Here is a 120,510-nt window from a genome sequence, read left to right on the forward strand (position 1 = left end):
TAAAAATTTGAATCATAATTCTTTCTAAATAAATTCATTTACAATTAATAATATAGAATGAAACTTAAGTATGTAATAGCTCCCACCGTAAATCCCCTAAAATTTAATGATTTTCCATGTGGCATGACATCATGTCATAGTCAAATCATTTCCATCCTAAAATAAATAAAGAAATTTACAATGGTGGTGCAAACCAGATTGCAATGATGGATTAATTAAAGTTAAAGTAAATCCCTCAATGCATCCAAACTTACATGATTAAAGAAATTTTATAAATTAGAATTATGAAATGAATAAAATAATAAAAAATGGATTATTGATTAGCTTAATTGGCAACTATTTTATAGCCGTCGAGATACAAATAAGAGATACAAGTAGATATTTTATTTTATATATACAAATAATTATTTTTTATTTTTTATATATTTTTAAAAATAAGTGAGCCAAAACCCACTTTTCTTTTAAAAAAAAAAAGAGTTTGAATTGAATTTAGGTAATAAATTAGATTAGATAAAACTTCTTATACATGATTTATTAAAATTTTGACTGAATACATTTAATTTTCATTGATTCCAAATTCCTTTAATATATACATATATATAATATATTTTTTTTGGATAGAGTTTGAGTTGGCAATCAACCAAATCCCCAATCCACATGAGCTACACGTTACAACCACTAATGTTGAGTTGGATATAGGCCCTGAATCTGCATATATATTATAATCTAAAATTCATGATATTTTAAGGAAATAATTATATGACTTATGAAAAAATGCATTTCACAATATTTTTAAATGAATTATTTATAAAAATTGGGTTTATATATGAATCTGCATATAGATTATAATCTAAAATTCATGATATTTTAAGTAGATAAAAAAATAGAAAGTAGATAAAAAAAAACTATAATTTAAGAACTATTAATTATATTGTATATACCTTCATGAAAAATAGATGGAGAAAATATTTTTTTTTATCTTTGAATTCCCAAATATAATTTAAGAACTGTTAATTAAACCATGATTGACTTTAGTGAAATATTTACATTTTTAATTATTGTCAAAAGTAAAAAATAAAAAATAAAAATTTTAAAAGTGATACAAATAAAATCTATTCTCAAATTTATATTTTTCTTTTTATGATTTAATTTATAAGTTGTGTCTTTTTTTTATTTAAAATAAAGTAATTAGTTTTTAAAGTTTAAAGATAGTAAACTTATATAATATTTTTAATTAAATATATTCTCAAATAATATCCTACTTCCAAAACAACTTCTCAACAAAAACCATTTTTTATTAAAAATAAAATAAAATAAAATAATATCAAACCTATTCTAGAAAAAGAATAGGAATATTTAGAAAATTTTTGTTTTGCACCCAAATTAGAAAATTAAGAAAATTTTTGTTTTGTTTCATCTTATTTATACCTTATCCTTTCGTTACTTCATGATCTAAGATATGCATATGTCGCATCTATTGTGAAATATTATCTATGATTTTATATTTTATTATTGTTATCTGTGAACTAACCCTCGTTGATTTTATGCAATAAAAATATTAGTAATTCATTTATATAAATTATCGAATGTGTTAGTTTCATTGTGTGTTTTTATCTATTTCTTTTCTAATATTATTTGTCATTAATTTTATCATTTACTCATTTTCATATTAGAAAACCCTAGAATTCCCGTTCAAGTATCCTTGCTTGACAAATGTCTCTTTTATCATATATTAAAAACATATAAGTTGTAGACATGTGGATATGATTATTTATTGTGGTCATATTCAAGTTTTCAACCTATATGTTTTGTATATGATTGGTAGAATTGTCTGCAAATGATGCTTGAATTGTCCATTTGGACAGTTTGGAAATACATAATATCTATGAAATCACACGCTTATGCTTTAACATATTGATAAGATTTGACAGTGATTCCCCTTGTTCTCTAGGTGCATATTTGGACAAGGTGACATATTATTAACAGCTTAATTAAGCTAACTAATAGTATGTTTATACTTTAGCCAATTCGTGTACTTGGAGAACTATGGGAAAATGCTGCCAAAATTTTATCAAAATGAAACTAAGCATGTTAGTGATTGATTCATAGGGATTATGCATTTCTAAATGGGATAGGAACCACTACCAAATATAGGAGTTTGAGATGATAAAAAACATATCACATTATAAGTTGATATGAAGATTCATTGTTATGTGATTCAAGGGTTTAATTTGCGAAGTACGAGAAAAATGCTAATAGATAAGAGTTGGATGCAGAAGTCAAGAGTAAGTAGTGAATATCATAAAGGAGTTTTGGAGTTCTTAGATTTTGCCTTTACCAATGCACCTGGAAAAGAAATTCTCCCATGTCCTTGCATTCATTGCAATAATTGTGTTATGCAGAAGCGAGAAATCATGTATGACCTTTTGTTGGACAATGGGATAGCTAGAAATTATGTGCAATGGTTGATGCATGGGGAATATGAGTTTTGTGAACCTGCAAATACTAGCACTAATGAGTCTGATATGCATGATGAGATGGAAGAAATGTTAAATGATGCATTTGGAATGTCAATGTCAAATGAGGAATCTGAACGAAGTCCACATGTGCATGAGGAGTTTGAAAAACCGAATAAGGATGCAAACAAATTTTATAATTTGTTAAGAGAAGCAGATTAAGAACTATATCCAGGGTGTAAATAATTCACAAAGTTGTCTTTTATCATAAGATTATTTCATATGAAGTGTCTTAATGGATGGAGCAATAAGTCCTTTACAATGTTGCTTGAATTGTTGAAGGAGGCACTTCCTGAGGGTGAGACATTGCCAAGCAACTATTATGAAGCAAAAAAATACTTCGTGACCTTGGCCTTCATTATATCAAAATTGATGCATGCCCCTCAGATTGCATGTTGTATTCAAAAGAGCATGCAAATGCAAATGAGTGTGTTGTTTGTGGTGTCTCCAGATGGAAATCGAGTGATGATCATTCTACAGATGAGTTCACTAAGTCAGTAAAGAAAAAGAAAATTTATGTTAAGGTTTTGCGTTACTTTCCCTTAAAACCAAGGCTTCAAAGGTTATATATGTCATCTAAGACAGCTTTTCACATGAAATGGCATGTTGATGGTCGCATGGAAGGTGAGATGATGAGGCATCCAGTGGACTCTTTGGCTTGGAAAAACTTCGATAACGTACACCCTTCATTTGCGCTAGAACCTCGAAATGTTAGGCTCGATTTAGCAAGTGATGGGTTCAATCCTTTTGGGAATATGTCAATTTCATATAGTATGTGATCGGTGGTTCTTATTCCATATAACTTACCACCTTAGATGTGTATGAAACAAACATTCTTCATGTTGTCACTACTTATTCCTTGTCCAACTACACCTGGGAATGACATTAACATATACTTACAACCATTGATAGATGAGTTGAATGACTTATGGGAGGTTGGAGTTGAAACATATGATGCTTCAACAAAACAAAATTTTTGTATGCGTGCAGCTATATTATGGACCATCAATGATTTTCCTGCATATGCAAATCTTTTGGGTTGGAGTACTAAAGGGAAATTTGCTTGTCCTATTTGTAATAATGATTGTTCTTCATATCGATTACAAAACGGACGGAAATGGTGTTACATGGGTCATCGTCGATTTTTGTCGATTGATCATAGATTTCGACGTGATAAAAAGTCCTTTGATGGAAATGAAGAGCATAGAGCAGCACCTAAACAATTGTCTGGGGAAGATGTTCTACATCAATTAGATGGAATGGAACATATTACTTTAGGGAAGACATTAAAAAATAAGATGTCAGCAAAAAGGAAAAGAGAACATGTTGAACTTGAGCACAATTGGAAAAAAAAAACATTTTTTTTCCAATTTCCAACTTGGAAAACCCTCATTTTACGTCACAATTTGGATGTAATGTATATTGAAAAGAATATATGTGATAGTATAGTTGACACCTTGTTGAGTATTGATGGTAAATCGAAGGATAACTTCAATAGTCGTCTTGACTTGCAAGCTATGGGTATCAGATATCAACTTCACCCCATACAAAGAGGGAATAGGGTTATATTGCCTGCTACATGCTATTCACTAACTTCAAATGAAAAAAAGGAATTCTGTAAATTTTTAAAAGAAGTAAAGGTTCTAGATGGTTATGCTTCTAACATCTCTCGGTGTGTACAAGTGAATGAAAGAAAGATATTTGGGTTGAAGTCTCATGATTGTCATGTTCTCATGCAACAACTCCTTCCACTTGCAATTTGAGGAGTTCTACATAAGAATGTTTGTGTTGTTATAGTTGAACTATGTAGTTTCTTCAAACAGTTGTGTTCTAAAGTGTTAAAGACTGATCAATTAGAGCATCTTGAGAATGACATAATAGTCACACTTTTCAAATTAGAAAGAATATTTCCTCCATCATTCTTTGATGTTATGGTGCATTTACCTATTCATCTTGCAAGTGAGGCAAAGATCACTGGACCAGTGCAATATCGATGGATGTATCCTATCGAGCGATATGTTCTCATTCAATTAATCTTATGTATATTAGGTTTCGTATAGTTCATGAAACAAATCTATCATGTTGTGGAATGACAGGTATTTACGTACATTAAAGTCTTATGTCCGTAATAAGAGTCGTCCAGAAGGTTCTATTGCAGAGGGGTACATAGCAAAAGAATGTACAACCTTTTGTTCAAGATATTTGCATGATGTTGAAACGAATCATGACCGTGAAGAAAGAAATTATGTCATTGAAAATAACATAACAAATGGTGGAGGCTTAACCATTTTCAAATGCATGGAACGTACAATAGGAAAGTCAACATCTCGTGTTTTTAGTACAGAAGAATGGTCTCAAGCACATTTATATTTGTTGACTAATTATAAGGAAGTGATGTCATTTATTGAGTAAGACACTTATTTGAATAAAACTTTATATTAATTCTCATACAAAAATTTAATTTTGGTCTTTGTGAGCATTATAATTAATTTTTTCATTTTTATCAGAGAGCATAAGCAATCTATAAGGGTTAAGCCTCATATTCGTGCACGAGATGTAGATTTGATTCACAAAAGAGAATTCATTAGTTGGTTTGAAGAACGTGTAAGTTCATTCACTACTTAAATTGTTCTATTATCTAATACACATGTATGTATTAACATCTTATATTTGAATCTATAGATTATAAAAATGTGACATGAAGGTCCAATTTCTAAACACATACTATCATTGTCTCGTGGACCAAGTACATCAGTTACATGTTATAGAGGATACATCATTAATGGGTTTAGATTTCACACAAGAGAACGAGAAAATGGAAAAAACTCAAAATAGTGGAGTTGTTGTGACCGCGGAGGTATCAAGCTTTGCAAGTGCAAGAGATAAGAACCCAATTCCTAGTCATGTTTCTTACGATGGTGTGCTAACTGATGTAATTGAGTTACATTACCTTGGTGGAAATAGAGTTATTTTATTCAAGTGTGACTAGTGTGATGTAATCAATAGTGGAAGGAGAATAAAGAATGATGAATATGGGTTTACGTGTTTGAATTTTGAACATACCATATGCACAGATGAACCATTTGTGCTTGCATCTCAAGCAAAACAAGTCTTCTATGTTCAAAATTGAAATGAGGAAAATTGGCACACTGTTGTAGAGATACAAACTCGAGGGGTTTATGATATGAATCAGAAAATATCTACTAATGATCCAGAGCCATATCAACAACTTATAACACTTCATAGTCAACGTGATGTGCATGAGTTGATCGAGAATGATTTAATCAATTGGGATAGAAATGATATTGCAGGAAAAACTATCCAAACAGATGTTCTACTATCACGACAAGAAAACATTGTTGAAAGAGATAATGAATTCATTCATGATGATGATATAGATGATGTGTAGCTAATAATATTGGTAAGTACATAAATATATACTTACCAAATATACAAATTGTAATTTATTTCATATTATTTATGTAACTTATTTTGTATTACTTTTTCTAATTTACTTTATTATGTAGGAAATGTCACATTGAAGAGGAAGAGTACAAATAGCATCTCCAGAAGATGAGTTGGACAATCTACAACAACTCTTAGATATACAACCTGCTGCAACTACTACTCCTAGTAGTTTTGATCCTTCTGATCCTTCTGATTCTTCAAATCCTTCTGTTGTTGGTATGATTAAGAAGATTATGTTTAACTTTACATATGATAAATGTGTTTACATATATTTAATTTCTTGAATGATAGGTTTTTAATGTTTAATTTTATATAAAATAAGTAAATTATGTTTCTTTTAATTTCATTATTACTCTTAATAGGTTCATCCTCTAGCAAAAAGAGGACACGTGGCCTAACACGTAACTTAGATTTACTTAGTATGAAACCCGGGGAAAAAAAAACTACACTACTCAATACCAGAGGGCAAGTTGTTTATGATGGAAAATGGGAAAGATTGTCAAACTATATGGGAACATTGGTGCGATCTCAACACAATGTACCCATCCAAGTTCAAGATTGGAATCATGTTAGTGAAGATGTGAAGGAAAAGATTTGGGCTTTAGTATTGGTATATGCTAGTTACTATTCAATCTAAATTGTAATGTTATTGTTTAAAAATGATACCTCTTATTTAAACATGACATTTTAATGCAATACAGGCAAAATATGAACTAGAAGAAACATGTAAGAGCTACATTCTTCAATGTTGTGGAAAATTGTTTAGAAGCTATAGAAATAAAATGAAGGCCAAGTATTATAACCCTTATAATACAGATGAGGAGAGATTGTGCCATCGACCTCCACACTTATCGGATGATGATTGGAGGTGACTCATCCACTTTTGGGGTACACCTGAGGCCAAGGTAAAGATAATGATATTTTCTTGATAATGTATCTTATGATACTCATATTCACATAAAATGATATTTATTAGTTATATCTAACCTAATACTTCATGTATATAACTTTTATTATGTTTCTATTACCTATATAGGTGACTTGCTATTTTTTAATTGATGTAGGATATCTCAGAAAAAAAAACAAGGCAAATAGGCCAAAACAAGTGATAAAGCATACATCGGGATCAAAAAGTTATGCTCAAATTCGATATGAACAGGCTGGAAATTTATTATTAATATGATTTGTTTGTACATAAATAATTCATCATAAATAACTCAATTGTTTTACTTATAAGAATAGGCACAAAAGAAGGAGGATCGAAGTGATCCCAATAGAATTGAGATGTTTGCCCTAACACACACAAGAAAAGATGGGATGCTTGTTGATGATCATTCTAAGGAGATTATGATAATGAAGTAAATAAATTTTATATACTTGTATTTCAATCATAGCCTCATACTAAATTATTTTAAAAGTCTAACAATTTTTATTTTTTTTTTTATAATTCTAGGATCAATTTCAACAATTACTATCCCAACCTGAAGGGACATCTTCTTCTACTTGTGCATCATCTGGAGCATCTACATCTGTATCATCTACATCTGTAGCATCTACATATGTAGATGAGATATATACTCAAGTCATGGTTCCAGAGAGGCATGGTCGTGTTCGAGGGTATGGATTTGGTCCTACTCCTACCTCAATCTTTGGTTCTACTAGTAGAAGGCGATCAGGAGTTATTCTTTCAACACAACTTGAAAACGCCCAAGAGATGCTAATATAGCTGCAGAACAAAAGTTTACAACTACAACTAAAGAACTCTCAAATGTGAAAGAAACATTTGAAAAGAGGTTGATAGAAGTTCAAAAGAAGACACGTGAAGAAGTGAAAGAAGAGTTTGAAGAAAAAATGATGGAAATGCAAAGAAAAATGCAAGCACAAATTCAAGAACAGATGATGCAAATAATGCAACAATTTCAGCAAAAGCAGTAGAAATTTGAAGATTTTGCTACATCTTTATATGATAGATTCTCTTTTTTTTTTTTGAAGATTATGCTACTTATTTATATGATAGATTCTCCTAACTTTTTTTGCTTTCTATAACTATTATGTGATGTTTGGTTGGTTGATTTGTTATATTATGTTAGAATGTGAAACTAAATTTGAATCTCTTTGTTTTTTGTTTGTTTGGTTTTTTTCTTTTTTGTTATATTATGTTTTTTTTATTTATTTAATGACTTATATTCATATATGAGTTTTTAACTAGCTTGGAATAATTGATTGTAATATATTGAAATTGGTTTAATTGATTAATTGCATAAACAAGTCTAAAATGGGTTTGTTTGGGTTTATAACAAGTTTGGAAAATTTTAATTTATAAAAAACCAATGTCCAAAATATAACATATTTTAGTAACAACCACTAAAAAATTGTGACCATAAGTGTACTTTTAGTCAAGCTTAAAAATGAACCGTCACCAAAAGTTAGGGATAGCGGCCATAACAGACTTAATGATTAGTCACAGTCACTTAATTACCGTGACCATATACCTATATTTAGTCACGGTTAACGGCATTTGACCATGACCATAAGATTACATATAGTCACGGTCATTTTCTTAACTGTGATTATAGACATACATTTAGTCACGGTGAGGGTACTAACTGTGACCAAAAGTTGACATTTAATCACAATCATTTTTATTAACCGTGACTATAAACATCCATTTAGTCACGATTAGGGTATGGACCATGACCAAAAGTTGACATTTAGTCATGGTCATTTAATTAACCGTGACTATAGACATACATTTAGTCACGGTAACTTACTTGAGCATGACCATAAACTTACATATAGTCACGGTCGATAATTTTACCCGTGACTAAATGTAAACATATAGTCACGGTTTATTACCTGACCGTGACCAATACCTTTAGCTACGCCTTATACTGTAACACTCAGTCACGGTTTCATAAGACCGCGACAATAGGCTTTGGTCACGGATATATAAGATTTGGTGACGGTCAAAAATCCTATTTCTTGTAGTGGAACTGGAGCCCTAAATGGGGGTCTACAATAATACATTTCAATATTCATATATTTATATATATATATATATATATATATATATATATATATATATATATATATATATATATATTGTTAATAAGTATTTTTACATTTTATTATTAATAATATTCATAATTAAAATATTTAAACTTATAAATAAAAATATATTACATTATATTGTTAAATATATAAAATCGTTTTGTATACATCAAATATTATATTAAATAATATTATATATTATCATTATTTTATATTGTATTATACACATTGTTTTAATTATTTTCGTTTTTGAATTAAAATTTTAATTTTTTTTATTTGCAAGAAAAGTAATACAAAAACTTAACAGAAAAAAGAGAATATACAAGAGTAATAAATTTATGATTTATGGGAACAATTATCATATCTTTATAAATACATAACAAAATATTGGATAAATTATCATATCTTCAAGCAAATATGACATAATTTTATTGGATTGTATATCTAACCAGACAAACATGTGCTAAGGGCGCTTTCATCCTACTTTATTTTGGTGAAAATATAGAAAACTTTGATCCAACTTAAATTTTTTCAAAATCTCTAGCATTAATACATGAAATATCTAACTAGGAAAGGTCAATGGAGGATATTTTAGTTTTTCAAAAAATCTTCATTGATTATAATTATTGTCAAATGTTTCTATTTTAAGTAAAATTTAAGCTTTTGCTTGGTTTGGAAAATATTTTCTATTTTCATTTTTTAAAATCAATTTTTTTCTACATTTTTTTTCTTGCAAATACATTCAAAATATTTCAAAATCTCTAGCATTAATACATGAAATATATAACTAAGAAGAATCAGATCGAAACTACTTTAGTTTTTCATAAAATCTTTAGGTTTATGATTATTGTCAAATATTTTTATTTGAAGTAAAATTAAGATTGTATTTGGTTTGAAAGATAAAAAATAAATTAAACAAGCAAACCTAAACATTTTCTTATTTTATTTTTTTATAATATTTCACATTGAATGAAGGAACCAAATGTTTGACATTACATATAGTGTTTATTTTAAAGCAATAATCAAACTTAAAGCATATAATATTTACATGAAATGGATCAAACCGTTACAATTTCAATCCTTATACAAGCAAAATAATTTGAAAATTTTATTTAAAATTGAGGTTGGCTTAGTTTCAAAATTGCATATACTCCAAGTTATTTTCGAATTTAGCTACTTTTTTTCTATATATATAAACAGTAGCACTTTATGGATTTTAATGAGGAAAATTATTTGGAAAAAGAGGCAAATTTGGTATAAAATTCATTTATTAAAAAACTTAATCTGATAAAACTAACAAAATTAGAACGAAAAAAAATAGTAAACCTAAGAAATTAAAAAAAAAAAAAAAAATAGAAGTCAAATATGGAGCCTTTTAATACTAATAAAATATAGTGCTTATTTTCTCTTGCTTATGTCATGTGCTCATCTATTGTTGAATTCTTGCTCCATGGATATTTAATAGTTGGTTGACTCATTCCAGCAACGTTCAAAGTTCATTTCCCATGATTTATCATTAAAATTCCACGAATTTTTTAAAATATAAATCCACGTAGTTCATTTAATTTCAAGTTTTTTTTAAAAAAAATTTATCAACCTTTGATTTTTAAAATAGTATTATAGAGAAACAATTTTTGCTAATTTAAATAATATATTTGATGAATTTTTTTATTGAAATTTGTTTTTTTTTTTAATTTTTAAAATAGATTAAGCTATTTTTAGGTATATATATATTTTAATGATATTTTAATAAGTAATTAAACACTTCCTCGACGTTTCACGAAACTGTTATGTTAACTTGCAATATAAAATTGTGACTAGGATTGAATAGACATGCAGTTCACAAAAATTTTGCCGCCGTATTATAATAATACGATATAAATTATATAATATTATAATGAGCAATAATACAACTTCAATAATATATTGTGCAATAATTGAATTCAGTGCATCTACAATTCGTTGACTACAATGTCTCCAGGCTTTTTCTGACACGTCATTAATTCCATTTTTCTGTGGGCCACACCTCCTCCTTACCTCATCGCCGTCCGATGCTCTTTAGTCCACAGTGTCTGCACGATACGTTATGTGAACCGTAGTTCCGCAGGGTACACAATCAATTCCAACCCCTCTGTTGGTTTCTGACACCTCAGGTAGGGCCTCGATCCTCTGCTCCTCCCTTTAGCCGCCTATCTTGCTACCGCCCCTCTCATTTTCTAAAACGATTTTTTTTTAATAAACATGTTTTTTATATACACAACGTAACAAATCTAACCCCGACTCATAAATATTATTTGTTGGGTACTAAAAAAAAGTAAGAAATTTTTTATTCTATTACACGTAAGATATCACAAATACTCTTATACAAGAATATCCTAATAAAAATGACACTTGTTTAATCAAATTATCAAATATATTATATTATATTAATTTGACAAGCATTTTTTTTTCTCTAATCAAATAAATTCAACATCACATTATTGACATTTTCAATTGCTTGATTTCTTAACCAATATAAAACTTCCGTAATAATAAATACATGTACAAATAAGAATATGAATCCATTATTGTCTTTAAAATTATTAAAATATTTGTCGCTTTTCCGGGAAAAGTTAAACAATGGTAGGCCAATGGTTTTGAAATGTCATATTTCTTGTATAAGGTATTTTTATTAAGAGGAAGAAACATATAGAGGAGACAACTTCTCTCTCTAAAAATTTAAAAATGTCATTGTAAGATGGTGTTTGGAGGCACTTTATGTTTTTTGTTTTGTTTTTTTTTTAATAACTAATAAATAAAATATAAAAAGTCTTAAGGATTTACCTTAAAATGTAATGATTTGTAAAAACTAATTAAAAATCAAATAGTAAAATTTAAGCAAATAAGGTAAATTAAGTATTTCATGAATCGAGTTATGCGTAGATCTAATTTGGAACAGTTTTCTATTTTTGACTTCCAGTGGAGTAAAGTCGAAGTCGAAGTCAAAGTTATAGTTTTGAAAATGTAATATTGGTATTATAAAAATTATATTAAATATATGTTAAAGTTTAATAACCCAAATTTTATTAAGCTTTGAATAGTGCTTTTGACTTGTCATAGCTTGATCCAAACATTTTCCTTTCATGCAAATGGCTTTAATTTTGCGTTGTTTTCCTTTCATGAATCATTTTCCAAATTTATTAGTGAATAATTAAGGAAAAAATTATTTATTTATTTTTAAATGGTTAGGTGGCTATATTTTATGGGCCCTAGCATGAAAGTAAACGGGACTCACCTCAGGGAATCCAGCGCCTACTTCCTCATCTGCGCAATATTAAGTCTTCCATACTCCAATTATATCGCCGAAGATTCAGTACTCTCTATGAAAGCATCCCTAACCCCAAAGAAATAGACGTCTACGAATCATTTTCCGATCAGATCTTCCTCGAGATCGCCGTAAAGTCGAGAAAGAAATCACAACTTTCCACTCGCAACAATCCAGCAAATCCTCCGTTTCTTTCGTCCATGTAAAATCTATCGGCTTCCCTAAAAATTTCACGTTCTTTTGGCGTTCTTGCATACCTGTCCCTTGATTCACCGACTTCATGGGGTTATCGTTTGATCCAATAGCCGATACCATCCTCCGAGGATTTTATTCATCTGATTAAGACTGGAAATTAATTGAGTTTAGGGTTTCTATAGTTGTGTTCTTTTGTGTTGTTTTTTGTCCCTATAAGATAAAAGGAAGATGAGTGTGGCGAAGTCTCAGGTGTGGCAACCTTGCAAGAAGAAGAGATCTTGAGAGAGAAGATTAAGAAGAAAGGGAAGTTTCCGGGGCAAGAAAGTGCGGGAAAATCATGGCGTCACGGTCAAGTACTGGCAGGACACGTGTGGGGAAGTATGAATTGGGTCGAACCCTAGGGGAAGGGACGTTTGCAAAGGTCAAGTTTGCGAGGAATGTGGAGACTGGGGAGAATGTTGCTATTAAGATTCTCGACAAAGAAAAGGTTCTTAAGCATAAGATGATCGGTCAGGTATTATTCTTAGTTCCAATTTTTTCCCTCCGATACATGTGGGGAATTTTTGTTTGGTTGCTGATTTTTTCTGTTTAAACTCCGTTTGTTTCTCACGAAAACCTTTGCCTGAGAAAAAAACAATAAAAAGACCAATTATTAGGCAAGTAATGGCTGATTAGTCCTGTGATTGATTAATTTGGAAAATCGAAAGAAGTTCCAATAATTATAAACAATTAGACAATTGACTTATTTTTCCTTTTGGCGCATACAATTTTTTATCATTTTCTTATTTGTTGCTTCTCATAACCTTTGATTGGGTCCAAGAAAGCCAAGGAAAAAAGACGGGAGGAGATTAGATGATTCAAATTTTATTTAGTTTTGTTTTCTACTATATCAGGAGGTTCTACTGGGCAGACAGTTGTCCTTGGGTTATTATTTTGTAAACTAGAACAACAGGAAATTTGAGGGTTGATTTTTCTTCCCTTTTTATTTCTTCAGCTTCTCGGTAATCAAAGGAACATTTGAGTTAATTAACCAGTTGTCCTGTTTTTACTGCGTAATGTGAACTTTGTTTGTATTCACTTGATGATTCAAAAGTTTTGTTATGCTCTGTTGCCTTATTGTTATTTATGCAAATGTCATTCTTGCTCACACTTTCAAAAATGATTTTGATTGTGAGTGTGAATTCTTTTTTTCTTTAATATGTGCTTGCGTTTGTTCATTGCAGATTAAAAGGGAAATTTCAACCATGAAACTGATCAGACATCCAAATGTCATTCGAATGCATGAGGTTAGAAGGCAGTGAAATAAATTATTACTGTTACTCAAACACTGTAGCTTAATTGTGTTTTGATTTGCCTTCCTTGTGCTTTTTAGCTATTTTTTGCACTTGGATGATCCCCAGTTCTTTTTTTCTCTCTATTTTTTCTTAATCAGATTATTCCCATATTTGTCATTGAATTAATGGTGACCCTTTTTTTTTTATCTTTTTAAATATTTTCTGCACATTTCCATACCTGTGTAGTTCTTTGGAATTTGGACATGCACTTGCATATTGCTTTCCATAGCATGCTATATTTTCATCTTTAGAGCATTGGTTCTATCACTTTTCTTTATTCATGAGATAATCCAAATTGTTCATTTGGATGGTGGAGATGTTGGAGACCTTTTGGCGAAAACTTCAAAGGCAAGTGGTGAGACAGGACATAGAGTATGGACCATGGTCAGATTCAAAAGTGGAAAGTTCTCAGTTAGAGCTTCCTACTCATTTTTGAGACTAATAGGATCAGATCCTTTTCTAGCTGGAGCTGTTTAGAACTCACGGATTCCGATGAGAGTGTGGTTTTTTGCATGGGAAGCAATGTGGGGAATGATATTGACTTTGGACCAGATGAAAAGGATAGGAATGCCTTTAGGAAGCAGATGTTATATACTTATACATTGTGCATTTGTGGGAATTTTGTGGGCAGCTGGTTTTTTCTATATTTGGGATGAATTGGGGGATGGTTGGAATCGGCACTATGTCAGGATGAGTTGGAAGAGAGCATGGCTGAGTGCCTTTGTGTCTTTTTTTGGAGGGAGAGAAATCGAAGGGCATTTGAAGTTGTGGAAAATTTGGAATGACCGCTCAAATTTTTTTGTTTGCGGTTTTTTGGAATACGTTAGACGTCTTGCAAAAGAGACATCTACGTTTATGATGAATTTTGTTGATTGGTTTGGTTCAAAGTAGGTGTGGGAAGGCTTTGTGATTTTTCTTTTTCTAATCTTTTTGCTTGGTGCCCTTCGTGTACCCCCTGTGTACTCTGGGGTGCCCTTGTTGTAGCTCTTTCTATGGCTTCTCTTATATATATATTTGGTGTGCTTATCAAAAAATAAAAAATAAAAAAATCCAAATGGTTCATTTATTCCTTTAGTCACTTGATCTCTTATTCTGGCTGTAGGTGATGGCTAGCAAGACAAAGATATACATTGTTTTGGAATTTGTGACTGGTGGTGAACTTTTTGACAAAATTGTAAGATGGCTTTTTACTATAGTTTTTGTTTGCTCTTTAGAATATGACAAACTTATTATATGCAACTAAGAATCAAGTGCCTAAATTACTGAAATGACTATTTATATATATATATATACGTATGTATGTATGTATATATATTTATCTTTCTCCCAATCCTGTTTATTTCCCTTGACTCAGGCTAGTAAAGGAAGGTTGAAAGAAGATGAAGCAAGAAAGTATTTCCAACAGCTAATTAACGCTGTGGATTACTGCCATAGTAGATGTGTTTTCCATAGAGACCTAAAGGTGGGACTTTTAATATTATTTTTACTATTGCTGCTTACAGTTTGTCATAATGTTAACTCAAAATTTGTCTTCAATAAAGTATAAGTGGTGGTGAAAAAAATGAATTAGTTATATATAACCTTAACCTCAGTGGTTTTGGAATGGCAGCCGGAGAATCTATTGCTTGATGCTAATGGAGTTCTTAAAGTTTCAGATTTTGGATTGAGTGCACTACCTCAACAAGTTCGAGTATGATTACTTAGTGTCTCATGTGCAAGTATTTTCTAGTGTACAATAGATTAAATCCACAGTCCAGTATTATTGATATGTAAACCTCTAGATGCACTGATTCTCATTTTGTTTTACCAATATCATACTATGATGCATTGCTAGATTACTTTTCATAATTTAATTGTTGGTAGTCAAATTCAAACTGATTGTCTTGAGTCTGCTCCTTTAGGAAGATGGGTTACTTCACACAACATGTGGAACTCCAAACTATGTTGCTCCAGAGGTACATTTGCTTTTTCTGCATTATGGCAGTACATTTCACTTTTGAATTTCTGGTTTTTCTTTTTCTTTTTAATCATAATTTTGGCTCTTTATGTTTCTAGGTGATCAATAACAAAGGCTATGATGGAGCTAAGGCAGACCTATGGTCATGTGGGGTAATCTTATTTGTTCTTATGGCTGGCTATTTGCCTTTTGAAGAATCGAACCTCATGGCTTTGTATAAAAAGGTGCCCATTTCCCCTGTTTTTTATGTGTTGTGTGTTTGTTGTAATGCCCCATCCATCCCTCTTTTTGCTTTGCAAAATGTGAAATAGTTATAAATTTACTTTTTGTTCGCTAATGTCTAAGGCAAGTCCAAAAAGCGGTAGTAAAAGATTTACTTCTAATTTACATCAAGGAAACAATACAAATATGTTGGATGGATGCCATTTAGTAGTGGGAATGTTGAGTTATGATTTGCAAAACAACAACTTCTAATTTGCAAAACCTTCATCCTATCAATGATCCCCTTTATCTGTCAAAATCCTATCTCATAATTTGCCTAGAAAAGAAGGAGAAATTTTTGTTTATGAGTTATTATAAATAGGTGCATAGAATTTTGTCTATGAAATATTGACTAAGCTTTTATTATGAACAAGTTTTGTGCACTCTTATGTGATTTATGATTACATTATAGATCATATAATTATTGTAAATGAAATTATAATATTATTGTATATGCAGATTCTTGTTTCTAAGAAATCAAAATGTGATTTTATGGTAGTGGAGAGTGATGGATGATGCTTTACAATTGGTCCCTCTAATTCCTCTGATCTGGTTCATTTTCTTCTTTTGATGTTCTAATCAATTATTGCTTTCCAACTTGATATGAAGGTCTCACTTGACGAAAATGACAGTTGGAAAAGAGTACTAGGAATGGTGCATATGAACTTTAGCATCAAAAGTTTGCAAGAAAAGTATTTTGGATAGTACTATGGATCTAACTTGGTTTTGCTCCCTGGCAAAGAAGGTGAATTTGTGGTACTTGGATATTCTGCAGCCCATGTTGTACAGTTTATGGGGTTTCCTCTAACGGCATCATTGTTCTGAACATCCTAAGATCAATGGTGGAGGTGATTCCAATAGTGTGCACTTATGATGTCCCCATGAGATTTCTTCAATGGTGCAGTTAGCTCTCTAAAATCCAAAATATGATCAAATTCTTAAAATTAGAAAAACAATGACGGAAAATTGATTAACAGATCTAAAGAAATCATGAACTTTAAAAATAAAATAAAATTGATTAATGTTAAGAAAATATTGAAAAATAAGTAAGAAAAAAATTCTAGAATTCTAGCTAGTGAAAGTTATATTAAAAATTAGTGCAAAGTAAGTTTAGTTTCTTGTTGAGAGGCGATGTGAAAGAGAATTTACCATCAATCAACTTATTATGAGATGTTGGAATTTAGTTAATTACTACTGCCTTTGTAAGCAAACTGCTGAGTCTGCAAACCACATACTGATCTTTATTTTTCTATTTAATTAAGTGGCTTGGGTGCTGCCTCAAGTAGTTAAGGAAGTTTTACAAAGTTGGTAATGTGCTTTTATTGGTTATAGTGGCAAAGCAGTTAGGAGATTGATTCCTATGCTTGTTTTGGAATGTTTGGAAGGTGCAAAACATTGAAGGAAATGAGAAGTTGATTTTTGCAGCAATTTTTTTTTTCTTTAAGTCTTGTTCTTGTGGTATAATGGGGGAGCAGGAACTGTAATGCTCTTGTTTGTTGTTTTTGTAGATAGGCTTCGAGTGGTAGGTTAGCATGTTGGGTGGTTTTTTCTTCCTTTTGTTGCATCTTGTATAAATTGTGTTTACTTGGTATACACCCTGTTGGCTAGGCACTCTTTTGTTAATTTATTTTGTTTTTCTTATTAAAAGCAGCATCATCATCAACAACAATACTATTAATAAAAGAACATTAGTAAAGATTTGAGTGGACTCTAGAATTGACTATTAGAAAAACATGTTGAGCTTGGATTGTGTTATTAGGCTTTTAAACCCACTGTCAAAATACACTATCTCAGTTTATTGTTTAACAAATAAAATTGAATTAAACATATTCTGCTACCTGTTTTTTCATCTTTGGTTTTTGTTGCCCTGAGGATGAACACTACTCATGTGACTTTTATATTTTGAGTTTTAAAGAAATCTTATGGAAATTGGAGAATACATACGTAAAATTTGCCAACATAGATCAACACAACTACTTGTAAATGGTCAATGAAGAAAGATATATGCCATAGATACTATCAAACTTACAAGAACTAGAGTTTTAAATGGAAAGGTGCAAATTTATTGGCTCATCATCTGTATTTCAAGAGATATGTCTTGTCATGATTTGAAGTAAGATAATCTGATTCATAAGCTCTGCTTTTACAAGGTTATCTTTATGTTTATCGAATGATTCTCCTTAATATAATGCATTTATAAAGCCAAAACCTGGTTATATAAGGACTTGATGTTATTGTAGATATTCAAGGCCGACTTTACGTTTCCTCCCTGGTTATCCTCAAGTGCAAAGAAGCTAATTAAAAGAATCTTGGACCCTAACCCGGAGACGGTAGGTCCATCCCCTTTTGTTCTTTTGCCTTGAAATATAATAATCATATTTCCTATTCTAGTAAAATTTTGTACATATATTGTATAAAGAGTTTACTAACCTTATCAAGAAGAGAAAAAAAGGTTTTTCTTCTCTGTCTTCCTTTTATTATTTTGGTTTGGGAGGTGATTAGTTTGGTGTACCTGAGATCATCTTTTAGTTGCATTAGCCATTATTTCTCCCATCGCTTATAACTCATGAGTTACGTGGTATTGCTATGGTTTGAAATAGAGGATTACAATTGCTGAAGTCATTGAGAATGAGTGGTTTAAGAAGGGATATAAGCCACCTAGTTTCGAACAAGCAGATGTTAGTCTTGATGATGTGGACGCCATCTTTGATGAATCAGGGGCAAGTATTCTTGTTGTTGTACCAATTTCATTAAACATATTTTTCTTACACTTCTTGGTCAATCTATATGTCAATGGTTTGTTAGGGTGTGCCATTGTACTTGATTTACCTTTTGGTGTATAGGACTCTCAAAACCTTGTTGTGGAGAGGCGTGAAGAGCGACCTACGACGCCTGTCACTTTGAATGCTTTTGAACTCATCTCTACATCTCAGGGTCTCAACCTCGGTACTCTCTTTGAAAAGCCAATGGTACATTGTAGCTTTGATTGTTATCAAATTCACTGACATATTAAGATCTAAGTTTATTTGTGTGTCAAGTTACAGCTCCTAAGTGATATCATCAGGAATATCTTAAAATGCTTGGGATGATCTTAGATGTCCTGATCTTGAAAGCATCTTACCCATCACCATTTGACTGTTCAAAAGCCTGTGTAGATGATTCTATTGTTGTGTTCTGATATTTACTTGTAGGTTCTATTATATAATAACTTATGAGATTACGGCCTGGTTGATCTCTCAGAAATAATTTTTTCACCCCTCCCCCCACCAGCTGCACAACAACAAATGTTAAGGAGTAACCATTGTCTCTCATAAGTCATAACATATGTTGCTTCAAAGTTACAACCAGATAAATAAATGAGCCTTAACTGAATATTTAGCTCTGATCTTATCTTGAACTTTCTCATAAATATGAAGCCTGCATCTAACATTTTTTTTGGTCACCAGGGCCTTGTTAAACGGGAGACAAGATTCACATCGAAGCGTCCTGCCAATGAGATTATCTCAAAAATTGAGGAAACTGCTATGCCTTTGGGGTTTGATGTAAAGAAAAATAACTTCAAGGTCAATAAGTACTCTCTTTTTCTATCTAAGATGCAATTCGCCATAACTCTTCTTCTTTACACAACTTTCCTTAGTGATTTAGAAAGAAAGTTTATTATTAATCAAATTTGAGGTCTAAGATGAGGATTTGTAGAGTGGATGAATTGTTGCAAAGAATACAAGTATTGCATGCACTGAATCCTGATTTCGTTGCTTGTGACCTTTATATTATCTTCAGTGGGCTTGCTCCTAATTGCTAAGTGTCGAAGATTGAATAGAACTGATGTACCTTGATTAGACTTGGTTATAGTTTTCTGACTTTCTATTTGATTTGCAAATAAAATTGACTTGGCATTCTTGACTTTTCATGTCCAAAATCTTAGTCTGATGATAATTTCCCAATGCTTAGTTTAGTTTGTGGCTTGTCTCAATCACAAATATGCTTGTGGGATTTATGTAGAACTGAATACTTGGCTAAATCACAAAAATACGCTGGGATTTTCGTGGAACTGAGTAGTCAGTGATGAATCTCCTTATTTGTTTGATAAAGAACCCTAACATTGTTGACAAAGTCATATGGTATTATTCTGCTCTGCTAAAACCTTTGTTTTTCATTTCAGATGAAACTTCAAGGGGAGAAAACTGGACGCAAGGGTCATTTATCCATTGCAACAGAGGTATGTCTCTTCTAGTTACCTTGTTCGTAGGATCCCCTGACTATGAATTCATTGGAACATTAATTGAAGATGTCTCAACCGAATGTTAATAATTTACTTGTATAGATTTTTGAGGTGGCCCCTTCGCTATACATGGTTGAGCTTCGAAAATCTGGGGGAGATACTTTGGAATTTCACAAGGTATGGAGCACTATCTCAATGCAATTGTCATATTAAATTAGAATGGATATTGAATTTTTATCCAGGGCATATTGGTGTCCAATATTTGGTTTGATACTATACCCAAGCCCTACCCTCTTATATGTAAAGCCATGTGCTATAAAATGTAGTGCTGTTTGTGCTAAAATAAGCTTCTACTACCAGTCACTAATTTATTCCAAAAGTAACTAGACCCCTACGGAATTTAAATTGGCTCACTAGGGAATTGGCACCCTAAGCACAATATTATTTTCCCATGTTAGGGAAACAATCTTTTTTTCCCTACAAATTATAAATTCAATCATTCACTGATTCTGTCTTATGTGCAGTTCTACAAGAACCTCTCAACTGGGTTGAAAGATATTGTTTGGAAATCAGGAGATGAATCAAAGGAGGAAGTGAATAATGGTTAGTGCATTATAACAGGGATTAAGTTTATATCTTGCTTGAAAATGATTGTTCCTTTAATGACTTTGAAATGATAGTCAATACTTGAATTGACAAATCTAGCCATGCAAATGCCTAGGCAGAAAAACAAATCATATGCAAAACTTGAAAATCTTTCAATGCACCTTCATGTTTGCATTGTTAGAAAATGTGACTTATAACTTCTTGTCATACAGAAAGATGGGAAATTTTTGGATGGTCCCGTGGTGATACAGTAGATGAACTTTAAACACCTTAGAGATTTTCAATTCTTTGTTCTCAATTTTAAAAAGGAATAAAACTGGAGAACAATGGGAAAAAATTTATTGAGCTTAAAACTTGTTTTTTCATTTTTCTTTTACTTTTCTTTTTCCTCGTTTCTTTCTCCTATTCTTTACCTTTAAAAACTGGACTGGATTGGTGGGTCTGACTGGTCAAACCATCGACTGCTCTGATCCCTGGGCAAAAATCCGTAACTGAAAGCAGGAATGGAAATTAATCCATGTTTGACAGTAATCAATAGGTAAATAAATTAAAAGGGTGGAAGCCCAGCCTACAATAATAGGCTGCTGATGGGCTCTCTTACACGTCTAAGAAACCAATAAATAAGAATTTAAAGGCCCTCTTGTCCTCATCTGCTTTGACGTGGGATGGGGGACGGGTTTGAGCCATGGACCATTAGATTGTGGGATGGGGCTGTTACCATTTTATTGCTAATGATTTTTATTTAAAAGTTGGAAACCAAAAATAAATAGGATAATTATTGTAAATTTTTTTAATAATAACTAATATGTAAAAAAATATAAGTAAAATAAATTATAATTATAAGAATTTTCTTCTATTTTAATATATTTCTTCATATTTAAATAGAATATATTTTTTTATTTGATTAAATTTAAAACATTGATACATTTATATTTATTTATGATTTATGAATTAATTTTGATAATATGAAAGATAAAAAATAAATGTTATTATTTTAAATTTTTTTATTCATATTTAAAATTTTTATAATTAAAATTGTTTTATGTTTTAATAATATATAAATTATATATTTATGATGTCACTGATTAGATCATGGTTGAACTGTTGATTTAACCATTGAATTATGAATTGGTAATTTTTTTAATTTAATGACTGCGATCCAATCATGAAAACATTGAAAAATAGTAATGCACGATATAACTTAACTATATGGAGTGTTAGGTAGATAAGGGAAGGTGGCAATCATATTATGCTATTTCAGTGAATTGTTTTGTTAGTCATGATGTATTTCAATTTGGACATATGTTTTTTTTCATTTAGATACATGGGTTATTCTAAGATCACTAGCATATATGACTTTCTTGTTTGGGTTGTCTTTCTACAGGGTCTGGTGTGGCATCAACTTGATGACCGGCTTCCTCTTGTAGTTGGTATAATGAAGTTTAGACTATATGACATTTACCTCAAAGTATGCTATATGAGACTTGCAAGATTATATCAAAAATGTTTTGAAAGACATAATGTGATTGTATCAAGAATTGTTTTGAAAGGTATAAAGTGATTGTATCAAAAACGTTTTGAAAGATATAATGTGGATATTTGATCTCTAGATACAAGATGTTTTGGCATTTGCTTTGTTTATTTGATGCTAGGATCCCATATATAGCTTCATCTAGGAACCCCAACTCATTGAAATAGACCTAAAATCCCCTTCCTTATGTTTGTAGATGACTTGTATCATCTTTGGTGAAGCATCTCAAAATGCTTGTTTCAATATTAGTAGGATTTTGAATAATTTTTGTGCTATGTCAAGACAGCTTATGAATTGTGAATTTTCATAAGTCTTTAATCCAGATTTCTAACAATATTCAAGGGGCTGTGAAGAGGAGGCTAAGGGAAACTCTTAATACATTCCTATTTCCAATGACATTAGTAAATATCTTGGTTGTCCAATAATTCAAGGTAGAGTTAAAAGAAGCATTTGTTTTTTTTGAAGTAATTCTTAATCCCATAAAAAGCTTGCATCTTGAAAAGCTCGTTTCCTTTCAAGAGCTGATAAAATAGTCTTAGTAAAGGCTAATTTGACTAGCTCTCCTCTTCATGTTATGGATTGCTTTAAACTTACAAAGAGAAATAATGAGGATTTAGATAAAATCAACAAAATCTTCCTATGGAATGTAGGGTCTAATGAGTCTATAGGATTTCCTTTGGTAGCCTGGGAAGAGGTTTGTAGACCTAAATGTGAAAGATATTTAGGAATTAGGAGGAATGAAAATGTTGATAAAGCTTCAATTATTAAGCTAGGATGGACAATTCTCACGAACGACAATTTTTTTAGGATCTTTTTTTTAAAAAAAAAGGAGATTTCATTGTCTGAAAGAAAATTATTAATCATAGAAAATATATTAGAGCTGGGCTGAAATTGTGCATAGGAGATGGAAGGAAAGTCTATTTCTTGACAGATTGTTGTGTTTACATGACGTCTTTTATTTCTTTTGTAGATGAAAATCATTTACATTGTAGCAATTGGGATGCCAAACTTCATGTCTTTATAAATTAGGATTCCAAGGAGTGGAATCTACGATGTATTTCCTTAATTGTTTCTCCAAGTGTTTTGGTTGACATTAAAACAATCCTTATTCCATCCTCTCCCTTCTATGATAGGATTTTTTGGGGTTTCTCTCAAGATGGTAAGTTCACTCTTAAGTCAGCTACTTGGACAATGAAAAAGCCTTCGGTGCACCTTATATTCAAAATTCTACATTGGATTTGGAAATCAAATCTTATGCCAAAAATAAAATTTTTCCTATGGTTAGTTATTAGAAATGCCCTCCCTACTTGCGAGTACCTAATGGCTAGAAGATTGGAAATTTCAAAATGGCGTCGTCTATGCAATCAAAATATTGAAAATATTGACCATATTTTTTAAAATTGCCTTTTTGTCTAAGGAATTTAGGATCACATCAAGTTTAATTGTCCTATGAGTTTGAAGGTGGTTTTTTTAATCTGGGATTGAAATGGTGTATAAAAACTAAAAAATTAATTGCAAAATTTTCAGCCATCTTATGGAAAAAGTTGTCATTATCTTGTGGAATGTATGGATCTATAGAAATTACAGTGTTTAAGAAGATTTAACCCAACCCATTTCTCGTTAATGAGAAAACTACCTTAAACTTTCAAAATATATAGGAATATGTAACTAACTTTCATCTTCAAATCGAATGATGTAATGTCCCTTGAGTGATTAAAAAATAGATTCATTGGATTCCTCCAATTAGTGGAAATTTCAAATTAAACTTTGCTGTTCTAGGGTAGAGAATAGAAGTGCATTACGATGGGTTATTAAAAATTCTAATGGTATAATAAAAATGGATGCAAATAGGCATATGAGTAATGTGTCAATAATTATTGAAGAATGCATGACTTTTAGAGATGACTTGTTAGTTGTTAAGAACAATGAGTTTTTAAATCTAGAGATTGAAGGTGACTTAAAAGTAGTGATGGATGATTATAATAAAAAAAAAAGTAATATTCCTAATTTTATTATATTGTTGATGGAAGATATTTGGAGGATAACTCAAGACCTTAATATTATTTGTTGTCATATTTATAGCAAAGCAAATAGAATAATATATTATTTAGTTAAAAAAAAGTAATTGTAATTTAGAGTCTATCATTTGGAGGTTAGATTTTCCTAGAAATTATAAAGTTTGGTTTTGATGATCATTATAGTTCATCTTTCAATCGAATGTGTAAATACTCTATTTCATAAGTCTTTCTATAAAAAGAAAAAAAACCCACAAGTGACGGCAACTATTTTTTATATAAGCTGACATAGAAAATGTATGATGTTAGGAATTAAATTCTATTGCTGTTGGAGTGGCATCTCATGGTCAAAGAGCCCCAATTTTTTGTGCAATATTTTATTTAGAGTGTGTTTGAAAATATTTTTACTCAGTGTTTTTAAGGAAAATATTTTCTTTGGAAATGTTTTTAAGAGAATCATTCATTAGTGTTTCTCCAAAAAACATTACAAATGATTTTTCTATATTAAAAGTGATTTTTTCGATTTTTAAAAGCGTTTCCTTGATTTTGTTAAATGCCTATTTTTTTTAAAAAAAATATTTTTTAAGTTAAAAACATTTTATAGAATCATTACCAAACGTACTCTTATTGGGTAAAATATGAATGATAGCCATTAAGATACACTGGTGTATTAAACTTCATTTGTAATTTTTTTTTCCTCTTTTATTTGAAGTTATTATTTTGGTTATGTTGGTTTTATGAAAATTTGAGGAAAAAAATTGAAGGTAAGAAAAATTAAAGGAAAATAAAAAATAAATTAAAGTAAATAAATCATTTTTATTAACTACTTCAAACTTATTTTATTTAGTTTACCTCTTCGATATAAAGATTAAATTTGAAAATGAGTCTTTAATAAATTTTAATTTGATTTAAAATTATTGTTAGTAATTTTGGGAACCAAACATAAGGTTAGAGAGTAGTGCATATTTGTCATTGTAGCAAACGTGGCTGATAACTCATATTCTGTGGAAAATGAATTTGTACATTTCCTATTCCAAAGAAAAAAGATGAAATTAAAATTACTGAGGGTTTGGATTTTTTTTTTATGTTAATTTTTAAACTTAAATGCGTCGGGAGGTTTATTAAGGGTTGAAACTTGAGGTTTAGTTGTTTGTGAATTTTTAATGTGTCCAAACATGATTAAATATATATATATATATATATATATATATATGTACGTATATAAAATATTATTCTGTTTTACACTCTTGTTTGCGCTTTGATTTGAATTTAGGTAAAATCAATTTTGAATTAATAATTTTTGAAATGAAATTTCTCAAATTCTTTTTATATATAACAATCATTGGTTTTGATTTTTTTATTTTAAAGGGATATTCACATGATTATTCATTTTTTTTTGTATGCAACTATGAGGTGTGATAATCAATGTTTTCAAAATCGGACTAATCATTGAATTATAAAAATGGTCGGATCACGATTTACTGATTGAGTTGACAGTTGAACTGTGGTCAAATCGATGATGTCATAAATATATATTTTATATTATTAAAATTATTTAAAATATATTTAGAAATTTATTTAAAATCATAATGTTTTCATTAATTTAATTTAAAATTATAAATTTTAAAATTCATAAAACTTAAAAAATTACAATTGTAAAATAAAAATAAATAATAATGGAAATAAACAAATAAAAAAAATAAATATATAAAATATTAAAATGTGAGTGAAAGACTTATAATCTTGTGTTTTTATATTTAAATATTATTTCTTTGTATTTTTATTCTATAGTTCATATTTAACCACACGTATAAAATGCTAAGATTACAATATTCATATATTATTGAATCACTAATTCACTATCTTATTATTATTTTTTTAATTTGACCATGATACTCAAAAAATAGCTTTTCTCTATCACATATCTCTTTTTCTATCAATGACAAAGTTATATGTATATAATTGGTATTTTCAATCAATAACAATTATATGTATATAAAGCAATTCAAAGATCAAGATTTCATTGACTCATTTAATGACCAAATTTAAAATTCATAAAATTATAGCAAAAAATTTAGTCATAGACTTTGACATTTTCATATTAAAACTTTAGAAGTTTCAAAAGTCTATTAAATCAATCCTTATGGAAAGTTTCAATGTTACAACTTATGGTCGAGACATCGTCGTCAAGATGGCGTCACCGAGATGACGTCATCATCAGGATAGCGTTGCCGAGATGATGTCATCGTCAGGATGGCATCACTAAGATGACATACTCGTCAAGATGGCGTCATCGTCGTCAGGTCGGTGATGTCACGAGACTAAATCTTGAGGGGAGTGATAATGGCGCAAAGTAGCGACATGAAAGCATAAGGGAATGAGGTGGGTTTATTTTTCAAAACGACGTCATTTTGAAAAATAGAAAAAAAAAAAAAAAAAGTCTATTGAATCGTTCGATTCATCCAAAACCAGCTGGGTTAGATGGTTCACCGATGATTGCCAGTTTTGGCGATTCGAGACCGGTTCAAAGGCTGATCGGCTCAAAAGTGCGAACTAGATTGGAATGATGGTCGACCAAAGGTCCAATTAGTCAGACCAATCGATCCAGTTTTTAAAACCATGGTGATAACTTTGAATTTAAAAAATGAGTTTTTTTAAATACTTTTTTAGCCTTATTTATTCACTAACAAGCTATTCATTGATTTTTTAAATAAGTTTGGGAAGCAAAATACTGAATTTTGAATGTAAGAGGCAAAGTGTAAAATATGTCAAAAGTTAAGGGATAAAATGTATTTAGACCTTAAAAGTTTGCGGAAGTTTTATACTTGACCCATGCCTTATGTTATGTAAAATTTATATGGCGATTTTTTTTTTCTTAATAATATTAGATCACCATCTTTGTCTTTTAAATCATTGATGATAGAATTTGACCTTCTTCAAGGTATTAAGGTGTATATTATATTCTTAAAGCAAAAGAATATTGTTATTGCTTAAGTAGCAATACATAACTATCTTTGGAAAACAATAATGACTAATACATTTTTGATAAATATGATAACGATAATTTCATGTTTGAAACTATTAATAACAATAATAAAGATTTGATATTTATAGAATTTAGAGTATTTGAAACACAATCCAATAAGAACAAAGAGCATGTTGTAGACTAAATTGAGCCTTACACCAAATTGGGAGTTAAAGTTTCTTGTCCCCCTAATTTGGAAAGGTTAGTATTAGTTAACTTGAAGATTACATTGGTAATTTCTCAATGGATGAGTCATTTTTAATGGTTGAAGGTGGTTCTTCCAAATTAGATATGAAGGTATTTTCTTACCTATTCTCTTGATTTTCTTAACTTTTTCCTTTTTTTTTTCTTATTGTTTATGTTCTTGTAAGGCTTGAGCATTCCTATTATTGAGGTGCTTCCTAAATCTTTCCCTCATTTAAATACAAGTCATGCTAAAGTTGTATAGTCACCTCTTACTAAAGAGCAAGATGGTTGTGGTAAAGGGAATTTCAAGGTGTTTAGAGTGTTGAATGAAGAAAATATTGTTGAGAAGGATTTAATGGAATTGGTCTTAACAACTTAGAAGAAGTTGAGACCAATTATTGAGGAGAGTTTGAAGGTTACCCTTTCAAAATTAGTGAATGTAGATCCATCAAGTAGTTGTTAGGATAGAGTCATTGAAAAATGATATATTGTAATATAATAAGTTTTCATCAATTACTATTATAATTTTTGGTTCCCTATTCATATTCTTGTTTTCATTACTTGTTATTTAAGCATTTATGCATGTATCACTTACATTGTACATAGCTTGAATGTATAAGGAATTGAATAGAAGATCAATGTCATGGGTTCTTTGCAAGATGATAAGTAGTTCATAGTCAATTCATGGAATTAAGCAATCTATCAGAGACTGTAGTGCACTACCTTTTAATTAGAGGGATGACTTTTCATGATGAGTATACTAGTGTATATGATTAGACATTGGATATAATTTATGGTGACTCATGATATTGTTTATCAGGTAGTCATGATTCATTAAGATACTATGCTACATGGACTCTTAACCTTAAAATATTGAGCTAGTGTTGAGATCTTTAATGGCTTTAGCCTATGGGCGAGGCTCTAAGGTAGTCATATATTCCTTATAGATTGGATCACCATAGTTCCTTTAATGGAATTTGACATTTGTTCTTTGTGAGTTAAAGTATGTTAGTTGATTATATGATAAGAGGATGTGAGACTCAAGGATTAGAGAGATAATCTTGAGAGGTTGATAGTATCTACTTTGTTACACTAGTTCATGAGGAGTCTATATGTAGTGGATAGTAAGTCATGACCATAAACTTCTTATCTCAATATAATCTCATAGGATATTAGAATGTAGTTTACTCTTTTTAGTGGATTGTTGAGTCAACTTCAGAATCGGATTATGACTAAGTCAATATTTTCCTATGGGTTATAGTGGTTCCTGCTTGAGTTCATATTATTTATTGATACAAAGAATTAAGGTTTTATGGAAAATTAATCATTTATGTGCATAAAGGCATTTTGGTAAAAGTACAAGGCCACACATAATTTTATAATTAATTATTTTTTCCTTATTTGGATTGAACTAATTAATTAATTAGGGTCAGTGGGCTAGATTAAGTGACTTAAGTCCAAGATGTGTTCAAGTCACTTAAGCCTACAAGGAGGTCCTCATAAACCTCCTTAGGAGTTTAGGGCTAGACGCACTTGACCATTGTTGTCTAGAGAGACTTCATCATTTTCTTTTTCAAGAAGTTTATGTGACCACCTTACACAAGTGCCAAGTTCCAGAGAGCAAGTGAGTGATTAGGTGGAAAATCATCATGGTAAATGAGATCATCTTCTACAATTGGAATCTTGATCTAGGAACATTTAGATCAAAACTATGTTTTCCCCTAGATCTATAATATTAGTGTTATATTCACTTTTGTTGTGCAAATCTAACATCTCTAGGCTTTTTGAGAGCATGAACCTATGATCTGGGGTTATCCTAACAATTGATATCAAATCTCTAAGATAAAAAAACATTCTAGATTCAATCTAAGGTGTGTTAACTTTATTTTGCATGGTAGTATAATTCATTTTTTGTTTAGTTGGAAAGTGCTCTTATCTGTTTAGTTGAACGAATGTTTATTTTGTTGTTAGATTTGTTTCATTTTCTTAGATTAAGTTGTAAACTTCATAAGGAGTCTAGGTTTTAATTTTTGCAATGTAAATTTTTTTTCTTTAATTTAAGATAGGTTCTAAGCTTGATTTGAAAGGCATTGGTTTTTATTTTTATTTTTTTAATCTTGTATTTTAATCCCTCTATAGTGATCCATCTTGAGCACTCAAGCACTTTTTAGAGTGCTCAATCGTTGTTACGGTAACAGTAGTAGCAATTTAGGGACATTTTAATATTTTGGGCTATTGTTTGTTTCTAACCTTGATTTTTGGTTGTAGGGATATTATGGTGATTTACTAGTTTTTAGAAATCTTCAATTCTAGATTTTATTACCAAACTTATGATAGGATCCTTAAAGGCCATGAGAATATTATTTTATTTTTGTATTTATGTTTTATGCAATTTATGTGTATTTTGTTATATTTGGCATAAAAAAAGTTCTTTTTTTTTTTTTTTTGCTAAGTCTTAATGAAAAATAAATCTTCATAAATTGCCTTTTCAAAATACAATATTTGTTTAATTAGAAAATGTCAAAAATAAGGAAATAATTTTATCAAAAGATTTTATGATAAGTAATTTATTGTTAAGAAGGTTACCAAGACAATTTTGGAAGCTTAGTAAATTTATTGATATGTTTACCTAATTGGTTTTCCAATTTTGCCTTAAATTCAGTGAATTTATCTAAAACATTAAATTTCATATGCATTAAGTAAATATATCCAAGTTCAGAGTAATCACCAATAAAGGTAATGAAGTACTCATACCCCACCTGTGCATGGACATTACAAAAGCCAACACATATTAATATGCATTAACTCCTAACATTCCTTAACTCAATATCCTTTAGCAGTAAAAGACTTCTTAGTCATTTTACCTTTTATACAGAATTTGCAAACTCAAAGATCCTTTAAAATTAGAGAGTGCAATATTTAAGACTTAACCAGTCTTTGGATCTTGTATAGATTAATATGACTTAGGTGTAAGTGTCAAAGATATGTTTGATTAGTGTTAGGTTCCTTTCTTTTGAGTGAAATATGATTATTCTCATTACTTGGAAATAGTGATAATAAAGTCATGTGATAAAGATTATCAACCAATGACCCTGAGCATATAAATAAATCATTCATTTTAATAATAACTTGATTATTAAAAAATACTAAATAATTTGATTTACATAAACTAGAAACTAAAATCAAGTTTTTTCTAGACTTAGGAATATAAAGATAGTTTTTGAGTTTTAAAAGACAATTCATTTCTAAGATAAGGGTAACATCTTCCACTACTTGCACAACTATCCTCTCATTAGAAGCTAGATTTAGGTATATGTCCCCATCTTTCAAACTTCTCCTTAATTGGGACCATTGTCAAGAATTATAGATATGGTCAATATAGCCTTGGAACATATCCAGCAAGAGTTAGTGGAATCCACTACTAAACATTATTAAACTAAAAGTGAATGATGCATATTTGTCTTTTTCTTCAAGAATATAGAGATTTTTTTTTCTAGTGGTCTTTCTTTCTACAAAGGAAGCACTTGCCCTTCCCTTTGCTCATTTTATTCCCTTTTTTAAACTTTTTCTTTTGTTTGGTGTTTTCAAAATTGTTCCTTTTCTTCTTGCTATAAGAACTTGAGGAACTCTTGATTGTCATATGAACGCCTTTTTGGTTTTATAGAATTCCTTCAATTGTCTGAAGTTCCCTCAAAAGTTCTAGTAAGCTCATCATCAACTTATTCATAGTATAATTAAGCTTGAATTGTTTGAAGCAATTCGACAGCCTCTAAGACCATATCAACCATATTGGCCTTAATTTTCCCGTTGATCTTGTCTCCAAGGATTCCCATCTTGTTAAAGAGTCTAATCATACCTATCATATGATTTATAATGGGAGTTCTTTTTAACATTCTAGTGTTCATTAAGTCTTAATACTAGTTTGTCTAGTTAACCTACCCTTATTGCCAAACATCTGTTTCAATTACAATTGGATTTTGAGGAAACCAGTATTTTCCTATGAGTCCTAGTGGTCCCCACTTGAGCTCCTAATTCATAGAGGTTCTCTTATCGTGTAATAAATTAACGTGTTTTAATTCATAAAAAGGGAACTATTATGACCATAGTTTATCTGAACACACTTCTTTAAGATCATCCACTAGGACATACCGTCTCAAAGTTCATGGGATATTACGGTGTTTTTATTAAAAATGCATATTACTACTGATCGTGTGTGTATGACATTTGGTGGAATGCTATAACTTTACTAGTTCAAAGGCTTAAGTTGAAGTTGTACAACGCAAAGCTAACTTTAGTATCAATAGTGGTGAGATCTATGTTATATTTGTCATTTTAGTAGTAAGGATAGTAAGGTATATGCTGTGTTTTCCATAAGTTAGTTCATGGGAACATGTTACTACATTAATGATGTTTTGTCCTCTATCTTATTTTTCCAATTGAACAAGTGACACTAATGATCTTTTACCAACGGATAGAGGTTGACTTAGAACTTCATCGTAGAATTATGACTTTATAGGTATAGTACATTTTGAATTTGAAAGTGATTGATTCAATGTCCTTTGTGTGACACATGGAGGTATAACTCCTAGTAATGACATAAAATTGAATTAAAAAAGTTCTCAACATCCACAAGTAATGGACTTAGGTGGTGTTTGTTTTTTTGACTTTTTGCTAAAAGCAATTTAGTTTTAGAGTTTAAATTATTTGTTTTTCTACTCTTTCATGATTTATTATAAACTTTTTACTAAATAGAAAAAGCCAAAATATGTAGCTTTTTCTAAATAGAAAAAATAACATATTAGTTTTTTTTACTTTTTAATACTTAATAAAAATAAAATACTATAAAAACAAATAACCTAATATTTAATACTATTAAGCATTAAGGTTCTATTTAGAATTAAGTAAAAAAATAAACACCACCTTAGAGTTTTTCTAAATCATTGATTAAAAAAACAACATAAGCGGCTCTTAAACACATTCCAACAAAGGCGTATCCTATGCTTAATGTTATTAAGATATAAAACAATAAAACTTTATATATAGTATAAATAAATGAGATTTAGATGTAAAATTATGAGATTCGAGTTTTACACATTATACAACTTGATTGGTGCTAAACCTTTGGTATCCTTGATAACATTAAGGGAGAATCACGTAATTATGCTCCATCTTAAAAAAGTTATATTTTTTAAAACTTTGACTTTTGGTTTTTAAAGGATATGTATTTTGGGGAAAATAACCCTTAAAACATACACTTAGATGCTAAAAGTAATCAATATTTCAAATTAACCCTCAAACCCTCCTCTCACTTGCCACCAACTACCATATTTTTATTTTTGTTTGATAAGACAAATAAGCTCATTATTATTATTATTATTATTGTTTTTTTTAAAACAACTTTGACACATGGCAATCACCATACCATAATTTTTCTTTTTCTTTTTTTCCTCTCTATAATATCTTAATTTTCTTTTTTGTTTTGTTTTGTTTTTAATATGTTGGCTTGATGAAATCTTTAAAATTTCAATTTTGATTTCAATTTTTTTTTCATATTTCATCTTTTTATATTTATTGATTTTAATTATTTATGGACATTTTAAACATAAAATAATAATATAGAATAAATAATTAATGAAAATAAATTTAATATAAAAATAAATACATAACGAAGAAATTTAGAGATTTAGGATATAAGATTTTATATATTTTTGCTAAATAAAATATTTATTTATTTTGTAAATCTTATTATATTGTTATATTATTTTATTTGTTTATATATTTTTAAAATTTTAAATTTTCATGTGAAAATCAATGATTATAATTTAACTTTTTACTTATTCACTCTTTTATAAAAAAATTTTTTAGTGCATTATGTATTTATTTTTATATTAATTTTTTTCATTAATTATTTATCATGTATTTATTATTATTATTATGTTTAAAGTTTCTTTAAGTAATTAAAATTAATAAATATGAAAAGGTGAAAGAGTCAACAAAAATTAAATTTGAAAAAAGGTGAATTATTTTCCAGGTAAAATGAAGAAAAAAGAAAACTAATATGGTATGTTGATTAGCATGAAATTCTTTTGACTCGTCATTTCAAGGTATAAAAAAACAAAAAATAAAAAAACAAAATGGTATGTTGATCAGCATGAAATTCTTTTGACTCGTCATTTCAAGGTATAAAAAAACAAAAAATAAAAAAACAAAAGGGTTGATTGGTCGAAGAAAAGAATTGAAGGACAATTTTGAAATTTTAATAATATTACTATTTGAGTCTACATTATTGAAATATTTTATAAAAGATGTTAAAAAATCTATAATTTTGAGATAGGGCACCTTTACATAATTCACCCAAAAATGAAACTATTATGGACTGTGAAGCAAGACCCTTATTTTGATCGTCTGATTTTTGGTTCCACGGTGACTTTGAGGATCAAAGTAAGCTGGTGAGTGCGAAATTTGAAACGGACTGAAAGGAGGACCCGACCCGTTGTGAGGGGAGGCTAAGTGAAAAGATTATGGGTGGCTCCATATAAAAGGCGGGCACCAGCTCTATACTCCCTTTTATTACTCCATATATTTTTCTCGTTCTCGTTGGTCTCCAAATTGGGGTAGAAAAGAATGAGGGAGGAGGTTATCAGCTCCGGCGGCACCATTGATCCCACTCCTGCTGCCAGGTTTCTTACATCATCCCCCTTTCTCTCGTGATTCTGAATCTGACTTCCATATCTACTGCTGCCTCTGTCAATTCAATTCATCCTCTCAGATTAGGGTTTCTGATTTACATGCCTTTCCATTCGTGTATGTCACCAGAGTGTGAATTCATGGATTTCTGTTAAGGTTTTGGGTGTTTTTATGTTATAATTGTTTCGTTTACGTTTTGTTTTTTTGTTCACTTGCTGAATTTGTTTTGTTGCGGAGAATATATAGGAAAATGAGAAATTGAGAGTTTGAATCCTAGGCTTTTCCTTGTTTGGGAGCTGAGGGATCAGAAACCTTTACTGGACTGAGCCTGACGTCACGGTTTTGGCTCAGTTGGGGCTATTGACATTTCTGTGCTCATGCTAATTTCCAATCGTATCTTACCTCTACAATGCATTCTCGCTGTCCAACAGATGGAGTGGAGTGATGGTAGTTGGATGATTGTTCTCTTGGATCAATGAAATCAGAGAAGTGATTGTGTATTGTATAAGGATGGTCACAGTTGGATTGCAGGCAGGAGCTCACAGTATGGAGGTCAACTGGTTGAGGGGATGCACTGGATTAGTAATTATTTCATGTGTACTCATGCCATGTGTATGCACACTGCAGCCCCATGCTACATTGCAAATCCATAAAACTAAAATGGGCATATCCATGACATTGCACGTAAACATTATATACAAAAAATATTGGATTTTGGAAATATAAGTGCTGCTGGCCAAAAAGGTGGACTGCGGTGGCACTTCTGATTAATAACTCTTCAGTTATGTGCTCCAAGGATTAGTTTGGAGATGCGATTGTAGGTTGCTTGTTTTCGTTTACATGTATAAATTTTGTGTACCATGTATGCCCATGTATCCATTCTTATTTGCCTATCAAAAATAACTTTTCTAAGTATTATATTTTGAGTGCCTCTACTTCTGGGGTCTGGATCCTGTGAGTGCTTCAGATAATGGGTCCAATTCTCCTTTTTTATATATTAATTTATTTCTAAAATCTGTATGGTTTTCACTAACAATAATAGAAAATGAACAAGAGGCGTATGAAAGTTTGTACGCCCAAGCTGCCTATGATAAAAAGAAAAATGTTTTTAGTCCCAAGAGGTCACTTGAGGAGATACAACCCACACAAAAACCGCCTCTAGCAGGTTCTACAATTTCAAATTTTCATTGATGTTTTGTGGGAAACCGAAGACACCTAAGGATTGGAGGAGTATTTAGAGATCATGGTGCCATGGTAGGCTTTATAGATTAGTTAAGCTCAAAGTAGATGGAGTGAGGTTGTTTTTGGTTTTCTCTCCTTTTTGCTTGATGGTGCTTGTTGTATGTACTGTATGCACTCTTTTTTTAGGCGCTGCATATTCTCTCTTTTGCCTATTAGAAAAAAAAAAAAAAATGGTATTCAGAGATGATGGTGGTGTAACATTGAGAAATCTGCTAGGGAGGGTTTGGCCATTGAGGTAGAGGTACTAGCTCTTGTGGAACTCTTGAAAGGCGAAAGCTTTATGCCTTTCCATTCTTTGGCTGGAGGGTGAATCTGCTGTTGTCATTTGCGGGCATCTAAAAAGGAAAGAGGTTTGTGGAAGTTCGACATATATCTTCACCCAGTTATTGCCTTAATCTTTTGATCCTATGCTTAGCCAACCATTTGGTGGATTTCTTACCTCCTTGCATAGTGTAGAGTGGAACTTTGTTTAGATGTCTAGCTTGTTTTGCTTCTTATGGAGCTATGTGGGCTTATTGTACAATTTGAAAGGATATTGTATCCTTCATTATAATTCTTAGATCAATGCTATGAAAGGGGAAAAAAAGGAGGTACATGAAAAAGTGAAGCACAATGAATAATTTAATGAGTCATGGAGGCTCATGCCCTAAGAAATGAACTATCACTAAATAAAAGCTCCTTATTTTTTTTGATAGTTAATTTTTTGTCCTCATTTGGATTTGAACTTTGAACATCTTACAAACCATCCCTAATCCTTTACCACTTGAGCTAGGTCTCAAGGGTAGAAGCTCCATGATCCATTAAACATATTTATCAATAACTAGCTTCAATTTGTGTTTTACTAATTCAGAAATTCAGATAATCCACAGTGAAAAAATGGAGCACTGAAAATTAGTGCATATTTTTTTATTTTAGCAAACACAATGGATGATTCCAAAGCTAGGTGTGTGGAATTTGTAAAAAAAATTCTATTTTGGGGAAAAAAAAGAATTAAAAGGGTTCAACTTTTTCTAGTATAACTTTTAATATGTCAAACAATGGTTCAAATTATTGGCACCCTTTGTATCCTCCCATGCCCTTTGTATATATTAGTTCATAGATACCAACCCCTTGTCCTTGTTTGACTTGATAGACTGATCAGGGACTTGTGTGTGTTGTTTTCCCGCTTGTTAGTGCCCTTTCTATATCCTATATGTATGAGGGTTATTTTTGTATATAATAAAAAAAATGATTCAAAATATATCATATGCAAAAAGGCAATCAAGAGCTAGCATCACATGGTTTCCTTTTAAAAAAAAAGGAACAACCTAATTATAAATGCTAGCATATTGATTTCTACCATATTCTTTGAGCATTATAGAATTCACGTGTCATTGTTCATCTAAGAAACAAATTTAATATCATTTTTTAGAGCCTTACCTACATGAAGTCTCTTGATATCTATTAGAAGTTTTGCAAAGTTTTTGTAGAATTTCCTGGAGTTTGAGGATGAAAATGATTTTAAACTTTTAGTCACATGGGAAAATTTGTTAGTGGTGGACAGTATTACTTAAAAAGTTATGAATTTGTTAGACTATTATGTGCTAGGGTTCTCTAGACACTATTATGATTGAGAAGTGTTGCTTTTAGGTGGTGTTTGTTTTTTGGCTGAATAGAAAAAGCCAAAATATTAGGCTTTTTCTATTAAACTAAAAGTACCTTGTTGATATTAACTAACATAACTAAAGTGAACTTGTTATTAATAAGTTTAGTTTAATTATGTTGGTTGATGTTAATGAGTTACTTTTAGCTGAATGGAAAAAGTCAAATATTTTGGCTTTTTCTATTTAGCCAAAAACAAACACCACCTTACTCTTTTGTTAATTGCATTACTTATCACTTGCTATTATGGTAGGAGGTTATTAGATTTAGAAAAAATGGTTAGAATAAAATAGATATGAGTTTTCTTCTAAATTTGATTGCCATCTACTATATATGTTAAAAGAAGTGGTGAAAAAAGTGAAACATTAGAATTTTTCTATAAAATTTGGAACTTAAAGAAGACCTGACCTGACACACTGGTCACTAATCCATGTTGCATTTGGTAAAGTGAGTCTGAAACTTCGGCTCACTTTACACGTCATGCTGCATATAAATAGGTGGGCGATGCAACCAATACACCTCATTCGCTTCATTTTCTCTAGGGTTCCAAATTGAGGAAGAGCAGAATGAGGGAGGAGGTTATGAGCTCTGGGGATGCTATTGATCCCTCTCCAGCTGCTAGGTATCATACCACATCTTTCCCCACCTCCTTGGTTTGGAATCCAGAGTCTGATATGTACTGGTTCTCTGAATTCAGAGGACAAATTAGGGTTTTAGATCTACATGCTTTTTGACTGATTTGTGATATGTGAGTGTGAATTCACTGACTTGTGTTAGGGTTTTGGGTGTTTGTCTGCTGAAATTGTTTTCTTTAGTTCTATTTCTCTGTTCAGTTGCCAACTTTGATTTTGACTGTTAGGTTCTGTTTGGCCACTGAGAAAGTTAGAAGGATGAGAAATTGAAAGTTTGAATCTTAGAATTTTCTTTTGTCAGGATCTTGTTTGAAATACTGAGTCTGATATGTATTGGATCTCTGAATTCGAATGAATCTGTCCAATTAGGGTTTTGGATCTGCACATTTTTTGACTAATCTGTGATATTCGAGTGTGAATCCATTGATATATGTTAGGATTTTGTGCCTTTGTCTGCTGAGAATGTTTTCTTTATGTTCTGTTTTTTTGTTTTGTGGATGTATCTGTTTTTGCCTGTTCAGCTTTGTTTGGTTGCAGAGAAAGTTTAGGAAAACGAGAAATTGGATATTTAAATATTGGGCTTTTCTTTGTTTGGAATCTGAGATATCAGAAACTGCCACAGGATTGATGTCATTGTTTGGCTCAGTTGGGGCCATTGACATTTCCTTGTTTATACCAATCTCATAGGGTTCCATACCTGTATGATGCATTCTCACTGTCCAAGAGATACAATGGAGTGATGGTAAATGGTACTAATAAGAATGGGCACAGTTAGATATTTAGGTAAGGAGGAATGGTTATGGAGGATGTCTGGTTGGGTCTGTCGGTGGAGTATGCACAAAACCAAACTTGGTCTCATGTGATGCATGCTCATGCCTTGTGCATGTATGCTGCAGCCCCCATGTGACATTGCAAAATATTGGAAGTAAAATGGGCATATTCGTAATACTAAATGTATGAGTGCGGTATACAAATATCAGAATCTGGTAATGTATATGCTGGTGGCTAAAAAGTGGAGGGAATTGTACTTATGTTTAATGACACTTGATAGCGATGTTTAGATATGGTTGTATCCTTTTGATCTACAGAGATTTGATGAAATGCATTTCTAAAGTCATTTCTTGTTGTATAAACTTGGTTAGTTCTGGAACACCATGCTAGCTTATAAATCAGACTAGTTCTATATGGTCAGCATATTATATTTGTGTGCCCCTTTGCTTATTTTGGACTATATAGCAAAGTCAGTGGACTGGAAGACTTGGAGCAGTGAGTTCAAGCTTGAAAGGAATCATTCCTTTGTTCTATTTTATTGTGGTCTAAAAAGTCTTTGGATGTGGGTCCTATGTCTTCATGGGTTCCTTTGGTCATTTGAGTCCTCACTAAGATTTTAGTGTTGGTTTATTGATCTCCTCTAGGTGCTGTTTGCATACATTCAGTGTATGTGGGTTGCACTGCCCTTTGTTAGGTGCCTTTTCTAATAAATGTTACTTGCTTATCAAAAAATTTAAATTTAGTGTTGAGGGTTTATTATTTTTATTTTTAAACATTTTAATTAAATGCTATTGGAAAATCCCGAGCTATGCGATGATTAGAGGGGTGGCAATGATTTTCCTTCTCTTTCATCTGCTAAATTGATTATGCATTTTGAAACTGCTAAGCTAATTATGCTTTATGCCTGTTGTCTTCTAACAGTTCTGCGGGGGCCTCTTCACCTGCTGTTCCGACGAATGTTGGAAGCATAGATTGGTCCAGTCATGGTCATGGCTCCAAAGCTGCTTCTTTATCTTGCATTGGTTCACAACAGCCTCGGACTTCCTTGAGCACAAGTGCTGGTGGTTCTGCTCTTGGGTCATCACGAACTTCATGCAGGCCCTGGGAAAGAGGGGATTTACTAAGGCGCTTGGCTACCTTTAAGCCTTCAAATTGGTTTGGAAAGCCAAAGGTTTGGACTTGATTTGTTTAACTCAGCACATTTTAAATGTTAACCTATGTTGTCATACCTAACTTCTTCCACACTTTAATTTCCACCTACACATGATGTCCAAAACCTTTCCAAGAACTAACAGGACATCCTCTATGTAATTGGAAATACACACTATATGTAATTGGAAATAAACCGATACTTAATGGATGAAGTGATCTAATACAGAAGTTCCCATCTTGTCTAGCATTACTAGTTTGATTGCATTTCTTAGGAATATCCCAGTTTGCGGACCATAAGGAGGACCAAGGAAGGATGGGAGAAGAGCCCCAAATCAATTTGGAAATGAAGGAGCTCTCATGTTCAGTGTATAGCCCTTGAATAAATCACCAATCTGTGAAAGTACATTTGTTTCTCTGAGTCCATTTATCAGTACCTGGATTCCTATCTTCATAATGTATTTATTAGTCTAATAATTTTTAAATTAGGAAACCAAAATTACATCATCTCTATCTCCATGCTTTTCCTAATCCATCTCTCCTGAACTCGAAGGGAACATGTGGCAATTGTACACATTTTCCCTTGTAAGGATACAGTCACCATCTGCTCTTTTATGCTCAACATTGCATTATACTGATAAACTGTCTATCTATAAGCAACAGCCATAGGGCTTGAACTTGTGCTTATTCTTGGCAAAGTTGTTGATAACACGATGGATTCAAAGATAGATCTTGCGAACTACTAATCTCCTTTTAGGTGCCAAAGCCAATTACCAAACAGAACATCATTCATAACTGGAATTGGATTCTTGATATAGGATGATAGGTGGTCCTAACGAAGTAATTGATTGTAAGCTTCCAAAGTAATTGTAACTCAAAAATTTCGAGAGAGAGACTCTGAGGTTTATCAATAGAATTTGGTGGCATGCTAGATGTAAATTGAAAGATAGCTTAAAGACAATGGCGACCTACGGCACAGCAGGCCAATGACTACAGCTGAACAATTATAGAAAACAGTAACCTTCATTCCAAAAATCATTTTAGTACGGAGTCATCATAAACCTAATGATACTCTGAATACTAGTTTACTTGCAAAGAGATTGATCTCACATCCTAATTTCTAAAACTGGAAACCCTAGAGACCAGAACTCTACGTATAAGACCCCAACATTAGAAACTCAAGTCTACATGAGGAAACACCATCTTCTGTAATTCCATTTGTATTTCAATTCAATCATAAATTTGATCTCAAGTGGCTCTGGCATGTCACTTATCACTGTAAACATATATAAAAAGTTGCATCATAACCTGCCCATTCTCTTGACAAGCAATTATGAAAAGGAAAATTTAAAGGGAAGAGTTGAAACAGCACTCCTGATGATAGGAAACTTGCCAGTCTCTAGGGAGAATGAATATATGATTTTGTTTCTAGAATGTCTCTTTGTGCACCTTTCTAGAACAGAAAATGCTCAGGGGGCATAGTCTGACCACTGAAGTCAAATATGGGATTCTATTGTTGAAATCTTGAAATTAAATAAAATTAATGCAATTCCTTACTCCAAAAAGTCTTAGCTTCCTTTTAATTTAAAGCTTCAAAACAATTGAAAAGCATCTGACCTACCATTTGTATTTCCTCACAGGTTGCCAGCTCATTGGCTTGTGCTCAGAGAGGTTGGATAAATGTCGATGTTGATAAGATTATGTGTGAATCATGTGGTGCATACTTAAGTTTTGTCTCATTACCATCTGGGACACCTGCTGAAGGTGAGATTTAATTATATTAAAAGTGTTTTTAGGTTTTCATCATTATTCTTTTATTTTTTGCGTTCTTGAAGCCTCTGACTTCTATCATTGATGTCAAGCCTGCATTCAGAACCTTGAAGCTAGGGGTGTCTTGCAAAGGAGGTTGGGAGGGTAGATGTAGAAATAAAATAAGTAGCAAACATGAAGCTAAGAACATTCCTGCCAGGGAAGATGGTGGGATATATGTGTAAAAGGTTGCAACCTTGAAGATAAGGTTTGCCCAGCAAAGGGTGGTGAATATATCTTGACAAGTTACCTCATGGTATCACTTGGAATCAGATTAATCCATATTGCATCTTTACTGGAGCACAATCTGGAGTTGCCCTTCTTTACTTTATCAATTCAGTGATTAGATATGGAAGCTTATTAGAAGTGGTTATGATCTCTCTCTCTCTCTCTCCGAAAAGGTTCTTATGGCAAGCAGTTATGGAAGCTTATTTGAATAGGCTGTGAGGGGTTTCCAAGTTATGTTATATTCAGAGGTGAGAATTGTGAAATATGAGGTTTTGGTTTGATGACTCTTTCTTAAGGGTTCTTATGGTAAGGGATTTTGGAAGCTCAAGTTTTTCAGGTTTTTTCCCCTCTTGTCCGCCTAGTGGTGGGCAATGGGGAGAGAATTCGTTTTTGGGAAGATCTTTGGTGGGGTAACCAAACTTTGTGTTTTCAATTTGTTGATCTTTACAGAGTTATTTCTGTGAAAAACCTCACTGTCTCAAATGTCCTTGACAATTCCTTTCCACTGTCTTGGAATTTTAACTTTCAACGCAATCTTACAGATTCAGAAATTGATCTCCTTCAGAGATTAATGTCCTCCCTTAGTTCTGTGCTTTTCTCTCCTTCTTTGGCAGATTCAAGAGCGTGGTTCTTTGTCTTCGTCAGGATTGTTTTCAGTGAAATCTTTTTTCTTGGCCTTGTCAAAAGTCTCAAATCCTATCTTGTTCCTTCCGGCCAAGTTCTTGTGGAGTTCAAAAGCCCCTTCAAAGGTTAAGGCCCTCGCTTGGTTAGTAACACATGGGAAGGTAAACACCAATGATAAGTTGCAATTGAGAAGACCCTACAAATCCCTCTGTCCTCAATGGTGCATTCTTTGCAGAGGAAATGGAGAGTCGATTGATCACTTTTTTCTTTATTGTCCTGTTACCATTGGACTCTGGTACAAGTTGTTCAATCTAGCAGGGTTGGTTTGGGTCCCTCCAAGGAGTTTTGAGGACATGTTGATTATTACTTTTAAAGGCTTGGGGAACTCATTAAGAGGCAAGACACTTTGGAAAATCGCTTGCCTTACCTTGATTTAGATGGTGTGGCAAGAGAGAAACAATAGGATCTTTGAGGATAAAGGGAGAACGGAGGAGATGTTATGGGATTTGATTCGGTTCTATTCTTCTCTATGGACTTCTTGTACTGAAGCTTTTAGAGGAGTTCCTCTAAGCGTTTTACAACTCAACTGGATTGCGGTTTGCGCTTCAAAAGTTTGATGATTGTTGGGGTTTCTCTTTGTTTTTAGAGTTCTATTGTTGGGAGTTTTCTCCTTTGTTTAGTTTGTGTAAGAAGGACCTCTCATCCTTCCCTTGGTTTCTTCTCTTTCTTTTGTAACTTTTCTTTCTCCTGTATCTTTTCTTCTATTAATATATTCTTCTTCGTTTCTGATAAATAAATAAAAAAAATGAGGGGTTTCTGGATCCAAAGTGGGGAATGGCGAATTATGAGGTTTTGGCATGATAAGTAGTGTGAGGATTAACTTCTGAAGGAGGTCTTCCCATACTTATAGATTTTTGGTAAATTGAAGAGCTATATTGACATATTCTTGGGGTAAGACTGAGAACTGCAGGGGGGAGATGATGGTGGACATTCAGATTGGAAGTAAATGCAAGAGCTATGTTGGCAGATTGCAGGTGTCGGTTCAGCAGAAGGTTGGGGGTTTGGCTTTTGGGAGGTGGAGATGGTGGGTTCCTTTGTGGAACAGCTGTATTGTACAGAGTTTGAGGTGACTGTATAGATTTCATGGTTGGGAACATAGTGACTGAAGAGCGTTTCTTGGTTGAATCTTTTGGCAGCCGTTCATGCAGTAGGGGACAGGTTTGCAGTTAAGGAGATTTTAAGGGACTTCGTATCCTTCAAAAGCGGCCCTTTTTTATGTGCCCAGCTGTGTGAGAGAGAGCTGTTGATGAGTTCAGGAGATGAAAGATTCATCCAATTGGTTTATTGTGTTGGATGATTAAGGAATAATCTAAGCATCTTCTGGTTCGTTATTGTGGATAAGGAATATGCTAATCATCTTTTGGTTTCATTATTATCTTGTGGTTTGGGACTCCTGGTTTTTGATTCTTCCGATGGAAAGTCCTACTGCACTGGTCTCAACTTCATCTACAGGTTCATGAGATACTACAAGAAAAGCTTAGGCTTTTCCTCAGAGTTTTCTTTCAACTTGTGTTGCTTGTGTTGGTGGACAATTTCTATTTATTCTTGCTAGATGCACTTGTTTGTGATGCATGATGCAAATCGTTTGCATTTTTTCCCCGAATCTCTTCTATGGTGATATACGACGCATGTTGCTACTTGAGTTGATGTATATGCCCTTTTCTAATTGTTCTAGCCAAGTCTATTTGATATTCCAATAGCAACAGCCTCAGCTTTCCTGTTGTTGCTAATATTGTTTCGTTTTTCTTTTGGATGAAGTTGATAGTGCTGGTGAAGCCTTTGGGAAGGAGCTGGATACTGAGCACAAAGTTAATTGTCCATGGAGAGGAAATAGCTGCCCAGAAAGCATGGTGCAGTTTCCCCCAACTCCTCAGTCAGCCCTGATTGGTGGTTACAAGGACAGATGTGATGGCCTTTTGCAGTTCCCATCTCTTCCTATTGTAGCTGCATCTGCAGTTGAGCAGATGCGGGCTTCTCGTGGCTCACAGATCGAGCGCCTTTTGTCCCAATCTCAAAATTTTATGGGTGGGGAAGTAGATTTTCGATCTGAGAGTATACCAGAACTTGAAGCCTCCCGAGATGGGGTGATCTATTTATATTCTCGGGTAAGATATTTTTACACTCTTAGTCCTGCTTGTAATTGTCTCAATGAATTCATTATTTTGCTATTCAGCTATATGCTTTTGTTCTTCTAGTTTTATTTCTTGCTCCTTATCTTTCTCTTTGGCAGGCCCAGAAACTTATAAGCCTGTGTGGATGGGAGCCAAGATGGCTTCCAAATGTTCAAGACTGCGAAGAGCATTCTGCTCAATCAGCTAGAAATGGATGTTCTTTTGGCCCTACCCAAGCACAAGTTCATCTTTCACTGGATCCTGGACCGAGCAAGAATGCAGTCTCTGCTTCAGCAAAAAAAGACACTGGAAAGAATAAAATGTTAGCTGTGGAGTCCAGATGTGAATCTAGGTCTCCTTTGTTAGATTGTAGTCTGTGTGGTGCTACTGTCAGAATATGGGATTTCCTTACTGTTCCTCGACCTGCTCGTTTTGCTCCCAACAGCATTGATATTCCTGATACAAGCAAAAAAATGGCATTGACACGTGGGGCAAGTGCAGCCAGTGGAGTCAGTGGCTGGGTCGCTGCTGATGATATGGAGAAAGAACAGACCGAAGATCGTGATGAAGTTGCTACCACTAATGAGGGAAAATTACTCCCAAACACGGATGTTGATTTGAATCTTACAATGGCTGGAGGCTTATCTTTTACTCAGATGGGTAGGACAGCAATGTCTGAAAATATGCATGATGCTGATATGGGAAGGGATCTAATGATAGGACAGCCTTCTGGTAGTGAGGTTGGTGATCGTGCAGCATCATATGAATCACGGGGCCCAAGTTCTCGTAAGCGGAGTTTGGAAATAGGTGCCAGTTCAGATGATAGGCCACACTTAAGGATGCAGCAGGCTGATAGCATTGAAGGAACTGTCATTGATCGTGATGGTGATGAAGTCACAGATGGTAGACAATACTCAGCTGGACCTTCAAAACGTGCTCGTGACTCTGATATATTTGACACATACTGTTCACCATATAATAGAGACTCATCCGGTGCTGGCCCAAGCCATTCATTGGGTTTTGAAATTTATGCAGATGCCAACAAAGGAGTTCCATTTCGACAAGGAAGTGATCAAGTTGTTGGAATTTCATCTGCTAGAGATTCAACACGTGCATCATCTGTTATTGCCATGGATACAATTGGCCACAGTGCAAATGAAAACTCTATGGAAAGTGTTGAAAACTATCCTGGTGATATTGATGATGTTCAGTTCCCTTCTTCTAGCATATATGGTAACCTGGATATGAATGACACATCTGAAATGAATTATAGTAATCAAGCACAGCAGAGCATTTGTTTCCAACCTGCTGCTGAAGTAGTTCCTGGAGAAATGGGGGTCAGCAGTACTAATGATGGTGAAGAAATCTTCAATGCAGAAATTGTGACTGCTCAAGCTAGGGATGGGTTTAGTTTTGGAATTAGTGGAGGAAGTGTTGGGATGTGTGCCAGTCATGAAGCTGAAATTCATGGAACAGATATATCTGTCCATAGAGCAGATAGTGTTGTTGGTGACGTGGAACCAAGAACAGAAGATGCTGAAAATCAGGGTCAGACAGGGGAATCTGCCCCAGGCCCTGGGCTAATGGATGAGATTGTCCCCGAGGAAATGAACAGGGAGGATCCTCATGGTGATAGTCAGGAGATGTTATCTCGATCTGTAGGCAGGGCGGATAGTGGCTCAAAAATTGATGGTTCTGCCAAGGCTGAATCTGTTGAAAGTGGTGAGAAGATTGGTCAAAGCCACAAGTTACCTCAAGAAAACAACAACCTCCCTTCTTTTTCTTGCAATGCCATTGTGTACTCTGGTCAGGAAACATCCAAGAAAGAGGTTACAAGGGGTGGGAAAGCATCACTTAGAAAAGACTCTGAAGACCTAGAGTTAGATTATGCAGCTGCGAATGGGATTGGTAAAGTTTGCTACTTGACTGGTTTTTTAGACATTATTATTCTTTCTATTCTTTTTATTTCTTATTTCCTCCCTGACCTTTATAAATTGGTTGTTTAAAGGTATTTCTTTAGGTGGTATTAACTATTTGATGTGGAAAAGGAAAAAAAGTATTAAAAAAAAAACCTAAGGTTTCATTTGGATATGTTTTCTGTTTTTTTTTTTTTTTTTTTTAAATATAAACTTCTATATGAAAAGGAGAAACTCTTATAGAAAGAGTATAGAGTTCCCTTATGTCCTTAAAATTTACTTGAAATTTTTTTTAAAATTTGGGTAGTAAAATTTTTTTAATACCCTGAGTTTTTTTAACTAGTTTTGAAAACTACTACATTTTCAATGTTAACCTCTTAGAGTTCTTATATTTTATATGGAAGTTACTATTATTTTTTATTTTTAAAAGTAAAAAACAGGAAATGTATCCAAATGGACACTAAGAAATTCTTTTACCTTGATAGGCAAATGAGAGCGGTGTGTGTGTGTGTAATGGCTCGCAACTATAAGTGAGCATGTGGGGATTACAAGGATAACCACAAACCAAATGCACATGGGAAACACCCACCCACAGAGAGAGAGAGAGGCAAAAAACAGCCTTAACTCACAACCATGCTATCTTCAAAATCTATAGAAGACAAATTCTTAACTGCTAGACAATACTCAACTAAGCAAAAAGAGATATAAGAAAGAAACTTTTGTGCACCGAATCGTAGCACTCAAAACCATCAAAGATCCTTCAATTTTCCTCTAGGAACACACTAAAACAGCAGAAGGAGTTATCTGAGTGTGGCCCCTTTTTATTTGGCACTTTTTTTTTTTTTGATAAGTAAAGTATATTCATTCAAAAGGCAAAACTATCCCTTTTTATTTGGCACTTGTTAATAAATTTGTTTGCTTATCAAAAAATAACACTACTTTGTCAACTAGCCAAAATATCTTTAAGAAACAAGGTAACACCTGAAGACACTCCAAACAAGGGAAGTAAGGAAGACCACAATTTGCTTACAGTGGAAACACCTATTAAGCAAAGACTAACTACTTCCTGTGAGTTGGTTGGTAATAAGGACTTTCTCTTGCACAACTGCCCCAACACATTCTAGGCAGAAAACACACACACACACACACACATTTTACCCATCTTGGATAACCTTTGCCTTGTTCATTCACTCCACCAGTCCAGACATAAAAAATTTAAGCATCGATAGCAATCAGAGCCTTCCCCATGTTCCCCTTACTCCCTAATCTTTAAGTAACCTGTAGCCATCCCTCTATTAATTAATAATCAATAGCCTAATAATCTCATAAAAAACAATTTGTTGAGGAATCACTTGGTTCCATAGTGGATGACTAAAAATTTTGATGCCTGCTTACTTCGTGTGTTCGTTTTTTATTTTTTTACTAATTGAGAATCCCATTTTAGTTATTGATATATGTTATCATACATAGAAAAATATTTGAGATAATTTGTTAGTTATTGGAAAATATGGCCTTGTTTGGTAATTGTTTTCGAAAAATAGTTTTTTAGAACAATTTTTGAAAATTGTTCTTTAATGTTTTGTAGAACAAGTGTCTGTTTGGAACCTGAAATGTTTTAAACCTGTTGTCTATGTTTCTAAATATGTTTTAAAAATAATTTTTATGTGTTGTGCTTTATTTTTAATCATTTTCCATCTTTTTATAATTTTTTTAAAACAATTATAAAAAAATAAGTGAAAACAACTAAAAAATATTATTTGAAAACACTATTTTTTTTTTGTTTTTAAGAACAAAAACCTATTTTCTATTTTTAAGAATAAAAAAATGTTTTCTATTTTTTGGTTGTCAAAAGTTGTTTTAGTTTTTTTGTTCTGGATAACAGAAAACTATTTTAAAAAACAATTACTAAACAAACCCAAACATCTCACTTGTATTGCATTCTTGGAAAAATGGATCTTCTCATATTCGGAGAAGAAATGTCATCAAGTGGGGGACACAACTGTCCTTGGACAATATCCCAACCGGTTAGAACCATGGATGACCTAGTTACCTCACCAAAGATATCATGAATATATATGCATTTTTGTTGGCCAAATGTAACATGATAATGCATTTTTACTGTTTGGATGGTTAGGGAATTTTTGGAAAAATGTACATTAGTTACTATTGTTTTTGTGTTTTAATACGTAGTTTACAAATTTCTAATAATTTAAAAAATTTTAAATGCTTACTCATTTTTTCCCTGAATGGTAATGTATTTGACCTCTCAGGTCCACCAAAAGGGGAAAGCAACTATGAAGAAGCTATAGAATTTGATCCAATCATCCATCACAACCAATTCTGCCCTTGGGTGAATGGAAATGTTGCTGCTGCTGGCTGTAGTAATGGTGGTTCCAGTTCCACTGCAGACATTGTTGCCCATTGTGGGTGGCAGCTGACATTAGATGCTTTAGATGCCTTGAGATCACTGGGGCATCTTCCCATCCAAACAGTACAATCGGAGTCAGCAGCATCTTTATACAAGGTTTGTTGGTCCTCTTATCAGTGATATATCTTGAGTTCTTCTTTCAACATTTAAGCAAATGAAAGTCAAAAGGACTTCAATTTTAGGGTTTCCTTGATACTGCTTTTTAAGCAGCTTGTTTATTACTGTCATTCGTTGTTCTTAGCTTTCAAAAATAGCTTTGGATAAATTACTTAGATGTTATCTAGTTCTTCAAAATGAGAAAAAACCTCAAGCAGTCAAGCATCTAAAATGTTCCCCTTTGATTAAGAAATTAGAACTTGGCAGCTTAGACACTCCCAGATTCCAACAGCCTAGCCCCTTCCATGCTATGCATGAAATAAAATAAGATGCATTCCCATCTCCCAAAGAAACCATAGACCAAGCAAAATGGAACTTAAGAAAAAGTTCTTTTATTAACAGATGCAAAAAGAAAAGAAAAGAGATTTGGGGCAGTTTACTTGTGACGTGCTTCTAATGATGCTCCACTTTTTATAATCACCAAATATATAAAAAAATCAAATGCAGAATGTTGTAAACTAAAGGTTCGCTTACAACATTTCTTTTGTTTTGGTACTGTCTTGTGTCCAAGCAACCAAAGGTTCTGAAGCACTATATCTAGATGTCTGCTTCATGTGCAGTGGCTTCTCTCACCAATTAGGGATCTCTTCTAGATAGTCCTTGTAAGTGGAAATTTTGAAGTATAAAAGATTTGTGGTCTTGATCATCTTTTTTGGTATCCTATAAATTTTCATTGGCTGAAGCAATAGAATCCAATATGACGGTCAGTGCCTTTCAGATGCAACATGTAAAACATTAGGTTTTATTTCATGACACAACATTTGTGTGCATGAAATGTATTTGATGGATGAAGTTGATTGCTCATGTTTTTTTTTTATTCATGTATGGAATATTATGTCTTGTTTTGCGGGATTGTTTGTTAGGTTGGATTGTGACAAAGTATACATGGTTTTGATTTGTTCTGTGTTGGTGGTCTTTGAAAGCTAATCTCATGTCTTATTTCTAAAATTGGTGGTCTTTGAAAGCTACTCTCACGTCTTATTTCTAAAATAGCCTCTTTATCTGCTTTGAGTTTTTTTATTAAGGTTCTCTTCTTTATCTTATACCATGTGTGCTTACATGAGATTCTCCTTGCAGGACAATCACCAAACTCCTGGTGGAAAACTGCGGGGACCCCAATCAGCAAGCAAAAGCCATGGGCAGCCTTGAGATTCAATCTCAAAGTCAGAGGTACTTTCAGTTATTGGTAAATAGGTCATGTTATCGTCATAGAAAGATTGCTCATTCTTCGCCCAGTTTTGCATCTACTTCCAAATTATCCTGAGCCTCAGAATAAATTATTTGATGCCATGGGAAAATCTGATATTACTTCTTAATGGCAAAATTACTTCCAATTTTGGTAAATAGGCCATGCTATTTTCATAGAATGATTTCTTATCACCACCCCCTAGTGATGTCGCCATTTCCAAATAATCTTGATTGTTCCAGAGGTATTTTGTGCTGCCACCCCAAGCCCTACATAAAGTATTCAACCCTATTAAAAGAGAAGGGGGGAACATTCCATGTACACAGCATGTATGCAACTTACAAAAGGGGTAGGCCATGGGACACCCCAATCAATATGAAAAAGGACTCTTAGAAATAAAGGAAACCAATTCTACACTTCTAGCCCACCAGAAAATGACCACATGAGAAATGTCTTTCAAGTTATGCACATCCAAAAATGCATTTTGACCATGATGCAAATAGAAGCATGCAACTTCCAAATTGCTGTCATACAACCAATCAACCAACCCACTTATTTGCCAAGTTTCTATTCAGCTGCCATGGAAGAATCCATTATCCCAGAAAGCAAAAAGATCAAACTGCATATGTTTTAACTTTAGCTTTCATAAGAGAAATGTTTCATTTGTTAATGTCCTATATCAAGATGCTGAGTCCAACTGAAATTTTTTGCCGTAATCTGTGGTACTAGGTATCTTTGTTTTTTGCAGTCCAAGGGTTTCATAGTGTTGCTAGTTCCATGTGTTTAAGAGGTGTTCAAACATTTTTAAACCAAGCAATAGATGCATGGACTAGTGATTTGGTCATTTATCTAATTCTTATGAGAACTTGAATCAGCTTCATTGTCATGAAATGCCCTGATGTCCATCAGCTCTAAAGACTTCAATAATGTATTCAACTGAGTAATTCTTGTTTCTCTTGATCTAGAGCCACTTAATGTCATTTTTATTTTATTTGAATTTCTGTTTCCAAAAATACCAATCCAGGAGCAGCAGCATCCAACTCTTCTCCAGACAATTCTGGTGTGTGGCTTAATGATCCTATTAGGATCTCTTATAAATCTCATTATGCATCAGTTAGAATACCGTTATTATGTGCTAAATGTTTATTTTAGGTATGTTAGCTAATGATAGTATATGCCTTCCTACCTGCTTGCTATTCCATTGTTGTGCAGGGATGAGAGACTGCAGGCAGTGGTGGAAACAATAGGGAATCAGGTCCCTGGATGGAGTTCATTGCGATTGCAGCTGCTGCTGGAGGAGAAATCTGGCAGTCTCAGTTAATTTTCATGGTTGAATCGTTAGGGTAATTTACATTTTGTTAAAAAAATTTAGGTACTTATTTATGACTAAAACTCTCGTCTCTTGGACTTTCTGAGTTTGTCTTTTCCATTAGTAAGTGAATGGTTGTGTGATAGACTGTGAACTAGATTGACAGGGCATATATGGATGTTTTTGAAAGCAGCAATTTTCAACTGGTGATGATAAAACAGCTGGTAATGTTAGGGGTATTATTATTCAAGATATTTTGTTGACATGAGGCATCCAGATCAATGTTGTAACAAAGTGGTGGTGGGCACACTGACACCTCTTTTGAGTATTATTTTATCATTCAAGAGATTGCGTTGTTATGAGGCATCCAGATCTGTGAGTGGAGAATTGTATTTTCCAGAATCTTTGATGATGATGATAGTTGTAGTGTGTTAGTGATGGCAATATTGATGCTCATAGTTATTTGACAATGAGTCTGTAATATTGTCTATTAAGATAATGCCGGTAAGTCAACTGATACCTTATGATGGCCATGAGTCATGAGTCATGACTACGTGATATGGGTCTTAGGGATGGATATTGGGTCCAATGTACTTCCACCCCAACATTATGTGTTATGGGTCTTTGACCCAATTTTTTACCAGAAGTTGTCTCATATTTCTGAATAGGTATTTGTAAAAACTTGGGCATAGTCTCAACCATTTAACAAATTTAACAACTTTTTGATGAGATTTTCCCTACCAAGTTTGCTTTGGGAGGAGGATGAACTTGAAAGTTGAAACCCCGCTCTTACCCTTCTCTCACCATCTTCATCGCAGGGCCTTTTAGCACGGTATAATTTGCGTACAAGTGCAGGCAGCGTCAGTTGCACAGCTTGATTTTGGTTTCTGTTTTTAAGTGATGAACCCCCTTTCTTTTTCTTTACGGTGGTGGGCCCTGAAAATTATAGGGTTTGCATTAATCCAATGACCATTTCACCCTATACATATGACCACCATGAGTGGGTACAGTTTCTAACCTATAAGGGCATTTTAGTCACATAAGCAAAATAATCTACAAAATCTGGTCTCACCCAATCGCGGTGTACTAAAATCCACGTGTCGTGGTTCGATACTGATACAATAAAGAAGGTGATGAGATCCCACAAGATGAAAGCGCGTGGAGGGTCATCTCCCTCTCCCCCTCTCCCTTTGTGAGACAACACCATGCCATCAACCGCTGCAACAGCATATCATTCATCACCATGCTTCTCTCTCCAGAGTCCATCATCCCTGCCTTCCAATTCCCACCAGCCAAACAACCCATTAACCATAAAGCCGAAGAACGTCCTCCAGAAGCACCCACTCTATACACCAGCCCATTCAAACCTCTCTCTCCAGTTCAAAGAGAAAATCCTGTGCCTTGAGATAATGGGTGTTGACTCTGGTAAGGCACTCTCTCTAAACCCTTCTCTCCACACTGCCACCCTCCATTCCATCCACTCCATCATCTCCTTCCTCCAATCGAAAGGCATTCACCAGAAGGACTTGGGCAGGATCTTTGGCATGTGCCCAAAACTCCTCACTTCTAACATCAGAACTGACCTAATCCCAGTTTTCAATTTCCTCTCACAGGACCTGAAAGTGCCTGACCAAAGCTTCAGAAGGGTCATTAACAAGTGTCCCAGACTCCTTGTTTCTAGTGTGAGGGACCAGCTTAAACCAGCTTTGATTTTTCTTCAGAGACTTGGGTTTCAGGACCTGGAGGCATTGGCTCACCAGGACCCTGTGTTGTTAGTTTCCAGTGTGGAGAAGACCTTGATACCTAAGCTGGAGTATTTGGTGAGCTTAGGAATGTCAAGGGCTGATGCAGTAGGCATGGTTCTGAGGTGTCCGGGGCTGTTTACTTTCAGTGTTGAAAACAATTTTAAGCCAAAGTTCGAATATTTTGTTGGGGAGATGGAGGGGAATTTGGAAGAGTTGAAGGAGTTCCCTCAGTATTTTGCTTTTAGTTTGGAGAAGAGGATAAAGCCTAGGCACATGGAGGCTGTGCAGAATGGGGTGAAAGTGCCTTTGGCATTGATGCTTAAAAGCACTGATGAAGAGTTTAGGGAGTTGATGACAAGGCATGGGAGTGGATGAGTCAGGTGGATCTTATCATTTCTCTTATGCGTGTTTCTTGTAAATGTGGGCTGTCCATTTTATGATGATGCTAAAATCAAGGCATGTTGTCATTATGTTTGGGTTTTCCCTTCTTGGTGTGTGTTCTTTTGCATAGGCTCCATGATGAGGGGCTCTTCAATTACTGTCATATCTTGGTGGGCATCATAATCAAGGCAATGGGTGCTTTCTGAAATTTTATCCATGAAAAATGATGATCTCTAAGTCAACTTCTAAACATCTTTATCATTACTTAAAACTTTTGTATAGACCTGAAAGTATTTGCCCATTTCTTGTCTCTGAAGACTTCAATCTGATTCTCTATCAGCATAATTTTATCCAACAATTTTCATACATAATTAGGAGAATTTGTACATCAGATCTTGTTGAAAAAAATATGTGAGACGATATAGCATTTGTATTGGTTAATATAGAATAGGGTCTATGCTTGTATCTTCCTCAGCCATAGAATGTTATAGAGACAGTTTTCAGATTTTTGGCGCCAGAGAAAATAAAGATAGCAGTAAGATCAGTGCCTACCATAGCAAGTATACAATCACTTCCCTAACAATTATGCAACTGGTTCATTTATGAGTTTAATTTCCCTTTTTGGATGAGCTTTTCTTCATATAGAAATTTGAGTTTTGACTTGTTCAAATCCTGTTTTCTTCCATCAAACTTCCTAGACCTTTTTTTCATTGTTTCTAATATTTTTATGCATGGTAATAAATTCCTAAAAATATGACAATATATCTCCACCAATACCCATACAAATATTTCCAACCATCTGAATCTCACAAAAACATGTTTATCAGCATCTCCTTTTATGTCTCCACTTTGATCTTCAAACCCATTCCAGTCACTATGGCCACAACAATTGCCTTATCCTTGATACAAAAAAGATCCTAACTTTTCTAATCAGTTCAACCCCATTCATTTATTTTCTCCACCCTTTCATTTTGTAATCACACAAGTCAGCTCAGATAGGGTGTCTGAATTAAGATCAGTTTGGTTCAGGTCTCCCATTTTGGGTATACCTGAAATAAGTGCAGTTTGGTTTTAAGTCTCCCTCAACTACCTCTTCCCCTTGGAAGACACCCAAAAGCCGCTGGTGTTTCTATGAAGCTTTTGTTTCAGTTATATTACAATCAATGTTCCTTGTTAGGCGAAGGGTTGCTCCTTATTTGTGGCTATCAACAACATTAATTCATGTGTGTTTATGGTATCTTATATGATTGTTTACATCAACTAAATTAGAAGAAAAGCAAAGGTAAATGAATAGCAAGGGAAGGAAAAGCAGCATGCATTCAAAGCCCTCAAGAGAAGAAAAGGAGATGAAAATTGGGAAAAAGCCAAGATGGAAAAACTACAATATTTTGTTTTTTCTCCTTTTTCTTTGAAGCCTGCCATATTATACAAAGTGAAATACCAAAAGCAGTCATGATCATCTCCTTCATAATTACGATAATTGACGGCATCATCAATCAGCTTCACCATCTTCATTGCTGATAAAGTTATTGGCCAATCCAAAACGAAGGAGATCTAGATGTCTGGTAAACCACAAGAAAAATATAATACAAATTTACTTGCTGATTATTGGCCTTGAAACCAAGTTCATCGCCCACTAGCTGAAGAAGACATCTTGGGAGATGAATGCAGCCCATGCATCCTATAACAAGTCAAGTTGATCATATGAGAAAGCATCGCCCTTTCAAACAATAATCAATACCATCTGAATTGAAATCCTTGATGTTTTTCTGTTTCCAATTCCGTTCAGAATTAAATCTATGTACTCATTTCATTTATGATAACCAAAATTAAATTTACCTGGAGGATGGAAAAGGCTTTCTCTGCAACATATTTTTGTGGGGGTGTCACACCTCTTTGTTGCAGTTTATCTGGGTGAAGACACAACCTCGCTTTCTGGTAAGCCTTCTTCACCTGTGAGGTCTCTATCAGGCTTGTTAGGGGAATGGCATACCAGCCACTGTTAGGCCACAGAATCTGAATTCCACCCAACCAAACAGTTATATATCAGTACTTTTATATGTGATGCACTTATCAGCCAAATCTGAACAGATGAGAATTAATAACACCAGTACCAAGTCAGATATCTTACATGATGTAGTGTTGAGAGCAGCAGGCGAATGTTGGCTTCCTTGCCACTTGACCACAACCTTACATCTTCATCCAGTAGCTCTATTTCCATCTGTAATTGCACACATAGAAGAGCACTGATAAAAAACCTGGTCCCTATCTTAATGAAAAAGATGTTGCCAAAATTCAGGTGCTTGTCATGTTAGAGCCATACGCTATATTCCTGGTGGCACTAATCCTTGAGGTTCTCTAAATTCCACATTGTTCTATTCCGGTCATGGGTTAACTGCTGTAACATGTGTAGCCCTATATATAGCTGTCGGCTAATTACTGAATCACACTATTCATTTGAATTTAGGTTCAACAAACTACAAGGGGCAGAGCTCCTTAATCACCAAGCAAAGATTTGGCAACACTCTTCTGAATCCAAACAACTATTGAACATAGAAGATATAATATAAGATATAAGAGATGACCACAGCACATAAAGACCCAGAGGGGATAGCACATCTCTGTAAACAAGAACCAAATATTTGTTTATATTCAATGAGACCATATAATGTAATAAAAAAATAAAAAAATCTGTACAAAGATGGTACTCGGGTCTGTGCTTGTTTTTGAAACTTAGGTGTTTTTTATTAGGGTTGCACAATTTTTTTTTTTTTTTTTCATATAATCATGAATGTTACTTATGCATTTACTATCTTCTTAAAAGCTTAAAAGCTTACATCTTTTTCCATTTGTTGTTTGTCTTCTGTTGCCCATTTATCTTTCTGCAAAAGAGGTAAAAAAGGAAGGAAATGTTAATGCTTGGCATCCCATATACTTCAAATTTGCTAAGAAGACAGATGTATCTGAATGGCATGACAATTACAAGATTAGAGCCTTAAATTACTTTCTTAACCTTAAAATTTTAGAAATCATGGAGAGGTTAGAACAACAGAAACCAGGGTAGTGTCCAAACCTCAAAATCTTTTGTTTCAAAAATTTTGGATGGAATCAATACAGGAAGACTATAGTAGGGAAAGTGTTGTTTGGATGATGCTCGACATGCAGCTGTCGATACCATTTTGGTTTCTAACAATTTTGAATTATATTGACACAAAGAAAATGGCCTCCAAAGTTGCATAAATGGCTGTAATAAGATTCATATGCCTCTGGAAAATAGTATTTTACCACGGGAGACTGCATCATTCCATGTTCATCCATCTGTGGAACTCTGAATTCACGGGAGTTAGGCCTATCTGCAGAATTCAAAATACAAGGAGAAATTGTCAGTTAGGCTCTATAAAACTGCTAATTTGCTGATTCCAAATGTAACTATTGTAAGCAAATCCATCACCTTCCATCTCTACGAAGTGCTCGGTTTCCTGTGGTCTAATGCTCCATTCTTTCTCAGAACTATGAGTCTGAAACTTCTCTTTGGCCCAAGCAATTGCTTCATCAAGGGCATCTGCTTCATCTGTGCCCTCCCTGCGGTCAGGGGTGATCTCAATAACATAAGAGCTCATAACTTCATCATCATCTTCTTGTTCGGTTTCTTGTCCTTGCAACAACTCATCGTCTGGAATCCTGGGTTTGGCATCTGGAGCTTGACAAACTGAAGACACGGCAGATGAAGGGGAATTGAGCTCAAGATCATCAATGGACACTTTGATGCTACCATAAGAATTGGGTTCGACACTGATAGTTTCTGGGAATGAGACCCGTTGGGAGAATCCAAAAATGGAGCTAGAATCATCATCATATTCAGTTTTCATGAAATGGTTTTCAATACAGGGGGAAGGATTGCATGGAAAAGCTGGCATCCCTTGTTTCCTTGAATATTCCTCTGGCATCATCATCGATGAGCTCCATCTAGATGGGACATTAATTGGCCTGCATCAATCAAGAAATTGAAAACCCAAAAAATTATTTGTGTCATCAACAAAATGCCTATGAGAAATCACACTTCCATCTCCATAGCACTCCTCCCAGCTGAGGAGTTCCACCCATTTTAAACAAATTGCAGGTAAAAGTGGCTTCCTGAGCTTCCAAATTAACAGAACCAAAAACATTAGCTGTTACTATCACGCAACTCACCTGAGCTTTGATGCGAATGAAGACAATGCCACGTCATCTCCGATCACCGGCCTCAGAGGACTCAACTCCTCCGAGCTCAACACCGACGAGGAGTTCGACTTCGACTTCGACTTCGAATTCGGCTTCGACCTCGTCCTCGACCGCCGATCATCGTCCGATCCAAATATATCGCTGTAAAACCCTCCTCCCCCCTTTCGATTCCCCGGAATCCTGAACACCGGCAACACCCGGCCGCTTCTCGCCGGAGCTCCCAGGTCCGCCGGCCGGAAAATCTCTTCGTAGAACGAATTCGACTGGGCTCTCGCAGTGAAGTCGCCGGAGTATTGGCGCGATAACACGCTCCGAGGCGGCCCGCCGAAGACGTCGCTGAAGTCCTCGGGGTGCATGGTTCTGGATTCGCCGGAAAAGGTTTTCCGCGACCGCTGCGACGAGGTCTCCTCAGTTGATTTTCTCCTTGGAAGATTGTGCATTCCCATTCGCATTCTCCATGACTCGTCCATATTTCTCGGGCAGATGACGCCGGAGAATAGGGAACGTTGCCGGAATATGTAAATGAAGTGGCGAGTTGTATTACGTGTATTATATACACACACACAATGGTCTAAGAAAAGGCACTTTTTTGAAAAAAGGTTTATTTTCTTTCTTTTACTTTACTCTCTCCCTTTTTTTTTCTTTTTTTTTTTTCTAATTTTTGGAAATTTTATATTATTTTGAGTGGGTGATGATGAGTAGAATGTATGATGGAATGCTGAATCATCACGTTTGAGACACGCTTGCGATCTCTACGCATTTGATTGGATGGTGGGCCTACTCTTTCCTACCAATTCTATCATTTTATTATTTATTTATTTTTCATTTTATATATATATACACACATTTTATAAACTGAAAATAGAGATTTTTGGAGGAAACTTGTTTTTTGATAGAGCCATTTGATAAATATATGATTTTTGAAACTCAATTTTATGAAATATGATAACTAGATTTTAATACGAAAAGTAATATTGTTTTCATAAGCCGACTCCTTTTTTTTGTGCTAAGATTGCTCTTTCAGTCTTCATTACCAATAAAAAAAAAAAAGTTACAATGGTGGCAGCGACGATGGACTAATATGGAGCTGCTATGACCTTGGCACCTCCGGATTTTTCTTTCACAACAGCATCCAAGCTTCCATGTCCGGAGATGGGTTTAGCTTAAGTGGTGGTGGCGACGATGGATTGAGATGCAACGACGATGGACTAAGCTGCGACGACAATGACCTTGACACCTCCAGATTTTTCTTTTCCTTCAACTGCTACGACTATTGTTAAGATATAGGTGGATTAACGACGAATAGGTATTGAAGGATTGGAATTTGGTGTGGTGAAGACGGAGATGGTTTTAGAGTTGGAAGTCGCAAGAACTGGAGATGTGAAGAAGCTGCAACGGTGATGGTGGGTTATGGTTGCGATTGAGGAGAAGCTGGTGGTTAGTAATGGCGATAGTGGCCGACGCTCACCTCGTGCGGCGATCACTTGGTGGCTCTACTTCAACTCTCTTTTTTTCAGTGGAAAAACCCAGAAAACGAAGAAGATAATGAAGGAAGAGGGGAAATCGAAAAGATGAGCCGGGAAACCTCTTCAAATTTTGATCGGTGTTGACATGAAGGCTTGGATGCTGTTGCGGAAGAAAAATCCGAAGGTGCCAAGGTCGCCGCAACTCCACATCAATCCATCACCGCCGCCACCACTATAACCTATTTTTTTGATTGGTAATGAAGACCTAGAAGGGTAATCTTGACACAAAAAATGGAGTTGCCTTAGAGTGTATGAAAGTAATATTACTTTCCATATTAAAATCTGGTTCTCATATTTCATAAAATTGGGTTTCAAAACCATATATTTATCAAATGGGCCCATCAAAACACAAGTTTCCCATTTTTAGATTGAAGAAATAAAGAAATTAGGGAATGAGAAGCAAAATGTAGGAGTAGAAATGATTGGAGGGAGGAGTTGCAGTCAAAGTATCAAGGAAGGAGACGGAGAGTGGGAACCACCATCAAAGGTCTCATGTCACAAGGATTTGAAAACAACCCCCATCTTAGTGTCACTTTGTATTTCAACCCTTTCTTAGCATTATCATTTTTTCAAAGTAGTTGTTTTCCTCATACATTAATCACATAAGCTTTCAAAATTTATCTTTTTTTTTCTTAACTTTTTTTTATATACATTTTTATCAAAATTTAAATAATAAATGAAACAAAATTTCAACATAATACTAATAACATTGAATTTATATATTTTTATAGAAAAATAAAAAAGTATATGATATGATTATAATTTAATATATTTTAGAAAAAAATTGCAAAGAGAATAAATAAAATAAATATTATTATATAGGATAATATAAATTATAAATATTATAAAAATATTAAATCATATTTTAGTTAGACTCAAATTATTTGAAGCCAATCCAAATTAAGTTTAGATTAAAAAGTTTAACCAAAGTTTAACGTGAATATTAAAAATGATCATATGATCGGTTCAAAAGTTGAATTTGATCAATCAATCCCACCCTTAGAATGAAGTCAATCAAATCATACAAAGTGCCAAGAAAGCATATTTGAGCTTTCTTTCTAATGGTTTTTCTAGCCCTTGCTTTACCTAGAAAATTTTTAATTAAAGTATAGACTGCAAAAAAAATTAAGGTCATGTTTGCATTTAGAAGTCGAGGAAAGAAAATAAAAAGGAAAAAAAAAAAATAGATGTGGAAAATTTATAAAACCTTTTTACTTCTTGTTTGTAATTTTTTTAAAAAAAAAATAGAATTAAATATTTGAAGAATGTACATTTCTAAACTTTTTTTCACATTCTTTAAGGAAAATAATTTTTTTTAACAATTTTTTTTCTTTACCATGTTTTATGATATTCAAAACATAAGAAAATAATTATTTTGTTTTATTTTCTTAATATTTTCCAAGAATCCAACCCTAAAAGAAAAGGTTATTCAATTTAAATATGTCTTTTAAATTTATTTGCTGTTGTACTATTTTTTTTTCTTGTCATTTATGATTCAAATATTAGAGATTGAAACTACCATTTGATGTATAGAATAGACTAAAATAGTATATGTAAATCTTAAAATTTCATATCTTACTATATATTTTTTGTGAAAAATGATATTCTTAAATGTTATATTAAGTGGAATGTATTTATGTTATAAATTTGTAAAAAAATTAAAAAGTAGTTTGAAAAAAAAATGTTACATTTCAATATCTAATATTTGTTTAAAATAAATTTTTTATTACATCACAATATATACCATTTAAAAAAATGTGAAATCTCTCTCATGTTTATTATAATTTAGAAATTGTTTTATAATTTATAATTTAATAAATAATTTTTATTTCTTTGTTAAAGATACTTACAATTAAAATATTTAAAATTTATGTCATATTGTTGAATATATAAATAATTTGTATATACTAAATATTATTTAATAATAATACTACTAGTATTATGTTATGATATATTTTATACATTTTTTAGTTTTATTTTAACTATAAATTTAATTTCTTTTTTTAAAAAAAAAAATTGTTCTTCAAAATGTGTAATATATATGTTAAATTTAAGATAAAATTAAAATTTTTGATTTTTTATATATATTTATATAAAATATTTATAAATAAGAGTTAACCACAAATGATTAAACAAACAAACAAATAAAAGGATTGATTTCAAGTATTTGATTTTGACAAAAAAAGAAAAAAGAAAAAAGAAAACATAAAGAAAAAAAAAATGAATGGCATGTTTGGAAACCATTTTTTAGAATAATTTTATGTTCTTTTGAACAAAAAACACATTTGAAAATTAAAAAATGTTTTATGTTTTCTATTTTTTTAGTTGTTTTTTGAGGATTATTTTAAGAAATAAATATAAAAACATTAATAATAATTAAAAATAAAACACTAAATATAGAAATCATTTTTATAACACATTTAAAAATATTAAAAATCGATTAAAAACATTTTAAGTACATACGTTTATTTTATAAAAATTAAAAAATAATTTTAAAAAACAGTTTCCAAGTGGAATACTTCCCCATGGAGTGACATTGAGGAGCCTTCCTTGCGCCACTTTAAAAGAAAAGGCAAAGGCAAATTGAAGTTTCATGGCATTCAACTTCTGAAAAGAGTCTCACACATCACAAAGAAAAAGTGGTCATGTCTCATGTCTCATGACTCATGACTCATGACTCATGACCTTTATCTTTATTCACTCAACAAAGCAGATCTCATCCGGATTCAAATCCCTTTCCTTCTTCATACTTCATATATGATATATATATTCCCATTGGATAACACATCAAATTTCTTGTTTTAGCTTTTTAACCACCCACTATTCCACCTTGCATTTTAATAATTAATCAAATAATCACCCCTTTATAATCTTATCATCTATCTTATGATTCTTATCTCCACAGACCATCACTAAAATTTAGGCTTACCCTATCTCCATGGTAATAATAAGTGCCCAACTTCAACAATATGCCTATGAGGAACTGACTTGTATTTGGACATATGCATATATTTAATTATTTATATTTTAAAATTATTATATATATAAAAAAAAAAACAAAGAATGGATTAAATACATGCCGACTTTAGAAAAGTGGGGACTAAACAAACACACAACCCCCCCTCCTTCCCCCACAGCCCAACACCCTGAAAGTGGGGACTAAACCAAATCCACCCCCCACCCAACCACCCACACTTTGGACCAACCAAATGGTAATGGTGAAATGTAACCTGGAATTGGAACATGATAAGCTAGCTAGCTAGCCTTCTCTTTTAACCAAAAACTAATGTCACATTATATATACTTAACATCTCTCTCTGTCTCTCTATATATACCAGTGTGTTTAGTAAACCTTACTTGATTGGGTATCTTATGCTTTTGCTTTCCATGTTTTTTGCTCGTGCGGCTTTCTTTGCCTAGTGCCTTCCACTGTATGTAACATGCACTTGCATGTTTGGGTGTCCCTTACCTATATATATATATATGTGTGTGTGTGTGTGTGTATCTCTTGCTCTTATTCATCACGTTTTTGCCTCTGCTGTTGTCTTCTCTTTGGCTTTAAGTTGGCTGCAGATTGTCACAGTTTCTTTTTATCATCGTGTCTTAATTAAGCTTAGCATCAATAAGAAACACTGGAATGAAGGTTAGTTATAAAAATGGATGAATGGATGTAGCATAAGGAGGTTTTAGTAATAATACAAGGCAATCTGCCTCAATAATTGCTTCTGCTACTTGTGGAAATAGATGGAACGGTTGGAAGTGTAAGTTAGCTGTAATTAGATAAAGGTGTTAAAGGGGCAAGCGAGGGAAAGGATGGTTGATACCTCAAAAGCAGACAATGCATGCTGTGAGTTGATTGACACCAAACTTTAAAGCCTCACACCCTTACCCACTCTACTTTCAACACGCCATACTTTCCTCCAAAAATACCGGTTATTATCAACCTTTCAGGCAAAGTTCATCAGGGTTTTGCTTTTTAATTTAGGTCGACGAGATCCTCTCTCTCTCTCTCACGCACGCACACAGACACACACACACACAATGGCTCCAATAAAATATACTTCATAACCCAATTCCTACTCAATTACCAACTATTTTGGTCTGCAATTTGTTCTGTCAGGTGGTCCAAATAGAACCCTAGGACAGGGTGTGCTGACCATGCACTTCAGCTGCTAACTACTACTACTGCTCAATGTGGGGGGGAAGGGGGACATTTTCATTAAAAAAATAAAACCCTATGTGTATATATACATAAAATAGAAAAAGACAAATCAATCCTTTTGTTAACGTTTAGATGGGCCTTCTAAAATGCATTTTTTAATTGAGGGTGCATTGGGAAAAATTTGTGACTTGAGCTTAATTCACTTGTTTATATATAGAGTTCACTTCAGTTTGTTCTTAACCTTAGCTAAATGACTAAAAAGTTCAAGCCATATACTTGCTAATTGCTTGATGTTGGAAATTGTGGCCAAAAAATTCTCTTTCTATCTCATGGTGAATTTATTAGAAACCTCATAATTTTTATTACGGCGCACCGCATATGTATACACATTGATACCTAATTGTGTGTCGACCACACACCATGTGCCATCCTTTTAGACAACCAAAAGAAGTTTCTATGGTCGAGCCCCTCAAATTCTCTGTGAGACTTAAACCTTGGGGTCTTAACTGACCTTATATAATTTTTCTTTTTTGGAATAACCAAATAAGCTTTCATGGTTGAACCCTTTAAACTCTGTATGGGATACAAACATCAGGGTGTTAATCATGCTCTATTACAACCAACGTTGGGTAATCCAAGATATGCAACTAGTAGTAACAAGAATGAACCCGACATTCAATCAATAATAGGATTCAAATCCGTGACTGTGTGTCTCTATCACATATCTTGGCATTTGTCCAAATCAAGTGGACACCCGGGCTTCTTTTGGCATATAACTTTGATGACCCCTAAGTTCACTTTCAACTTAGGAGCCCACTCCACGAGTCTTTCTAACAAAATACCACATGTCATCACCCAAATTTCCTCGTAGCTCTAATAACAATATGCGGTGTTGGGATCTATAATTTTTCTCTTGTCACAACTCACAAGCACTCCACCCTGTAGGAAAATGGTGTAGGGCTCCTAGAACGTACCAACGGATGTGAATGCCCACCCAAAACGGTCGGTAAGCGTGGATCTCTCTGCTCCGTTCTTAGTCGAAGCAATAGCTTGAGTTATTTTCACGTGAAAAGCTTAGACAAACTTGGTCCCTTCTCTTTGTTGTTGTTTTCTTGGCATGGCCCCCATTAGTAGCTGACGTAACTAGAGAATTCTTCTCACAACATCTCAAAAGTTTTATAGAGGGGGGAGATTGGGGAATCTCTCTCCTTTTCTCTGCATGGGCCCCCAATGGGAGCCAAGCTAGGAGCGGGGCCCTCATACCTGCCTACCTGCTTGTTGCTCTAACGCTCTAGAAGGTGATCTAGATGAGGGGCATGTACGTACACTCATCCCTTGTTACCCGGCTGCCTTCAATGGATGTATCTATGAGTGAGTATAAGGATGGAGATTATTCCTCCATGGACATCATGGACCGGTCTGTCTCTTCAGTCTTTTATGCCTCCTCAATGGTTTTGATGGCATGACACTTGTCTATTTGGCGGTTGACAATAAGGTGAATAGACTAAATATTAGGTCCGGGTGCAGGTTTTGATCCTCTCACATCACCGTCAAGTATATAAATCGTTTGAAAGTGCTGGTTCACTGTCAGGAACTCAACAAAACAAGTAGAACTTGGACGTGTAGGAAACCTACCTTGGTCCATTCTCCACTTAGTTGCAGATGTCACGATGGTGACTACTAGTGTGTAGTTGGTTCATCTCATGGACCCATCATGAATTGCCATCTTAGGCTTTTCTAATTAACCTAGCCTAAATTTAAGGTGGTTTGGAACCCCCTTCTTTCTTTATCTCTCAACCACAAACCCTAGTTACACATCTTACTTAAAAGTTTATTTGATATAGAAGATTATTTTAACTTTGTTTATAGATAATTTCAATTTTTATTTTGTTTGAATCTATATAACATAGAACATGAAAATCTTTTAGAGGTTATTCATATATAATATTTTATAGAAAGTTTGTTGTAAAAATGATTGAATTAATTCCCAATCTAATAGGATTGTATATATGGATACAGTTTTAAATTTTCCTTTTTACTTGAGATAAATTAAAATGTCTTCGTAAAGTTTTAAAAATCTAAAAATATATTTGAAATTATTATTAAACTAATACCAAATAAACACTTAAAAAAATCACTTACATATTACCAAAAATATTCTCTTGATTTACATTCAAATCATTCTTCATAAATGCAGTCTTTATGTAAGCATTGTGGTATATGCCAAAAATGTAAGTCCACCCAAACATTAAACCTAAAATGTAACATATATTCATGTTATTTGCACTATAAGCTATATTTGCTTATAGTGTGTCTCAATCACTCTATAGTTTTATTTTTGGAGAATATTTTCATGGGGATGGGCTTCAATCTCAAATAGACAAACATAACAGAACAAGCCGATGCCAAGTGCTCTTCTCAATCCAAAAACAAAAACCACTTCATCATGGAAAAATAATTCGCAGCCTTTTGTCTTATAATAGAGATATTATTTTAAAATATCCTCAATGGTTGGACAATCATTTCTTTTTCATTTCCCTCCCTACCCACAATATAATAATAATAATAATAATAATAATAATAATAATAATAACTAAAAAAAAGTCTTCTAAGAAATATCTTATTTATTGAATTAGGGTTTATTTGAAAATTATTTTTTAAAATAGTTCTTTGATTTTTTTTAAAATAAAAAAATAAAAGTTTGTTTAGAAACCTAAAATATTTTTAACTTGTTTTAATATTTTTAAAATATGTTTTAAAAATAATTTTTATATTTAGTATTTTATTTTTAATTATTCTACATATATGTATAATTATTTTTTAAAATAACTTTTAGAAAACAAATGAAAACAATATAAAACAATTAAAAGATGTTATTTGAAAACATCATATTTTCTGTTATTAAAAAAAACAGTTTTTGGTTGTCAAAGGGGTTTCTGTATTTTTGTTATGAACAACAATTTTTTTTTTCCTTCTAAAAACAGTTCTCAAATAGACCCTTAATATCCTTATTAAGGTATTAATTGATATTCCGAGAAAGAAAATAAATTATCAACTTGTTTTAACTTTTCACTTCCTTACTACAATTTTTCCATTTTTATATTATCAAAATTTGTCCCATTGAACCGATTATCCCAACTTCTCGGTTAACTTGTTTTCGAATATTGCTATTAAGCAACATCTAAGTAAACTTTATATATCACAAGGGTTAATTTCAGTTTTACCTCTTGAAATTTAGAATAAATACATTAAACTACTATTAATTTCAAATTTCATCATATCGCACCGCTATATATGTATCATATCAATAAATTTTATTATAATTTAGAGACTCGTTAAACATACATACCTAAAATTTCTATGAAACATAAATTTTATAAAAGAAATACATTAATAAATATGCTAATTAATGAAATTTGAAATCAACGACCATTAAATATATTTACAATTTACACTAAATTTGAGGGTGAATGAAATTTATCCTTATGTTAAAAATATTGGTCAAGATGAGGTGCCCAACATGGATTCAAAGTATTAAAAACCATCCTCTTAGCATCTGTTCAAGGTCAAATTATGCAGCTCAAAGCTCTTAAAACACCAAAATGATTCATGCATTATATGAAGAGTTATTGTTTTGGCAAATCACAAAAAACCAGATCAATAAATCTTGGGGAAAACATCAAGTCAAAATGTTGAAAAGAAGATGAAGAAGAGGAGAGCTGGTTTTGTCACACAAGTCCAAGCATTAACAACCCAAGGGAAGAGAAAAAGGGCAGTCTTACTCAGATGGTGAAGGCACCAACCAAGTGGCAATATGCACTCCAAATTCATGAATTTGCACACAAGACATTCATTGCAAGACAAGTGACTACATGCCAAAATCTGCTTCACTGGTTGTCTTCTACAACATTCTCTTGAAAAAAAGATCTCTAAAACTTTACCATGTAATACCAAATGATTTTATTAGAAAAATGAAAACATAGAATAATGTTCAAAAACAGGCTTATTCTGGTCTAAGCCATTCTTAATAGCTTGAAAAATGGACCAAAACAAAGCAAAACAAAACAAAACAAAAAAGGTCAAGTAGAAAATTCTGCTATAGTATTACTTATAACTCCCACATATTTGTTACTTACGGCATTGAGACTTCAACCAAGTCTTTTGCCCCTTTTAGGCATGATCACATGGAGCTAATTTGCCAAAACATAAGTGAATTAGGAGGAACATGTGGATGACAAGTGACAACCCAACATCCTCACCCTATTGCTGTGAGGTCAATAGGCTATTCTAAGGGGAAAAAAAGTGCTAAGAATATGATTTTTCTTATAATTTAATTTTACTATAAAAACAAGAAAAAATTAATCTTTATATAAAAATTAAAATAAATAAAATAAATTTGAAATTACATATAAAAATAATTTATTTACTTCTAATTTATTTTTTATTTGTTTTTCACTTCTCTTTCTTTCCATTTTTTTCACTTTTTTTTTTTTTCTCTCTCACATTTTCCCTCAAATTTTCCAAAACCGAGCATAGCCTAAAACTTCAAATCAGATTAGAAAGGTCAAAGATAGTTTAGTAGTTAATAATTATGGAGATTTCATCTCCATGGAGTGCCAAAAGGGTTACCAAAAGTGAAGTGGTTGATCCACAAGTTTCATTCATGGATTGTGAAGTGACAGAATCAAATCTTTTTAAGGGGTCTGCTCCATACTGACTTTAGTCTCAAACAGCAAGAAAAGTAATTACAACCCAGAAAGTACATACAATATATATGAATGATAGTAATGAGAGAAGCATGAAAAAAATCCATAGAATATGAATAAAAAAATAGGGGTATATTTAGTACAGGCAAGCATGATGGATACTGAAGAAGAAACAGTGGCATCTTTAGCAGAGGATGGGTCGGCCATGAAGCAGACATGTTAGAAGGTTCCATATGGTGTCTTTCAACATAAGACCCTTTTTTTTTTATCTCCTCAATGCAAAAGCAAAAGCATAGTCATAACCCCACCATTGCTTTGCTCTCCTTCTTTTCCTTTTTCTCTTTTCTTTTTTTACAAGATTTTGTTGTTGCCCTTCATGAGTAGTTAACAACAAAGCATCCTTTGTTTTCACAATTTCACTTGCTTCAACTATAATGCATGCCCAGCTAGACTCTGAGAGAGAGAGAGAGAGAGAGAGAGAGAGAGAGAGAGAAATGTGTCCTGAACCTCAAGATCAAATCCATCTCCATCTCGGCAAAGCTTTGTCTGCCAGTAGCACTGCTGACTCTCTGTCAAGAAGCTTGCTAATGACTTTTAACGATCAAGAGTTCCGGTCCCATTTCCAATTATGGCCTCAAATAATGTCAAAAATATCAACATCAACTTCTACCACAAGATTCTCAAGCCCCTGCACCAATCTAGCAGAACTCTTTTCCTCCAAAGCAATCCCCAACCTCCATGCTCCCACACTTGTTTGCTAGTCAAACCTTGAAAATGTAAGGTTTAAAACCTACTATCCTACTGTGGAAGCCTTGAATTCTCTCCAACAGCAAACCCAGTTCAATTTGCATCACTTGATGCTTGGCATAGCAAAAGCCAAGAGGGTGCTCAAGGTATATCCAAGTTGTAAAGATAGGGATGGTATCTAAATTTTATGCCTGCATCATGTCTGAGACTTTCCAGGTGTAAAGCATGAAAATGGTGTTTAAATTTTCTGTACACTGCATTTGAGACGTGATTGAGTATAAAAATTGTACCACTCTCTTATGTGGTAGTCAACTCAATTACAGAGCATCCGTTCCTTGTGTTCACCAAATTACAGAGATTACCAACAATCATATCTGCATGAAGCCAAAAAGAAAAAGGTCAATTAGTACCTGCAACACTGAAGCAAAAGGCATCTTAAAACTATCAATGGCTTCAAAGATCAGTTTACAATTTTCCGGTGCAGTTTTGAGTTTATTATCTAAGTAATATGAATACATTGACAAATAACAAACAAAATAGGGATCAGAACAAACACTAGAGGTTTAAGAGATGGAGACTCAATTAGGAGTATCACTCGAGAAATATGCTACCCACAAATAATTAAATTAATGGATAGAAGTTAGCAGGACCTACATGGGCTGCTGCAGCATGTGCTAATTTAATGTTGGTCATATAAATTTTAAAATCTTGTAAGCAAAAGTGTGTGGAGGGTTATAATGATGTTGGATGTGTCAATTTAATGTTTAAATTAAGCACGTCACCATGCAGGGATGTGGTTTGATATTTGCACCTTTCTTACTGGTAACTACACAATTAATACATTGTGGTAATTTTCTTTTCTATACCCTCAGATATCTTGAGCAAAATAGTCTTTGTGAAACTATAAGAAAAATACAGTTAAAAACAAAATTTTGAGGCTGAAAACATGTAATTGCTTTTCTTAACAGATTAGAACAAACTTAGAAGAATCCAAATTAGAGGCTTCACCAACATGATTGAAACTTTTTTAATGTTTATAGATCCATCTCTCCAAGTTCACCTGTTTACCAAACTATGGTAAACATACTTCTCCTATATTGATCATTGCAACACTTTACCAGAAAAGATTAAAAGGTTCAGTCATAACAAGGGGCGATATGAAATACAGCAACAAGGACAAACAAGAAGTGGAAAATGTGAAATGAGTTTAGACAAATTTGCAGCTTCTTTTGTCTAATTGGCAGTTTTGAAAAGCTTCTATAAAACGTGAGGAAAAATACAAGAAAAGACAATATAACAAGGGTAAACACAATAAGTAATTGGTAGGCTCCAAAGAAGGATGTAGAACCCCAAATAAAATGATCACAAAAAAAACGTGATAGACAAATGGGAGAAGATACTAATTGTTTCTGATCTTTCAGATTTCCAAGTTCAATGCCCAGATCTGTTCACCTATAGATCCCACTGAAAGCCCAAGAAAAATCTGATATGGCCCTTTTTTTTTGTTATGGTTTTAGAAGATATTTGCATTCAGGCAAACAACAGTGATCTATCTCAAAATATCTATTCTGGGCATGCATGAGATGAAAAATAATGCAAAATTTCAGTAGATACACACACAAAAAGAAAGAAAGATATTACAGCAAGGATATGATGGAAATGCAATTGTTGAAATCAAACATACGAAGCATGCATTATTCACTACTGAATTAGTATGGCACTAAAGTTCCACACTACAATGCATAAACAATTGGATTACTTGAGCGAATATTTCAGTTTCCCCCATTCTCAGAGAAAAAAGAAAGAAGAAATAAAGAAAGAAATATATGAGATTATACCAGTAAAATGAAAGTTTTGAAGCATCGTGCTAATAAGAGGGTAAATGTTCTCAATCCTTGGAGCATGCATACCACAAAATTCTCCAAATCCTCTCTCATTCAATTCAATCATATCTGCAGTGCACAAAAGCTACATAGCATTGCCCATATCTCACGAGAAAGCACCCAGCATTGCAAATAAGTTAAACAGAGTTGCCCATATCTGAAGCACCACCCAAAAATACTGTCGAGGAAAAAGGGTTTCTCACCAATGATATTCATGAAGAAGTAGAACTGTTTATTTCTTTGATGCTAATTGATCATTTAGTTGTTAGGGCTTAAAAGTTTATGCTTGGGTGAGATTGAACTCATGATAGTAATCAGGCACTGTAGATTAAAAGTATAATACAATTAGGTTCCCATGGAAAAGGCCTTAACTGAGGTACAACCAAGCAAATTGATGACCAGTACAGAGACTAGAGATTACTCTGTTGTAAATAGGGTGAGCAGATGTAGCCCTGCAAGCTTTCTTATATTCTTTCAGCACCTTCCTAGAGTTGGGCCATCAAACAGTTATATTAAAGGTTCAAAGTACTGAGTTTGATACGACTTGCCAAGTTGTATTCTGAATGGCCATTCCCCAGACAATGTTTGGGATCCATTACAGATTTTCTGATTCTAGCAAAAAAAAAAATTGGCTGGTATAGTAATGCCAAGGTCGATACAGCTAAGTCATAGCTGAGTCATACTCAATATGGCTGAGTTGCACAATGGTGTTGAACCTTTGATTTTCTGATAGGAATGGTGTTGGACCTATACAAGCTCTAAAACCATATTTTGTTCACACTGGATTGTTAAGTCACTAATCTCCACCAACAAAGTCAAGCTTTGGATAACTTTTCTAACCATATCCTATCCATGAGAATTTCCACTGCAATTTCTATACTGTCATAGAACCAGCAGTGATGAGTATAAACCCTCTGAGCCATTCCAACATTCAATATGAATTGCCTATGAAATTATGTGGTGTTTAGTAATAAAAAAAATTGCACCTCAAATAGTAGAAAAGAAAATTACAATTCAAAGGTTTGATTTTGTTTTTAGCACTTCATTTCATCAGCAACCAAATGGAGGATTAGGAAAACAAGTAACATTAAAAACTTCATGACAAAAATAACACAGCTAACTGGCATGAGCAGTGCAGCTCTTTATGTCAGTTGTGATCCCAACCAAAAAAAAAGAAAGAAGCATCATTATTGATGAGACACCTACATTTTCTATGATAGGGTCGATGAGACACCTACATGTGAATACATATATCTTCTTTTTTAAATTTTTAAATAAAAAAAGAAACTTAAGAGAGGACGACCCAATCCTGCCAAAAAGGTTGGCAAAGGATAAGAAGATATAGAAATCACAGAATAATTTGCCAATCTAAGGTCCTGAATTCCAAGAGATAGACATCAATGATCTTTTGTCATCTAGTATAAGATAAGCACCAAAAAGGCTGCCAGTTTGGCTTTCTTTCTATTCTCTGTTTGGTTGTCAAGAAATTAAAAGAAAATCAAATAGAATCAAGCAAAATTTAAATTTATTTGTAAAATTGTTTTGGTTTCCAAGACATTGAAATGTCCACTTCAGAGATTCAAATAGTTGTATTAGGATCAATTTAGTGGAGGTCTTTGATCTTCAGTTTCCAATTAAAAAGAAATCTAAGATTCGATTTGTTAATGTCTTTTCTTTCCGTACATTTCAGCAACCAAATGGAATTTTGCAAACATGAATTTTAGAAGAATAGAAATGCATCATAGTACCAAACAAAAACTTATTGATAACAATGGAAAGGACATGTAGATAAGAAGTAAGTACCATGCCATCAACAGTAAATAATACAAGAGAAATGTGCAACTATGCAAAAAGCTCTATGACTTTCTACACTGACAAAATAAAATGAAAAATTAACATGAATTTATCATAAATGCAACTCCAAGAAGTTCCTAAAATGTAGTTAGGGTGGGGAGTTTAATTCCAGTATGTCAAATTCATCTACAGTCTACTAATTGAGAGACATAAAGATTTCAATATGACAATAAATCATATAGATGAAATGCCTGAAGCAATAATGATCAAACACTAAAGAAATATTTCAGTTAAACAATCAAGAGTGATCCCTCTAAAAATATTAATCATCTAACTGCAATGATTAACCAGACAAATATTCACAACAACAGAGAGATAGCAAATGCAACCAATAAAATATAAGATTGAAGGAAAAAAGGAAGCAGAAAAACTAAGAAGCAACAGACTGATCATGAAAATGATCAGAGATCTAATGGAATCTTTGTTAATAAATATTGATATTTGAAATTCCTGAGAAGAGAAAAAAGAAGTACAAAAGGAGGAGGAGAGGGTTGAGGAAGGATTTTGTATCAGGAATTGTTGGGTGGAAGCGACCTGTGCATGCAAGGCACAAAGTAGGGACCTACAATGATCAGAAATTCGGAAAATACTATGCAATGCTGAAAGTATTCTTAAATCAAGAGATTGGTTAACAACTAAGCATTTCAAACCGGCCCATTAGATCCTGAGCACTCCACAAACTTTCTTTCAAAAACCTAGTTATTTTTTAGTTCTCTGAAAACTCCATCTCTTAACATTTTCTATAAAAATATATAAATCCCAAGTGTGATTCTCCAACAAGTCTCAATTAATTCCCATACCTCCAAAAACATATTACAGCAAACAAGACTACAGCTCAGCATTCCCAGATCACATCCATCAGCATCTCAAGAAAATTGACATGTTGTCCCTGTCAGATCAACCCATTCACATACCAAGTAAGCTCAACATGAAAACAACCTCAACAGTGAACAAATAAGTGCAGGCCAACTATTGGAATACAGAGTAGCAGAAAAATTAATAGAGCACTGTAAACAGTCTCCAAAAAATTAAGCTAATTATATCATTCATAGAAGTCAACCACAGCAAATAAGTTCCAAACAAATTTTAAATCAAATAATGATTGTACTAATGACAATAATCAATTTCTATCATAATAATCATATATATTTGTTAACTTAATGCTTAATCTAGATTCCAAGTAGCCCTTGTCCTAATTCCTTACCTGAAAAATCACTACTTGAAATTGTTTAAATAAAAGTAACTTTTATGAATGGTATATTAGTTTATTTATTTCAGGATTATTTAATATGCTCCATTAACCTTTCCGCTACACCATATTCTAGTAGTCAACATAGTTATTTGCTATTGAGGGAATTTTTATGTCAAGCTCGTTTGATATGTGAAATGTCCGACTATGCCCTTAATTGTCCGGTTGATCCAAGTATCCCACCATTTTTCCTTAATGGTATATTAGATAATAATAATAAAGGTACAAAAAAGACAACTAAGTGACTGAGATTCTTTTTACCTTTCTTTAATTCCTAAACCATATAAATGCCTAGTTTGGATGATTGATCAAGGACATGGAACTATACTACACAAGAAGGTAAATTTGACAAGAGGGAAGTGGATAGCCTGAAAGACTAACAAGCATTTTAGAGATAAATTTTTTATATCATATCTAATATACTTGCAATAAGACCTTCACTCCATGGATGTCATAAAAATTAAGGTTCTGTTTGGGAAGTGTTTTTGAAAACAATTCTAAAAAATAGTTTTTGAGAACTGTTTTTGATAATCATTCTTTGATGTTTTGTAAAACAAAAGTATGTTTGAGAACTTGATATGTTTTTTCTTTAAAATAACTTTTAACTGCAATGCTTTATTTTCAATCGTTCTTCAAACTGTTTTTTAATTGTCAAACATGTTTTTCTATTTTTTTGTTCTTAAAAACAAAAACAAAAAAAAACTGTTTTTGGAAATAACCTCTGAACATAGTATAAAACTCTTGATTGTAAATTCAATCTAACAGTTAACTAATGTTTTTTATGCTTTACTTGTTGCTAGGATTCTGTGCTCTTCCCCTCCATGACTATTAATTATCAGTAACATCTTATAGATATGAAAAACTATGAATAAGTTCACAAACTACTGGATCATAGCTCCAATTAATATCCAAATAAATTTTATACTCCCTGTATACCTAGAGGGCACTAGTTTGGTGTTTCCTCTTTCTGTTTTTTATAATTCTCTTTATCTATAAAAAAAAAAAATTAATATCCAAATAAGTAAATAAACAAAAACGTCAAACTCAACTTCAGGGACATGGTAAGAAATTATGCCTTTTAGGACCATAAGATCACAAGAGAGTGAAGGGAGTTAATTGGAAGGGGCCCTAAGTTGTTATATAGCATTGTCAAGCATCACCATAATCAGTAAAGAACAGAAATGAGCTCTCTAATTGGGATCCAAATGCCTTTTTCAAACAAGTTTAAGAAAAACAAGTAGACTTGTTTAAACGCTACCTAAGGTCCTAAACACGATGATCCCATTTCAGATCCAAAACAAAATAAAGTCAACTCATCCAATTTCCATGGGACATCCAAATGGCCCTTAATAATTAAAGCAAATATAGCAATAAGAGGAATCTCCACAAACGTAAAAGCATGTAAAGGAAGGACATGAAAGAAAAAATGAAAAGGAAAAACATGGTTGGTCAATGACATAAGAAACTAAATCAATAAAATAAATAAGAAGACAAACAAAAACCTTGAGTGGTTGATAGTTGTAGTTGGGCAATGGGCTTAGAGGATGTTGGACACCTGGTTCTAAGAGAGCTAACAGTAAAAAATTTCTTCCTCATGGGCTAATGGCTCAGGGGAAGCTAATGTAATTCAGCTTAGTCCAGGTCTTCATTTTGATCTCTTTTGTTGGCCCTAGGGTGCCTTATATATACCATATGGCTTCTCCTTTCCTGTTAGTTCTTTGTGGATATGCCATTTCCTTTGCATATTAATAACATGGGAAAAAATGGGAAAAAAAAAATACATTTCTCATCAGCAGAAGACAATGTGGGAAAAGTAAAAGAAGCCTCACTAGCTCTATAAATCCAGCTGACACTGAGGTGAAATGCGACCACGTTCAACAAACCGCAAAATAAGCTTATCTGCCTCCTCTGATTTTCCCTCTAACATTAGTTTCTTGCTCACCTTCTCACACAGCTTCAGATCAGGAATCAGATTCCGATTGAACATTCGACAAGCCACATTATATGACATCAAAGGAATCCCTTTGCTCAAATAACTTTCAATAAGCATGTGGCAAGTATTGGCATCGATTTTTGAAGCTGTCCTGAGAACCTTGCCCAAGAGTTTATAGGCCTGCTCGAGGTTTCCAAAACTACAAAGCTTTTCAATAACTTGATTATATGCTGTCCTGCATTCTTGCCTTGAAAGCATCTTCTCTAATAACTTCAACAAATCTTCCACCCTACCCATCCGACAATACTGGTGGATAACTGTCCGATATGTGACAGGAGTAGGAATCAAACCCACCCGAAGCATCTTCATTGCAAGTTTAGTTGCTTCTTCTATTCTACCTTTCTTTCCCAGTGCATCAATTATGGTTGTATATGTAACTACATCTGGGTGTTTGTTACTTAGATACATATCATCAAGCAATGAGAGAGCAGCTTCCAAGTCATCCTTTTGACAAAACCCATGAATTACAGTAGTAAAGTTTACCACATTGACAGCACATCCATTGTTCAGACACTGCTCCATGAACCTTTTTGCCTCATCCACCTTTTCCTCTTGGCAGAGAGACTGAATCAGTAAATTAATTTCAACTGGTGTTGGAAAGAAACCCTTTTTAATCATCTCCCTGACCAAATCACAGGCCTCAGACGATTTCCCTTCCCTGCGAAACCCATGCATCAAAACGCTGTATGTGATAGCATTTGGAATCCACCAGTCCTCCTCACTCATGTTCATCATCTCTCTTGCCTCCAATGAGTTCCCATTCTTACAAAGCCCATTTAACAAAGCTGTGTATGATACAGTATTTGGCTTGCAACCATGCTTGTACATTTGCCGAAGCATCTTTTTAGCTTGATCCACCTTCCTTTCCTGACACAACCCATTGATAACAGAAGTGTAGGTGACTACATCAGGAATGCAACCCTTAGAAAACATTTCATTCACTATTTCTTTAGCCTTGTCCATTCTTCCTTCCCGACAGAACGAGTGAACTATAGCACTATACCCAACCTTATCAACCCGAAATCTCCTCTCTTCTGCTTCCCTTAAAAATTCAAGAGCCTCATCCCCATGGCCATGCTTGGAGAGCATATGGACAAAAGTGTTATATGTAACCTGGTCCGGTAACAAATTACTATCCTTCAACATCTTCTCCATCAACAGTCTCACTTCTTTAATCCTTTTTTCCTTACAAAGAAAACCCATCACAGTATAGTAACTAATTTTGTCAGGAGAGCAACCTTTAAAAGGCATTTCAGCAATCAGTTCCATTGCATCCTCAAGTCGATGCAAATCACAATACCCCTTAATCAAGCAGTTATAGGTGATAACATTAGGTTCAATCTCAACAATTTGCATTCGTTCCAGGAACCTCACTGCCTTGTCCAGCCTATTTCCCATTACCAAAACATGAATTGCAGTATTACATATTGACAAATCAGGTTCAATTCCTGCTTTCTGCATCATAGTTAAAACCCGCATTGCATTCCTCAACTTGCCTGCCCGACTATATGACACCATCACATAACCAAATGCTTCAGGCCGACGCTCAATTCTCCTCTTAGCCATAAGTCGAAGAACCCGCTTTGCCCCCTGACACAATTTTGTCTTGCTTAGAATCTCAAGCATTGCATAGTACACAATGGGATCATGCCGGTACCGCCATTGCCGGTCAGCCCAGTAGAAGAATCTCAAAGCAACCCGCTCATCAGTCTGCAATTGCAAAACTGCACAAACTTGCCTGGGCTTCAGGCTCCTTAGCAAATGCCTCAATTCCCCCTCAAGCTTTGGATTCCAGGCTGATCGAAGTTCAATTAACCTACATATTTCTCTTACCAAAGGATGTCTAGATTCATCTTCACCTCCCTCGAATCTTCTAATACCTTCTGTTTGTCTGTAACCTCCAGTAAATGAATTCAAAACCATTAAATCGTCATCATTATGGTCATTACCTCCTTCTTCTATATCACTCGATTCTTCATTATCATCCAAATCATCAAGCCCGCTTCCAAAGTGGCCTAAATCCCTAGATTCCCCAAAACCCATTTGCTTAAATCTGTCACTCCCTTCTCCGATGGCATCAAAATCGTCTCTCTCGCCATATAAACTAGGGTTTGAATGAGAACTAGGATTAGGGTTTCTGGATGATAATGACGAGAAAAATGTTTTAAGTACATAACTGGGAAATTGGAAAGAACTTCTGGGTTTACAAGCAGGTCCAACCTCAACGCCAATTACACATGCACGAAATTCAAATAAATCCCTAAATTTATGAGGGTTAGCAAGGGTTTCTCTGATTCTGGAGCGAAATTTGAAATTAAAGAGCATTTCAACGGCCGAAATTTTTTATACAAGTCACGGAGCTTACGTTAATACACATGAATCGATGGTAGAAGACTCCACTATCAAACTTCAAGCCTTTAATCCTCCTCCAACGAACAATCAATTTTCCTCCTATGCATGCATAAACTCGGCCTTGCACGCACCTTCTGTACAATGGGCTAACTTAAGTCCCCCATTTTGCACAATGGGCCAACTCACGCCCCCTTCATTTTATTTTTTTTGTACAATGGGCATTTTACGAAGCGCTTCTAAATTTTTTATCAAAATAGTTGATCAAGTGTTAAAAGCCTACAAACACTTTTTAGAATCCTCATCAAACAAGCTCTTACAAGTCTCCAATGAGTTTCTGAAATTTGGGGTGAAATTGCTCCATTCGCCAAACAAAATATAGGATTTCGCTGTTAAACTATTTTTCAAACTTGTATCTTTTTTAACAAAAATACAGTACAAATTTAAAAGTCATAATTTTAAAATATGATTTCAAATACATACAAGATACTAAAATCATAATTTTAAATATATATTAAAACAATAGTTTTAAAATATGGTTTCAAATAAATTTTAAAAAAAAAATGACCACAACCATTGGACTAGAAATAACAAATCTCAATTATCTAGAACTCAATGATTATCTTTATATGTCTGAATCTATAAAGAATCTCATTTCAGTTTCTAGTTTAAATAATATAATTATTCTATTTATTTCAATAAAGTAGTTTTTATCATAAAGTGATGAAAAATAATCTCTCATGTATCTTTACATTCTAATTTACTATATATATATATATATATATATATATATAAAGAATGACCGATGAGATCCCTTAAAGTAGGCTACATATTAAAAAGAATCCCTAAAATCAAGCAATTTGATTGCAAAGGTCCTATATGAATTTTAGGCAAGGTTCCTATATGGAATATACCCAAATTCTTGGTACAAGAAACATGAGTCAGCTTTTACAAGAAAGGAAAAATATGATAGAAGAAATCAAATATATATGAAGGAAAATTAACAGTTGATTTCTTAGCCTATTCTTCTAATGGTTCCCCTCAAGCTAGTGTGAAAATATTTTGCATCCCCAACTTGTCTAAGTTTGTATAAAAAGTTGAACTTGGTAGATCATTTGTTAATATATCTGCCAACTATTTAAAAAATGGGAAATATGAAGTGCAAATCAACTCACTATCAAGTTTTTCTTCGATAAAATGTTGATCTATCTCCACACGTTTGGTCCAATAATGAGGAACGGGGTTATGGGCTATATTTATAGTAGTTTGGTTATCACAATATAACCTCATGGGTCTTTTCAAAGTGATGCCAAGGTCAATAAGAATGATCTTTATCTAGAGTAGTTCATGAATCTCTTGAACCATGACCCTAAACTCAACTTCTACGCTAAATTTAGCCACTATCGACTGTTTTTTATTTCTCCAAGTAACTAGATTTCCTCCCATGAAGGTACAATATCCAATAGTTAACCTTTTATCAACAATTGATCCAACCCAATCATCATCACTATAAACTTCCAATTCTATATTTCTTATATTTTGAAATAAGATTTCCTTGCCTAGTGTGGACTTTAGGTAACGTAGGATTCTATATATTGCCTCCATGTGAGAATCATGTGGTGGATGCATTAATTGGATTACCATACTTGCAACATTTGCAATGTCTTGTGAGTATGAGATAAATAAATTAATTTCCCCACCAATCTTTGATAAAGGTTGCAGTTTACCATATAATCCTCTATTTTTCCTCTTAATTTATTATTTTGTTCAATGGGAGTCTCTACTAGTTTGCATCTAAGCATCCCTGTTTCCCTTAGCAAATCAAGGATATATTTTTGTTGCGAAATAAATATTCCCTACTTTGAATGTGTCACTTCAATCATGAGGAAATATTTTAGAGTCACTAAATCTTTGATCTCAAATTCATTAAACAAAGAAGTTTTTAGTATTTGAATTTTCCCCTCATCATTTCCAATAACAATAATGTCATCCACATAAACAATCGAGGCAGTAAACTTACCAAAGGAGTTATGTTTCATAAACAATGTGTGGTCTCCTTGACTTTGATGGTAGTGCATTCTTGTCATTGATTTTGTAAATCTCCCAAACCATGCTTTTAAAGATTGTTTAAGTCCATAAAAGGACTTCTTAAGTTTGCAACTTTGTTCTTCTAAGCCTTATCACTAAAACTTGATGGAGTGTCCATGTATACCTCTTCTTCTAAGTCGTCATGTAAGAAAGCATTCTTCACATCAAATTGTTGCAAAAGTCAATCAAAATTAGTAGTTAAAGACATTAGAATATAAATAGTGTTCATTTTTGCCACTGGTGCAAAGGTCTCTTGATAGTAAATGCCATAAGTTTGGGTGAATCCCTTAGCTACTAATTTGGCCTTATTATACTTTTTATTGTCTCATCCACCACCTTGTATTTAATTGTGAAAATCCACTTGCCACATATTGTTTTCTTCTCTTTGTAAAGCTCAACCATATCCCAAGTCTCATTTTTTTCTAAGGCTTTCATCTCCTCATTAACTGTTTTCCTCCAATTCTCACCAAGGCTTTCATCTCCTCATTGATTGTTTTCTTTCAATTCTCACCTCTAAGTGCCTCTTGGATTGTGTTTGGAATTTCAACGAAAGATATTTAGGTAATAAGGCTAGGTATGTAGATGATAAACAATGTAATGAGGTAAAATTAGAAATAGAATGTTGAGTGCATTTTCTACATCCTTTTCTCAATGCAATAGGCCAACACAAATCATTGTAGACAACAGAGTGAGTATTTTCATTACCTAATTAAAGTTTAGATGATGGGATATGAGAGGATGTTGTAGATTTTCCTTTCATCGAATACACTTTTAGTTTGAAGGTATTTGTTGGCAGCATGTGTTCCATTTCTATGAGCCGATTCTCAAGTTCATTGGCTAGAATTATAGTGGGCAAATTTTCTACAATTAACTCTTCGTTGAGAGTTTCCTAGAATTTCTTATGTTCACTAGCTAATCCATTAGAAGAATCCAAGGTTGAAACATTTGGAACCACATGGAGTGTTGATGCAAAATCTAAATATTTTAGGGCTAAAACATCTTAGATAATAGGGAGTATTGGTGTAAACCCTGAAAATTATGATGCTGAAACATCTTGGATAGTAGGAGAACTTGACGTGTTTGAGGTAGAGGCATTTGGCACATTAAATGGTTGTGGAAGGACACCCCTACCATTCTCACCATTCATAGGAAAATTCCTAACAACTTATCTTTCATTCATCTACTCTCCCTCTTGAAGATAAGTGTGTGTGAAATATAGTTAACTCTTAAAAAATGTAACATCCATAGTAATGTATGACCTTTTTGTGGGTGGATGGTAGCATTTATATCATTTTTTATTGGAAAAATATCCAAGGTAGACACACCTAAAAGCTCTTAGGTTAAATTTGTCTCTAGATTATTTGGAAATATGAATGAAAGATACACACCCAAATATTTTTGGAAGAAGTGTTCTAATATCCTTCAAGTTAGGAAAATACTTTAAAAGTACATCAATAGGGGATTTAAAGTCTAAGACTCAAGAAGGCATTTGATTTATTAAAAATGTAACAATCAAAATGACTTCCTCCTTATATGTTTTTGGAACATTTATTTGAAAAAATAAAGACCTAACAACTTCCAAGACATGTTTGTTTTTCCTCTTTACTACCCCAGTTTGTTGTGGGGTATTTACACATAAAGATTAATGCACAATACCTTCATTTTATTTAGGTGACAAGATTATGGTTGAAGTATTCTCTTCCATTATCTAACCTTAAGTTATGGGTTTTGGTGCCAAATTAGGTATGAATGAATTTGTGGAATATTGGGAAAATGAAATTAACTTCCGATTTGGATTTTAAGAGATAAACCCAAGTAGTACAAGTACAGTCATCAATGAAGGTAACAAACCATCTAGAACTCGAAATGTTTGGAATTCTAGAAGATCCTCAAACATTAGTATGTATTAAACTAAAAGGAAATGTTTCCTTTTTATTTCTTATTGAAAATGGTACACGATGGTGTTTTGCAAGCTCACAAACCTCAATAAAAATCATAGGATTTAGTTTTGTCAAACAATGTGGGAAACATTTTTTCCAAAATGAAGAAAGATGGGGGTCCCAACCATTTATGTCATAGCCATATTTGATCAACTTTTGAGGGATTGTTGGTAGTAATAAGAGCTTGTGCAATAAAATCACCAGTCTTCCAATATGTATTGAAGTAGTAGAGTTTATCTTCCTCTCACCATGCCTAATCATCCTCATTTTTATTTGGTCTTGAAAAACACAATAGGAAGAGATAAATGTTACAAAACAATTCAAATCTTTAGTGATTTTACTAATGTTTTCAGAACCAGACCAAACATTGAATTGAAAAAATTATTGGTTCACAGTTCACTGGTCAAATCGTTATTGAACTGCGGTCGAACTAGTGATGTCATAAATATACATTTTATATTTTATTAGAATTAAAAATCATTATAAGAAATTAATATATATATATAATTAAATTTTTTTAATAATATTTCATTTTTATATTTGATATATCAAATTAAATGATAAAGATAAATAAAAATGTATCAATATACTAAATTTTATTAAATGGAATAGGTATAATATTTAAATATGAAAGTAAAAATAAAATTATAACATTTAATTTAATTACATATATATATTGTTATTTAAAATTTTTAAAAATTATTATATTAATTAATTTCATATTTATTATTAATAATTATTATAACATAAATGTATATATATAAATATTTATATTTGTTTAAATGGTTTATATGATAAAATTTTAAAATAAGGATATATATATATATATATATATCCTTAAAAAAAACCATTAAAAGAATAGACATATTTAAATAAAGTACCATTTGGTTTGCGAGATAGTACAAATGGGTGATGTAGCTATTAAGAAGATACCTTCTGTGGAAAACCTAGTGGATCCTTTCACTAAAAACTTTGTTGAGCAAAGTCTTTGGTGGTCATAGGGATAACATAAGTGTTAAATGTATTTTTGGTATGCTTTAAGGGCTAGTGGGAGATTCTTAGGATAGAGTCTTTAAAAACAAAACATGATGTAATAATAATAAATTTCTTAATTTTCAAAATGATTCAAGTTTCCCTATCTTTTATCCTATTTATGTATTACACTTTCTAAGTATTCTGATTAGGCATTTCTTGTGTTGTACATGACTTGAGTGAATTAAGAGTTGCATGGAAGATCTAAGTTATAAGTTTCTTATAAGTAAATGATTTGTTCACACTTGTTTCAAGGACTTAGGCAATTCATTTGAGGCTATAGTCTACTACCTCCTAATTGGAGGATGATTGGTCTTGATCATTAAGATAAGTTTCCCATGGTGAGTGCACTAATGTATGTGGTTACATATAGGATATGACTTATGGTAAGTCATGATATTAGTTATTGGACAATCATGATCTCATCTAACTACTATATTGTAAAGGTTCTCAACCTTGAAAGTAAGGGTCTAAATAAAGTCGGTTTGGTTGGTTTTTGGATAAAAAATGAACTAAATTGATATAATAGGTTTTACATGTGATAAAAACCGAACCGACTAGATTTGGAGTGAAAAAACCAAACCAAGCCAAGCCTTTTAATGTCGATTTGGTTCGGTTTTTGTAGATTGGTTTTGACCCAATTTATTAACCTTTTTTTAGTCCTAAACCTAATTGTAGATTTATGTTTGTTTTAAGTTCAAATCATATTAATTTGAGTTTATACTAGGCCCTAAGTCTAATTTTTTTTAAAAATTAATTAAACCTAACTTGGATTTGATGTTAAAAATATATTAAATGCATTTAGAATTAATTTGACCATAATATAAAAACAATGATTTACTTTAATAGAATCTAATATAGAAAAATTTATCAAATATCAAACAATTATATATAAGTTTTAGGATATTCGTTTAGTTTGGTTTTTATCCATTAGGACACAAGAAAATCGAAAACTGAACCGACAAGATCGATTTTCAAAATTCTCAAATTGAACCAACCTTTTTTATTTTTGAAAACCGAACCAATATAATCAATTTGGTTGGTTTGGATCAGTTTATCGATTTTTTTGGTTTTGCTTACACCCCTACTTGAGAGGATATTGAGCTTGTCTTACATTTTCAATGGTTTTAACCTACGGGTGAAACCCTAAGGTGACAATATATTACTATGGATTAGGTCACTATTGATAGAGGTTACTTGTAATAGGTATACTCAAGATAGGCACCATGATTTCTCATGGGTTTGAGACAACATGTCCTCTTAAGTGATCCCAAGGACATGTGATTAGGAAATTTATGCTCACAATAATTCATTAATTGGAATTTGACATATGTTCTTTATGAGGTAGAATATGTCAATTGATCACACGATATGAGGATTTGAGACTCAAGGATTGTAGAGGTAATCTTGAGATATTGATAACATTTGTCTCGTTAGTTTTCAGACACTAGTTCATAGGAAGCCTACATATAGTGGATAATAGGTCACAAACCTAAGTTCTTATATCTCATTGTAATATTATAATATACTGAAGTTTAGTTGACTCTCTATAGTGAAATGTAGAGTCAACTTTAGAATTGGATTTGGAGGAAGTAAGTATGTTTTGCTTACATTGCAAGACTTCATGAAATATGTGCATACAATAATATTTGATATTTTTTCTTATTTTATATAGATTAATCTAATTGAAAGGTTATACCACATCATCAAGCTAATATGATACACTAAAAGTATTGGATACTTTGTCAATCTTTATAATATTACCATCATTTCTCTTTGTGAAGTCTTTCTATTGACAAACTTCAGCTAATGATCCAAGGAGGATGGAGGGTAAATTAGATGCTCATAATTTTTTAACAACTTTTACTACATTACACGATTATATGAAAATAATGGAAATTAAAAGCAATAAATCAACAAGAAGGATAGGTAAGAGAAAGCAAACGCAGTAGTGTATTGGTGTGATTCAACTCAATCCTACCTATGCTCACAATGTTAAGCTTCAATCCAAGCCTTGAGGAAATTTACTAAACCAAGGATCTTTCAAAACAAAGGGTCTTTCAAGGAACACTTGGTTTAAGGTACCACCCGAACTTTACACTTTCAAAAGTGCTCTTCCAATACTCAACCAATTCATTTATCATAGAGTACAATTGAGATAGTAGCTTGAATAAGTACAAGAACTAACTTAGATAATAATTAAAATGTGAAAAGTAGTTAGTCTTAGTGGTGTAATAAAATAATATGCTAAAATAAATTCTCACAAATGATTTAAAGGTGGTAGACAAATCAAAAATTGAGTTGACAAGCTTTTGAAATGAGTTTTTGCAATATAGTTGTTGTTGGAATATGTGCCCATAAACAAATGAGATGTTTTTTATTTTGCTGATTATTAATATTTTTTTAAGTAATTATTTCAATATTATTGTTGCATGCATGTTTTAGATGCTTTATAAATATCAAAAACCCTAGATTATTTAATTGTAACTTTAAATATTGTATATAAGTGTTATATACAGGAGGATAATATTTAAAGTAAAATAATCTAATATGTTCGTAATTAAAAATTAAAGTTGGGATCTTTAATTTAAAATTACTAGCGCGGTTCATTACATTCTGAATGAAATGATCTTATCCGGATTGTTAATAATGAGATTATTGGAATGAAAGCGCTTTATATAATTTGATTATATAGGACTGGAACACGATTAATTATGAATCTCTGATAAATTCCGTTATAATATAGAGCATTCAATATTAATCAATGATGGTCATATATGCATTGATCTTAATTCTGAGTAATTAATAGACTCCTATTTATTGTATTTTTTGACATACCGGGTAATGACACAAATACATAGTGTCAAATTCTTGGTGTATTGGAAGTATAATAAAATAAATAGCCGGGAATATTAATATACAAGATGAAATCCATTCCTTCGTTAAGAAGTCAGATGGACGGTTCCCATAAGTATTGGTTCGGGCCTTGAATGATAAGAGCGTTCAATTTATGATTAGACCATAAATATATTATTCATTAGAGAACCAATGGCACTTAAGGAGAAAGATATAATTAAAGAGGTTAACGGAAAAACCTAGCTTTAATTATGAACCGTTTATGGAGGATTGACTCATATGTAGTGACTATATCAATGGGCAATTCAAATCCTTTGAACATATTTAATTTTATAATTTTAAGAGTGCAATTCCAAATTTTTAGTGGAGTAATTTTGGAATTAATAATTTTGATTTTTAATTAAATTGTTAATTAATTGTCAAAATTATTGGAGCTTAAAATTATAATGTCCATAGTTCCTCTCAACGGCTCCATTAAAATTATATGAACATTTTTTTATGTTGGGTTGATTTTATTAGTTTGGAATTTTGAATTCTAAATTAATTTCACACAATCTTGATTTGATTTATTTATTTTATAATTTGATTATTTAAAATATTTTTTGATACAATGTGGTGAAGACCACACTTACTTGTATTCCCTAAGAAACACTTTTTAAGTGGGGATCATGGGGAGAGATATTTTCTCCCTGGTTTTTCAAAATTCAAAATATGTCAGTTATTTTTTCTTCGTTGTATTAAAAAGTTTTTTTTCCCTCAATTTTTTTTTTTTGGGATGAGAATACAAGTTTTCAATATATTAAGTTGTGTGATAAAAACCCAAAAAATCAAAAACGCCCACTCGTTTTGAGTTCATCATTATTTGGAAAACGTTAGAGAAAGATCCATAGTGCTTTAGAGGATTTGGAATTCTAAGATCTTTTTGGTGGAGTTCAAATTTATCAGCCTAATCGCAAGGTACAATTCTAAATTACCTATATTTGTTATTTCATTAAATTAATACAAGTATTGATCATTGAGAAAAAATTTTGAGAAAATTTTTATGGCTTCCGTTTTTCTTTTAATTATCTGGTTTCAAAACCAATAGTTGTTAGAAATAATTTACTATTGAACCAACCAGCCACTAGCCATTACCAATTAATGCACTCTATTGGTGGCCATTATAAGCAAAATAGATAACTTGTTCACCATCTAGTCGATTGAGTTAGATCAACTAGTCCCTAAATGTTAGTGATCAATGTTCTCTATTGTCTCAAATAGTAAGCCTAAATTATGTAGCAACTCTGGTTAAGAAAAACTAAAGAAAGAGTTACCACAACTTTCATAGTATTCTAAGTATCATCTTCAATGACTGACCTATGAAAGTTATTGAACTAGGTAAAAAGAGATTTGCTTTTACTTAAATTCTAAAATGAAAATAATATATGAATTGGTTTTATGAAGTTGAAGTAACTTAAACTAAATTACAAATTAAGAAAATATTTTTTTTAAAGTTAATTGATTCAAATTTAAGGATTTTCACAATCCAATTTAGGAATAGAAGTTAAAGAGAATACATGTTTCTTAATTATGGTGATCTTATAGTTTTTAGGATTCTTGGTCGTTTACGATAAACATGATTTTCAAACTCAAAGTTATATCCAAAAACTAATTTTATCTTTTCAATTAAGATTCCTAAATACCATCAAACGAATGAAATTGGTTTCTGGTACAAGTCTCAATTTTTTTTTATCTTTTCTACTTCTTATAACTTTGTCGGTAAATAATAATAGGTAAAAATAAGATATGTAGTTATCGAGGGCTACCAAGAATCACCAATATCTACCATATCATTCCTTAATTTAACTAACATGGAGATAACTAAACATTCATAATTTTTAATAATGTAAAGTTTCATTCCCTAATTGAATAATCTACTATACCAATGTAAATCATTGGTTGTGACTGCAATTTGGATAGACTTTTTCTTTTTCTTTTTCAAATCTCTAGCTTATGATGGATATTACTTTTATTTTCAGTTTTATTTTGGTGGTTATGTTTAAATTTTTAATATCAAAATTTATGAATGATAATTAAATGTTAGAATTTTATTTGACCTACATTAATGTAATATTATATATATAAATCTAGATTAATGATCTTATTGATATCAATTATGAATAATTTTCAAAATAAGTGAATCAAATTTATTTGAATTTTATTTGACCTACATTAATGTAATATTATATTTGAAATTTATTTAGTATCTATAAGTGAATCAAAATAAATATTTGTTTCACTTGATTTTCTAAAACTCATTTTAATTGTAAATTAAAGTAAAAAAGAAATAATTTTAGAAATATTTTCATAATGTTAATTATGAAGCATTTAGGTAGTAGGTTGTTTTCATATTCATTTTATTTTATTTTCCTTCCCATGTATTTCTTAGTAATCTAATTTTCTTTGCCTTAACTTTTCCATAGACAATTTTTTTTTTTTTACTTTTCCTCCAATATAAATATAATGTTTCTTATTTATTCTTTACTTCTATAACAAGTTATAGTATAAGGTGTCATTCTAATAAAAGATTTTGGGTATATTTATAAGCTTAACATTTTTTAATAGATAAATAAAAATTAAAGTTAAAATTATAAAAGTGAAAAATTTTTATAGTTTGTTTGGCCGTTTGATTTAAAAACAGTTCTCTGTTTTTAAAATTTTGTAACACTATTTAACCATTATTTTCTAAAAACAAAATGAAATAGAGAATAATTTTTAAAAAATAAAAGTTGTTTTCACCAATTTTTTTTTTTAAAAAAAAACATAAACTCATTTGACCATATTTTTTAAAACTTGTTTTTAAAAACTATTTTTTATTCTTTAACTTAAAAATAATTTTTAAAAACAAATTTTAGAAAACATACTCAAACAAGCCCTTAAACTCTAATTAAAAATAGGAAAAATAAATAAAAGAATTTAAAATTATTTTGTGATCAAAACAGGAAAAAAAAAATAGAAAGAGTTTACCTTTAATGAAATTTATTCCGATAGAAACACGATACTAAAAAGAATTTAATTAAAAAAAAAAGATAGGAAAGAAAATTAATTATATCATTTGTAAATTAACATATTAAATGGAAAAAAAGATATATTTGCATATATTGATATAAAAATAATTATAAAATAGAAATTTTTTATAAGTAATTTTAGTTTTATTTACTAATTGATTAAGTATAATAATCAAAGGCAATACATATATTATTAAAAATGTGAAACACGTTCTTCCCCCATCAAATGACTCTTAAATAAAATTCAACCTCAAGTGAATTTAATTTATCTTAATGTGATAAGGTTTTCTTGTGATTGGAGTTTGACAACTGCCCCCAACTTCATGGCCGCCCATGTGTTGCCAACTTTCTAAAGGATGTTCTAACTTTTCTTTGATTTCATTTTAAAAATAATATTTATAAAAATAAATATATTTTAAAATTTTAATTAAAATTTTTGTTTGACAAAGTGATTTTCTTGAAACAAAATATAAGTACATAAGAAAAAAATTAATTATGACATCACTTAAGTGATTTTTTATTATTATTAAATATCATCTAAATTAATAATAACATAAAAGATTGAAATATTATAAACTGTCTCTAACAATCAAATAATCATAAATATTATAGGCATAAACTCTTATCATGATCGATACCACTTTACTTACTAATCAACCAACATATTTTTTCTATAGAAAGTAATTAGTACTGGAAAGGGATAAAAAGTTAGGTGAAATTTTGAAAAAGTGAAAGAAAGAAGGGATGACTAAAAGACTTTAGGGTCTGGTCTTGTTTTTTTTGTCAACTTTGGCTTCATCTGATGTCCGGAAAGGATAAAAAAGAGAGAAAAAGAAAGGGAACATTAAAGATTTTGAAAGATACAAAGGTTTTCAACTACCCATTTTGTTTTTTAAACCCATTTTTTGATATTTTGTAAAATAAAAATATGTTTGAAAATCTAAAATATTTTTAAATATATTTTAAAAATAAAATTTATATTCAATATTTTATTTTTAATCATTTTACATCAATAATTATTTTATAAAACAATTCTAAAAAACTAAGTAAAAATAATAAAAATAACTAAAATATATTATATAAAAACATTATATTTTCTATTCTTAAGAATAGAAAACAGTTATTTGGTTATTAAACTTATTTTCTTGGTTTTTTGTTATAGAAAATAAAAACATGTTCTTAAAAATAGTTGTCAAATAAATTTTGAACTTTTAAGAAAATTAGTGTTGCAAGGTTGCTGGTTCAAACCATCTCTTTCTAATATTTGGTTCTAAAAAAGTTGAAGAAAAAGACAAAACAAAGAAAATACAAAAGACTAAAAGTAATCAGAAAAGTGATATTTAAAAAAAAATTATATCTAATAAATTATTTTTATATACTATTTCAAATTTATTTCACTTATATTAACTTTATAATATAAAGATTAAATAATTAAAAATATATATAAATTTTTTAATTTTATTTATTTATTTTTAATGTTTTTCATAATGTAATAAAAAATAAATCCTTTTTTTTGGTAATTTTTTTCTTTTTTTAGTATTTTTCAAAAATAGAAAAAGTTGGTAGGTGGGCTAATCAGGATGATAGGCATCTCAAATAATTTTTCTTTATTTACTTGGACTTTTACGATGCTACATGCACTTAGAATATTTTATCACTCTTATAATTTATTTTTAGTTTTTTGTCATCTGTTGATACCAGATCAACTGAAGATGGATTCCTCTCTTAGACATGATAGCAAAAATTCCTGTTCTAGTGCCGGAATCTAGGCTTTTTGTTTTCCTACACAAAGATGTTCAAATCGGTTGTCCGAATACACCCTCTGAAGCTCAAGTCAGATTTTGCGAATGAATAAAAACCCTTAGAGAGAGAGAGAGAGAGAGAGAGAAACTTAGTGAGAGAACTCACAGTGTTGCCTCCTTCTTGTTCTGTTTCAATAAGGCTTTTATAATGCTCAAAGAGGGAAGACACAGTGGTGCTGAACTGACATTTGTAGTGATAATTACGCAGTAGTGACAGGGCAATCATCACAATTGCAAGACAGTTGGGGGCTGTGTCAGACGATGCGTCATAACACAACTTGTCATCCTTTCAATCTTCTTGATGACTTGAGACTGGACGTGCCTGTCTACTGAAATAGATGTGAGGATGGGAAGAATCTCATCAGTCAATCTAGTATCAGTTAACCATGATCTCGCATATCAGAGAGGATTTGAGGTTATCAGGGGATGCAATTCGTTTAGTGACGCAAATGGTCTAGACAAGATGTCTTTGGATACCTTGAAGATTGTCTGAGCAGTGATGAAAGAAATGACATGTGATCCAACTGGGACGATGCCACATGGACACACGTATGTAATACTCGTGGGTGGACATGTGGGATAAGGGTCCCACATCATCCACTTAGAATATTTTTTTTAAAATGAGGTATTATATAATTGTAACTCCATTTTACCACTTATTTACTAGACATGATAAAATGTTCAATTATTAAACATGGGTAAATAGTAATTATACAAATAAAATAATTTTTAATTATTAGATATAAAAATTAGTTTACATTCTATCATAATCTATCACTTGAGAAGGTGGTAAAATCGATTATATCATCATATTTTTTTATATAAAAAATTATAAAATTAATTAAATTCGTGATACCAAATAAAATAAAATGATAAAAATAGAGTAAAAATATGATAAAACCATTATTATTATTATTATTATTATTATTTACTTTTCTTTATTAAAATATATTTTTAAAAATCATGAAAAATGATAGTCATTTGTAGAATATCAGAAAGAGAGCCACCTGTATAAAAAGACAAATCGGAGGAGCCTTTGCGGGGCACATCCTCTTATAAATACCCCCGATGATCTCTCGCATGTCCTCTGCGCCAGCCATCTCTCCCTGCAAAGTCGTCGGACATGGAGTCCGGACAGTGTTACATTGCAGCCGGTGAGCCTCGATCATCTCTCATCTTTCTCGGAACCGGCGCTTCCGGCGGCCTCCCTTATGCCCGTTGCCTCATCCAGCCCTCCGATCCTCCCTGCAGTGTCTGCTTCCAGTCATTCTCGCTCCCTCCGGAGCGGAACCCTAATTACAGGTCCTTTCTCCATTTCTCTACTGTTTTTGCTTGATTTTTTATGCAGTTTGTGTTAATTGTTTGCATTTTGTATTGATCGAATCATAGATCTGGAAATTATTCTTAACGTTTCTATGTGGTGGAAGTAAGTGTTTGTTTGCTTGTTTGAATAGTTTTAATTGCTTCCCTTATTTGCCGTTCTCTGATGCATTTACAGTCTTATTCGTGGCAAGGATGAATATTTTTAACACTTTACTGTTTAAAATATATGCATATTTATTTATTTATTAAAATTATCTTAAATTTTTTATATTCATTTATTTCAAAAAAAAAAAAAAAAATAGAACATGCTAATGAAATTATTAATTTTATTGAAATTTTTTTATTATATTTTGAATAAAAATTAAATTATTCAACAATTTAAAATAAAAAAAATTTATATAAAATATTTTATTAATTTTTATTTAATATTATTGGAAATGTGAAATGAAAATCTCGAATTGATGTATTAATAAAGTTAAGAAAAACTTTTCACAAAAATAAATTAATAAAAGTATAAAATTAAAAAATATATATATAGAGAAGACAAACTAGGAAATTGAAAATAATATAATCATGATTTATGTTTCAAATAAAAACTTTTCTTCTTCTTTTATAAATGGTTAAAATTAAAATAATAATAATAATAATAATAATTCGTAGGATATACCGAGCAGGGCCACTACACGGAGGCCACGTGCACAAAAGAACAACCGACAAAACCGTTGCTTGTTCGCGGGGCACATGCTTCGTATAAGTACTCCCAATGTTCTCTCGCCTTGCCTCTACGCCATCTCTCTATAAAGTCATCGGAAATGGAGTCCGGCAATCTCGCTGAGAACGGACACTGTTCCGATGCCGCCGGCGAACCTCGATCGTCTCTCATCCTTCTCGGAACCGGCTGTTCCAGTGTCGTCCCCAATGCCATGTGCCTCATCCAGCCCTCCGATCCTCCCTGTAATGTCTGCTTCCAGTCATTGTCGCTCCCTCCGGAGCGGAACCCAAATTACAGGTCTTTCCATCATTTTTTAGGGTTTTTACTCGATTTTTGTATGCACTTTGTGTTAAGGGTGTATGCATTTTGTATGATCTGCTTGTGGATCTGGAAATTATTTTAGGGTTTCTATGTGATGGAAGTGACTGTTTGTTTACTTGTTTGATAGGTTTTAATAGATGCACTTATTTTCTGTTCTCTAAGGCATGTACATTCACTTTTTCCCACTATAGAAAGGGAAGAGATCATCCTTTTTGGTTGTCTGCGTGCCAATTTTGCCAAATTTTCCTGAAGATTTACTATGGTTTATGCAAAAGTGAAGGATTCATTAGTTAGTGAACTTGAGTTCACATCTCTAACAAAATGGTCATTACTTGAGCATATGCGTTTGGGTTGTGCAAGAGAGAATGAATTGTGAACAGATTTTTGAGGGACTTCATTTTTATGTTTGTTTGTTTGGGTCATCTACATTTTTTATGGTTGAAATTGATCTTTTGTGGATTTGCAGGTGCAATACTTCTCTTCTGATTGATTATTGCCAGAACAATGGTGAACACAAATACATATTGATTGATGTCGGAAAGACATTTAGGGAGCAAGTTATTCGGTGGTTCACTTTTTATAAGATTCCTCAAGTGGATTCTGTGAGTTTTCATCTTATATGTACTTTTCCTTTCTATCATCGATAGTTAGAAAGTCAAATAAATGTTCTCCATTTGTTTGCTCTAGAAAAGAAAGAATAAGAATATTGATTATTGTCAAGCATTAAGGTGTGTGCATCTTTAAAACTACAAGAAATAATATTTTGACATTTCCTAAGAATCACCCTTTTTTTTAAATAAGAAACTATGCTAGTATTCTTGAAGTAACAGAGAACTTCTGCCTAAGAGAAAATGTACATGTTACCAGTAGGCTTGAGAGAGGGGAAAAAGGCTCCCAATAAAGCTCCACCCACAAACCCTTAACAAGGCTCCCAAAATGAAAGTTTTAAAACTCTAGCAATGTCCAACATATTCCATACCCAATAATCATACCTTCATTACCTTTCCTTTCATGAGTCATCCAAGAAAGTCTTTTTTATCGAAAGATCAGAGGCTTCTAATTCAAGCTCCACCCAAAAACTCCTAACAAGGTTCCCCAACAAATTAACAGGAGAGATAGCTCCTTTCTTGCCAGTCTATTGTCATTCCAATGTGTTGATTTAGATTTCAAGAAAATGAACATTTTAAAACACTAGCAATGTCCAACATATTCCACGTCCAATAATCATACCTTCATTATCTTTCTTTCATGAGTCATCCAAGGAAGTCTTATTCATCGAAAGATCAGAGCCTCCTAATTCTCTTTCTAATTTTGGGGCCTTCCTACTAATGTCAGTTTCTGTGCTTTATTGGCTAACCAACAAAGCCAATTGCCTTCTACAAAACCTCAGAAAATCCCACATTTGTACTCTTGGAAAAGGCTGCCAATTCTCATCTGAGTCAGGTTACCCAAGGCACAGTCTTGAAAATTAAGCTTTAGGATACCTATTGGTGGAGAAGCCAACTCAGCCCTAACCTTCACCACTTCCCTATGTCAGAGGCAGATGGATCTCCAATTGAACAAATTAATGCTACAAGGGGCTTCAGAAAGCTTCTCTGTGATTGAAATGACCCTATCTTCATGACCTTTTCCCTTCATGAGTAATCTAAGAAACTTCTATTCCTCAGAAGATCAGAGGCACCTGATTCTCTTGCTAATTTCAGGCCCTCTAGTAATGCTAGCATCTATACTACTGCGGCTAAACCCAACAAAGCTCTGCCTTCTAGAAAAGTTCTCAGAAAACCTCACCTTTGTAATCTTGGAAAAGGCTGCCAATTCTAATCCAAGTCAGATTGCCCAAGTTGAAGCCTTCAAAGTTTACCTTTAGGATGCCTGTTGGTGAAGGAGCCAACCCAGCCCTAACTTTCACCACTTCCCTACGTGAGAGGCAGATGAATTGCCAATCTAACAAAACTAATACTGAAAGAATTCTAGAAAACTTCTTAGTGATTGAAATTAAAAGAGTTGTGAGAAAACAGATTTTCTCGCATGGATCTACTGCCAATTTCCTCATATCATCAAAGATCCTAATATTTGTTTCCAACCAAATAACGTCAAAGTAGATAGGACAGCAAATCCATGGTAGCTCTCCAATTAGGACCCACCTCAAAAGAAATGACCAGGGAATCAGGCATACCTCCATGAGGCATGCCATGCTAGCCTCATTATGACAATTTATCTCTACCATGGTTCCAATGCTAGAACAGTTCTCACTTCCACCACCAAATTTGTCTATTATGTCTTAGTTTCAGAATTGGTATTAATGTGAATTTGTCATTAATTATATTGTTCCTTAAAGGAAATGTGTTTGGAAGTCTAGAAAAAAGGGGGAAAACAATGGAATCAAGAGATGGACATTGATTTGATGAACCGAGTTTCTGTTTAACTTCTGTACAGAGTTGGAATCTTGCACCATGCAAAACTGAATCGAACCTACAATCATATCTCTATATATACACTCAATTTTGATGCTAATTGATCGAACAAAAATTTTTGATACACTAACAGAATTCTAACTAAATGAAGCTTCAAGAAGTGCTATCATGGAAGAAGCTTTTGGAAGTGCTTACATGGCAGAAGCTATTAACTAGGCATAGCTGAGATTGTCTTCGCATGCCCCCTCAAACAAAGGGGGAATTCCTTCACCTTGAGTTAGGACTTAAGCTTTAAGAATCAAATGATTAAAAGTGGTTTTGTAAACAAATCTGCCACTTGATCAACTGAAGGCACAAATCATATATCTAATGCCTTTTGAAATACTTTACTGCGAACAGAATGCATATCGATTTCAATATGCTTAGTTCTAGCATGATAAGTAGGATTAGCAGCCAGTGAGGTTACACCTTGGTTATCACACCAGATAACTGGTTTAATCCTTAATTGAAGTCTCAACTTTGTTGCCTAAGACTTGAGTCAAATTAACTTGGCTACTACATGAGCTAAAGCTTAATATTCTGATTCTGTGCTGGACTAAACAACAACACTTTGTTTCTTTGAACTCCGTGAGATAAGATTAGCTCCTAGATATACACAATAGCCTCTAGTTGATCTTCTATCCTCCAGACAACTAGCCTAGGTTGCATATGTGAATCGCACAAGATTTAAAGATTTGTTGGTTAGAAATGCAAACCATGAATGATTGTTCCTTTCAAATAGCATAACACCCTTTTCACAAGCTTTCCAGTGGATCTTCTTTGGAGATTTAGCTTGCTAACTAAGTATGAGACATCATGTCTTATGACAGTAACATATTGCAAGGCTCCAATTGTACTTCTGTATGATGATGGATTTTCTAAAGGATCACCATCCGATTTAGAGAGTGTTTTTTTGAAAGTGATTGGCGTTGGTAAAGGCTTTCTTGTATCCATCTTTGTCTTCTGGAGCAAGTCGACAATATACTTGGACTGAGTTAAATAGAGACCTATTTGATCTCTGAAAGCTTCAATTCTTAAGGAGAAATGCAGAGAACCAGGATCCTTTAGAAGAAAACTCTCATTGAGATCATGAACCAATACCCGTCTCTATTTCCAGTAATCAAGATCTTGTCCACATGCACCAGTAACATTGAGTCTACTCCTTTGGACTTGTATAGGAACAAAGATATATCTGACTTTAAGTTCTTAGAGCCCCACTATAATAATGCATCTTTAAGTCTATCAAACCAAGCACTTAGGGTTTGTTTCAAACAACACAAAGCTTTCTTTAGTTTGCAAATATGATTAGGCTTGATAGGATGAATGAAACCTGAGAAAGGCATTTTTTAATGTTCAACCTCTTAATCTCCTAGCCTTGAGCTAGAGCTAGGGTTAATACAACTCTAATGGTGGTAGGTTTGATCATAGGACTGTAAGTTTCTAAAAATCAACACCTGAAGTTTGATGGAATCCCTCGGCTACTAACCTAGCCTTATGCTTATTAAGGGTGCCATCTAGGTTAAACTTTAACTTAAACACCTACTTATTACCAGGTACATTATACTAGGATTGATAAGGTACCAAGTCCCATGTATGATTCTTCATTAAAGCCTTGTATTCTTCTTCCATTGCTGCCTTCCAACTTAGATCAGCAAGAACTTGCTTTACACACATAGGTTGTGTGGCTTAGGAATGTTACTATTTAATTTCATGTACTTCTTTTCTCTATTTGTCGACATTGCATGCTTTCTTGAATTTAACTTAATAATTTCTCATGTGGAAGGATTTTGGGTGACGATGGAGGTTGTCTAATGCATTCTTTTTAAGCTATTCACATCAAGAATGAGTTAGTAGAAAGGCAAATATTGATGCAAAAGGGAGTTATAAATTTTGAATAATAACCTTACACTACAATGTTGCTTTCATTAATATTTTTTTATACATTGATTTTATTACACCAATACAAATTGACCAAGAAAGATGTAAATTGTAAGGAGTTGTGGACGTTACTACTTGGTTGCATGAGTATAAGCTTCATAAGTAATGGATTAGGTTTCCTTACTTTTCAACCTGTCTTGGTCATAATTCATGGCAAACCTCTTCTTGCCATCAATTGGTTTCCAAGGAATCTTGAGTCAGTTCACCAAGGATTGATGTTAGACTGAAAGTTTGTCACAAAATATTCTCAATCTTGGATCATACTTCGATTTTCAAAGCTGACACAGTTGTGACAAGGCTTGCTTGTTCTCATTCTCTTTGTCTCTTCTCTTTACCCAACTCAACTGACACACATGAATAGATCTACTTTCACTTGGCATTTTGACTTCAATTCTCCTCTCAAAATTTTTGAGTTTGGGAAAAGAGGTGAACTTTGTATGTTAATCACATAAAACTGAATTCTTTGTTTAATACTAGATGATTGACTAAAGTGATGGCTAATAGGGTCAAGAAAGTGATGGGTAAAGTGGTTCCAAATTTCATAATATTTTTGTGGAGGGAGGACAAATTTTAGATGTGGTGTTGATAGCAAATGAGGCAATGGATTCAATGCTAAAGAAGAGAGATTGTGGTTTGATGTGCAAGCTTGACATTGAGAAAGCTTATGATCATGTGAATTAGGACTTTTTGCTAGCTATTCTTGCCAAAATGGGCTTCGGGCAGAAATGGATGAATTGGATAAATTGGTGTATCTTTTCAACCAACTTCTCTGTTTTAATTAATGGCTCTCCCACAGGTTTCTTTCAAAGCTCGAGGGGATTGAGACAAAGGGATCTTATCTCCCCTTACTTGTTTGTGATTGCTATGAAGGCCCTTAGTAGATTACTCTTGAAAGTTCAAGATGACGGTTTTATTTCAAGGTTCAAAGGGGTTGGGGTGAGGAAATCTCTCATCTCCTTTTTGCAGATGACACTGTTGTTTTTTGTGAGGCCTCTTAGGAGTAAGTCAGTAAGTCACTTTCTTGTGTTGACTTCTCATGTGGTTCAAAGCCATGTTGGGGTTGAAGATTAACTTGGAAAAAAGCAAGATGATTCCAGTAAGGGAGATGGACAATGTGGAAGATTTGGCTTGTGAAATTGGGTGCAAGGTGGGAAAGTTGTCTTCTTCTTACCTAGGGTTTCCCCTGGGGGCATCTTACGAGTCTGTGGCAGTTTGGGATGGGGTTGAAGAACGGTTTCATAAGAAGCTTTCGTTATGGAAGAGACAACACCTCTCAAAAGGGGGAAGACTCACTTTACTTCGCAATACCCTTGCTAATTTACCAATATATTTTAAGTCTTTGTTCAACATCCCAAGAATTGTAAGGTTGAGATTAGAGAAGATTCAAAGGGATTTTCTATGGGGAGGAGGGGCCTTAGAGAACAAAATGCACTTAGTCAAGTGGTCTTCCGTTTGTAAAGCAAAACCGAAAGGTAGATTAGGTGTTTGCTCTCTTTCTTTGCTTAATAAGGCCCTTCTTTGCAAATGGTGTTGACGCTTCTCTAGTGAAAGAGATTCACTGTGGAAAAAAATCATACAGGGAAAGTTTTGGGAGGAAGAAAGGGGTTGGAAGTCAGGAATGGTCAAAGAGCCCGATAGGGTTGGGGTTTGAAAAGAGATTGGGAAGCAATGGGATTTTTTTAATACAAAGATTTCCTTTGAGGTGGGTGGGTAATGGGGTTAGAGTGAAGTTTTGGAAAGATAGATGGTGCAGCGAGCAACCCTTATGTGAGATCTTCCCTTCCTTGTTTGCTCTTTATGATTTGAAGGAGGCATGGGTAGTTGATTTTTGGGAGCAAAGTGGAGAAGGAGGAAATTGAAACTTTCATTTTGTTAGGAATCTGAATGATTGGGAGTTGAGTGTCATGGAGAGATTTCTTTCTAAGCTCCAGGGATAGACAGTGAAGAGAGAGAAGGAGGAGGATAGAGTGGTGTGGAAGGAAGATATTGTAAGAAAGCTTTACTCTTTGTTGGAGACGAATTATACCACTCTTTTCCCTTTAAAGATAATTTGGAACTCATGAATTCCTTTGAAGGTGAGTTTTTTTACTTGGGAGGCTTGCTGGAGAAAGGTTTGACGTTGGATCAACTTCAAAGAAAATGGCGGATGTTGGCTAATGAGTGTGCTTTGTGTAAAGAGGAGTTGGAGTCCATTGATAATAGCCTTCCTTCATTCAAACAAGGCAAGAATTTTATGGCAACCGGTGTTCTCCATTTTTGGTGTTCGATGGGTTTTATTTGAGTCAATTAGGGAGACTCTCCTTGGGTGGTATGACTCTTTTGTAGATAGGTGTATTAAGGCTTGGAGAGCCGCTCTTTGTATTTTTTGGACGATTTGGAAGGAAAGAAATAAGAGATTCTTTGATAGTGAGGAATTGCTTGTTCAAAGGATAAAAAATATTTTCCTTAACAATTTCTCTATGTAGGTTAGGGTGTATATAAGCGGTGGGTATATGAATATGGTTGACTTCATAGATTGGTCGAGATCTGGTTGAGGGAGGGAGTATTTTTTGTGTATTCCCTCTTTCCTTTTTTGGCCAAGTGCATTTTGTATGCATCCTATGTACTCTTATGCACTTTTAACACTTATTAATACATTCTCTTACTTATAAAAAAAAAAATGATATTTCTTTTTTGTAGTCTAGCTGAAATTCTTAGGAAATGAAGTTGGGTTGTTCTCTTTGTGAACAACCGCTGCAAACCTGCAGGAAATTATTTTCAGAATAATTTTTAATGTAAATTGATTTCATTTTTCAATTCTCTGTTTCTGATTTTAGGCCAAGCACTAAACTGTGCCTTTTAGTTGTTTTAGGTCTTTTCTTTTTTATATAGTTTATATTTTATTTTTTTACCTTTCTTGATCGAAAAAGTATGAGTAGAACATATTGCTTTTGAGGATTAGCCATTTTGGCAATCTGAAATTTTGAAATTCAAAAGTTCCTACTCGAGCAAAAATTGATCATGCTCTTACCATTAGCATGAAGTAATATAGAATTTGAAAAATTGAATGACATTATGATTTTGATACTGAGACAATCAACTCAAACATGTGAACAATAAATCCATGTTGGATCCTTGTGATTTTGACTTTTTAATGCACCATTGTTGTAAGTTACTGACATTGCTCTCAGTTTTCTTGGTAACTGAAACCTCACCTTGCTGATAAGATAAGGAACTGATTTTTGTATAAACTGCAGATAATTTTGACTCATGAACATGCTGATGCAGTTCTTGGTTTGGATGATATGCGTGCTGTTCAGCCATTTAGTCCTACAAATGATATCAGTCCTACTCCTGTTTACCTCAGTCAGTATGCAATGGAGAGGTACTTCATCTAAACTTTTCAAGTGAAACCATGTGTTGTTTCACCTAATCTATTAACCATTTTCAAGTCACATATTTGCATTATCAACATATAGTTGTGATGCATGTAAAATTATTGGTGGAGTAACTGAATATGAGGTGGGGCAATTAAATATTTTTAAAGCAGTCCCAAATAATGATGAAGTTCGATATTTTTTTTCCATTTTTTTCTTTTTTTCTTTTTCCTTGGGGTGGGTGGGGGGAGGAGCGACGGGAGGGAGGGAGGGAGAGAAGAAGGATGGCCCCTCCCAATTCCCTAGTTCTGCAAGTAGGGCCTGTCCTCTTGACTGATGATATCCATTCTGGGTCTTATGACTATGAATTGAAAACTTTTGACTTACTGAAAAATGGCTGAACTACTTGAAGTGGTAGGAAGTGCAGTTGGATTGGCACATACAGGACCAGTGTTTCACAGGAAAGTCACCTTGTTATTGAGGTAGTTGTACACATCACACAAACATACATGTGATTTTCAAACTGTTTATTTTTATTTTTTCAATTCTTTGACTTGTTTATATTCATTTATTTTTGTTATTCAGTCCACTTGCCAAGAACCTTGACTGGCTTTCCATAGTTTGTGCATCATAGTAGAGACAGAGATAAAGTGATACCTTATTCATATTTCTTCATCATAGAACTTCAAATTCTGTTTATGATTTTACAACATCCTGTTCTGGACAAGTTGATTGGTTTTAGTCCATTTCATGCTTCAATTGTTATCCTGTCAATTATGATTTAACATGTACAACTGCTTGATTTTACATTGTTTTATCTTGCAAACAGCATTGCCACGAAATTTCCATACTTGGTTAAGAAAAAACTTAAAGAAGGCCAAGAACTGAGACGGGTAGCACAGCTTGACTGGAAAATAATTGAAAGCAACCATGAGAAACCATTTGTTGCATCAGGCCTGCAATTTGTTCCTTTGCCAGTTACTTGCTCCAAATCTCTCTCGATAATTATTTCTACTCTATATTCTGTTTTATGTTTTTTCTCAATGTTTATTTTTAATGTAGGTGATGCATGGAGAAGACTATCTCTGTTTGGGCTTTCTTTTTGGTGAAAAATGTAAAGTAGCTTATATATCTGACATATCACGTTTTCCATCAAGCACTGAGTATGGTGAGTATTGATTTAGTCCCCTTGTTAGTATAGACACACACACACAACACACGCGCACACACACATGAGGATGTATGTATGCATTTATCCCTTGTATTTGCATGTCTCAAATTACACATCCACCACAGCAAACATTGAGATGGGTCCTTTATTTGATGGTATTCACCTTTAAAAGCTTCAGAGAGTAATGTGAAGTATGATCCAATTGTCTGATTTACTGAATGTGTATGTAATCTAGAAAAAAGAAAAAAATGATACAGATTTGATAAAGACTTGCAACATTGCTACAAACTGCAGATCCTTCCAATTGGAAATCTCCTACATGCAGCCATAGAATGATGGGAACACTTTTTATAAACTAGCATGTGTACTTAATTTTGCTAGGTTTTCCCATTCTTGATTTCTATGTTTCAAAGAATTTGAATTCCTTTATGAATAATGGTGCTAAGCGTATTTGTGATAAATATGTTGAATACACACACACATACACACACATATTATGCTTAGTAGCCAACAGCTTAAACTTTTAGAGTAAGTGGTAGTTTCATGGTATCAAAGCTTTTTCTGGAAGTCTTGCATTATGGCCTTTCTGTTGGTTATTCTTCATTCGTTCAAACCACATACCAGATGAGGCCACAAGTGAGGTGAGGAGTTAAATGTTAGCCATCTTGATATTCATGGTTCACTTATTACCTAATTGCCCATGCTTCTGGGGCAAGAGGTAGTTTAAGCATAATCACATTTATTTGGTAAAGTATGAAGAAGGAATATTCCATTTAATTGTTATGCAGCAAACGAAGATCACTGCCATCTGTTATAGGTGAGAGTGATTCAAATTACAAGTATACATATCTAAACATCTAACTATTAATAATTTTCATTTCATTGGAAGGAAGTGAAAGAAAATCCAAAGGTGAAGAATGCTAATGGATTTCTAATGGAGGAATTAATTTGTCACTGATCTTGTCATCTTGAACCATAATGAAGATTAATATTGAGAGGGAAAAACTAAAGATGTTAGTAGTTTCATCAATTATGGCATAAGGCAATGGATAGAGTGAAAGCTGTACATACACTTGATTTACAGCTTCAATGTTTAAGCACATACCCTTTTACTTGAAAATGGTGTAGTTTTAAGTCATACTAGATGCCATATGTGAAATTGTGTTTTCCAATTACTATTTGTTAAGGAAGTTATGGTTCTGCAGTTATTTCAAAAAATGGAGGTGGACAGTTGGATCTGCTTATCTTGGATACATTGTATAAGGTCAGTCAACAATTACATATCTGATTGTTACTTCCTAATCACCCGCCCAGTACATTTCATTACAATTTGTTGATTTTGTGGTGGGGAAAAATTCTATATGCTGACCCATCTACACACACTATGACTTTGACATTTGGAGCTTGACTGATAATAGAAGTAGCATCAGTATCTTCTTTCAATATTATTTAGTTGATTTTATATTTGAAAATAAAATGACTTAAATCGGGAATAACTTTTTTCTTGCCCATTTTTTTTCTTCTCTATACTTATCTTTTTCCCATGTTATTGTGTAATTTCTTATGACTCAATGGAAAGTATGACCCTAAATAGAGCTGAATGGTGAAAAGGGAATTAAGTAGCCAATTCTAAGTAGTTGAGTTAGGGCTTTGTTGAGTTTGACTTCCCTCCATGTGGTTATGCTTGTATCTAGGATTATTACTTTTTCTTTGGACCTATCTTATGCATTGATGTTGTTCTACTTAGCAAGTCAAATGCTCAGAATTCTCTTGATTTTTTATTTTATTTATTTATTTATTTATTTATTTATTGATAAGCAAGTATGAATATATTAACAAATGCCAAAAAGATGATGCACCATAATACACAAGAAGTATACAATGAGTGCCAAAAGGCGCTACAAAAAACAACTCCCACTCTTAGAAAGAATCCAATCAATTAACAAAATCAAATAAAGACAAAGTCTATATCTATGTACATCTTCACCAACAAGAACAAATTTCTAAGAAAATATCTTTTCAAAGCTTGATCCGATTGCTCCTCATTATCAAACAACCTGTGATTCCTTTCTTTAAATACAGTCCAAAAGATGGATAATGGAGCCGCTCTCCAAACCTTCGTGCATCATTTACCCACAAATGAACCATGCCACCTTAAGAGAGTCACTTTAATAGTAGCAGTTTGCACCCAATAAAGTGAAAAGCAACTGCCAAAGGACATTTACCTTGGCACCATGAAGAAGGATGTAATCTATGGATTCTTCCATAACTTTACAAATAAAACATCTACTAACCAAAGACCACCCTCTTCTTTGAAGCTAATCTAGGGTTAATACCTTTCCCCAGGGCCAATCCCTTTCCCCGGCTAGCCTTCCAAGTCAAAAAACTAACTTTAGAAGGCAGCCATGAATTCCAGATTACCCTTGTTGGAAAGGAAATTGATTCCCCTGATTCCAAGACAATGTATAAAGACTTAACTGTGAGCTTATTATTTCTTTAGTTCATCCACACCACTTTGTCTTCCCTCTCAATATCTACCACCATTCCTTGCAGCCTTCAAAATAATTCTTTTAAATTGTTCAATTCCTAATCATTTAAAAGTCTAGAGAAACAAGGATTCCAATGAACCATCTCTTATGTTTCATCCCATAAATCTGGTACCCAGACCTCTTTTGAAATGGCTAAGGCATATAAAGAAGGGAAGGAAACACACGATAATTTATCCCTACACTATGGATCCCACCAAAACTTCACCCTTCTCCCATTACCCACCCCAAAGGAAGATCTACTATAGGTGTTCCAATCCTCCCCGATGGATTTCCAAAGCGTGATCCCACACCCATCTCTCACTTCATTGGACCGGCAGCCTTCTTACTCCGTTTAACCTGATTCCAAAATGCTCCTCTTTCAGTTGCATAATGTTAGTTTCATTTGCACATAAGTGCCTTATTCAACAAAGAAGTCTGAACAAGGTCAGACTTTTCTTGACCTTGTTCAATGTAAATGAGATTCTTGATTTGTTTAAGAGAGGCAGGATACATCTTGGTATTCCTCTTTTTCCAAATTATCTCATTTAATGTCTATTTAAGCTTACTAAGTGTTTTCATTAGAACTGGATTTCTAATAGGCTTATTTTGATCCCACTAGTTGCACCAAACAAGTTAACAGTTCAATAGACTTCCAAAAGAACAAGCGGGATAAAAATGCAAAAAATGGAGGAGGATCAGTTCTGTGAGGAAGATGCCAGAAAACTGAGGAGAAGAATGCAAAAAAGAAAAAGGGAAAAAGGGAAACCAAACAAACAGTGCTTATTTACTCAGTGAACATGAGGAACAACTCAATTCTGAAAAGGCTTAACCCCAATCATTTGGGTTTGGCTACTAGAATCCATTTTTGCCATTCAGCTCTACAGCCTCGGTTAAATCTTTAGCAATATTGCTCTGCCTTGTTCTTTTTAGCCTAGCATGTATCTTTTGGGAACCTTCCGCTTGAACCAAATCAGTCATTTGTACTATAGTGCATTTGTAGATCTTCATTTCACATGGTTAAATCATCTTAAACAACTTTTCTTTATCCCATCCTTAGTTGGTGCCACCTTTATTTGTCACATTCATTTATTTCTTAAAACTCAGGTTTTGCAGCATGGTTTTTAATTGCCCAACATTCTGTCCCATGAAGAACAGCTGGACTTATTAGCTGTTCTATAAATTTTTAATCAATAGTTTAATTTGTTAGGGTATTTTATAATTCTATAACACTGCAAATGCTCACCTCCACTGTATCCATCCTGCTGTAATCAGCTGGGCAACATCCTGTTGTGTATCTCCTTCCTTGTGTATAACATATCCAAAAAAAATAAAAAATGAGAATGGTCAAATTTAGTTGTTTGTTGGCCATCAAATTTTCTGTCATTGAGCACTCTCTGTATGCGACCAAGAAAGGCTATAAATTTTCTTGTAAGCTGGGCTGGTTTTTGTTGTCCAGAAGCAAGTGGAGTCTTTTATGGTTCATTTGATGATACATTAGGAGTTGCCATCAGTGAAGGGACTTAATTGGAGATTAAAGCCTAGATCACCCAAAAAAAGGACATGTTAAGGTGAATTCTTTAGTTGGAAATATATTAAGCATGTACCTTGCTAAGGAATATGTAAGAAAATATTCATCAGATGCCATAGATTGCAGGAAGGAATACGTTGCACACCTTTGAATGATTATCCCATTGCAAAATCTTGCATGGAATATGATCTAGAAAGCTTAATGTGCAAATTCTTCTGTTCAGGACTAAAAAATAAACCCATTAATGGGAGGATGAGATCATGATGTTGGTATAAGCTATGAGAATCACAAAGCAATGTCAACGAAGTGTTATTCTAAAATATTTGTGATTGGCTACAATAACCATATGAATCCTGTTATGCCATTCTACCCATATCCAGGCTGCTATTTTATCTATCAGATAAGGCCGCTTGTCTGTTCCTCCTATATTGACCTGCTTCTCTGTTCAATCATCTGTTTTTGGAGCACTTTCGGTTTGAGTTTGTATGTGGCCCTATAACTTGTAATCATAGTTAATGATGCATTGACCACACATTGTGTTTTCTATGCTTCCAAACAGCTTCTTTCATCCTTTTCTCCCTGTTGCAACTATTTGTTTCTGCTAGCATAAACATTTCCTCCTTTTTTCATATTTTTTGCTTACTTTCCAGTTATTGATCTTGTTCTTATTCTGCTTAAACATTTCTTCTCTTTCTTCTTTTGCAGAAAGGATCGCATAATACCCACTTTTGCTTCCCTCAGGTCTTTTCTTTTTCAAATTTTGAAATTCTTTTTCCTTGTACATCCAAGTCGGTCATTGCACAAATGCTGCTGCAATTGCAGCTGAAAGTGGTATTTGTTTTCAGACGCTTGAAGCTGTGAAGAGGATATGCCCAAAGCGAGCTCTTTTAGTAGGGATGACCCATGAGTTTGATCATCATAAAGACAATGAAACTCTAATGGAATGGTCCAGAAGGTACAATTCTCAGACACCCTTCCACTCAATGATCAGAGTCCAAATTTATGTGTCAAGATTGGCATTCAGTGGTCTTTCAAATTCATATACTTTAGATTTGACCATTCTGAGAATCCTGTGGCCTGAGCCTGATGGGTGTTGCATTGTTGAAGGACCAAAGGAGGATGTGGGACTAATGTTTTGTAGAGTCCTTTCTTTAAGTTTGCAGAAAGATCTTTAATATGGAGAACTGATTTTTCTACCTTCTCTTTCTTGAATTTAGAGAAGGAATACCGGTTCAACTTGCACATGATGGGTTGAGAGTCCCCATAGACCTTTGATGAGGTAAGATGTCAACATTGTGTATTATGGCTTCAATTAAATATACATATTCACCTGGGTCTTATTAATTCCATTCCGAGTACATGTACCTTGGTCATTGTTGTGTCCGCAGGTTGATGTACCAAATACAAATCGTGGCCAGACACATACTCAAAACTGTTGTTTTCCCTATTTTGAAGGAAAGAAAACAATTCATGTATTTGGGTTGATGTCAACTTATTTAATGTAGTTTTAGCAGCTGTGATGCAAGAATGGAAACAAATAAGAAGAGGATGGTGCAAATGCCGGTGTTAAGTAATTCTATGATTCAGAAAAAAGTGAAGTGCAGAGTTATCCTGCTGGTTCACTTCATATTACCATCATTTATTTGGAATACATACTACAAACAAGAGGAGTCATATTCCCATTAGGGGCTGTTTAATATTTTGCGAATCCTGCATTTATTAAGAAATTATAGAGAAGTGTGTTAGGGTATGATACTGTGCTTGTGCTTCTTCCCGTGTTTCATTCATGAAAATGACAGTACCATTGGAGGATTCAAGTCACTCGGGCGCTTGCCTCAGCTTGGATCTTATTTGGCATTGCTGGGTTTTAGTTGTAAGAGTATTTTTTGGTTGAGAACTTATGTCTTATGACTATAAGATTATAATCCATTGGTGTTAACTATTCCAAATCTTAAATCTCTTTTATCATATTTACCCATGTTTAGAAGGTGTTTGATAAAATTTAATATTTATTATTTAATGATTTTAAGTTAAATTATATTTAAGATGTTAATTTAAAAATTATTATTTAATTTTTACTTAAGTATTAAAGTTGATTGATAAAATTAATTTAAAATTTATTTTAAATCATCAAATTAATATATTTATCCTCATAAATTACAATTAGAGTTAAGGAGATCCGAGTAATAATGGAGTTCATAGAGTAGCAAAAGAAAACTTGGGGCAAATGTAAATAAAATGGTAAATTAAAAATGTAGACTTAAAAATAGATTAATTACTTTAGTTTTTATTTTAAGTTGTTTTTTATTTTAAGTCATATCATTAATTTATTTTATCAAATATGTTTAATTTACTTAATGACTTAAATTAAATTATTAAATCATTTAAGTTATTAAATTGATTTATCAAACGCTCATTTAATAAGTTTATTTTTTCTATATTATGTCTTATTTTTTATATTGAATAATTTATAATTATTTTATATGTCTATAAAACTTTTAGTATTGATTTTAATATGTAAATTTATTGTTTAAGATAATGAAAGTAAATACTAGTTAAAATAATTTAAAGGATAAACTTAAAATCAAAAGTAAAACATACGAGGCTTTAGAGGACCCATTTTAGGTGAAATATTTACTTGCCAAAGGAAAATCTGCCTTTTTCTTTTCTTTTCTTTTCTTTTTTTTCTTCAAGAACAAAAACAAAATATTGTTTGGTGAGGATTGCGGGGTGGGTGTATCACCTGAGCTTGTGCATGTCCACTGGAATATTCTAGAAGGAGGATGGCTGCTGCTATATTTGGGCAAACTGTCCATCCCCCATTCCACTCTTCCTAATTTGAATATGCATAAAATAAAATTTTAATCTAGCATCAGCAGCAAGAAATCCTTAGAAGAAAAATCAAAATGAAAGTCTTCTGAATTTGCACCTGGACATGTGGATATGACGCCCCACATGCTATACTTATAAAAATAAAATAAAATAAAATAGCAAAAAAAACAAAAACATTGTCAAAACACATCACGAAGACTACTTGTGATAGGAAAAGGCTGCTTCCCATTTCGATATAGTGTGTGGAGAAGCCAAAGAAGACCAGGAAAACACCTAGCGATGAATGGCTGCTGCATTCAACTTTTCAAATATTGAAGCTGCCAAACTTTTGCCAAACCACCGATTGGTCACGAGTGCATGAAGGCGCCATTTAGGCTTCAGCCCTTTTCCCCGTTCCTTTTTCATTCATCACAACTTCGGGAAACGAGAAAGGAAGAACCAAAAAGATGCCGTGCTTTGTGCCCTTTAGCAATAGGAATTTAGATATAAGCATCTTGGTTTTCATACCCATGGTAGTAGTCGTTGATGATCTTATCGATGCCCTCAAACTCTTCTCTTCATCCACTGAGAGCATGGGTTGTGTTCACAGCTCAATATTCAGGAGCATCCATGGAAATATGGTAATTCTCATGTCATGTCTCAGTTCATTTAGATCAGCTTTTCTTCTCCCTCTTCTTTGGTGGGGTTTACCTATTTATCCATTAATTTATAAACTAATACATGCATGTGCACTTGAGTATTCAATGCATGTGATTCATTTTCTCTTTTGTTTTCTCTGTATGCCCACAAGGCTTATAATAACAACTCTGTCTCTATGCTTTTGCTTTGCCTTTTCTTGCATATTGATCATGATTGATTCTTTCTACAATTAGATCATATGGTATGGAGCATGGATGAAGAGATCTAGTGAGAACAAGGAGTTTCTGCATGCTGCCTTTGTAAGTTGAATTGCAATTCCCCCACATTTCAATTATTGTGAGCCGCCATTAATTGATGTCAACAGTACATCATATCTTCTCAGCATCCATTGATTTTTCTTTTTCTAGAATTCATTTTTCAAAATTTTGCTGAATAACTCCCAATGGTACTATTGAATTTTGAATTATTCAATTGCTTAATAATCCTCAAAATTTATCTCACTCTTCTTTACCTACCAACAACATGTTCAGTCCAAGCATCAAACTGATGTCTGTCAAAAACCTATCTATACTTCAAATATTGTAAACCCTGCTTCTACATGTCCAATAACTTTCTAGGGTTCACCCATCCTATGCAGGCTATAGAATTTTCTATGGGGACACAACACGGCCTATTTTGCATTGTGATCACAACGTAGCTCTTTCCATTCAGGCCCAAGATTCTTTATGCTCGCTGTGCTGAGCAAGCGTACTTGACTTGGTAGAAAAAAACCGTAAACCCTAAATCCTAAAGGCTAAATTCTTAGTACCAAGAGAATTTTCGGTGACCCCTGTCTTTGCAAACGTCATCTACTTTATTAGGTACCATGTCCAATTTGTGAAAGAAGAAATTAAACAAGATCTAATGTATACAAGACCTAGCAACATGTTGCATGGAATATTTTGGAAATTAGGTGGTGTTTGGTTTTTTGGCTTTTTGCTGAAAGCAATTTGTTTTCAGAATTTAGGTTGTTTGTTTTTCTACTTTTTCATGACTTATTATAAACTTTTTACTAAATAGAAAAAATCAAACTATGTAACTTTTTCTAAATAAAAAAAATAACATATTGGTTTTTTTTACTTTTTAATACTTAATATAAATAAAATACTATAAAAACAAGCAACCTAATATTTAATACTATTAAGCATTAAGATTCTATTTAGAATTTAGTACAAAAACAAACACCACCTTAAGTATTAAAAAGTAAATAAAAATATATTATTTTTTCTATTTAGAAAAAGCTAAGCTACATATTTTAGTTTTTTCTATTTAGTAAAAAGTTTATAATAAGTAATGAAAAAGTAGAAAAACAAACGACCTAATTTTTTTACTTAATTCTAAATAGAACTTTAATGCTTAATAGTGTTAAATATTAGGTTGTTTGTTTTTATAATATTTTATTTATATTAAATATTAAAAAGTAAAGAAAAATATGTTATTTTTTTTATTTAGTAAAAAGTTTATAATAAGTTATGAAAAAATAGAAAAACAAACGACCTAATTTTTTTATTTAATTCTAGATAGAACTTTAATACTTAATAATGTTAAATATTAGGTTGTTTGTTTTTGTAGTATTTTATTTTGCTAGAAATATAGAATAATTGTATTCTATTCTGTGTTTAAAGAATATATATCAGTGCCTTTATATAGGAGGCATATGTGTGCGGTACAAGGGTGCGGTACAAGTGTGCGGTACAAGTACTGTGCGGTACAAGTGTGCGGTACAAGTACTATACAAGTAACCTAACTGGGCCTAGAGCTCATAACATAATATACTTTAACAGCCCCCCTCAACTTCAAGGTGGATGTGAGACCAACTTGAGGTTGTCAACTAAATCACGAGTGCGTCTCTTAAGAAGAGACTTGGTGAAGATATCTGCAAGTTGATCTTTGGAGGAGACGGAGAAAAGCTTAAGAGCACCATGGACAATATGATAACGGATAAAATGACAATCAATCTCGATGTGTTTAGTTCATTCATGAAAGACATCATTGTGAGCAATATGAATAGCACTCTGGTTGTCACAATAAAGAGGAGTAGCAGAGGAGGTGGATACACCCAAATCCTTAAGAAGCCATCTTAGCCAAAGGAGCTCAGATGTGGTATCAGCAAGGGCACGATATTCTGCTTCAGTACTGGAGCGGACCACAAAAGTACTTCGCCAAGAAATCAAAGAAGAACCAAGGAGGAAGCAATAACCTGTAGTGGACCTGCGATCAGTAGGATCTCCTGCCCAATCAGCATCTGAGAATGCACGGAGTACAAGAGGAGACTGAGCTGAGTAGAAAAGGCCATGAAAAAGGGTACCCTTCAAGTATCGAAGAATGCGCAGAACAGCAGCATAGTGAGTTGATCGTGGAGCAGACAAATACTGGCTCACCTGATGAACAGCATAGGAGATGTCTGGACGAGTAACTGTGAGGTAAACTAAGCTGCCAACCAATCGTCTGTAAAGAGAAGGATTAGACAATGGTTTCCCCCCCCCCCCCCCGAGGGTGTCAGATGCGCATTAAGTTCAACTGGAGTGTCAACAGTTTTGCTGTCAGTGAGTCCAGCTTGAGACAACAGGTCAGAAGCATACTTGGCTTGAGTAATATAAAGACCATCTGTGGAATGAGTAATTTCAAGACCAAGAAATAGCTGAGATGTCCAAGATCTTTCATCTCAAATTGCTGACTGAGAAAATCCTTGAGTTCTTGAATGCCACTAAGGTCATCACCGGTTATGATCATATCATCCACATAGAGAAGAAGCAAAATAGTGCCTTTATCAGTACGACGAAGAAATAAGGCAGAATCATATGGACTGGCGGTGTAACCCAAGCGAAAAATAGTGGAGCTGAACTTGGCAAACCAAGCACGTGGGGCTTGTTTGAGACCATAAAGTGCACGTCGAAGATGACAAACCTTGTTTGATTCAACAGAGAGACCAGGAGGAGGTTGCATATAGACTTCTTCACTCAGATCCCCATTAAGGAAGGCATTTTTAACATCCATCTGAAAAAGATCCCATTTACGAGCAGCAGCAACAGCTAAGAGAGCACGAACAGATGAGATACGAGCAACTGGAGAAAACGTCTCTTCATAATCAATCCCATACTCTTATGTAAAACCTTTGGCAACAAGACGAGCCTTATAGCGCTCAACGGATCCATCAGAGCGAGTCTTGATCTTATAGATCCACTTACAACCAACCACAGACTGTCCAGGAGGGAGAGTAACCAGGTCCCAAGTATGGTTTTTGGTTAATGCATCAAGTTCCTCTTTCATTGCAATCTGCCATAAAGGGTCAGTAGAGGCCTCACGATAGGTTTGAGGCTCGTGAAGTGTAGCAAGGGCAGTGTAACAATGATAGTCAAGGAGGTGTGGAGGAATGGATCTTACCCGGGTTGAGTGGCGAGGTGGAATGTCTTGTGGAGGATCTTCAGGCAGAGCAGGAGCAGGGGACCCAGGCTCAAAGTGGGGTAGCTCGTTATTAATCTGTTCATCTGCAACCTGTCTAGGAGAAGCATCAAAGATATCTGGAGAGAAGTCCAAATGAGGATCAAAAGTATTTGTAGAAGAAACAAGAGACTCATCGGAAAAGATTTCTAAAACAGAGGAGTTAGTCAAGGAAGAACGAAAGTGAGAGAGTTCAACAAACAATCGATGTTCCGAAAAGACAACATTACGAGAAACGTGAAGACGATGAGAGACAGGATCATAACACCTATACCCCTTTGAGTTTCGCCATAACCAAGGAAACAATAGAGTCTAGATCGAGGCTCAAGTTTGTTGTGCTCATGAGGCTGAAGAAGAACGAAACAAGCAGATCCAAAGGAGCGAAGATGATGATAGTTAGGGGGTGACCCAAAGAGACGCTCATACGGAGTCTGATTATGGATGACAGCACTTGGAATGCGGTTAATTGCATGAATAGCATGAAGACTAACTTCACCCCAAAATGGGGCAGGAATTTTGACAGAAAGAAGTAGAGCACGAACAGTGTCAAGAATATGACGAAGTTTTCTTTCGGCTTGACCATTTTGCTGAGAGGTACCTGGACAAGTTAGATGATGTATAGTGCCATAGGAATGTAACAGAGCTTGAAATGCATGTTGAGTATATTCAAGAGCATTATCAGATCAAAAGGTTTTGATACGTTTGGAGAATTGAGTTTCAACCATTTTTGCAAAGTTGCTATATATTGATAAAATTTCGGAACGAGATTTCATAGGAAAAATCCAACTATAACGAGAATAATCATCAATAAAAACAACAAAATATCGAGATCCACCAATACTAGCAACAGGAGAAGGTCCCCAAACATCAGAATGAATTAACTCAAAAATACTTTTAGAAATGGATTCACTGTTATTAAAAGGCAAAGCTGGCTGTTTTCCTAACTGACATGAAGTGCAATCAAAATTGTCTTTAGACACAGAACCCAATAGACCTCTAGACACTAATTGTTGTACCCGAGAAGATGGTGCATGACCAAGACGAGAATGCCAAAGTGCGAGAGAAGGTAAGGAAGAAACTGCAGCTGCTGCAGCAGCAACAGAAACAGGAGCAACAGGTGGAAGATGAAGATTGTTCACGGGAAACATACGCCCAACTCTAGGACCGGTCCCAAGCTCCTGTCCCGTCCTCAGATCCTGCACAATACACCCAGAATAGTAAAAAATAAGGCGATAATCTAGTTCAGCTAATTGTCCCATATAGCACAAATTATAGGATAGGGTAGGTACGTGGAAGACTCCAGAAACAGAAAGAGTAGAGGTTGAAACAAAACCTAGACTATTTCCATGCATGGTGGAACCATCGGCTATATGAATATTTAGAGGATGTGGTGCAGGGTCAAGGTTAGAGAACAAGGATGAGTGAGGTGTCATGTGATTGCAGCAGGCAGAATCAAAGAGCCAAGTTTGAGACTTACCAGGTAGAACAGATAAGGCAGTGGAAAGAGATGCATTACCAGCCATACGAACAGCCTGAGCTATGATCTCCTGTAGTTCAGTGGAGGAGAGGTTGATAGTAGATCCAGAAGACTGGGACATGGAAACCGTTGGCGGAGTAGGTTCAGTATTAGCAACAACAGCAGTAGATTTGTTACGACGGTAACAAGTCTCAATGGTGTGGCCAGGACGCTTGCAATAGTTGCAGAACTTCTTGTTGGTTTGCTTGCGACGATTGCTAGAGCCAGAAAAATCACCTAATTGCTGAGGTTGCTCTATGAGTGGAGTAGATGGAGTAATAGCCAAAACATTGAGCTTATTCTGGGCTTGAAGGGTTGCAAGATGAGCTTCTTCTCTAACCAACTCATTCACAGCAGTATCAAGAGAGGGAGCAGGACTGCGATTTAGCAGCTGACCACGAATGGGCTCAAAGTCCTTATGAAGTGACATCAAGAATTCATAGAGGCGAAATTCATCTCTGATGGAAGCATATTGTTGAGCATCTTTTGAGCATGCCCAAATTGGATCAGAAAGGTCAATTTGGTCCCAAATGAAGCGAAGCTGATCATAATAGTCATTGATGGATTGCCCCGGTTCTTGCCTGAGTTGATGCAATTCAACCACTAACTGATATTTCATGGATCCATGAGTAGTGGAGTACCTTTTAGTCAACATATCCCATGCAGATTTTGCATCGTTAAAGCTGCCCAATAGATTGGAAATAGAGGGAATGGAAGTGTTCCGGATCCATGTGAGGATCATGTGGTTATGACTATCCCATTCAATCATGCGATTAAGAAAAGCAGCATCTTCTTCACTTGCTCCCTTGATAGGAATAGTCATTGCACCAGTACAATAATGTCAGAGCATGCGGCTCTTAAGAAAACTGCGCATAGCTTGAGACCAGGATAAGTAATTTTAATTCCCCTCCAATACAGTATGGATGGGGCGAGGAAGAAAAACATCATTCTTATCCATTTAGAGACACAATATGCAAAAACTGACTGCAGAAACGAAATCTACACGAAAAACTGGGTAAGGAGAACCTGGCCGGGGGGAAAAAGTCAACCAGAAAGTCAACGGTCAACGATCAACGATCAACGATCAACGACTGGTCAATGTCAACGGTCAACGGCTGAAGATGACGTGGAGATGATGTCAGCAGATCAGTGGATACTGACGCAGCTAGGGCTGACGTGGCATCGCGTGGAGGCGCCGCAAAATCTTTGAGCGGCGCGTGGGGGCGCGTGCAGTCTCAGATGGCGGCGAGATATCCACGAATGTGTAGATCGGCACTGGACGATCTCAGTAGTACCTTCAAAAATGAAATCGGAGCAATATTCGCAGCGGTAATGCAAAGAGCAGTGGTCTGTGCAGTGTGAAACTTCTTAACAACGGCGGTTGCAGGTCCGGAACCCAAGGACGACGACTGGATGACGTCGGAGGTTCAACGACAAGAGGCTACAGCGGCAGTTGTGATGGCGGAAGCGTGTAGTGAAAGAAAGGAAGTCACACTAATGAAGACAAGACTGCTAAGAAAAGGTCAGAGCAGTGACTCTGATACCATGTTAGAAATATAGAATAATTGTATTCTATTCTGTGTTTAAAAAATATACATCAGTGTCTTTATATAGGAGGCATATGTGTGCGGTACAAGTGCTGTGCGGTACAAGTGTGCGGTACAAGTACTATACAAGTAACCTAACTAGGCCTAGAGCCCATAACATAATATACTTTAACATATTTATATTAAGTATTAAAAAGTAAAGAAAAATATGTTATTTTTTCTATTTAGAAAAAGTTACATATTTTAGCTTTTTCTATTTAATAAAAAGTTTATAATAAGTCATGAAAAAAGTAAAAAGGCAAACCACCTAATTTTTTTACTTAATTTTAAATAGAACCTCAATGCTTAATAGTATTAAATACTAGATTGTTCGTTTTTGTAGTATTTTATTTATATTAAGTATTAAAAAGTAAAAAAAAATATGTTATTTTTTCTATTTAAAAAAATGTACATATTTTAGCTTTTTCTATTTAGTAAAAAGTTTATAATAAATTATAAAAAAAAATAGAAAAGTAAACAACCTAAATTCTGAAAACAAATTACTTTTACCGAAAAGCCAAAAAAACAAAATACCACCTAAGAATGGCCAAATACCACCTAAGAATGGCTTATGATGGCCGACTTCCTTTATAAAAGGCCTTGTGCTTTATACAATAAGCTTCACTCTCAAGTCTCAACTCGAGATTCTGCTATATAAATCTTCTATCAAAACCTCATTCTTGGACAATATTATTGCAATTATATACGTTTTTTATGTTCTCACACACTACCCTACTTCATTTTGCATGCACATTCCCAGCTACAGATGTTAACAAACGTATCAAGCATGGCCATCTTAGCCGATCACAGCTTTTTCGACGCATACGCTGGAGAATCAAAAGATGGCTTCCCAGCTGCTAAATTTTCCACTGGGGGCATAATATCAATCGGAACAGCAGCCCTTGCCTCCGACAACTTGGACGAGCTCTCCCACGCAAACTTAGCTCTATTCAAAGCATATTTCCAAAAGATGGAAGGAGCAATCTCTGGAGTCTGCTTGAGGTGTGAAATGAGTCCAAGGGTGGCGTGTCTGTTTGTATGGAAGTCACTCCATGCATGTTACTCCTGGATTCTCAACACTGATTATCGAGCAACTGTTTTACCATACCTTAACCGCCTCACCCCCGACATCAAGTTCGACATCTTTCGGGTTCTCTATGTCAGTGATGACAATGTACCCAGTTTTCAGTACTTGCCTCCTCAACAAATGTTGGAGAATGGTGGTGGTAGCAAACAAGACAAGGTCATGCAAGGATCCAAGAATGCTGCTGCAGATGTGTGAGCAATTTTTGCTCTAATTAATTTTGTGCTCTTGTAAATTGATTTTAGCTAGGTTCTATTATTATGGTTATGAGACTTATTCTGTGTTAGAATTTAAAAAAAAAATTAAAAAGGAAAAATTGGAAAATAAAAAATCAAAAATCATAGTTTTTGGCAAGAAATTAAGCTGTCATCTCATAAGCTAGGGTTCTTTTCATTCAATATTTTCTGATATGAAGGAGGTGAGGAGATTGGGCCAACAAAGTGAACCTTGGGCCCAATTCGCCAACTTTTTACCCCCATTCAGCCCACCCAAATTTCAACCAAAATGGCCCAGTTAGGACTGGGCTGACCCATTTCACATCCCAGTAGCAGAAAGATTGGAATGCTCTTGCCATCATTTTGTTTAGAGGATCTTCAACTCCTCTGAATATTATATATATAAATATTTGCTTAAGTTGAAGTTAAAAACATAATTTTGAAGAAATAAAATAATCTTAATAACATAAAACTTTTATTAAATATTAAATATTTTTTATATAAAAAAAAAATTGTTATAAGAAGCATAATTTTCCTATTTAGGCTTTTTCTAAATATGGGTTTTTTTAAATAAAATTAGTTAAATATATGTATTTTTTAAAAAAGTTCATTAACTTACAAAGGAATTTTTGTTTTGTAGAGGTGATTTCAAATAAAGGTTATTCTATTCACACCTCCTGAGATTTAATATAAATACATTTAATAATCATTGATTTCAAATTTCATCGATTTCAAATTCATTAATTAGTATCACTATAAATTTATTTTATTTATAAAATTTATTTTTAAAATATTTTAAGTAGATGCGTTTAACAATTCTCGAAATATAAATTTTATTCTTTAAATGAAGTACATCTATAGGGATATTAATCGGTAAAATTTTAAATCAATGATGATTTAATATATATACACTACACCTCAAAGACTGTGAATGAAATTAACTATTCCAAAAAGTGTTTTGAAATACTATTAGTAGAAATTAAAAAGTTGTATAAAGTTTATGAATTTAGGGTTGGATTGTTTCATTTTTGAGTTAAAAGAAGGAAGAAAAATATAGGGAGGTGGGGACAAAGGAAAAACAAATGGGGGGGTAGAAGTAGAACCCAGAGGGTGGCAGAGAGGGTTAACAATATGATCAACAAGTACAGGGTTCCTAATAACCACAAATGGTCCACTAGAGATTTTTGAAGACACAATATGGATGAAGTAGTTCCACATCTACCTTTAAATGTTTCCAAAAGCTTGTAACCCATCATTGACTTTAGACTTCAATCAATGTACCCACCCCTGTGTTTCAAACTTTGAATGAGCTTCTTCCCTTTTTATGAAGAAAGAAGAAGAAAAAAAAAAAAGGGCTGTTTCAAAATTTTTGAAGGACAGGACCCCACAAAAGAAAGCTGAAGGGATGAGAACTCTCTCCATGATCCATTCCAGTCAAGCCTCATGTTTTGAAGAAGCATATCACCAACTTGATATTCTCTCCACTCTTTTAAGGTTAAGGTCCTCATACACTTCATTTTCCTCTTTCACATTCATTCCACCAGCCCAAAAGTCTTTACACATGGTTTCACCATTTGTTTGTTTCCATGGAAAATTTGGATGATTGTTAAATATAATTTGATCCATTTGTTAAAAAGAATGAATAATTGTTTTGTTCAATAAAATAGGCAGAAAATATGGACAAGGATGAAATTATATTTATTCACAAAAAAAAAAAAAAGTTAGAAGAAAGTATTAAAACTTTTTCTAAAAAGTTCAATTAATTTTCTTGGTCTTCTTTTAATCTCTCTCTTCACGATTGATTCTAAATATTATTTGAGAAACATAAGAATTAGGCAAAATTGAAGGGTCACATCAAGAATGGGAAAATTGGTCCTCCCAAAAATTCCCAAACAAATATAAGATGGGAATTGGGAGGAGTGAGAGAAATGGAAAAAGGAGAAAAATGGGAGAGAAATGAAGAGGGCAAGTGGGTGGTCGGTGGGGGAGGAAATCGCAGAAAATGACTTGGGAGAGTGATGACAAATTTAGAGGAAGAAAAGAGACATCTGTATTAAAACCTCCACACCCAACACTTGTTTTCTTCTTTCTCATCATGTACCAGCTGTACTACTACTCCTCCTTCTCCCCCAATTTCTATCTTTTAGCACCTCAATCATTTTTAAAGCCTGCAATTTATCGTTGGTAGTGGCTTCTCCACTTGGACTCAACATCACTCCCACTTTCCTTTTTTTATAGGACGGGGACTTGAAATATCTATTTTGAAAAAAAAATTATATATGCACTATAAAAAAAAACACAATGGTTAAGCATGTGTTTTCGTGGAAAGATATAAATCTCTATTGATTATCGAATATAAAATATCACAGTCATTTGTATAATCTTACATTCTCGATATAAAATCGGTTTTAAAATAATTTATAATTATTTAATTTATGTCCATAAAGATTTTATAATTTTATTATGTAAATATAGTATCAAAAATTTTCTCCTATCAAATATTTAATATTTTAATTTTTTTGTTAATAACGTGGAAATAATTTAATATAAGATTTAGTTCATACCAAATACCAAATGCAACTCATTTTAGACCTAAAATGTGAAAAATAGTTTTTAAACATTTACTC

At 33.3% G+C, this 120,510-nt stretch overlaps 6 protein-coding genes and 1 long non-coding RNA gene across 21 annotated transcripts in view; 5 read left to right on the forward strand and 2 right to left on the reverse strand.

Moving 5' to 3' along the window:
• Positions 1 to 8,098, forward strand: part of LOC104880520 (uncharacterized) — a 9,431-nt gene extending 1,333 nt beyond the window's left edge. The window contains exons 3-5 of one of the 2 annotated variants that reach the window (XR_002031033.2): positions 6,044 to 6,200; positions 6,347 to 6,889; positions 7,049 to 7,145. This is a non-coding gene — a long non-coding RNA (uncharacterized LOC104880520). Of the gene's footprint in view, positions 1 to 6,043; positions 6,201 to 6,346; positions 6,890 to 7,048; positions 7,146 to 7,437 lie in introns of those variants that run through there. The other variant, XR_009466740.1, reaches the window with a different exon arrangement.
• A 3,992-nt stretch (positions 8,099 to 12,090) lies between these two features.
• On the forward strand, positions 12,091 to 22,523 carry CIPK04 (CBL-interacting protein kinase 04). Of its 3 annotated transcripts, XM_010657131.3 has the most exons (15): positions 12,091 to 13,048; positions 13,758 to 13,820; positions 14,971 to 15,042; positions 15,223 to 15,330; positions 15,478 to 15,558; positions 15,770 to 15,823; positions 15,924 to 16,049; positions 18,327 to 18,416; positions 18,687 to 18,806; positions 18,930 to 19,055; positions 19,533 to 19,649; positions 20,249 to 20,305; positions 20,411 to 20,485; positions 20,833 to 20,911; positions 22,299 to 22,523. In XM_010657131.3, the coding sequence occupies exons 1-15, from the start codon at positions 12,872 to 12,874 to the stop codon at positions 22,319 to 22,321; spliced, it is 1,368 nt and encodes a 455-aa protein (XP_010655433.1). In that variant the 5' UTR covers positions 12,091 to 12,871; the 3' UTR covers positions 22,322 to 22,523. The 3 variants fall into 3 exon arrangements, with proteins under 3 accessions (XP_010655433.1, XP_010655434.1, NP_001268217.1); XM_010657132.3 differs by lacking the exon at positions 15,478 to 15,558; NM_001281288.1 differs by lacking the exon at positions 22,299 to 22,523 and having other exon boundaries at positions 12,872 to 13,048; positions 20,833 to 20,916.
• Positions 22,524 to 34,008: 11,485 nt separating this feature from the next.
• LOC100254898 (uncharacterized) lies at positions 34,009 to 51,883 on the forward strand. 5 transcript variants are annotated; one of them, XM_010657389.3, is made up of 8 exons: positions 34,009 to 34,351; positions 39,566 to 39,815; positions 41,434 to 41,557; positions 44,273 to 44,619; positions 44,745 to 46,533; positions 48,812 to 49,065; positions 50,203 to 50,295; positions 51,524 to 51,883. In XM_010657389.3, the coding sequence occupies exons 1-7, from the start codon at positions 34,296 to 34,298 to the stop codon at positions 50,272 to 50,274; spliced, it is 2,892 nt and encodes a 963-aa protein (XP_010655691.1). In that variant the 5' UTR covers positions 34,009 to 34,295; the 3' UTR covers positions 50,275 to 50,295; positions 51,524 to 51,883. The 5 variants fall into 5 exon arrangements, 4 of the variants coding, with proteins under 4 accessions (XP_010655691.1, XP_059596101.1, XP_010655692.1 ...); XR_009466741.1 differs by having other exon boundaries at positions 34,034 to 34,351; positions 50,203 to 51,371; XM_059740118.1 differs by having other exon boundaries at positions 34,034 to 34,351; positions 48,824 to 49,065.
• Positions 51,884 to 52,510: 627 nt separating this feature from the next.
• On the forward strand, positions 52,511 to 53,835 carry LOC100853685 (transcription termination factor MTEF1, chloroplastic). The gene has a single exon (XM_003632985.4). It carries the CDS (start codon positions 52,826 to 52,828, stop codon positions 53,738 to 53,740), a length of 915 nt encoding a protein of 304 aa, XP_003633033.1. The 5' UTR covers positions 52,511 to 52,825; the 3' UTR covers positions 53,741 to 53,835.
• Positions 53,836 to 55,080: 1,245 nt separating this feature from the next.
• On the reverse strand, positions 55,081 to 58,552 carry LOC100249766 (uncharacterized). The gene is made up of 7 exons (XM_002272070.5): positions 57,938 to 58,552; positions 57,198 to 57,733; positions 57,032 to 57,099; positions 56,584 to 56,628; positions 55,878 to 55,967; positions 55,586 to 55,762; positions 55,081 to 55,427 (listed from the first exon to the last, which is right to left on the reverse strand). The coding sequence occupies exons 1-7, from the start codon at positions 58,435 to 58,437 to the stop codon at positions 55,383 to 55,385; spliced, it is 1,461 nt and encodes a 486-aa protein (XP_002272106.1). The 5' UTR covers positions 58,438 to 58,552; the 3' UTR covers positions 55,081 to 55,382.
• Positions 58,553 to 68,448: 9,896 nt separating this feature from the next.
• Positions 68,449 to 78,712, reverse strand: LOC100244620 (pentatricopeptide repeat-containing protein At3g04760, chloroplastic). 5 transcript variants are annotated; one of them, XR_009466746.1, is made up of 4 exons: positions 75,924 to 78,649; positions 73,646 to 73,734; positions 70,947 to 71,060; positions 68,449 to 69,482 (listed from the first exon to the last, which is right to left on the reverse strand). XR_009466746.1 is itself a non-coding variant. In XM_002272099.4 (2 exons), exon 1 carries the CDS (start codon positions 78,410 to 78,412, stop codon positions 75,929 to 75,931), a length of 2,484 nt encoding a protein of 827 aa, XP_002272135.2. In that variant the 5' UTR covers positions 78,413 to 78,650; the 3' UTR covers positions 68,449 to 69,482; positions 75,924 to 75,928. The 5 variants fall into 5 exon arrangements, 1 of the variants encoding a protein (XP_002272135.2); XR_002031065.2 differs by having other exon boundaries at positions 70,947 to 71,169; XR_009466747.1 differs by lacking the exon at positions 70,947 to 71,060 and having other exon boundaries at positions 78,453 to 78,712.
• A 13,493-nt stretch (positions 78,713 to 92,205) lies between these two features.
• Positions 92,206 to 108,480, forward strand: LOC100248048 (putative hydrolase C777.06c). Of its 4 annotated transcripts, none has more exons than XM_003632986.4 (10): positions 92,206 to 92,503; positions 94,024 to 94,159; positions 101,185 to 101,312; positions 102,134 to 102,281; positions 102,367 to 102,472; positions 103,681 to 103,739; positions 107,237 to 107,272; positions 107,377 to 107,486; positions 107,749 to 107,810; positions 107,920 to 108,480. In XM_003632986.4, the coding sequence occupies exons 1-9, from the start codon at positions 92,325 to 92,327 to the stop codon at positions 107,804 to 107,806; spliced, it is 960 nt and encodes a 319-aa protein (XP_003633034.1). In that variant the 5' UTR covers positions 92,206 to 92,324; the 3' UTR covers positions 107,807 to 107,810; positions 107,920 to 108,480. The 4 variants fall into 4 exon arrangements, with proteins under 4 accessions (XP_003633034.1, XP_059596104.1, XP_059596103.1 ...); XM_002279618.5 differs by lacking the exon at positions 92,206 to 92,503 and adding an exon at positions 93,286 to 93,533; XM_059740121.1 differs by having other exon boundaries at positions 92,271 to 92,503; positions 107,377 to 108,480.
• Positions 108,481 to 120,510: the final 12,030 nt, after the last annotated feature.

The sequence above is a fragment of the Vitis vinifera genome, chromosome 10, assembly GCF_030704535.1.
Source record: "Vitis vinifera cultivar Pinot Noir 40024 chromosome 10, ASM3070453v1".
NCBI classification, from domain to species: domain Eukaryota; kingdom Viridiplantae; phylum Streptophyta; class Magnoliopsida; order Vitales; family Vitaceae; genus Vitis; species Vitis vinifera.

Coding starts and splice junctions, on each gene's coding strand:
- CIPK04 (XM_010657131.3), top strand. CDS start 12,872: ATGGCGTCACGGTCAAGTACTGGCAGGACACGTGTGGGGAAGTATGAA. Junction 15,559..15,769: donor CACTACCTCAACAAGTTCGA/GTATGATTACTT, acceptor CTGCTCCTTTAG/GAAGATGGGTTACTTCACAC. Junction 18,417..18,686: donor TGGACCCTAACCCGGAGACG/GTAGGTCCATCC, acceptor GGTTTGAAATAG/AGGATTACAATTGCTGAAGT.
- LOC100254898 (XM_010657389.3), top strand. CDS start 34,296: ATGAGGGAGGAGGTTATCAGCTCCGGCGGCACCATTGATCCCACTCCT. Junction 34,352..39,565: donor GATCCCACTCCTGCTGCCAG/GTTTCTTACATC, acceptor GTCTTCTAACAG/TTCTGCGGGGGCCTCTTCAC. Junction 41,558..44,272: donor ATCTGGGACACCTGCTGAAG/GTGAGATTTAAT, acceptor TTTTGGATGAAG/TTGATAGTGCTGGTGAAGCC.
- LOC100853685 (XM_003632985.4), top strand. CDS start 52,826: ATGCCATCAACCGCTGCAACAGCATATCATTCATCACCATGCTTCTCT.
- LOC100249766 (XM_002272070.5), bottom strand. CDS start 58,437: ATGGACGAGTCATGGAGAATGCGAATGGGAATGCACAATCTTCCAAGG. Junction 57,734..57,937: donor TCATTCGCATCAAAGCTCAG/GTGAGTTGCGTG, acceptor TGATTGATGCAG/GCCAATTAATGTCCCATCTA. Junction 57,100..57,197: donor GCACTTCGTAGAGATGGAAG/GTGATGGATTTG, acceptor TGAATTCTGCAG/ATAGGCCTAACTCCCGTGAA.
- LOC100244620 (XM_002272099.4), bottom strand. CDS start 78,412: ATGCTCTTTAATTTCAAATTTCGCTCCAGAATCAGAGAAACCCTTGCT.
- LOC100248048 (XM_059740120.1), top strand. CDS start 93,337: ATGGAGTCCGGCAATCTCGCTGAGAACGGACACTGTTCCGATGCCGCC. Junction 93,534..94,023: donor GAGCGGAACCCAAATTACAG/GTCTTTCCATCA, acceptor GTGGATTTGCAG/GTGCAATACTTCTCTTCTGA. Junction 101,313..102,133: donor AGTCAGTATGCAATGGAGAG/GTACTTCATCTA, acceptor TCTTGCAAACAG/CATTGCCACGAAATTTCCAT.